At 41.7% G+C, this 109,218-nt stretch overlaps 9 protein-coding genes across 10 annotated transcripts; 7 read left to right on the top strand and 2 right to left on the bottom strand.

Moving 5' to 3' along the window:
• Positions 1-808: 808 nt before the first annotated feature.
• LOC128746377 (gastrula zinc finger protein XlCGF26.1-like) lies at positions 809-6,589 on the top strand. Its single transcript, XM_053843431.1, has 4 exons — positions 809-819; positions 887-2,556; positions 2,962-3,192; positions 6,516-6,589. The coding sequence occupies exons 1-4, from the start codon at positions 809-811 to the stop codon at positions 6,587-6,589; spliced, it is 1,986 nt and encodes a 661-aa protein (XP_053699406.1).
• Positions 6,590-7,910: 1,321 nt separating this feature from the next.
• On the bottom strand, positions 7,911-13,883 carry LOC128746376 (uncharacterized). Its single transcript, XM_053843429.1, has one exon. The coding sequence runs from the start codon at positions 13,881-13,883 to the stop codon at positions 7,911-7,913; it is 5,973 nt and encodes a 1,990-aa protein (XP_053699404.1).
• Positions 13,884-16,775: 2,892 nt separating this feature from the next.
• Positions 16,776-19,468, top strand: LOC128743288 (oocyte zinc finger protein XlCOF6.1-like). Of its 2 annotated transcripts, none has more exons than XM_053839840.1 (3): positions 16,776-16,857; positions 16,917-17,149; positions 17,839-19,468. In XM_053839840.1, exons 2-3 carry the CDS (start codon positions 16,944-16,946, stop codon positions 18,902-18,904), a joined length of 1,272 nt encoding a protein of 423 aa, XP_053695815.1. In that variant the 5' UTR covers positions 16,776-16,857; positions 16,917-16,943; the 3' UTR covers positions 18,905-19,468. The 2 variants fall into 2 exon arrangements, with proteins under 2 accessions (XP_053695815.1, XP_053695824.1); XM_053839849.1 differs by having other exon boundaries at positions 16,782-16,857; positions 16,920-17,149.
• A 7,968-nt stretch (positions 19,469-27,436) lies between these two features.
• On the top strand, positions 27,437-46,944 carry LOC128736215 (zinc finger protein 234-like; the record flags this gene model as incomplete). Its single annotated transcript, XM_053830697.1, has 4 exons — positions 27,437-27,518; positions 27,599-27,900; positions 39,576-39,917; positions 46,935-46,944. Coding segments are annotated over exons 2-4 (606 nt in total), but the record flags the coding sequence as incomplete, so codon positions are not given.
• A 15,639-nt stretch (positions 46,945-62,583) lies between these two features.
• LOC128746375 (zinc finger protein 93-like) lies at positions 62,584-64,025 on the top strand. The gene has a single exon (XM_053843428.1). The coding sequence runs from the start codon at positions 62,847-62,849 to the stop codon at positions 64,023-64,025; it is 1,179 nt and encodes a 392-aa protein (XP_053699403.1). The 5' UTR covers positions 62,584-62,846.
• Positions 64,026-69,407: 5,382 nt separating this feature from the next.
• LOC128746374 (uncharacterized protein K02A2.6-like) lies at positions 69,408-70,265 on the bottom strand. The gene has a single exon (XM_053843427.1). It carries the CDS (start codon positions 70,263-70,265, stop codon positions 69,408-69,410), a length of 858 nt encoding a protein of 285 aa, XP_053699402.1.
• Positions 70,266-74,301: 4,036 nt separating this feature from the next.
• LOC128746372 (gastrula zinc finger protein XlCGF9.1-like) lies at positions 74,302-74,745 on the top strand. The gene has a single exon (XM_053843426.1). The coding sequence runs from the start codon at positions 74,302-74,304 to the stop codon at positions 74,743-74,745; it is 444 nt and encodes a 147-aa protein (XP_053699401.1).
• Positions 74,746-75,292: 547 nt separating this feature from the next.
• On the top strand, positions 75,293-90,025 carry LOC128736204 (zinc finger protein 664-like). The gene is made up of 2 exons (XM_053830686.1): positions 75,293-75,756; positions 88,506-90,025. Exons 1-2 carry the CDS (start codon positions 75,482-75,484, stop codon positions 89,713-89,715), a joined length of 1,485 nt encoding a protein of 494 aa, XP_053686661.1. The 5' UTR covers positions 75,293-75,481; the 3' UTR covers positions 89,716-90,025.
• Positions 90,026-90,470: 445 nt separating this feature from the next.
• LOC128746371 (zinc finger protein 83-like) lies at positions 90,471-108,989 on the top strand. The gene is made up of 3 exons (XM_053843425.1): positions 90,471-90,872; positions 106,174-107,712; positions 108,317-108,989. The coding sequence occupies exons 1-3, from the start codon at positions 90,601-90,603 to the stop codon at positions 108,987-108,989; spliced, it is 2,484 nt and encodes an 827-aa protein (XP_053699400.1). The 5' UTR covers positions 90,471-90,600.
• The last annotated feature ends 229 nt before the right edge of the window (positions 108,990-109,218 follow it).

Genomic DNA, 109,218 nt, shown 5'->3' with positions numbered 1-109,218 from the left:
GGGTCCCTTCTTCACCTCTCCAGCACGCGCCACGAGGTCGTTGTGCGTTTTGGTCGCTGCGCACAGGGTTTTCCGAAGCATGTGCAAGCTCTGCTTCAGGTCCTTGGACAAATTGCCGCGACCTGACGTGAACTTGATGATTATATCGAGCTGCTGTGACGCTGCTATCACTTTAGGTAGTGCGTCCCAATTTTTTCCCATCGCCCTGATGAGCGCAGGGCCGTTCATCGCTGTGTCCGGCGTGGTAGGCATTATCTAATCCGTCCACGCTCATTGAAGTTAAATTTGTTATGTTTTTATCCATATAGAGTCCCACGAGTTAAGGGGAAAGAGTCCGCCGCATCAGAGACCCTCATAATGCACTAAGGGCAGATTACTGTGGGGGCGCCCTGGTACACCACAGGCTCCGTTTGCGGCTGAGAATTTATAGACCCCCCCCACCATCCATCCCTCGGCACGGGTCGCATGATACCTTGGATTAGGGATTTATCCATTCACGTTTTTACATTTAGCCATGGATAACAACTGTTAAAACCATCCTCCTTTCCAAGGGCTTTGGACCCTCTGCTCTGGTTCTCAGTATTTTCAGGTTCATGAACATGCTTCTACTGAGAACCGTCATTTGCAGGCGGAGTTAGGTTAAGTGTGTCAGTAGGACCAAAAAGCCTGTTGATGAAGAATCAACAAGAACAAGAATTTCTATAAATAACAGCTTAACGTCGTCGTATGTTGGAAAAGCGGTAGTTTCTCTGAGGCAACCTTCCAATTATTCTCTAAAACATAATCAAAATTCAATGATCGACTTGCAATGCTCAGCTAGTTAGCTTCACTTAAAAGTGAACATATTTATCCCACCAATCTATCTATCGCTTCTCTTCTGTTGCAGCAACTCGCACGCTTTGGAAGCGAGGGTGAACCCTCCCGATGGCAGTGGCAGTCAACCGAAACACTTCCATACATCCGGATCCGTTGAGCTAAAACCTTACAAATGTGACCAGTGCAGTGCTCGATTCGTTCAAAAGGGTAGTCTCAATTTTCACAAAAAGACACGCTGTCCGTTAAGTTCCTATTCTGATGGAATGCCGAAAACGCAGGAGGAAACTTTGGATAGGAACGAATCCGACAAACCGCCGTTCAAATGTGACTTATGCAGTAGAACTTTCAAGTTAAATCGAACACTGATGGATCACCATATTATAAAACATACGACGGAAAAGAATTTTAGATGCGCCATTTGCGGTAAAGCGTATCACATGATGAAGCAGTTGCAGAAGCACTTGAAATGGCACAGTGCAGAACGTTCGTATACATGCGATATCTGCGGCAATAGATATAAGTGGAAACCAAGTTTTGTGGCGCATATGAAAATTCACACCGCAACGCAACTTTTCAAATGTGACACCTGTGGTAAAATTTATAAAACACGCAAAACACTGCAGCAGCATCAAATTACAAAACACACGTCAGATAAAAAATTCGCGTGTAACGTGTGCGATAAAACTTTCCATATGAAACATTTGCTTAAGAATCACCTGAAAAAGGACAGCTCGGAATGCCGGCACCGGTGTCCGATTTGTGGAAAAGATTTTCGATATCGATGTAACCTGGCGCGGCATATGTCTATTCACACCGGTGAGCAATCGTTTAACCGGAACGACCCGAAACACGCTTGTGATATCTGCGACCGAAAATTTGCCACCAACTTTACTCTCGCGTGTCACCTGAAGACTCACACCGGAGAGCGACCGTTCGAGTGTGACATATGTCACAAAACTTTCATCCAACGCGGAAACCTTAAAGCTCATAAAATCACAAAACACACGCAGGAAAAGAATTTTAAATGTCCGGAATGTGGTGAAAATTTTCCCTTGAAAGCACAATTGACAAGGCATCTGAAAACACATGACGCTGGCCGCTCATACGAGTGTCTAACATGCGGAAAAGTCGTTACGAGTAAATCTGCGCTCAATAAGCATATGTATCGACACACAGGTGGTCGAGCATATGCTTGCGACATCTGCGGCGCATCATACAACTCACGTGCTGGTTTAAACTATCACAAGAAGATTCACATATCTGTTGAACCAAAACCGTACAAATGTGACCAATGTACTTCTCGATTCGCTTATAAGAATAGCCTCAATTCTCATAAAAAGAAACACTTACGGCCAAGTTCCAAGTCCGATAAACCGCTGTACAAGTGTGAGATATGCAGTAGAACTTTCACGGCCAATCAAACCCTAAAGGACCACCGTATTATAGAACATACGACGGAAAAGAACTTCAAATGCGACATTTGCGGTAAGCATTACCACCTGGTGAAGCAGTTGGAAAGGCACCTGAAAGTGCACAGCTCAGAGCTGGCGCACAAGTGCGGTATCTGCGGAAGGGGCTTTCCAATCCGATCCCGACTCACCTATCATTTGCGGCATACCCACAGCTCGGAGCGTTCGCATAAATGCGATATCTGCGGCAAGGGGTTTAAGAAGAGGGATCATCTTGTGAGGCATATGCGAGTTCACACCGCGACGCAACCATTCGAGTGTGATCTATGTGGTAAAACTTTAAAGACACCCGAAACGCTGCAGATGCATAAAGTTATAAAACACTTCAGAAAAAAAAGTCGCCTGTAACGTTTGCGGTAAAGGTTTCCATATGACAGATGATAACGAACAGACGATCGAAGTGACCCATGGGAAGCGTATGCTCATTCAACTATTGTCAGCAGAGCCGCATTGGTTGTGTAGGTAGGGTAGATGCTCCATTAGTCGCGCAGTATAAAAATCGACGTGCTCAAGTGGTAAAAAACTTGTTTTTTGTGAAATTATCAGAAATCAGGCTATTGCCAGCAAGACACAGGATGACCAAAGAGAACATTCATATTTTCATGCAGTGCCGGAGCAACATGGTTCGCTAGAAATGACAGATGTTCGTATCTCCAGAACTTCGTGCCGATTACAGAATTTATTGATAAAGACATTGCGGCCTTTATGCTGGAAGTGCCAACTACAAACGGGAAGACAATACTCTACGTGACATCGGCCTACTTTCCGGGGGACGTGGATGATGTCCCACCACCAAATGTAACAGCTTTTATCTCCTATTGCAAAAGACATAATAAGGCCTTTATTATTGGGTGCGATGCGAATGCCCATCTTACAATTTGGAGCAGCTCAAATATCAACAAGAGAGGTGAGTCACTTTTCGAATATATTTCTCAGCATGATATTGATATATGTAACAGGAGCAATTGTCCAACTTTTACTAACTCTAGCAGGGAAGAAGTTCTTGACTTAACATTATGCAGCTCAAAAATTTCTGATAAAATACAGAACTGGCATGTATCAAATGAAATATCGTTATCTGATCATAGTCAAATTTTATTTGAATATGCTGCAAATGACTTGTTACAGGAATACTATAGAGATCCTCGAAAAACAAATTGGGAACGTTACAGCTCGTAGCTTGAGGGTGAGAGCGGGATAATTTCAGTAGAAATAAGCTGTTATCAGGAGCTGGAAAAGGGTTCACAAATTCTAATAGACAAAATTAAACAAGCCTACCGTTTGAGTTGTCCGGAAAAAAGGCGTTCTACAAATATGGATGTGTCGTGGTGGAACGATAGGCTAGAGAAATTAAGGAAAAGGGCAAGGAAATTATTTAATCATGCCAAAACCACATCAAATCGGTCCAAATACGAAGAGGCCCTGACTGAATACAATAAAGAGATCAGAAGATCTAAACGTAGGGATTGGAGGTTCAATTTTGAAAACATTGAAAGTGTCCCGGTTGTTAGTAGGCTTCAGAAGGTTCTCCCAAATTTCATTCTAATGGCTTGGGATTTCTCAAAAATAGTGATGGTTCTTTCACTTCAAATACAAAGGAAACGCTAACGGTACTGATGAAAACTCATTTTTTAGATTCTCTAGCAGTTCCCAATCAAATGTTAGACATTTCAGACTCAAACTCTGAAATAATGGACAAGTGTGCTGAGACTAGACCAAACGACTCGCCGGATAGATCAGAAAGATCTAATAGGGAGAATGAAAGTCGTGCCAATAAAATTTTCACACACCCAAGAGTAGAATGGGCAATTGATTCATTTGCCCCACTCAAATCTCCAGGAGTTGATGAAATTTTGCCAATATTTCTTCAAAAAAGCAAGACTGTATTAGTTCCTGCTTTAACTAAGCTATACAAAGCAAGTCTTTTGCTGAAATATATTCCTACAGTATGGCGACAGGCCAAAGTAGTGTTTATACCAAAAGGAAACAAAAAAGACAAATCTTCACCAAAATCATTTAGACCAATTAGCTTGTCATCCATATTCCTGAAAGTAATGGAAAAAATAATTGATGAATATGTTAAAGGTGTGATTCTCTGCAAAAATCCTCTAAGTAAAAATCAATTCGCGTATCGAAGTGGCATGTCAACAGTTACTGCTCTCCATTCTATCGTAAATAAAATAGAAAAAACTTTTAAAGCCAAAGAAGTCTTACTAGCAGCATTTCTGGATATAGAAGGAGCATTTGATAATGCTAACTATATCTCAATGGAAAATGCAATGAAAAGACATGGTTTTGCAAACTGCTTGGTTGAGTGGATTGTTGAAATGCTTCAAAACGAGAGATACTTTCCAATCTTGGAGAATCTTCATTAAAAGTTATAGCTGTTAAAGGTTGTCCACAAGGGGGAGTTTTATCTCCACTGCTTTGGTCGTTGGTGGTAGATGACCTTTTGAAAAACCTGGAATTGCTAGGCTTTGAAGTGATTGGTTTTGCGGACGACGTCGTCATTATAGTCCGTGGCAAATTTGATACAACAGTCTCAGAACGAATGCAAACAGCATTAAGTTTCACCCTTTCTTGGTGCAAAAAAAGAAGGACTGAATATAAATCCTAGTAAGACCACAATTGTACCATTTACAAAAAGAAATAAAACTAATTTCATAACTTTGCACTTAGACCAAACTCCTCTACCGTTTTCTACAGAAACTAAGTGTCTTGGAATTACTCTAGATAAAAAACTTAACTGGAATACACATATCGAACAAGTGATCAACAAAGCTACTAGTGCTTGCTAGTGTAAAAGAATGTTCGGTAAAAAATGGGGTCTAAGGCCAAAAATGATACATTGGATTTACTCGGCTATAGTGAAACCTAGAATCACATATGCAGCATTAGTTTGGTGGCCGAAACGAAACAAAAACGATTTAAATTAATCTTGGAAAGCTGCAAAGGCTCGCTACTATCGCTATAACAGAAGCAATGGGTACTATTCCGTCTAAAGCCCTAGATGCTCTATTAAATCTGCTGCCATTATCTCAGGTCATTCAACTAGATGCCGTTAAAAACGCGATAAGACTCAGACGAACCAAAAATCTTTTCAGTGGTGATCTAAAAGTCCACCTAAGTATCTTAAAGGAATTTGAAATTAATCCTCTTACTTTTCAAGCTGAAGATCTAATGGAAAAAAATTCGATTTTGACCATTTATTTAGCATCCATGAACCAGGTCGTAGTGAATGGGAACGAGGGGGCCCCTATGTCAGTGATGGTTCAATAACTTTTTACACTGATGGTTCGAAATTGGCAGACCGAGTGGGGGCTGGCATTACTGGTCCTGGACTGAGTAGGTCAGTGGCAATGGGCAAATGGCCGACAGTCTTTCAAGCCGAAATATATGCTATTCTAGAATTGTTGAACCACCAAATTGAAAGGCACCGCACTGGTTAATTGAACAGCTTTATTGTGTGTAAGACAGCTTCAAATCTATTTAATTAGACATATTTTAATTAACATTTAACATAATTAGCTATATTATGTAGGAGATATAGTAGGCATAGCTTAGAGTAGAAATTTATATAAGGATGACAATCATTGTAAAATATATTATTAGCATTCGAGTAGCTCACGAATAAACATCGTTTTAATTAATTAGCTACAATTATCAGAAGTGGGATTGTACTCCGTGAGTGCCTTCAATCAACGATGCAGAAATTTTTTTGAGAACCGAAAGCTTATCGGCAAATGGAAATTCCTCAAGGCAATCGAAGGAAGATGTCCATTTGGAGCAAAATTACCAGTATAAGCAATAGTTTCTATGAAAAAATTAGAGCCGTTGGATCGACTCTTGGAGATATTAAAAGCGAGACTAGCGTAGCGCTGTTGGAGCAACAACTAGTAAAATCGCCGCAACTGTTGGAGCAGTTGAATTCGTCGTCAAAGTGATTGAAACTACGGGGACTATTTTTTGTGAAGAAACCAGAGCCGTTGGTGCGACTGCTAGTATGACTGTTGGAGCAGTCAGAAGCGCTGTTGGAGCAGCGTCTAGTGGAATCAACATAACTGTTGGAGCAGTTGGATGTAATTTCACAAATACGATTGTGAGTTCTAGAGGTTCTAGTATATGGCAGGACGAATTAGCTTCCGAAGAAGAATTGATGGATTTTCACTTATTTTTTTGCATCCCAATGCCCGAAAACCGTTCTGCAAATATTAAATTATGAAAACACAGGAATGCTGTACATCGAGGACGATGTAGTTTGTCAGGATGGCCGAACTGTAGGAGATATAGTAGGCATAGCTTAGAGTAGAAATTTATATAAGGATGACAATCATTGTAAAATATATTATTAGCATTCGAGTAGCTCACGAATAAACATCGTTTTAATTAATTAGCTACAATTAAGAACTATAGGAGATATAGTAGGCATAGTGTAGAGTAGCAGTATATATAAGAGTGACATTTACTGTAAAATTATTAGTAACCTTCGAGAAGCGGACGAATAAACATTTTATAAAGAATTTCCCGAAGTATCTTCTACAATTTCAGAAGTGGGATTATTCTCCGTGAGTGCCTTCAATCAACGATGCAGAAATTTTTTTGAGAACCGAAAGCTTATCGGCAAATGGAAATTCCTCAAGGCAATCGAAGAAAGATGTCTATTCGGAGCAAAATCACCAGTATCGACTATTTTTTATGAAAATCCAGATGCAACCTGTTCGTTTGACTGCTAGTATCGAGAACGACAACGGAGACGAAGCCTTTGGCAGAAAATTTATCACCCAAACAGATTTGTGATATATATTTCGAAATTCACAACTCAATTTATCGTCGGTTTGGCATTGGGTTCGATTACTTCGGAAGAACAACAACGGAAGAGCAGACACGGATTGTGTAGCAATTGTACAATGGGACTACTTTTTTATGATGAAACCAGGGCCGTTGGTGCGACTACTGGTGTGACTGTTGTAGCAGTCAATATCGAGACAAATGCTGTTGGTGCAGCTACTAGAGCCGTTGGTGCGACTTCTGGTGTGACTGTTGGAGCAGTCAAAATCAAGACAAATGCTGTTGGAGCAGCAACTAATAAAATAATGTACATCGAGGACGATGTATTTTGTCAAGATGGCCGAACTATAGGAGATATAGTAGGCATAGTGTAGAGTAGCAGTATATATAAGAGTGACATTTACTGTAAAATTATTAGTAACCTTCGAGAAGCGGACGAATAAACATTTTATAAAGAATTTCCCGAAGTATCTTCTACAATTAATACGTACAAATCAGTGGACCTTTTACACTTTTCCAATTTCGCGGTCAACAGTATAGGTTAAGTTCTTCTCCTACATAATTAAGTATAATTTAGTGTCTAGGTTCAATATTTATGTTTAAGTATCTAGTTTCATAAGTTTTAATAATTATTTATCGTAGTTAGCCGTACTATTTATAGTTTTAAGTTATATTGTAGCACGAAAGGTATTTAACTTTAACACTTTTAGTATAAGACGATTAAACCCGCATGTGCTTTCACCGATTTACATTTGTTCTTTGTTCATACTGACAGACCGTATCTAGCGTAGAGCCCGTAATGTGTAGACTGGATTCATGTCACTCGTTGCGTTACGGTTACAACCGTGTTGCCGGTTCACTCGATGTTCCTGTAGCAACATCCTCCCCTGGGTGTGGTCCTCGGGCTCCGATGACCTCACTGTTACCGTTAACATCGAGTACTGCGAGTTTAGATACCGGTCGATGAAAGACTCCTCCAGCGGTCTGGACGATAGCCTGTCGCACATGGCCATCCGACGCTTTTATCACCTCGATCACCGTTCCTTCGTCCACTATCAATACCAGGTCTCCGTCTTTTACTGGTCGAGACTCACCAAACCATTTAGATTGTTTTCGGATTACCGGAAGGAACTCCTTCAGCCAGCGTTGCCAGAACCGGTTGAGTTGGCGATGGATATGATGCCAAGATTCCAGAGATGCTCCTTGCTGAGGCTCAGTGTCCACGGTTGGTTGCTTGACTCCATTGGAGCTCCCCATCAAAAAATGGTTAGGAGTAAGTGATGCAGATTCCGCAGAATCAAGTGGTAGGTACGTAAGTGGTCTAGTATTTACCATGCCCTCTGCCTCTACGATCAAAGTTTGCAAATCCTCGTCATTGAGCTTTCCCTCGGCATATGCATCCCCAATCGCAGTCTTTACTGAGCGGACCAGCCGCTCCCAGGCACCGCCCATGTTTGGAGCACTAGGTGGAATGAAGGTCCACTTTGTATTAGCGTTAGTGAATGTTGCTGATATCCCCTCGTTGATCTGTTTCCGGAGCAGCCGTTCGGCTCCGTGGAAGTTTGTAGCATTGTCGCTGAAAAACTCTCTGGGAGCTCCACGGCGGCAGACGAAACGCCGAATGCAGGAGATACACGACGATGTGGACAAGCTGCATGCGACTTCAAGGTGGACGGCGCGTACTGTTAGACAGGTGAATAGCGCTATCCACCTTTTTACGTTCGAGCGGCCCTGTTTGACTAGCAGCGGCCCGAAGTAGTCCACTCCGACGTAACTGAATGCACGATCATGTACAGCTAATCGTGCGAATGGCAACGGTGCCATCGGGGGAACTGTCGGAAGTGCTTTCCGAACTTTACAAAGTTGACAATTTCGTTCAACAGCTTTCACTACGGATCGAAGTCTTGGTACAACGAACAGTTGACGAATTTCGTTCACCACAGTTTCGAAGTTGGCATGACGATAAAGGCGATGATAACGCGCAGCAAGTAGCTCGGTATATCGATGCTTTCTGGGCAAGATGACTGGAAAACGGACGCTGTGGGGTAGATGTTTCGCTGCTGCAAGTCGACTGTTCTGCCGCACCAATCCCTGTTCATCCATCATCGGCATCAGTTGATAAATGGTGCTTGTTCTCTCGACTGATTCCTGCTGGTCTTCCGGTAATGTTTTATTATTCCTTAGTGTCGCCACCTCATCCACGAAGGCTTCCATCTGTACTTGCTTGAGGACCACGATGTCGGCGGCATACAGCTCTTGTTGTGACAGTTGCCCAGAGCTTTTTTCTCCTTTCTTTCTCGTGTTAGAAATAAATCGCAGCACAAATGCCATACTACGTTGCAGCCTTTCCCATTTAGAGAACCGGTAGTAATCGATCACTGGAATCCAATTGGCATGGAAGAGAACTGACGGCCGGCCTTCTTCAACTGTGTCTACGACAATATCAGCAGGACTCGGCCACTCACGTTCCGGAAGACTCAAGAACTTTGGACCATTAAACCATTTGCTGTCGTTGCTGAAGTAGGGTCCGCTGCCCCACTTTGTTGCTTCATCTGCTGGGTTTAACTCCGATGGCACCCACCTCCATTCGTCGACTACCGTGTTTTCGAGGATTTCACCGACTCGGTTCGCCACGAACGGTCGATAGTTTCTCGGATCCGCACGAATCCACGAAAGCACAACCGAACTGTCTGTCCATATAACTCGCCTCCTGACGGTAATAGAGTGATTTGCTTGTACGAACTTCATCATTCGTACTCCCAGTACGCATCCTTGTAATTCCAACTTAGGAATGGTCATTGGCTTCAGCGGCGCCACCTTGGCCTTCGCGGCAATCAGCACACATTGGGGCGAGCTACTTTCGTCGATTGTTCGCAGGTACAGTGCACAGGAATAGGCAAGCAAGCTAGCATCTACGAAGACGTGGAGTTCAGTATCCTCATAAGTACGCGTTGATGCTTCCGAGAAATAGCAGCGAGGAATACGGACATTTGCGATATATGATAGCATTTTGGTCCATCTTCTCCAATCTGCATACTGACTGTCGCTGACTTCTGCATCCCATTCGAGTCCAGCACGCCACAGGTCTTGTATTAAGATCTTCCCGTGAATTAGAAACGTTGCTAATAAGCCCAACGGGTCAAACAGGGTCATGACGCAGCGTAGCACTTGCCTCTTCGTTGGAACCTTGTCGTTTTCCAGGAGATAATGAACTTCATCGCTCATTCGAGTACTGAACGATAGTTCGTCCGTCAACGGATCCCATAACATCCCAAGCACGCGCTCAGCATCATTGCTCGTTGTCGTTAAGCTTTTACTGACAGCAGCTTGTGTCTCACCAAGGTGCTGCAGTACGCTTTCACTATTTGAAATCCAGTTCCTCAATTGAAACCCACCGTTACGGAAAATCTGACGAACTTCCTCAGAAATACGACAAGCTTCTTCCTCCGACCCAAAGCTGTCAAGATAATCGTCTACATACGTACTCTGGAGTATACCATCTGCTGCTCTGGGAAACCGGTCGCTATGCTCTCGCGCATTTTGGTTCTTAACAAATTGAGCCGATGCTGGCGAACACGTTGACCCAAACGTAGCAACATCGACCAGGAAGATTTCCGGATCATGCACTGTATCCGTACGCCAAAGAATTCGCTGCGCATGCTTGTCGGCAGCACGCATACGTATCTGCAAAAACATTTCCTTCACATCGGAGCACACTGCGACCTTGAACTGCCGAAAGCGGAATAGTACTCCCAACAGCGGCACCAGCTGATCCGGCCCCTTCATTAACACACTGTTCAGCGAAACTCCACTCACCTTGGCTGCAGCATCCCAAACTATGCGTATTTTCCCTGGCTTCTTCGGATTAGTAACGACACCTATGGGGAGATACCAAATTCGTCGAGGATCAGCTTTCTTTAGTTCGTCGGTTGTAGCTTTATGGATATAACCCTTCTTCACAAAGTCTTGCATCTGTTGGAGAACGTTCGCTTTCAAACTTGGATCACGTAACATTTTTCTCTCCAGGCATTCCAGCCTGCGAAGCGCCATTGTATAGCTATCCGGCAACTCCACGTCGGGATCCTTCCATAACAAGCCGGTTTCAAATTTTTCACCGACACGAACCGTCGTCTGCGCCAACAAATCCAGTGCGCGTTGCTCTTCCTTTGATCGCAGAGTGACATTCCCCGATCCTATTTCTTCGATTTCGTAAAACTGCTTGACTGCATTATGTAGTTCTTTATTTGTAGTACATTCGCAAATGTGGAAACTACGCTCATCGTTTACTCCGGGTTGTTGCTTTCCATACGCGCACCACCCGAGTCTTGTTTTCACTGCTATTGGTCCGTTTCCAGTACCTTCTCTCGACTTCAATGGAACGGCTAGATGTAAATTATCAAGTCCTATCAGCAACTTCGGCACGGCGTTTCGGTAGCTCTGTATCGGTAGCTGCTTCAAGTGGTCGAATTGCTTGGCAGCTTCCTCCATTTGGAAGCTCTGGCTGGGCAGGTTTAGATTCGACACGGTGCGAACGTTCGACATCTTAAACCGCTTCTGCGAACCCGCTCCACTGACAGTTAAGGAGACAATCTTCGACTTTTCCTCGATTCTCGACGTATTACCCGTCCACCGTAAACAAAGTGGCTGGGTGGCTCCATTGACTCCGAGTTGTTCTGCAATTCCGTTCTCTATCAGAGTCAGCGATGACCCTTCATCCAGAAAGGCATAGGTATTTACTTCACCAGTCTGCCCATGCAACGTAACGGGCACGATCCTAAACAGGACGCTCGATCCGATATACTGATGAGTGTGACTTTCTGCCTGTTGAGCTGGGGTAGTTGCTTCCACAGTTCGCCTCACTGAATGTAATAATGGATGATGGCGATACTGACAGCCATCAATGTTGCAACGGTTGTTGCTTCTACACGATCGCCTACCGTGACTGAAGAGACAGATCTGACATAGTGACAATGCCCGAACCTTCCGCCACCGGTCGTCAACATTTAAATCCTTGAATCCCGGACATTCTCGTAACCGATGACCTATCTTCCGGCAGAAGATGCATTCGATTTGCTTGCCTGTTGGTAACACTCGAGCATCAACGTTGTTTCCAGAGTGGGAATTAACGTATCCTCTTGGTTTCGGTTTATCTTTGCTCCCACTAGGCTCAGGCGCAATCAGGACTACACTAGATGCATCAGTTACAATAGATTCCATATAATTGCTGAATGTTTTCAAGTTCGCCACGCCGAACTTTCGTTTATAGCCGGCCCACATCAGCTTCTGATCGGCCGGCAACTTTTCGACGAGCTCCTGAAGAAGCATTGGATTCGAAAGGTGTGCCTGTTCGTTGGCTGCTTCAATATGGTTGCAAAGGGCTTGCACCGCCATACCATATTCTATCAATTGTTCCAGCCTTTCAGACTTCACAGCCGGAAGCTTGCGTACCTTTTCCAGCAACGCGTTAATCAGCAGTTCCGGGCGCCCATACCGCATACGGAGTGCTTCAATTACTTGCGGTACCGCAGCAGGCAACACCAATCGGCTACGCACTGTTTCGAGTGCAGGTCCTTTGAGGCACCGTTGTAGCCGGAGCATGTTCTCCCCATTCGTGTACCCGCATGATGTCGTCGTATACTCGTAGTTCGAGATGAAAATAGGCCAGTCGGCAGGGTCACCTGAAAACTGGGGAAGGTCACGTGCCAACGACTGACGTGCCGCGAGCTGCTGCGGGGACGGGCCGTTCTGGTCTGCATTCCATCGTCGTCGTTGCTGTGGCTGGTACCACTCTTCACACGGTGCTGACTGTACATTGGGATTTGCACAGCGTGCTGAAGGATCACGCTGCTGATCATAGTAGGTTGAGGGGATGCATTGCTGGCGATGAGTATCGAGAGGAATTTGCTCAAAATCGCGAGAGACTGACTGTTGTCTGATATTATGAATGGGAATCGTATCGTGAGAAATCATAGAGGGCTTATGAGGGACATTACCACCGTACATTTTATTGGACAAACCACTTTCATGCACATTACTCTTACCTGCGCCGCTAGTATCATTTGCATACGTTTTCTTGTAAGCACCCAGATTTGAGTGCTGTTGGTCACCTGTACACTGTACATCATTAGGTGGGTTCGGAAGGGTGTAACGACGCTGAACCGGCAACGGACTGATGCTCCAATCGGACTGATCCCGTCCGCGCTGGTCTGTGCACTGCTGCAACTGACGTGTTGGATATTCCATGCGTTGACTAGCAGAAACCGATTGCAACTGGCAGCTTTGAAGTTGCTTTCCCTGGTTGTGTACCGTTTCCACTGGATCGGCGTTATTTACTTCCGCGGGCTGAGCGGCTGCTGGCGGACTCGAGTGACCACCCACCGCGCCGTCTTCTTGCTCCGGATTACCGTTAACCCAATCGGCTACTAGCCTTCCACTTTCACGGTTGCATTCTCGGCTCCTAGTCGGGTCCAACAACGCCAATTGCTCGTTCAGGAACTTAACTTGCAGCTCATGTTCCATCCGTTGTCGTTCGAGATCCTGGCGTTTTTTCAGTTGAGCGAGACTGCGCTGCATACTCGCATCAGAACTGCTCGTAGAACTGCATCTCGGTTCGGGTGGATTCTGTGGTGCTGTTTCCATACAGTTCGAGCACAGCCACGCTCGGTCTCTGACGGAGTCAGACACATTAACGCACGAGAAGTGCCACCAAGAATTACACGCGTCGCACTGAACATAGTTGTTATCGGTATCCGGATTATTGCAGGCAGCGCAATTGTCCTGTTTATCCGAATTTCTGGCGGCGGTTGACATCTGCACGATGATTTATTTGAAGAAATGTTGAACCACCAAATTGAAAGGCACCGCACTGGTTAATTGAACAGCTTTATTGTGTGTAAGACAGCTTCAAATCTATTTAATTAGACATATTTTAATTAACATTTAACATAATTAGCTATATTAATACGTACAAATCAGTGGACCTTTTACACTTTTCCAATTTCGCGGTCAACAGTATAGGTTAAGTTCTTCTCCTACATAATTAAGTATAATTTAGTGTCTAGGTTCAATATTTATGTTTAAGTATCTAGTTTCATAAGTTTTAATAATTATTTACCGTAGTTAGCCGTACTATTTATAGTTTTAAGTTATATTGTAGCACGAAAGGTATTTAACTTTAACACTTTTAGTATAAGACGATTAAACCCGCATGTGCTTTCACCGATTTACATTTGTTCTTTGTTCATACTGACAGACCGTATCTAGCGTAGAGCCCGTAATGTGTAGACTGGATTCATGTCACTCGTTGCGTTACGGTTACAACCGTGTTGCCGGTTCACTCGATGTTCCTGTAGCAACAAGAATGTTCTTCGATCTGCTTGAAGAGAAAATATAGGTATGCAAATATTTGTATTTTCTCAGACAGTCAAGCAGCTCTGAGAGCTCTAAAATCTGTTGCTTGCACTTCCAAATTAGTCTGGGACTGTGTAAAACTGCTTCAACAGCTATCTACACACAACAGGGTAAACCTCTTTTGGGTTCCCGGGCACTGTGGTACAGAAGGTAATGAAAGAGCAGACGAGTTAGCCAGATTTGGATCTGCAATGGAATTTATAGGTCCCGAACCTTTCTGTGGGGTATCCAATAGTACGTGCAAGATGGAACTTAAGATACCTATGAACCACAGAGGCGCTGGACAAAAGGAGTCTGCACAAACCTCCTTATTAACCCTTTATAAGGCAGTGGCAACTATATTGACACCAACGAAAAATATTGTTTTTGCTTTTCTAACAATATCGTTTTAGCATATTATGTACTCAATATGTTCTGATAGCCTTTGGCAACATTCTCAATGTTTTTAAATCGCTGAATTGGGGGGCACCGTAGCCGCAAGGTTACCGAGTCTGCTTTGACAAGCGAGTGGTCGTGGGTTCGAATCTTAGTAGAATCAAGCCATTCGATGTCAAGTGACTTTAGCATGGGTTTATTCTCAGGCCCCTCCATTTACCCTTCCTTCGTGCTGAATTCTATATTTACCCTCTGAAGCCTCTTGACAGTGCAAATGTCCCTCCTATAGCTAAGTGTACTGGTCAGAGGTACGAATGAGTCCTCGCCAGGAACGGCTATAATATGGGATAGTGCTGGCAGCGAGGAATAAGTGGGTAAAGTAGATTAAGCTTTGAAGGAAGGGTAAACCCCAATACACGCAAGCACGCATAAAATTCAATAAGCATATCGCTCACTCAATAGCGATTATAGCAAAAAGAAATGCAGTGCAGGTCATACAGCAAACACCCGGGCGATATTACAATAGATCAACTATACTGGTCGCAGTAATGAGTCCACACATAGAAAAAAAAATCGCTGAATTTGTAAAACTGGTAATTTACGAACCACTTTTATGAAAACAAATCTTGGTTTTTGAGTGTCAACAGTAAATTTGGTTTAAATTCGTAGAAAAACCATTAAATTGGAAACTTTTTGGATGGTAATATTCAGTTTACGGCGTTTTGTGATAGATTATGCGGATTTATCCAAAAACTTAGAACTAATATTCGAGAACATGGTTTCTAGGCTTAACGGGCTGCGGCAAACATATTGCCACCAACGTTTTGCGCTAAACGGGCAGTGGCAACTATATTGCCACCAATTTTTTCAAGTTTTCCAGCTGTTTTTCCAGCAAAAAAAGCTAAATGTTAACGAATACTTCGTATAGTTGTAGATTTAAATGGTAGAACTTGATCAGTTTCTTAAAAGTGATCCTGCGAGAGGGTGGCAAAAATATTGCCACCAACGCTTTACGCCAGACAGGCAGCGGCAACTATGTTGGCACCAATGTTTTGCTCTAAACGGGCAGTGGCAACTATATTGCCACCAACGTTTTGCACTAGACGGGCAGTGGCAAACATATTGCCACCAACATTTTGCGCTAGAGGGGCAGTGGCAACTATATTGCCACCAATTTTTTCAAGTTTTTCAGCAATTTTTTCAACAAAAAGAATATAAATGGGTTCTACCGAATGTTAACATTATGTTTCGCTGAAGTTTGTGTTAATTTTACGCGTAGTACGACACGGGTTGGTACACGGGTACCAACGAGCCACATGCCCTGGCGGGTATTGTGGGTTCAAATCCGGTTATAATCTCAGATTATAGCTTGGTTCGACCCATGCACCTTCCAGCATTGGACAAAAGGTAGGAGTCACAAAGACAACCTGTTAAGCGTAGGTACCTATCACCCCCCCCCCCCTCCTTTCCACTCTTTCCCCTCCATTCCCAAAATTCTTCTTCATTACTTTCCCTTACCGTCCCTTCATCAATTGTAGAACCATCGTTTAAAAAGATATCATTTTTCTGCGATGAAAGCAAAATGTAAATGAAGCTCAATAAAATCACCAGTTTCTGATGTTTAAGGGCTGAAAAAGGTTTTTTTATTTTTAAAACTAAGCTATAGTTCAGCCACAGGTTGAATAAAAGCAGCTATAGCGGCATTTGATCGGTTTGATCAGCCCACGAATCAGCTTCAAATTGTTACTTGATGCATGGGCATGGGTCAATAGAATTCACAGTTGACTTTACGACTTTACCTAAGATGAGGTTATTTATTCCCATTGTTGGCTGAATCGCGTTTAGCGTACGTCTTGGTTTTGTCTTTGCTGACCTGACCTGACAGCTGATATATTTACCTTTTGTTCATTGCTGAGACGCGCTTTTAACTCTGATCTGGGTTTTAAAGTTTTTATTCATTGCATATAAATGTAAAAGCAACTTTTTCAATGTTATCAAGGTTAGAAGTTGTGTTTTCTCATTTTTACCTATTTTCACCATTAAATATTGTGTTTTTAGCAGTGCATTGCCATAGTGGTTGCGAGAATGAGAAACGAAATGGAGAATTCAACTTCAATGAAGTCGAAGGAATCCACTGCGATAAAGGTTGAAGAATTTATCATAACCGATGCCTTCGGTGAACCGGTCGAAGTTAGCGTATACTTCTGCGAAGCTATACCGACAACAACCTCCGAAGATGGTACATCGGTTGTAAAACAAGCATCTGCTGGTGATAAAACTGCTAGTTTTCGGTAAGTTTACACTATTTCCGATATAACATTTTGTGCATATTACGGCACAAATCACAATATGTATCGCGATACAGTTAGCATAGCAAGTAATCACCCAAGAGCTCTGACTGACGCTTTTATCCAAATACATAAATAATCGGACTTTTTTGTCACTGGTAAAAACTATCAGATAGTTACCGTTACCCCTGCTGCCATATTCCACGAAAATTAGTTCCTGAGGAAGCAGGTATATATTGCTAAATTGCCAAGAATGATTGGTGTCGTTTATTGGTAGTACTATTAAATGATTGTTAAGGCTCTCTCTTCCTATGAAAATAACGGATGTACTCTTTAAAAACAAGAGCCTTTCCACATTTGATGCGATCGACATTACACAATACACACAAGGTTAGGTGAATATATACAACTTTGGCCATTTTGGCATTAAGTCATTTGGTATAATAGTTATTTGGCACCAAATAACAAAATTTGGCTAAATTATCAATTATATATAGGCGTTCCACACGATTAATAATACTATTCCATAGCCGCTCTAGAAGGGTAATGTTCTGTTATTTTTTAACTTTTTGTGACGACGCCACATCGGATCGATCGAATGATCTACTTGCAATACTCAGCCAGCCAGTTTCACTTAAAAGTGGACGTATTTATCCTATACCAATCTATCAATCGCTTCTCTTTTGTTGCAGCAACTCGCACGCTTTGAAAGCGAACCCTCCTAACGGCAGGGGCAGTCAACCGGAACACATTTGCGACATCTGCGGTGCATCATACAAGTCACCTGATGGTTTATACCAGCACAAGCTAACCCACACATACACATCCGTTGAGCCAAATCCTTACAAATGTGACCAGTGTAGTTCTCGATTCGTTCATGAGCGTAGTCTCATTTATCACAAAAAGAAACTCTGTCGGTCAAGTAGTATCAATTCTGGAATGCTGAAAATGCAGAAGAAAAGCTTGGATAGGAATAAATCCGATAAAGCGCTGCTCCAATGTGACCTATGCAGTAAAACTCTCGTGTCACGTCGAGCACTGACGGTTCATCGTCTCATAAAACATACATCGGAAAAGAATTTCAAATGCGACATTTGCGGTAAAGACTACCACATGATGACACATTTGAGGCGACACCTGAAATCGCACAGCACGGAGCGTTTGTATAAATGCGACATCTGCGGCAATGGATATATAAGGAAAGAGAATCTTAGTACGCATATGAAAATGCACACCACATCTTTTGAATGTGGCGTATGTGGCCAACTTTGTAAGACACCCAGAACACTACGAGAGCACAATATTAGAAAACATACGTCGGAAAAAAACTACGCGTGTCACGTATGCGGTCAAGATTTCCATCTGAAAGACCAGTTAACGAGGCACCTGAGGAAGCACAACCCGGATCAACCGCACCGCTGTCCGGTTTGTAAAAAAGGTTATCCATTTCGTAGTGATCTTGCGCAGCACGTGCTTACTCACATCGAGGAACGACCGTTCGCATGCGATCACTGCGACGTATGCTTTAAGACATCCGGTCTCTTGCAGACACACCAAAGGTTAGCGCACCAGATGTGCAACGGTCAAAAACCCGCTTGCGATATCTGTGATCGGAAATTCGTCACCAACAATACTCTCAAGCGTCACTTGAGAACTCACACCACAGAGCGACCGTTCGAGTGTGACATATGTGTCACATCATTTAAGACACGTGGTGGTTTGAAGAGTCACAAAAAATGGGTACATTCGATTGACTAAAACCTCTCAAATGTGCCCAGTGTATAGTACTCGTGGGTGTGTGTATAACCTATCTATCTCTCACTGTTCGGCATTCCGGAATCATTTTCTAGTCAGCAAGCCCCCCCAGAAGGTAATATTAGAATTATATGGATTTTACTATTACATTCGGACTTTCAACTCCTTTGGTATGTTATTACCAAAAGAGTTGACCCGTATATAGTGACATGTGAAAAAATTCGACTTGAAACGATCTTACCAAGTTGCTGTTTAGGTCAATATAACATTTTCTTTCTTATCGCGTCAGTTGGGTTTCCATCGGTGCATCTAATATCCAATAGTTAATTTACGTGCATTATTCAGACTTATTAAAATTTTTGTTTTGAGATCAGGCAGCTGGGAACCACGCAGCATCGCACCTCCTAGCTTAGCTACTCAATAGAGTTTTACCGGGTATGGTCACGTGGAGGCGCTAGGTAGAAGCTTGGGCTGGCGAAAGCTATATTGGACGCGCCCTCGTTTGCCTACCCCATTTTATACCCACTAAAAGAGCAAGTCTCAATTTTCACAAAAAGAAACACCTATATCGTCAAGCTTCAATTTTGAAAAGCAGGGAAAAAAAGTTAGGATAGTGACAAATATTATTTAAGCAATAAAATATTCCCGTCAAACCGAACACTGGAGATTCACCATATTGTACCTAAAACATACGACGAAAACCAATTTCAAACGTGACATTTGCTGTAAATAATATACCTACCGCATAATGAAATGGTCAAAGTGGCCCCTAAAAATTCGCACCACAACACAAACGTTCGAGTGTGACACACATGATAGTAAAATTTGTAAGGCACCCAGTAATACTCTTCAAATTTGGTGGTGGCACTGAAACACTCATCTGTATGATCGTTTTTTGTCCACTTTCTGTAGTTGGATTATGTCAAAGTTGATATAAAATCATGCAGAACACTCAGCAAAATCGAAATCTATACCTATAAAAAAGGATTTCTGTCTGTCTGTCTGGGACTGTATGTTCCTTATAGAATCGAAATCTACTGAAACGATCGGCATGAAAATTTGCATGTAGGGGTATTTGGGGCTAAGGAAGGTTCTCTCGATGGTTAGAGACCCCTCCCCCCACTAAGAGGGTGGGCTCCCATACAAATGAAACACAAATTTCTGCATAACTCGAGAGCTATTCAAGCAAATGGAACAAAATTTTACATGTGGGTGTTTTTGGAGACAAGAATGTTTTCTATGGTGAATTGAAACCTCTCCCCGCTTCAGGAGGGGGGCTCCTATACAAATGAAATACAAATTTCCTCATAACTCGAAAACAAATTAATCAAATGGAACCATATTTGGCATGCGGGTGTTGCTGCAGGCATGAATTTTTTCTATGTTGAATTAGGACCCCTTACCTTTTTAGGAGGGGGGCTCCCATAGAAATGAAATACAAATTTCCTTATAACTTGAGAACTAATCAAGCAAATGGAACCAAATTTGGCATGTGGGAGATTTTGAATTTATTTTATGATAGAGGCCTCTCACCCCTGTGGTAGGGGGATATGGACTTTCATATAAGTAAAACAGAATTTTTGCGAAACTCAAAAACTAATTGAACTCGAGAAATTCGAGGCTCTTCCATAAAACATTAGTCAATCACAAGACCACAAAAACTATCTATAGTAACTCTAGATCATTCAGGACGAGACGGCCGCGAGTGTTGCCGGTGACCAGCCGTCGGGTAATTAGCTTCGTGTCGGTAATTAGCTGTAAATTAGCATTGTCAGCACTATAAGAAGGTTATTAGTAAAGTAGCTGTATATTTTGCCAAAATAGCATTTAAGTAGCATTTAAGGCGACTTAAATGCTTATTGGCCTACGTTTGAATAGCATTGGTGATGCTTATTGGTTACCTGGGATGCTTTCATAGTTACGTAACTGCCAAAATGAATCATCTAAGGTTGAACTCCTCAGAAACTTGCAAAACTCGAGATTGTGACAAAGATCATCCGAGATTCATGATTTATGGTTAATTTGTGGCAATACGAAGTTTGTCGGGTCAGCTAGTGACTAATAAAAACTACCAGCTAATGTTCTAAAGCGAGATTTCAAAACGTTGCGGCTAACGCCAAAGTCAAAACAGGATACAAAACGGTTAAAATTGCGTTGTAAGCCAGTTATAGCCCTAAAGGTGCTGTAGTGCTGTAGGTGCTGTGTGGTATACGTAGAAATGAATTGTTCCGTGTTAAGCGAGGCGGAGCTGAAATGTCGATTCTCGCAAGTATCTGATATAAAAACGGCTTGGATTACGTCCCGACGTCTTTGCAGAGAGTCCAGGTTGATTAGTCAGCAACGCTGTTCGTAGCTTGGTAGTCTGATCGGGTCGTTCCATGGTAGCCGTCGGAGCGGGGGACGCCATTTTGATAATACGGGCTCCATACGGGTGCGCAGTATTCAAGATTAGAACGAACTAACACACAGTAGAGTGATTTCAAGCAGTATTGTGCGCGCATTCCCTTACTGGACACGACGGTTGAAACAGTCGTGTTTCTGAACGGTCGTAAAAAGGGTCCTTTTTAGCTTTTGACAGATAAAATGTCAAATTGTGTCATCATCGCTGTTTCATTATTGGAACCAATCGAGCAAAGTAAATGGACCTAGGAATTACCGTTCTATCAAAAGAAACGGAATGAAATTCAGCATGAAATGAATTTGTATTTTCAACGCCGGTTTGCCGAAATTTCATAGTGAATAAAGCGTAATTTATCCTTCATTATCCAAACAAGCAATAACAAAGCAATAACGTTCGTATTCGGAAACAATTTGTTTAATGCTTTTGTATGATTAACACGAAGTCACGATTAAGGTTGCGACAGAAACGCAATGAGCCTGTGTTGCCAGTTATGGCGATAAAACATTACGAACTGTGTTGCCAATTTAGTCATTTTTTTACCTTTGGAACGTTTGAAACAGTATACCTGAACTCCCCTCGGAATCCATCGATCAAGTAAATGCACAATATATATCATTGAAGCTTTTGGCGATACGCATGATGAATCCCAAATTCCTGCAGGCCTTGTCGACAACGAAGGAAACGTGTTGTTTGAAGGTTAGTTTGGAGTCGAGTAGTACACCGAGATCTTTGACGCAATCTACACGTCGTAAAGATATGCTTGACAGTCGGTATTCGAAGATTATCGGATTCAGCTTTCTGGAGAACGTAATCACTTCACATTTATCGGGGTTTAATGTTAGACGATTGTTTTTACACCATTCGGCAAATATCGACAGCTGGTCCTGGAGTGCGAGAGTATCCGACGAGTCATTTACTTTTGCGAACAATTTTAAGTCGTCGGCAAACGCAAGCCGAGGACCTTTGAGCGTTATATTGACGTCGTTAAAATAGATACGGAAAACCAAAGGACCAAGATGGCTACCTTGCGGAATTCCAGAGAAGGCGGTGAAAGCCTGCGAAATGGAGCCGTCGATAGATACATTAAGGAGACGATTCGACAGATACGATTTAAACCACTGGAACAGCGGCCCTCCAAAGCCTAGTTTATCCAGTTTAGCGATAGCGATTTGATGATTCAGCTTATCAAAGGCAGCAGAGAGGCCCGTGTAGATGACGTCTGTCTGAGAACGGTCGTCGAAGCAGTCCATTATGTGGGAAGTGAGTGTTAGTAGATTGGTGCTCGTTGAGCGCTTGGGCATGAATCCGTGTTGTTCATGGGCCAAATACTGCTGGACGAACAAGGAAATTGGTGCGATCACGACTAGCTCGAAGTGTTTTGATAATGCACACAAGGCGGAGATTCCTCTGTAATTGTCCACGTTTCTTTTATTACCCTTCTTATGAACTTGAACCATATAAGCGGATTTCCAGGCAGAAGGAAATACTCCTGAGCTAATCGATAAGCTAAACAGACGACGGATTGGGGCTACCAAGGCTTCAATATAGTTCTTCAGAAAGATTGAAGGTATGTCGTCCGGTCCACCGGAGGAAGAGCTTTTTAGCTTCAGAGTGGCCAGCCTGATCATAGCATCGTCAATAGTCAGCTTATTGAGAGAGTCGCCGAGACTGGGAACGCTTTCTAGTGCAGTCGATACTTCCTGTGTCAGACAGCCTTTCGTTAACAAAGACACTGGAGAATTTCCGTGAGAATGGTTGACAAACCATGTCCATATCAGTAGCAGTGTCGTTTCCAAAGAACATTGCTGACGGAAGATCGTTGTCTTTTCGTTGAGCATTCACGTATTTACGGAAGCAGTGACGACTGAATTTTTTTGTAACGTCTGTTGAGCGCTAGATAGTAGTTTCGCAGCGATTGGGTCTTGTACCTTAAGTACCTCCTTAATGCAGCTTTTTTTTTGGATTTGAGGCGACGTAGCGTAGCGTTTATCCAAGGTAGATACGATTCTGTGCGTATCGTTTTTTCAGGCACGTGGTGGTCGATAATGTAATTCAGAATATGCGAAAAAGTCAAAGCAGCAGCGTTAACGTCATTAGCATCCAGGGCTGTATCCCAGTCGATACACGTTAAAGTTCTTTGGATAAGGTCGAAATCGGCGCGATTAAAATCGTAGTAGGGTAACCAACCTATTTTGGACCCCATCAGCAGCTGTACATAAATTGGACACTTGCATTTGATTTTGCTGTAAGTGTCCAAATTATGTATAGCTGCTGAGGGGGTCCAAAATACGTTGGTTACCCTACACGGGCAGAGTGGCATATTAGACATCCTGGACGGTGTATGTTGACGAATCGAAATTAGTAATGGTGGATGATGACTGGTGGTGGTGGATGACTTTGGGCAAAGCACCCAATATTTTAAGAATAACTTCGTTTGCCGAACAACGGTTCCCGAATACACCACAGTTTATGGGACCAAAATCATGTTTTGCATTTTATATTGAAAATTAAAATTCGTGTACAAACAAAACTAATGGTGAACCAAGCATAGAACTACAGAATACAAAAGAAATCAAAATTCGGAAATAATAACTTATTGTCGTATTCCCACTAATGAGTTTCAGCAGCACTAAAAGCGCGTTATATTTTCCAGTCAACAGTTGCTCGTCGCTTTCAGCCAATCAGAAATTGGGTCAATTTTGGGTCAACGCCGCGGTTGACACTTGGCACGTCCTGTCCTAGTACCTGTATAGAAAGTAGCTTCCCAAGTAACAATTGCAGGCTGATCAAACGCTTTTATAGCTGATTTTATTCAACCTGTGGCTGATCTATGGTTTAGGTTTAGAAATAAAAACCTTTTTTCAGCTCTTAAACATCTAAATCTGGTGATTTTATCAAGCTTCAGGCTAATTAATAGCTGCTTTCGAAGCTGCAATGAAGCTTAATAGAAACTTTTTTGCGCTTTTAAATAGCCAATTTGCGCAATGCTGTCAATTCTATTTTTAGAACGAGAAATAGTTTTGCAATCGGCTTTTCCAGTCGCTTAATCAACGCTTCATTAACCTTTATGCAGCCAAAAAAAATCTATCTTTAAATTTAAAAAAATGAAACGCGGCCTTTTTTATTTTGCTGTAAACATGTTTCGAATTAATTTCGAATAACTTTAATTCGTATAAGTAAGCTAGCTAATTAAAAATGCATGTCTTTTTTTCCGGGAATTGAACCCGCCATCTTTTGATCCATAAGCACTCACCGTATGATCCACCCCATTTGCATCTGCAGAACAGACAGTGAGAATATCTTTACACCTGAAGCCTAGCCCGCCTAGCGTGAAGCAGTCGATAATGTCGATAACGGATAAGCTTTTGCTGTCAGCCGAATTGCGAAATTCTATGATCTGACAGTAAATGTGCTGTGAGCCGAAAAAAAACTTGGTAGAAGTTTGTAAAGCCACTTTAACACCTCTAAGCAGCCCTAAAGTAGTTTGAAAGCTGTGAGCCTAATGAAAGCTTTCACTCTACATTTTAACACCTTTAAGCAGCCGTAAAACGGTTTGATGTTTATGGCTGTTGAGAAGCAGATTGTTTAGCAGAAAAATCCGCTATTAAGCTTGTTTATGAGCTTTTGGGAGAGAACTGGTTTGAAAAACTTAAAGTAGCTTAAACATCGCTTATTTAAACACCATTTAAGCACAGAGAACAGACATTTATGTTCACACAAAATTTCATTCAAATGGTGTGTAAAATTTTGAATATAGCAGTAGCGACATCTATCTCAGGGTGCACCAGTTGCGCCGCTACAATGTTGCCATATTCAATATATTGTCTTGCTACATTTTACATATTTGAATAACCGGCAACTCCAATGTCAGTCACTGTAGCAACGACTGGTGTTTGTTTATTGAATATCAATAAGGATGAATTTTTGAACGATTTGGATGTGATTAAAAGCATTTGTTGTAAAGTAGGTGAAAAGAGATATTTTGTATACTCAATAAAAAGCATTTGGTTTTGTTATTACAGATCGAAACATTTACAGTTATTTTTACCACGCGTGTTCTAATAAGCTGGCTGCTGGATGTGCCAAAACCGAACTTTCCGATTCCGTGAAAAACAGCATCAGACGGTGAAGTTAGAAACACCTGTCGTTGAGTTCAACGCAGATTCGGCGTTAAGTTACAATTGACGGTCGTGGACAGTCTTAGTGCCAGTATTAAATACATTAACGGGCGGTACGAATTCTGTATTAGACGGAAGTGATCTTAATCGAAGATAACTGAACACCATATTGCAGATGAAAGGACACAAATTTCAAAACCACATGCGTGTCCACATGCAAGATCTGCAAGAACCATGAGACCACTATGAGAACCCGTTTGTTTAGAATTAGTTTTGCCAAATAAACAGTTCAAAAGAATGCTGATAGTGTTTGATTATTTTGTTAAATTTAGATTGTAGTTACTGTAGCAACGCAGTTAGTCTTAATGTTTTGGTGAGCAATCAAAGCAATCAAAACCCGTTCCATCAGCGACACGAGCGACACATAGCGGGAGCATTACCACATACATTCAATATGGCGGCTTTGGGTTTTACACAGCCCGCGAGATTAAGATGAATGCCTGTTCTCTGTGATTTAAGTGCTTACTTTATGCAGCTTTGATCACCTTAAACCAACCCGTAAACAGCCATTGCTCTTGCAATTCAGCTACCGTTGTTACTTGGGTTGTACGTGTTTGGATCACAGAGAACAGACATCCAAACGAAAGGTCCCCACTTGGATAAAACTTATGTCAAATTAGTTGGGAAACTATAGTCAGAGACAAACAGACATAACACTCGTTTTCCATTCATCGTACCGATAAAACCGTCATTTGAAATTTGGGCTTAGTTGGGAATGTCTCCGTTTTGGTCAAAGTGGCGCTTTTTGACAAAAGAAGGGGAATTCCCCATAAAAAAATACTTGCTACTTCGAGGGACACCCATATTGCTATTTGATATTTGGGAATGTCGATCATAGATGGTGCTAGTGTTCAGGCTACATGTGAGGTACGATAATTTTTGTTGATTTTTCTTCCAAGAGTTATGTCTGTTTGTCTGTGCCATAGTGATTGTGTCGCTAAAGGCGCATGAAATTCAAGACTAAAATCACAACAGCTAGCTTCTGGCGCTACTGTGTTACCTGACTCACTGCGAATATGCGTTGTGTTCGCGGGATCGTGTTGGTTCGAAAGGTTTCGAAAAATATCGCCTTTGTATCGAAAATATCGTTAATTTTGATCACTAAAAATAACGTACTTAAACGTTATATATCAAGTGCCAGTAGTACGCAATAATTGGATTGTGAAACTGAATTTTTATTCATGCAACTTTTTACAAATTAAATGCAATAACAAAAGCACAACTTATAAAAAATCGTTTGTTATCGATATTAATTGCACATGCGTTATAAACGAATAAAACGTATGGTTAAGTTTTATTTCAATAATACGCATATTCGCAGTGAGTCAGGTAAAACAGTAGCATAACGCATATAGTCCATATATACTAGCGCCAGAGGAGCCAAAGGTTGTCAGTGTGCAAATCAAAAGAATCATTTAGTTGGGAAACTATAGTCACAGATAAACAGACATAACACTCGTTTTCCATTCATCGTACCGATAAAACCGTCATTTCAAATTTGGGCTTAGTTGGGAATGTCTCCGTTTTGGTCAAAGTGGCGCTTTTTGACGAAAGAAGGGGAATTCCCCATAAAAAATACTTGCTACTTCGAGGGACACCCATATTGCTATTTGATATTTGGGAATGTCGATCATAGATGGTGCTAGTGTTCAGGCTAAATGTGAGGTACGATCATTTTTATTGATTTTTCTTCCAAGAGTTATGTCTGTTTGTCTGTGCCATAGTGGTGGTGTCGCTAGCATATTAAGTGATTTTAATTTGAAATTTTATCCAAGAATTCCGGAAAAATTTGTTCCTGAATGGATGTCTGTTCTCTGTGTTTGGATTTCTTTACTTCCACTTCTGCTCTGTGCCTTATTTTACTATTTTACCGATTTTACCCTCCAGATGAGTTTATCCTTATGTTGGTTGAATCTCGTTAGGCGTGTACACGTCATGTTTTTGTTTTTGTGTCCACTGGGTCCACTGAGACGCGGCTCTAAGTCCGGTTTTATTATATATATTTAATAGAACCAGATTTATTAGATTACGTACAAATGTAAAAGCGAATTTTACGATGCTAGCGAGTTCGAAGTTTAATGTTTTTCTTTTTCGTTTTTACCATTAACCATTGTGCAGGTAGTTGAAAGTTCATCGTCATAGTGGTTTGCAAGATTGCGATACAAAATGGAAACTTCAATAAAGTTGGAAGAATCCACTACAATAAAAGTTGAAGAACTTATTATAACCGATGTCTCACATGTAAAGAGTGAATTAATCGACACTAATGGATACTCCTGTGAAACTACACTGCCGACGACCTCCGGAGATAGGACACCGGTTGTGAAACAAGCATCCGCTGCAAAAGACATCATCGATGAAGTAACAGAGACGGCTCCTGCTGCAGCAGCTGATAAAGACGATACAACTGACGGTCTCTGGTAAGTTTACACTATTTCGGAATATGATATTTCGTGCATATACCTGCACTAATCTTAATATGTAGTTCATCGCTATGCAGTACGTTTTGTACTCCGCCCAAAATAGTCTGCAAACACCTTTCGTTCAAATACGGCACTCGTACGTACTTATGTATTCCGTAAGCAAAGTTGCTGTCTCAAGTCCATAAGAGAGAACTACCGGTCTGATTAGTGTTTTGTACATCATCCGTTTTGTGCGGCGGCGAATGCTCCTTCATCGAAGCGTCTTGCGGTGGGAAATACGTTGGATGAATTCTGTAATTGGAGAAAATGTTATTTTCTTATTTAACAGACGGGCAGTGCTAGGCTTGTGCTCCTGTCCACGGGACGAGAGTAGATGTCGTTTGCTGCAGACATTTGACCGTGTTGTGGTCAGAGCAAGCCCTTGATACTGGCAGCTCCTGAACTTGTGTCTAATGTTTCCTCGTCTCCTGGTTAGCTGTGTGATCCAGAAGATCACGGCGTGGACAGTCTGGAGCTGATCCGTAGTGAGCAGGGAAACGGAATAATCGGTCGTAGTTATGACCATGCTGAAACCATGCACTATTTCCCTATATGTGCACCCCGGGGATGGTTGCTCGCAACCTCGGTTGCGAGCACTCTTTATATTCGGCGAGGGATAGTCTATGTGGCTCCTCCATTGAGTAGCTACTGCTACGATACTAATTCTGCCGTCGCCCTTACGAGTTGGAGAGTCGCTTGACTGCATCGCCGAAGGTCTCAGGTTGACGTGTGTTCAGGATCAGGGACGGGTCGTGTTACACCGAGGATTGAGGTCCTCTTCTGCACTTCGCTCAGAGTGTAGTATGCTCGTAGACTGCTTGCGACATTGAGAGCAAACAATTTTTGCAAGATTTACCGCGGAAGATCCACCACAAATTTGCCATGGAGTCATACAACCTCCTCAACTGTTTTTTCACAAATTCAATGATCGACTTTCACTGAAAAGTGGACGTGTTTATCCCACCAATCTATCAATCGCTTCTCTTCTGTTGCAGCAACTCGCTCGCTTTGGAAGCCGACTCTGCTACTAGCAGTGGCAATCAACCGAAACACATTTGCGACATCTGCGGCGCATCGTACAAGTCAGGTAGTGGTTTATACTATCACAAGAAAATCCACTCATCCACATCCGTTGATCCAAAACCTGACAACTGTGACCAGTGTAGTTCTCGATTCACTTATAAGAGTGGTCTTAATTTTCACAAAAAGAAACACCTACCGTCAAGTTCCAATTCCAGTTCCAATTCTGAAAAGCAGAAGGAAAGCTTGGATAGTAGCGAATCCAAAAAACCGCTGTTTAAATGCGACATATGCAGTAGAACTTTCATGTCGAATCCAGCACTGAAGATTCACCGTCTTATAAAACATATAAAGGAAAAGAAGTTCAAATGCGATTTATGCGGTAAAGAGTACCACTTAATGAAACATTTGGAGAGGCACCTGAAATTTCACAGCTCGGAAGATTCGTATAAATGCGATGTCTGCGGCAAACGCTATAAGAGGAAAGACAGTCTTGTGGTGCATATGAAAACTCACACCACAACGCAATCTTTCGAATGTGACATATGTGGTAAAATGTGTACAGCCAGAACACTGCGGCAGCATAAAATTGTAAACCACACGTCGGAAAAACAATTCGCATGTACCGTATGCGGTAAAGATTTCTATATGAAACATTTGCTTGCAAGGCACGTGAAGCGGCACAGCTCGGAACGGTTGCACCCGTGTCCGGTTTGTGGAAAAGATTTTCTATTTCGAGCTGAGCTTGCGCAGCATATCCGCATTCACAGCGATGAACGGCCGTTCGTATGCGATTTCTGCGACGCAGCCTTTAAGACACGCGCTGTTTGGCAGAAACATCGGAGATGCCACATATCCGACGATCAAAAACACGCTTGTGATATCTGTGAGCGAAAATTTCGCACTAATTATGATCTCACTTGTCACATGAGAACGCACACCGGAGAGCATTCGCACGAGTGTGACATATGCCACAAAACGTTCGTCAAAGGCAGAACACTTGCTGATCATAAAATCACAAAACACACGCAGGAGAAGAATTTTAAATGTTCAGAATGTGGTAAAGATTTTCACTTGAAAGCACAGTTAACGGAGCATCTGAAAATACATAATCCGGATCGCTCATACAAATGTCTGAAATGCGAACAAGTATTTACGAGAAAATCCATGCTCGTTCGGCATATGAATCGACGCATCCACAACCGTTGATCCCAAACCTATGCAGTAAAACTTTTATGTTAAATCGAGCAGTGAAAGTTCACCGCATCATAGAACATACGACGGGAAAAAAAACTTTAAAGGAGATATTTGCGGGAATGAGTACCACTTAATGAAACAGTTGGAGAGGTCATAAACTGCGATATTTGCGGAAAGAATTTCACCAGCCGTTCTTCGCGTGTGAAACATATGCGTATATTTACTGACTAGGTTTATATTATTCATAAAAACACGAAACAAAGGGGGCTTTCATATAGGGGGTAAAAATCCACCAATCGTCACGAATAAATTGTTTGTAATGCTATATTCATGGAGTTTTAATTCGTATTACACAAATCGATATAGCTGTTTCAGACTAGTCTCTGAAACTGCGTAGCGGCTGTGGCTTAATTTAAACAGGGTGGCAACTCAACCAGGAAATGACCAGGAATTTTTTTCCACCAGGAAAAACCGGGAAAAAACCAGGATTTTTTACCCAAAACCAGGAAAAAAAAGTTAGATGCTTGCTGATTGCTTAATTACTTGTGTGACCATGTCCGTTGGTTCGACAAAACCAAAAAGTCTGCTTTCTCAACTGTCGACGGTCATATGCCCTGACTTTCACCTGTCGCCAGGAGAGGTTTGCATCAATAGTCTGAATCAATTGACTGACATTGACGGCGTAGCCCACCATTAGTCTCTAGGTTTGCCTCTTCCACTCTCCCTGTGGATTACAGTTGAGTCCAGGTTTCCTGCAGATTTCGTTCGATTCTCTTCTCAAAATATGTCAGATCCACCTCTACCTACGTTTTCAAATCTCTGTTTCTATCTGGCGCTGGTGATATTGACGATCGAGTGTAAGGCCACCAAGCCGGAATAATGTATTCAGGCAACGATTAATGATGACCTGCAGTTGTCTTCGCTGATAGATACGCACCACGTCTCGCAGGCAATAGACCGGATTTCACGTTAAAATTGAAAATCCGTGTTTGAGTCGGTAAAGTGATCTGATTTGAGCACCAAACATTCGAAAGTAAGATCCAAAAAATCGCCGCTGGTCATCCTGATTTGTGTGTTTATATCGGTCTTGGTACCACCGTCTGGGGTTGTCTGGCTACCAAAATATTCCACCTCCTCTACCTCTACTGTGAAATTGGAGGAATTGTTATTGTTCACTCCTACTGACTTGGTCTTTGCGACGTTGAGTATGGTCGCACCTGGAGTTGTAGCAGAGACCATCTAAATTTCTCTGCATATCATATTGCCATTGGGAGAGCAAGAGGTTGTCGTCGGCCAGCGCGAGGTCATTTAATTACTCCATTGTAATCCTCGGTTAGGTTTGGTATCAATGCCAATTAAAATTTTATTCATAAGGACGAGGAACAGTAGCGATGAAGGTATGTAACCTTGCCTCACTCCTGTAGCAACCCTTATAGGGCCCACAGAAGGATCCAATCCACCGGAAAAATTGCAGTTTTCCAGATATTGCTGAAGAACTGATGCAACATTTGCGATGACGATACTGGGCAAGCTTTCAGCATCTCGGCTGAAATGCAGACTATTCCTGGTGATTTACAGGACTTCATATATCCAATTTCAACTAACGACGGCACCTGTGGGTTGACATGGTCGATGCGACGTACTGTGGGCATCACGCGCTGCTGATTTCTCTAGTCTGCGGATTTTGAGACTCGGAAGAGTTGTTTAAATGTTTAGTTCAACGGTTAAGCTTGTCTCGGTCGGTCGATCAGTAATTAGCCAGCTCTGCCCGTGACGACATCCTCGCATTGGTGTTAGCACCACTAAGGTAGCAAAAAAAAAATGACCCTGGCTCTTTTGTCCCGTTTACAGAACTTCTTAACAGCCCTTTCCAGCTTGGAGTATCATTGATGGGTTGCTGTCTTAGTCGCCCTGGTTCGTGCATACTCAATCTTGGTTTTCGCCGTGTTTGGAATCAGGCTACGATCGTTTTTATTGTTTACTAGCTGACCCGACAAACTTCGTATTGCCACAAATTAACCTGTGTTGTACATAAATCATGAATCTCGGATGATCTTTGTCACTATCTCGAGTTTTGCAAGCCCCCCAGTGGGCGGCGCTTCCGACGGCGGGTCACCGGCAACACTCGCGATCGTCTCGTCCTGAATGATCTAGTGTTACTATAGATAGTTTTTGTGGTCTTGTTATTGATTAATGTTTTATGGAAGAGTCTCGAATTTCTCGAGTTCGATTAGTTTTTGAGTTTCGCAAAAATTTCTGTTTTATTTGTATGAGAGTCCATATCCCCCTACGACAGGGGTGAGAGGTCTCTAATTATCATAAAATAAATTCAAGACTCCAAAATCTCCTACATGCCAAATTTGGTTCCATTTGCTTGATTAGTTCTCAAGTTATAAGGAAATTTGAATTTAATTTGTATGGGAGCTCCCCTTTTAAAAGGGGAAGGGGTCGTAATTCACCATAGAAAAAATGGTTGCCTCCAAAAACACCCACATGCCAAATATGGTTCCATTTGCTTGATTAGTTCTCGAATTATGAGGAAATTTGTATTTCATTTGTGTAGAAGCACCCCCTCTTAAAGTTGGGAGGGGTCCTAATTCACCATAGAAAATATTCTTGCCCTCGAAAACTTTCACATGCCAAATTTGGTTTCATTTGCTTGATTAGCTCTCGAGTTATGAGGAAATTTGTATTTCATTTGTATAGGAGCCCCCCCTCCTAAAGTGAGGAGGGGTCGCAATTCATCATAGAAAAAAATTTTGTCTCCAAAAACACCCACGTGTCAAATTTGGTTCCATTTGCTTGATTAGTTCTCGAGTTATTAAGAAATTTGTATTTCGTTTGTATAGGAGCCCCCCCTCTTAAAGTGGGGAGGGGTTCTAATTCACCATAGAAAATATTCTTGCCCTAGAAAACTTTCATATGCCAAATTTGGTTCCATTTGCTTGATTAATTCTTGAGTTATGAGGAAATTTGCATTTCATTTGTATAGGAGCCCCCCTTCCTAAAGTGGGAAGGGGTCCCAATTCATCATAGAAAAAAATTTTGTCTCCAAAAACACCCACGTGCCAAATTTTGTTCCATTTGCTTGATTAGTTCTTGAGTTATTAAGAAATTTGTATTTCGTTTGTATAGGAGCCCCCCCTCTTAAAGTGGGGAGGGGTTCTAATTCACCATAGAAAATATTCTTGCCCTAGAAAACTTTCATATGCCAAATTTGGTTCCATTTGCTTGATTAATTCTTGAGTTATGAGGAAATTTGCATTTCATTTGTATAGGAGCCCCCCTTCCTAAAGTGGGAAGGGGTCCCAATTCATCATAGAAAAAAATTTTGTCTCCAAAACACCCACGTGCCAAATTTTGTTCCATTTGCTTGATTAGTTCTTGAGTTATGAGGAAATTTGTATTTCGTTTGTATAGGAGCCCCCCCTCTTAAAGTGGGGAGAGGTCCTTATTTACCATAGAAAATATTCTTGCCCTCGAAAACTTTCACATGCCAAATTTGGTTCCATTTGCTTGATTAGTTCTTCAGTTAGGAAATTTGTATTTCATGTGTATAGGATCTCCCCCTCCTAAAACGGGGAGGGGTCCCAATTCATCATAGAAAAAAATTTTGTCTCCAAAAACACCCACATGCCAAATTTGGTTCCATTTGCTTAATTACTTCTCGAGTTATGAGAAAAATTGTGTTTCTTTGGTACAGGACCCCCCCCCCCCCTTCTAAAGTGGGGAGGGGTCCTAATTTATTATAGAAAATATTCTTGCCCTCGAAAACCTTCACATGCCAAATTTGGTTCCATTTGCTTGATTAGTTCTCGAGTTATGAGGAAATTTGTATGGAAGCCCCCCCTTTTAAAGAGGAGAGGAGTTATAATTCCCCTTATAAAGAGAGGGGGTCTCAATTTACCATAGAATAAATTCTTGTCACCGAAAACACCCACATGCCAAATTTTGTTCTATTTGCTTGATTAGTAGTCGAGTTATGCAGAAATTTGTGTTTCATTTGTATGGGAGCCCCCCCTCTTAGTGAGGGGAGGAGTTTCTAACTATCACTAAAACCTTTCCTGGCCCCAAAAAACCTCTACATGCATATTTTCATGCCGATTGGTTCAGTAGTTTTCGATTCTATAAGGAACATACGGACAGACAGACAGAAATCCTTCTTTATAGGTATAGATTCGCTCCGAGCCTCGTAGGCCCCTTGGACCTCGATCAGTTCCAGTAATTGGAGCTACAAGCTGCTAGCTTTTCTTACCCGTTGAGCCAACTGGCAAGACAAGTTGTTGGGCAAGGGTCTGTGAAGTAAACTGTGGCCACATTCCGTAACTCTAAATTTTACAAAATTAAATAGCACAGCTTTCAATTCGAGTTACAGAATGACTTAAATTTTAAATAAGTACGAAATTTCTCTTTAAAGTAGTTAATCGTACTAGCTTAAGTTAACTTATGGAAACGGGTGGTTTCAATCCTCAGAAGGTGTTTTTGGCTCGGGTGGCACGTTCTTCATATTTATTTTGGACATTTCCCAAGTAACATTTTTGTTGTATTATAGCTTATTAAATTATTGCACAACTAATTCCCGTTGAACAACTGCTTAATAAGCTATTATACAACAAACATGGTCCTTGGGTTGTGCCTCGTTGCTTTGGCTTCTCATCATCACACACCTGATGGGAAGGGAAAAGGATCAGGAAGGGAGGGGGAGGGTTTGGATGGGGGAAAGAAAACGTCACAAAAACATTTAAATAAAAGAAAATCTGTCTTCCCGTATAGAGATGCCAATACTGGGGGTATTTCGAAAACCGGTTTTTCGGTATTGATAAAAACCGGTAAAAGTTAACCCTCTCTGTCCCATGGTAGCACAGGTGCTCCATGACTTCCGATACTAAAATTGGCCGATAAAATTTAATATGGATATTTTGATTTCATAACGTAGTAAAAACATTGTTTTACAAGCTGTATAATTGCGTTTGGCCAATTGCTAATTAATAGCTTATTTACATGATCAAAAACTGTAAACCACCGAAACACCCCTGGGACAGAGAGGATTAATAATCGAAAACTACATTTAAAAATTTTATGATTTGAAGAAGATCTTTCCATAAGCAATGGTACTCAATTTCTTTAGGCATAACTAATTGACTAGTTCATTAAAAAAAATAAGTTTTAGAACGCGAAGAGAATTTATCATGCCATCTCTTAAACGAGAAAAAAATTGCGAAGGCAGAGAATCTTCATTCAGTATCCTCGGAAAAAGGAAGTACCTTACAGAATTTTGCTAGCAAAACACCCTTGATGTCTTGAAGTATATTACAAAGTCATTTGTTTTTAAATCACGAATAGGGCGGTTAATTATAAAACGAATAAATTTAAATTTATGAACTTTCTCTGAAATTCTACCAATACAGTTAATCGAACAGCAGTTTTGCGATACCTGAGAGGTGTTCCGAGAGCAGCACTAGAATCGTAGAGTTTGCAATTTTTCCGGTACAGCAATTCGACAGCAGCCTGGACTGGTTCTGACACTGCAACGATTTCTTCATTCTTCATGATTTACTCATCGCATAACTAGTACAGCGCATGTTTACCTTTTAGATCCGGCAGAGACGTTCGAAGAGATGATTGGAGCTCGTAGAATTGGCTCAGCCCTGTCAACAGGCTATTCTAACTAATCAGAAAGTTATTTCTATTCCAATTTGTATTAGCAACCGAACGAATCCTTCTTCCGTGGTGTGTTCTGACATTACTCCGTCAATTTTCACTAAAGATTTTCTAAACAGCTTCACTGTATATCGCACATTTTTGTTGTTGAGAAATATTCTTCATAAATCGGTGCATTCAAGTAGGAAATCGGACCTGCTTTGCCCTTCGCAAAACGCTACGATCAAGAAGCATACCCTGGTGTACGAAGCTGACAATGTACAAAACCCTTCATTAACCGGTAGTTCTTCACAGACTTGAAGCTGTGACGTCGCTCACAGTGGATATACGCGCCCTTGTCGTATTTGGAAGATGCTGCGGATGATATTTGACGGAGCACAAACTGAAAGCGGAGAGTGGGAACGTTTTATGAATCACGAGCTGCATACACTTCTTGAAAAGATTGCAATCGTATATCTGGCTAAAGTCAGTAGGCTGCGGTGGGTTGAGCATGTCGTAAGGATGCCAAATGACAGTGCGACAAAAGCGGTTCTCTTCGACAACCCCACCAGCACTCGGTGGGATCCACGTGCTAGATTGCTCAACCAGATCAAAAGCGACTTGTAACCAGTGGAAAGTTAGCGATAAGTGACCCATGGAGTGGACTGAGTTGAATGGAGACAACTGCTTAAAAAACACGAGGCACTCCGGCTCTATGCTGACAACAGTGAGGTGTTTCAGTGGTTTCTCTTTGAAAAAATTACATGATTGAATTACTATTTGTAGAACTAAAAAAAGCAAAGCAAAGCCTAGGTGCTACATTCCGTTATCGAAACTTGACCTTCTGTTTTTATGCGACAGAATTCGCAACCAGCTTTCAGACTGCAGGACAATTGCAGGGCCAGTTGTTACGATCCTATTGACTCTAACAGCCTCTCTCAGTCGGGATTCGAACATACGACGACTGGCTTATTAGGCCAGCACCATACCTCGAGGCCAACTGGGAGAACTATCAACCATGACATTAAGTTTGCCCTATACTTTCAAAGTTTTACCAGCGATTTAAGCTTCTTGAGTTGTTATTTAATCATGCAAGAAAATACTGGTTTTTGATCGTGGAAAAACCGGTAATTCGGTATTGGAAAAGTGCCTGGCAATACCGGTAAAACCGGTAAAGCATCTCTACTCCCGAAGGGATACTGATTGTCTTCGAAAAGAGCATAAAACTTTTAACTAAGTTAGGAAACTTAGCACCCCCGAGGGGATGACCTAGCAAAGCGTTCAATCCGTCATGCGGAATTGCATGAGTTAAGCCATACCACCCAAAATCTTAATCCATGCCCCTTATAAGTAGGCATGAATGAGTTTGGGGGAATGGCATACAGAGCCCTGTGCAGACCTCTGAGAAGCGCATCTCTCAAAGATGCCGTAAAATGACGGCTTACCATCCTAACTTGGAACCGCAGGTCTGTAAAAGACAGACCCAGACGAGAAAAAGTATCTTGTTCGATTTTGTCTCGATTTTGCTTCTTTCGCGGATTTTTCTCATAATGTTTGCCTTTAGCTGAAGTAGCCGACGCATTTTCATGAGAAAATTCTGCTAGAGAAAACTCACCGCTGGTTTCAATCCTAGTCAGTGTAGCAAATATAAATTATTATCCTTACTCTTTCACATTTAGTGAAAGGGAATGGATAACCCGGCAAACTTTCCAGCATAATATTCAACACAAAAAACTTGTATTTTTCCTTTCTTGATGCTAATTTTGAGTTATATTCGAAAACCAGGAGTTTTTCAAAAATCGACTAGGAAAACCGGGAAAACCCCAGGAATTTGAAATCACAGATTGAGTTGCCACCCTGTAAGCTGTTCTCGTTCATGATTTTCCATAGCTCTTTCCGGTCGATGGTATCATATGCGGCTTTGAAGTCAACGAATTAATGATGCGTGGGAACTCTGCATTCACGGCTCTTTTGGAGGATTTGCGGCAGTGTAAATATTTGATCCGTTGTAGACCGGCCTTAGACGAAGCCAGTTTGATGAGCTCCCACAAATCTTCGCAATTAGTGATAGTCGGCGAAAACCGATTTGGGACAGCACTTTATAGGCGGCATTGAGAACGGTGATCGCTCGATAGTTCTCACAGTCCAACTTGTCGCCCTTTTTATAGGTCGGGCAGATAACCCCATCTTTCCACTCCTCCGGTAGCTGTTCCGTATCCCAAATTCTAACAATTAGTCGGTGTAGACAAACGGCCAGCTTTTCTGGTCCCATTTTAATAAGCTCCGCTCCGATGCCGTCTTTTCCAGCTGACTTGTTCTTTAGCTGCATGATGGCCTCCTTAATTTCGCTTATCGTTGGGGCTGGCACCTCTTCCCCGTTTGTTGCACCGTCGAAATCGCTTTCCCCGCCGCAACGGTTCTCCGCCTGGGCGCCATTCAGGTGTTCGTCGAAGTGCTGCTTCCACCTATCGGTCACCTCACGATCGTCCGTCAGAATACTGCCAGTCTTATCCCGACACATTTCGGCTCGCGGCACAAATCCTTTGCGGGATCCGTTCAGTTGCTGGTAGAACTTTCGCGTGTGTCTTTCCACGTTTTGACGTGTGGCACTGCGCATCTTGGCCGCCCGCGCAGCATTTTCCTCATCCTACATTCATCGTCAAACCAATCGTTCCGCTGTTTCCGGGCCACATGCCCGATGGAGCTCTCCGCTACACTGCTGACGGCTGTTTTGATAGCGTTCCAACAGTCCTCGAGAGGGGTTTCGTCCAGCTCGTCCTCTTCCGGCAGCGCAACTTCGAGTGAATGCGCGTAGTTTGCGGCGACGTTCGGCTGCTTCAGCCGCGCGAGATCTAACCGAGGCTGGCGTCGGTACCGAATGTTGTTCACTACGGAGGGTCTTAGGCGCATCTTAACCATCACTAGGTAGTGGTCCGAGTCAACGTTAGCGCTTCGATAGGATCTGACGTCGATAATGTCTGACAAGTGCCCGACTGTCGATCAAAACGTGGTCGATCTGTGATTCTGTCTGATTTGGTGACCTCCAGGTGTAGTTGTGATGGAGGCGACAAAGTCGATAAGTCTTAGGCCCATTTCATTGGTCCGTTGGTGTGCACTGAACCTTCCAATTACCGGTTTGTATTCCTCCTCCTGGCCGACCTGAGCATTGAAATCCCCGATGACGATCTTGATATCACGTTTTGGGCAGCGGTCGTATTCACTCTCCAACTGCGCGTAGAATTCATCCTTGTCGTCATCGGTACTTCTGAGGTGAAGGCTATGCACGTTGATGATGCTTGCGGGGGTTGCTGGTTTCCCTATTAATTTTTTTAAAGATATTTTTCGTTGCGCTACTTGAAATCTGCTGGGTAGAGAAATCAACTGTCCTTTACTTAGTAGCTTGGAACAGAAGGAGTAAATTACTACACAGAGTGCTCTGGTACCATGCAGGCTCCGTTCAGCCTGGCGAAACTTAATTAGACCCCCAATCATTCATCCCTAGGCACGAGTCGTGTTACACCGAGGATTGGGGTCCTCTTCCGCATTTCGCTCAGAATGCTCTTAAACTGCTTGCGACATTGAGAGCAAAAGATTTTTACAAGATTTACCGCGCAAGAGACTCGATGTGCAGCTCTGGATGCATCCACCACTAATTTTCCAGGGAGTCATACAACCTCTTCAACATTTTTCTTCTTCTAAAATTCAATGATCGACTTTCACTTAATAGTGGACGTATTTATCCCACCAATCTATCAATCGCTTCTCTTCTGTTGCAGCAACTCGCACGCTTTGGAAGCGGATCCTCCTTCTGGTAGTGGCAGTCAACCGAAGCACACTTGCGACATCTGCGGCGCATCATACAAGTCACTTAGTGGTTTACACTATCACAAAAAAATCCACACATCCACATCCGTTGATCCAAAACCCTACAAATGTGACCAGTGTAGTTCTCGATTCACTCAAAAGTGTGGTCTTAATTTTCACAAAAAGCAACACTTATCGCTGTTCAATTGCGTTTTATGCAGTAAAACTTTCACGTTAAATCGAACACTGAAGGTTCACTTCGTTACAGAACATATGTCGAAAAGGAATTTCAAATGCGACATTTGCGGTAATGAGTACCACTTAATGAAACATTTCGAGAGGCACCTGAAATTGCACAGCTCGGAATGTCCATATAAATGCGTTATCTGCGGCAATGGATATGAGACGAAAGACAGTCTTGTGAAGCATATGAAAACTCATCACACCACGCCGCAATCTTTCGAATGTGACATATGTGGTAAAATGTGTACATCCACACTCAGCCAAATTCAGATATGATTTTCATAACATGGATCGTATGAATCGGGTAAATGGAACACAATTTCGCTTTCATACGAAACGTATGATTGTCATACGCAAAATAAAGAACTTCATAAGCCGCAAAAAGAAAAGCATAGTAATTCGTTTTGAATTTCATACGAACGTCGTATGAAATACTCGAGAGTGCTAATGCGAAAAATATAGAAAAAAGTGTCAAAGTTCAAGTCAAAATGGCGGCCGCACAGGTGTTACATTTCGTCGATGAATCCGATATAATTGAATTTGTATGTATTTTGATATATTGCACATTCTGTTTTCTTACTAAGACATAGTTTAACATAATCTGTTTTGTTTAGGATGAAGCAATTTCCGAATCTCCGAATCCGGATGAAGCATCTATCTCTCATTCTCCGGCCGGGATACAAACTTCCGTAAACGACGAAGGACACGCTTATCTAGACGATAATCCAGGCGCAACTGTACATTTTACTACGGAGAGTTTACGGCAGGAACTTCGGCAAACGGTATTGGGGAAATCTGTGCTCAGCCACGCAACGGAAAAACCATTATCCGCATCTGGCCAGAAGCTTGTGGTGAACATAGTTTCACAATACCACGTAAACAAAAGACGAAAAACAAGTTCTGATGTCGTGTCTGATTATGCGGATACGATTATCAGCGTATTTCCAAAGGAAAAAAAGGTATTTCGTCACTAATTTACTTAAAAGGTTGATATTTATACTCTTATATTGTAGGACACGTATTATGTACAGAGAGATAGAGGAAATCCGGGAGGCAAACTATACAGTCGGATAAATTACATAAAGCAATCAGATCGCAAAAAGCTGAAAATAGAACAAGAACATATCAAGGAAACCTCAGGGGGAAAGACAGACGATCCCACTTTCTCCGACGAAATCCAAAGTGCAAAAAATTGGCTCGACCTGAACCACAGCCCATGGGCCTCAGTTTTGGATAAGTGGGAAACGTCTTTCCCCCTGAGGAAGAGTTCGTTGGGCAAAGGACCGGGGCGTCGTGGCAGCGTTGTGACAATATGCCCTCACTTGTGCGAGGAGTACGGCTATCAATTGGTAAATATTCTAAATTCAACCAAATCTCAGTTAAATATTTTCTATTCGTACTACTTTTCTTTCTATAGCTCGATATCGACTACAATTTGATGGGCTTGGGAAATGCGGCCGTCGCACAGAAAAGGTGGGACGTGTTAGTAACACCTATAGCAAAATATATAGCCCGGAAAGCGAAAGATCCATCAGCCAAAGCACTATTAGATACAATTAAAAACGAAGCGCTTTCAACAGGTACCTATGAAGTATTCCACCACTTAATATTAGTTTCAGCTGCGTAGGGTAATGGATGTATTTTGGACCATGCGTTACTCGTCTCTATTATGACCCACCCCGGCAAAATCAAATGGATTGAGCTAAAATATAGAGACCGTGAAACGCATGGTCCAAAATACCTCCATTACCCTATTACCTGTCATCGCGATTCCGTTCCGTTTTCACTTTTGTCAAAACTGGGTTACCTCCGCGAGTATTCTTTGAGTGTGCTGATCTTGATTGGCTGTGTAACAAAGTCACAGGAAAGCTTCAGTGTGAAAGGTGTGAAATAAGTGTTTAAAACGATGAAAAACGCTGTTAAATTATTGTTTGAACAGTCTGTTACTTTTCGGCAACTCACCGACAACAGTAACAATTGTGGCCCATCGGCAGCAGCATCTTATGTAACAGCACCTTCTGCAACCGTCGATTAGCAGGCCTATCAGACAGCGAGAGACTCTGGAATCTACGCGAAAAATGGTATACAAACTTGCGGCAAACAGCGGCATACAAACTTGCAAGAGTGATAAAATCGACTATCTATCAAGCTAGTCAATTTTCAGCAGGCAACTAATGCTAATCTGGATGGTTTAAGGTTTAACCGACGAGGACTAGTTAGTGAAGTATTTCAACATTATCTCGAAGAGGGGTGAATAATAACATGCAAACTAAGTAACTTTATAAAAATCAGTTTTTCAACTTTGAGTGCGATTTTCTCATTTTCGTGTTTTGTAACATGGGACAGATAAGCTTTCGGCTGCAGTACAGCAGCAAAATAAAAGGCCAAAACTGATGATGTTAATCAAGGACAAGTTAGATCCTTAGATCACAAAAAGTTTCCTCTGTGAATGCACCGCACCCACTTAACAGACTTCAGTTACCTTCGGTAGACATTCGTTGAACGATATTCGTGATTTGATGTTGTGAATTATAGGTACCTAAATAAACTGTAAGTAAATTTTATGCGAAAAGTAAAATTATGTTGTTTTTCAGCAATTGAAGGTTCCATTGCCAGAAATGACATCGGACACCACATCTGTACGGACAGGACAAACGCAAGCAGATTTCTGCGTTGAAAAAATGTGACTGCAGTGGAAATTTCACATGGAACAAGCGTTTACTCTCATGCACACCCAACATCTAGTTTGGATATGTATCGATTTTCAGTGGTGGTCGCCGCAATCGTCGCAATAACAGACATAATTTCTCAACATTGCCGAATACGTGGCAAAGTGGTGTTCAACTGGATAATTCGGAAGAAACTTAATTAATTACAATTTATACTTGATATGCCCTGCAGGATTTCGCAAATTAGTGCAAGTGCAATTGCAAAAACTGAATAGAAGATTATTGCGTGTGAGGTGTGAGTATAAATTATTAAATTGTGAAGATATAAATATCATTAACCTTGATATATTTATAGCATGCAAATTACATCAGCCTTTAATGGGTTTAAGCTGAAAATACTGTTCATCATCCAGTAGCAGCAACAATACTAGTAAATCAATTTTAACTTCGACGAATATTCTGTTCAAGTAGAAAAATTAATAATTTCGTCAGTTGCCGATCAAACAGTGGCTACTATCGAGAGCTACGCGATAAAAGCGACAGTGGTAGCCTACGATCACAGTTACGGCCGTATTCTATACACAAACATGCAAAGTCAGCAAATTTTACTACTACTACTGGCAAGAGCGACAGCTGGTTATATAGTGATCGCAACTAAGTACGACACTTCTGGAATTAATGCCGCCAAGGTGATCAATATAGCTAGCAACTCAGGCCAAGTGAATGACTCCAAGCAAAAGGATCAGGTTGTAAACGGCTATTGTAGCTGTCACATAATGCAGAAGACGATTGCGGGTATACGTTCCACAAACTGCATATCTCGACTAAAGTACGCAGCACCCAAGTCGGATGCAACGGCCTATCCCGTTCTTCATAATATTGACAATTATTCGGGATACAATCGGCTTTGTATAGATCTACCACGAATGCAGCAGCGTAGTCGTCGTCTTTAGCAGCATAGAGCCGGTGTGCCTTGTGCTATTTCAAGCAGTTGTCTCCACTCAACTCAATCAAAGGGCAATTGTCGAATGCAGCAGCAACAAACCAAAAAATCTTAAAATGCGTTGGTTTGGAAAAACTAGGGTATGCTCCCCAGTAATAAACCATTTTTATATTATAGTGCCTCCCATTCAGTTTTAACAATTCGGCACCAACTTTTCAAGAGGGCCAATCTGCAACATGTAAACAAACCGAGTGAGGCTTTCTTTCTCTATGCTAGTCCAGCAAAAGACAACCCTCACCCGGTTTGTTTACATTTTGCCGATTAACCCTTTTGAAAAGTTGGTGCCAAATTATAAGCTTATATTACTTATTTTTATAGATTTATGATCTGAAACAGAAGGAGCTAAAAATAACACATTTTATTTCATGCAGTGCTAAAACATTAATTCTCACTTGTCTGCTAGTGGGTTAACCCTCTGTTCCATTCCGATAGTAGCATAGGTGATCCATGACTTTCGATACCAAATCATTCGATAAAATGTTTATGGTATTTTAGCGTGGTAAAAATATCCATAGGATTCAGGACGTAATAGTAACATTGTTGTGTAAGCTATATAATTCTACTTCACGAATTGCTTGTTAATAACTTGATAATAGATTAACCAGATGAACAAAATTGTGAACCACTCAAAATACTTAAATCAAACTTTACCGATAATGTGATTGCCCAAATGTACGTACACCCAATTAGATACTTCGTATTACCAGTTAAGAATAATTCGTAATCTGTAGCAATGTAAGTGTCTAAAAAGCAAAGCCTTGGGCTTGAACGTCTTTCTAAGACTTGACCCTTCTTTATCGACAGGTTTCACGGCCGGCTGTTAGAGTATACACGACAGTTCGAGGCATTAAAATAAGCAGTAAATCAGTCGTTTATTAGCATCTCTGGCGTTTTATACTGCAGGTTGTTTATCAGCTTTTTGACTGCATAACTGTTGTAAATTGGCATCCACAATTCTATTTAAATTCTTCTTGTTGGTAACTAGCTGCAAATAAGCATTGTCAGCAGTATAAGAGGGCTAGCAGTAAAGTAGCCGCATATTTTGCCAAAATAGTATTTAAGTAGCATTTAAGGCAACTTAAATGCTTATTTGCTTGCTTTTAAATTGCATTGGAAATGCTTATTGGTTACCTGGGTAGTGCAACAATTCTACTGCCGGGTTTTGAACATATGACGACTGGCTTGTTAGACCAGCATCGCACCTCGAAGCTAACCGGGTGGTTAATATACCTTTGGTTGGGTAATAACCCTCATTTTTTTCTGTGGGAATGCACCCAACCCAACATATTCCAGGGGTGGGTCGAGTACCGGTTCCTGCAGTGAGTATCTATGTTATACATGGTACATGATGTTGTGCAATGAAGTCAGAAAGTCAAAGTATTTGCATAAAACGCGCAGAATGTCATCCCTACTGACTCTCATAACGAATATGCGTTATATACCGGGGAGGATCTCCTACCGCAAAAACTATAATTTCTCGTTTAGTTGATCATAAATTCGAATAGAGCATACAACCTTCAACACTAAAAGTAACTCACAAAGTTGCTGTTATGTAACACATAAATAAAATTGTAATGTTACAAAGTTATTAAAATTTAACATTACATTCAAGAAGAGAAATGATAACATTGTTTATTTGTTATTTATCATAAGATAGCATGAGAATTTTTAGAATTTTAATAAGAATAGGTTCGTTATGAGTTAAAAAACACTAAAACTAATCATTAAACCAAAAACTAAAGGTAACCCGGGGCAAGTGGGAATGGCCCATAACTCGCTTCAACATCAATTTTTCCAATTGAGCCTTTTTTAGAAATGAAAGATACAACTTCAATGCATACATGTAAATCATAGCTTATTTATAATTAGACCAACCTCGAGTTTTTAGTCTTGACCTTGAAATGCGGTGAAACATATTTATTAATATTTTTTGAAGCGGTGGTTCTACAATTGATGAAGGGACGGTAGGGGAAAGTATTGAAAAAAAATTTCCTTGCTTTCCCTTACCGTCCCTTCATCAATTGTTTCAAAAAATATTAATCTATACCTATAAAGAAGGATTTCTGTCTGTCTGTCTGTCTGTCTGTCTGTCTGTCTGTCTGTCCGTATGTTCCTTATAGAATCGAAAACTACTGAACCAATCGGCATGAAAATATGCATGTAGAGGTTTTTTGGGGCCAGGAAAGGTTTTAGTGATGGTTAGAAACCTCTCCCCCCACTAAGAGGGGGGGCTCCCATACAAATGAAACACAAATTTCTGCATAACTCGACTACTAATCAAGCAAATAGAACAAAATTTGGCATGTGGGTGTTTTCGGTGACAAGAATTTATTCTATGGTAAATTGAGACCCCTCCCCTCTTTATAAGGGGAATTACAACTCCTCTCCTCTTTAAAAGGGGGGGCTTCCATACAAATTTCCTCATAACTCGAGAACTAATCAAGCAAATGTAACCAAATTTGGCATGTGAAGGTTTTCGAGGGCAAGAATATTTTCTATAGTAAATTAGGACCCCTCCCCACTTTAAGAGGGGGGCTCCTGTACCAAAGAAACACAATTTTCCTCATAACTCGAGAACTAATCAAGCAAATGGAACAAAATTTGGCATGTGGGTGTTTTTCGAGACAAAATTTTTTTCTATGATGAATTGGGACCCCTCCCCACTTTAGGAAGGGGGTTCCTATACAAATGAAATGCAAATTTTCTCATAACTCGAGAATTAATCAAGCAAATGGAACCAAATTTGACACGTGGGTGTTTTTGGAGACAAATATTTTTTCTATGATGAACTGGGACCCCTCCTCACTTTAGGAGAGGGGGCTCCTATACAAATAAAATACAAATTTCCTCATAACTCGAGAGCTAATCAAGCAAATGAAACAAAATTTGGCATGTGAAAGTTTTCGAGGGCAAGAATATTTTCTATGGTATATTTTCTATGGATTTCCCCACTTTAAGAGGGGGGGGGGGCTCCTATACAAATGAAAAACAAATTTCCTCATAACTCGAAAACTAATCAAGCAAATGGAACCAAATTTGACATGTAAGTGGTTTTGGACGCAAGATTTTTTTCTGTGGTGAATTGAGACCCCTCTATTCTTTAGAAAGTGAGTTATGGCCCATCTCCCCTTTAAGAGGGTGGGCTTCCATACAAATGATATGCAAATTTCCTCTTATCTCGAGAACTAATCAATCGAATGGAACCAAATTTGGCATGTGGGAGATTTTGGAGTCTTGAATTTATTTTGCGATAGTTAGAGACCTCTCACCCCTGTGGTAGGGGGATATGAACTCTCATACAAATAAAACAGAAATTTTTGCGAAACTCAAAAACTAATCGAACTCGAGAAATTCGAGACTCTTCCATAAAACATTAGTCAATACAAGACCACAAAAACTATCTATAGTAACACTAGATCATTCAGGACGAGACGGTCGCGAGTGTTGCCGGTGACCCGCCGTCGGAGACGCCGCCCACTGGGGGGCTTGCAAAACTCGAGATTGTGACAAAGATCATCTGAGATTCATGATTTATGTACAACACAGGTTAATTTGTGGCAATACGAAGTTTGTCGGGTCAGCTAGTTATTTATAATTGGCAACTCTGCTCGACTGAGTCACTGTCGAGTGTCGAGTGCAAGAAGAACGGGCAGCATAGCGGTTTAAAGCACGACCAAAACAAAGCTAGCTCAGGCGTCTGGCTTTTTAGCGGCGGACACAGTCGAGTTACTCGACAAAATCGGGTCGCGTGTGACTTACATAATACCAAAAGTCGACTAGTCGAGCAAAGTGACACTCTACGTGACTTACAGAAAGGGCCCATAATACAGTAGACTCTCGGAAACGTGAATCGATTGGGGATTGGGTCAATTAACTTTTCTGAATAGTCCTAAGAATTATTAAAAATGATGAAGACAAATACGAAAATAGATTCACGGAAATGGGATACACATTTTAATGTATGTACCTACTATTCCTTGTATGTTTAATGTACCATTCAATAAAAATAAAATAAATAATGTATGTGTGAGTTACAATGAAAGGGAATATGATGTCCAAGAAAAAAACTACAAGGCCTAAGGGTTGTACGAAAGGGTGACGTAGGACCATATCAGATCATTAGATCAAGGACTAATGTAAACTGCATTTCTGGCATATGTATGTTTATAAAAATCAGTTAGTGTCATTGTTGAATTAAATTTTTAAAAGAGCAGAGCGAAATATTCAAACTAAATGCTTTATTGAATGCAATGGTGGCTTTGAAAATACGTGGACGGGGATTCATAAGTACAACGCCTGCAATCAATAAGACATGGAGATTTCTTTTAAAAATCACTTGTGGACATCATAAAGGTTGAAATAGTAATGAATGACCAGCCCACAGATTATTGTATTAAATAAGATTCTGCGTTGTAGCTTGACATGTTTCAATAATCTTACTTTAACTCGCTTGTGGCCTTTAAAAGGGCCATTGGTTGCAAATAACGTTAAAGCCAAAGCACGTTAATCGCAAATATGACGTGCCATTCGAATGCCCTGCACTTTTGACTTGAATGCATCAGGTACATAAGTTAGCGGCGTCGATTCTCTTTCACAGCTTTCACAGCTTACCGCTTCTTACATAGCAGAAAATATGGCTCATACGCAAAAATTTCTGTTTTATTTGTATGAGAGTCCTTATCCTCCTACCATAGGGGTGAGGGGTCTCAAACCATCATAAAATAAATTCATGCCTAAAATACCCCCCTCCTCCCCCATACCAAATTTGGTTCCATTTGCTTGACTAGTTCTCGAGTTATAAGGAAATTTGAGTTTCATTTGTATGGGAGACCCTCCCCCCTCCCCCCTATTAAAAGAAGAAGGGGTCTCAGTACACCATAGAAAAAAATCTTAGCTCCAAAAATCTCCACATGCCAAATTTGGTTCCATTTGCTTGATTAGTTCTCGAGTTATGAGGAAATTTGTGTTTCATTTATATAGGAGCCCCCCCTCTTACGCCCTCCTCAAAATTGCTGGTCATTTTATCTATCCAACGACATATAAATTGTTCAATTTCGTTCAGTAGTTTAGTAGTTATTAGCATTTGAAATCTTTCATTCAAACGTTACACTTCTATTTTCGTTTTCACAAAGTGCTACCCAGTCCCAGTATAGTAAACAAAGACGTAGTCCTACGTCAAAAGATGTCCAAAATGGAGTGAACCCCAGATCTGGAGATTCTAGTTGGACTGTCCGGCGCCAGGATGTTGTAGTGGCTGGCCTCAAAATCTCCCGCCAATATGGTCCCATTTTGATTTGTCCATCGGTTGCCCCACATTTCATGGCGAGCATTGAGGTCAACAGCAATGATGTACTTCTCCTGCCGCCGAGTTAGCTTGCCCTAATTCAACAGCAGTACCGTCCCGGGCTCTGATCTGTTTGGGACAGTAGGCCGCAATTATGTTGATTGGGCCCATCGACGTACTAACCTCGACTCCTATGGCCTTAATGACTTTCCGTGATGACGGCGATGTAGGTAAAAAATTCAATCCCATTACAAGTACTCGATGTAGGTTAACTTTTTACCTATTATGTGATACTCTGCACAGGTACATAACTAATCCCGCATACTGGTGTTTAGTGCAGGTAGCCACATCAGGCGCTGGTAAACCATTTAAAGACCAGCAAACAATTTCGTATTGTACGCTATTCTTGATGTATCATATAAAAATGCATGGTGAAAGGTATTTTCAGACATATCGCTTTGATTTCAGAAGTAAAAATAAGTATAAGTGATTTGAAGCATTATTCGAGTTAAATAAAAAAAATATGCAGTTTATAACAACAGTTTATAACATATGAAAGATTTAAATAATTTCCATTACCTTTTACAGATTCTCGACTACCAGCTCTTCTTCTTGGATTGAACACTGTCCTAACTCCAGTTAAAGCAGCAAACGGTTTTAAACCAACTATAGTGACAGCCCAAGCCGATACACTGCTTTTTAGCGAGACCGTCGATGAAGCACGCGTTAAAATTTCAAAGCTGAGTGCTACTTCCGGCGAACAACATTTACCCATTACTCCAAGGTTAGTTGTTATCGGAACCGATTATAGCTCGATCTCCGGCCAATGCGTGGTAATCTACAAAAACATAGAATATCGACTATCCACCATTGCCAGAGGGATAGATGTTTTCACCAAATTAAATGTAGTTCTTGGATTGCCTACATCCAAGATTTCGAAACTGGTGTGGCTTTTCGTACAGCATCAAGTGTACCAATTAGAGAAAACACCAACCTACGTAAGCATTAAAAATCTCATCGAATACATCGAAAACAGCCGAGGGCAAGACGGCTGTTCTGAATAACGTTCTTACCAAACTAAATGTAGTTCTTGAATTGCCTATATCCAAGATCTCGAAACTGGTGTGGCTTTTCGTACAGCATCAAGTGTACCAATTAGAGAAAACACCAACCTACGTAAGCATTAAGAATCTCTTCGAATACATCGAAAACAGCCGAGGGCAAGACGGCTTTTCTGAATAATGTTCTCATCAAACAAAATGTAGTTCTTAGTTGGATAGTTGCCCATATCCAAGATCTCAAAACTGGTGTGGCGTTTTTCGTATTAAGTGTACCAACTAGAGAAAACGCCAACCTATACGTAAGCATTAAGTAGCTCATCGAATATTTGAAAATCGCCATTGAAAGCAAGACAGCTTTTCGAGCTAAATCAAAAACTTTATGTAGTTTATAACAATTTAACAACAACAGTTGAACATATGAAAGATTTAAATCATTTTCATTATCTTTTACACCTTTTGAAAGCAAGACAGCTTTTCTGAATAAAAATAAACCTGAAAAAAAAACAGCTCAAGCAAAATTCCTGCTATTTACTGAAGAAATTTTGTTAACTGCAAGGCAAGCAACTACCTGCAATTTTTTTCTTGTGGTAACAATTGTGTCGGATACTATTCCGTACGAAAAAGTGACGATTTAATTTGAATCTCTTTGAAAATCTTTTCTTTTCTTGGCATATCTTTTTGCCCATTTCTTTTCAGGTCGATACTAGGTTCAAAACTAACCGCGTTTTTGGTTTTGCGTAGGTCCAATCTAGGTTCGCCTTAGTTCCAACCGAACGGCTGTTCAAACGTTTGTTTTTCCACTCAGGTTGAATTTGGTTTCGCGCTGGGTTAACTTTTTAGACAACGGGTTCTCTCTGGGTTTTTTCAACTTCCCCCTCTAATATAGCCAATCATGCTTGTCAACTGCTGCATAGAAGATTGCTTGAAAATGTTTCCGTCAGCTGTGCTGTTGCTTGAGCATATTAAGAAACACAAAGCTCCCGTTATATATAATTACCAATGTAATTTTCCGAGATGTCAGCAAATTTTCAGTAACTTTTATTCTTTCAAACGCCATATAAGCAATCATAAGTTCAATATTAACGATTCGATAATTAGAGAAGAAAATTTCGTGTGTACATCTGAAGAAACTGTTATGATAGAAGAGGGTAAATTGCCGGTTCAAAACAGTATATCAGATAAAAGTTCTAGCCAATTCAGTAATGCAGTAACAGAGTTCACTCTGACCATGCATAACAAACCAAATCTAAGCAGACAGGATGTAAGGGTTATTCAAAATGCCACCCAAAAATTATGCACTAACTTCGCTAATACTCTTGAAAATATAAACTCCGCGTCAAAAGATACTGACGTTTCGTTTCATATACAAATAATAATAAACCGCATGAAAAATGCCTTCGATTTTATAGATAGTGATTACAAATTTTTTAAACATCTCAAAAATATAGGCATTTTTGAGTTTCCCGAGATAATTTATTTTGAAAATGATAAGCTTTACAAAACCATCTGTGCTGATACAAATGAACGGAAAATATGTTTAGTACTAAATCCAGTTGAATTTCAAATTAAGGCCTTCTTAGAAACAGGTGATGTTTTGCATTCTATTCTCGAGCATACAAAACGCTTAGAAGAATCTTTGAGTATTTCTCATTTTGTAAACGCAAATGTCTGGAAACGCATTAAAAATAAATATAATGACGGCAGTTTCCTAATACCGATTTGGCTATATGCTGATGAATTTGAGATAAACGATCCTCAAAGTTCACACAGCAAGGTGGATTCAGTTTGCGGAATATACTATTCATTTCCTACGCTACCTGATGAACATATCTCTAAATTATCGAACATATTTGTAGCAGGAATAATCAGAAAGGCAGTAATGGCCACCGTTGGAGTGAATAAGCTTGTTGAACAAATTGTAATTCCATTGCAAAAAATTGAAGAACAGGGTATAATGATAAAACAGAACGAAAACAATATACATGATTAGATTTATATTTTCACTTTTCCAAGGAGACAATCTTGGTGTTCATTCGCTATTATTATTATCTAGTGGTTTCAATGCTTCATATTATTGTCGATTTTGTCGCCAGCACAAAGAAGAATTACAGCAAAGCTGTGAAGAAAACAGTGATTTGCTACGAACAGTAGCAAACTATAATGAAGACATTTTGCGAGGAAAGCATTCTGAAACTGGAATATCAGGAGAATCAGCTTTTAACAAATTACCATCGTTTCATGTAATTGCAAATCCAAGTGTTGATGCTATGCATGACCTTTTCAGCAACGGTGTTTGCAAATATGGTTTAATAGCCGCCATTAATTATTTTGTCTATAAAAAAAAGTATTTTACTGTTCGTGCCTTAAATATGCGAAAAAGTGAAATAGGTAAGGTTTGCGTAGATTCAGGTTTAAGGCGTATGCCTGATTTTGAAGAAGGATATGATAAAAATAGTAAAAGCAAAACGGTTAAATTTAGGTCGACAGCGGATGAAATGAGAGTCTTTTGTCACAATTTGACATTTATAATAGGACCATTTGTTCCACAAGATGATCCAGCATGGGGTTACTGTAAAGCACTTATTGAAATGATTGATCTGATTTTGTCCAACTCGTTCACAAACAATGACCTAAACCTACTCAAACACATGATCAGCACGCATCATCACATGTTTCAAAACATTTTTGAAGCAACTCTTAAGCCAAAGCACCATTTTCTAACACATTATCCAAGGATCATAAGAGAGTGTGGACCCGTTAATAGAATGATGTGTTTCAGAGCAGAGGCAAAGCATCAGTCATTCAAAGAGTATGCTCATGTTATTAATTCACGGTTAAATATTTCTTATACTTTATGCGTTAAGGCATGTTTGAAATTTAGTTATGATGTTTTTCAAAACACTTTTTTCGGTTCTACAATCGAAGGTAACTTTAAAATGCAAACAATAAACTCAAGACCATACAAAGATCACTTTGTTGCTACTAACTGCCCATTTGATTTTGATGAAACGGTTCATTTTGCATCGTCTTGCTCTTATAAAGGAACTAGCTTTGCTATAGGGCAATTTCTTACAGTAAATAACAGTTCGACGCTTGAATTATATGAGATTGAGGAATTTATTAAACACCGGGAAGATTTATATATTGTTGGAAGAACATGGGTAGTAGGAAGTTACACTAGTCATTACCTAGCACAAGAAGCAATCGAAAGACTCGAAATGTTATTAGTTTTTAAAATAGATAAGACGAACGGAATACCATTTAATCTAGTTGACATAAGCCAAAAATATTTGTTTAGATTTAAAACTAGAATTTAAAACAAAAAATAAATATATAAATTAAAAATAAACTCAGTCTTTATATTTGTTTCGTGTTATTGTAAAAAAGAAATCGATATACTAGCCACCATTAGGCGCGCGAAACGGTGGATAGGATACACCATGAATTTTGACCTGGAACTGGAATTAAATAAAAGAAAGCTGTTTCAAAATTAAATTCTACTATTTATATATTTAGTCGCGACAGATACGTATTTCGAATACGATTTGCAGGCTTCATCAGTGTCTGTTTACTACAACAGACACTGATGATGCCTGCAAGTCGTAGGCGAAATACGTATCTGTCGCGAATAAATAAAAATAGTAGCATTTAATTTGGGAACAGTTTTCTTTTATTTAATTTCAGGTTAAAATTCATGGTGGGTCCTATAAAAAACCGTATAAAAAGTAATGGAATTCATAAGAAAATCCTTCCGTTATTTATAGCCCTTTCGTATGAAAATTATTTGTCGTTTTATGAAAATCATACGAGGCCGCTATAATTTCCATACGATATTTATTAACATTTCATATCGTAATCGTATGACATGCATTTGAGAAAATGTTAATTTTCATAAGAAATCGGTATGTTTTTCAATACAAGATGTATGAAAATCATAAGAGTGGTTCGATTGATTTTCATTATAAAATCGTATGAAATGCATATGAAAAAATATTAAATTTCATAAGAAATCGGTATGTTTTTCAATACAGGATGAATGAAAATCATAAGTGTGGTTCGATTGATTTTCATTATAAAATCGTATGATTAACATAGTATTTTGCTTTGGCAAAAAAACATAAGAATTTCCTATGAAAATCTTATGTAAATTTCTCTGAGTGCAGAACACTGCGGCACCATAAAATTGTAAACCACACGTCGGAAAAAAAATTCTCGTGTAACGTATGCGGTAAAGATTTCCATATGAAACATATGCTTGGAAGGCACATGAAGTGGCACCGCTCGGAACGCTTGCACCGGTGTCCGGTTTGTGGAAAAGGTTTTCTATTTCGAACTGCACTCGCGCGGCATGTTGCCATTCACAGCGATGAGCGACCGTTCGAATGCGATCTCTGCGACGCATCCTTTAAGACGCGCGAGGGCTTGAAACAACACCGGAAACAGCACCTATCCGACGATCAAAAACACGCTTGTGATATCTGTGACAGAAAATTCCCCACCAAACATATTCTCAGTTGTCACTTGAGAACGCACACCGGAGAGCGATCGCATCACGAGTGTGACATATGTCACAAAACTTTCGCCACAAGCAGAACACTTACTGATCATAAAATCGCAATACACACACAGGAAAAGAACTTTGAATGTGTACAATGTGGTAAAAAATTTTACTTGAAAGCACGATTAAGGGAGCATCTGAAAATACATAACCGCAAGCATAACCAGGATCAGCCATTCAAGTGTCTGACATGCGAACAAGTCTTTACGAACAAATACTCGCTCGTTCGGCATATGCAGCGACACACAGCCATCACAACCGCTGAGCGAAAACCTTTCGAATGTGACCAGTGTAGTGCTCGATTCACTCAAAAGAGTAGTCTCAAATTTCACATAAAGAAAAGCTGTCCGTCAGGTTCCAACTCTGGTAAGCATCAGAAGAAAAGATTGGACAGGAACAAATCCGACAAGTGTGACTGAAAGATCACCGTATCATATAGAACATACGACGGAAAAGAACTTCAAATGCCATATTTGCGTAAATGAGTACCACTTAGTGAAACAGTTGGAGAGGCACCGGAAATTGCATAAGTATAGCTCGGAGCGTTCTCATAAACGGCGATGTTTGCGGAACGGATTTTACCACCCGTTCAGTAGCGCCTACTAGAGATGGTCGGGTAGCGGAAAATTTACCCGAAACCCGCACCCGTACCCGTACCCGTACCCGCCGGGTACGGGTCGGGTTCGGGTATTGAAAAAAAATAATTTGCGGGTTCGGGTCGGGTACGGGTTTGGTTTTGAAACCGGGTACGGGTCGGGTCGGGTCTATTGACCTCGTTTAACACTAAAGATTGTCGGGTATCCGGACCCGTACCCGTGCCCGACGGGTTGCGGTCGGGTTCGGGTATCAAAAAAAATAAACTTGCGTGTTCGGGTCGGGCACGGGTTTTTATTTTTTTTCCTAATCGGGTACGGGTCGGGTTCGGGTATTCAAATTTTCATACCCGACCATCTCTAGCGCCTACGAACGACATCGTGTTGATTTAATACGTCGTTATGTTTATGTTTGATTGTTTACTGGCTAGGTTTAAAGTAATTAAAACATTTGGTTCTATCAATTAAAACACGAAGCAAACGGGGCTTAATTATAGGGAGTAAAAATCTACCAATCGTCACGAATAAACTGTTACGCTATATTCATGGAGTTTTAATTCATATTACAGATCGATATCGCTGTTTCGAGACTAGTCTCTGAAACTGCGTAGCGGTTGTGGCTTAATTTAAAGCTTGACGGTAATATTTGCTTGTTAGTGTTGATGCAAACTGTCGCAACTCTGCAATCTTTGGTACTGTCCATGATGTTATATATTTTGAGGTGTGTAGTCCAAGTGGCCAGAGTTTACTATAGAGTTTTGGCATTCTCAGCAAAAATGCTGGAAACTTTCACCTACCCTCAGGCTTCTTTATGCCAAGAGGCGTTAGGCTCTGTGGTTCTCATTCACAATTTTTGTTGTTGTTACGTCTGCTCCAGTTGTGTTTAATTGTGGTGATTCAGGAACCTCCTCGTTATATTATAGGTTCCAAGGACCACCACTTTTTGGGTATGATCCAAATTTCTTTGCAGTTTCAGCTCTTCCAGGGAACGTTGTAGATTACAGGGCACTACTCCGGTGGCTGAGATGACCACCGGAACTATACGTACGCCCTCAAGGTGCCACATCTGCTTAAACTCCTCGACCAAGTCGTGGTACTTCGTTATTTTGGTCGAGAATGGTCTTCCATATCTTCGTGCAATATGTACCTGCGGTAGTTCTTCGTCGCAATAACCCGATCGTGAATGATGCCATCTGTCTCCGAATAGAGATCGCACCAACCACGCATTCAATGCCACTTTATCTATACGCGCTTGCTTTAACTGACGGGGGTGCGTCCCATGTAGTTCCTTTGTTTTCCAAGTTTCGACCTTTTCTGGAACGGTTTTTTAGGACGCAGTTCAGCTGGTAATGCTCCTGCACCAGATGTAGGGCGTTGAATTCGTGGTCTGCTTCCCAAACAGTGCCGTAAATAACATGGCGAGTTTGACTATCTATGAAATATCTGCGCAACTGCTGGATATGGGATATGCATAGTGCTTGGATGTCAGTGACACATCTGCCTCCTTACATGCGTAGTTCGTAGACTCTTTCGACTGCGATGCGATACTCGCAAGGCACGTTCAATCGCTTCCAAATCCGTTTTGGTCCATTTAACCACCCCACAACAAAGGCACGGCAAACGTATTTATTGCCGTCGGAGAGGAGTGATTTCAACATACGGTTGACACGATACAGGAACCGTTCCTACAGTTCTTTCCTGATAGTCGTGTGATGAATACCTTTCAGTTGCAGGAATCCCAGGTATTCTCCATAGTTTCCGCAAACAGCTTCAGATCGTCCATATAGAAGGTGTGGGTAAATGTTGTATTCGTTGTCGGTTCATTCGGTTCATCGCATGACAAAATCATAGCGGACTGAATGGAAAATCCCCCTTTTTGTGCTGAGAGTTCTGGATCGTAACACTTCTGTTCCGTCGGTAATGTGGATTGAAGTGTTCCACATTCCCGTTGGGTGCTTCATTAACCTGATGATGCCACCGTCTATTTTATACAATTCTAGTACCTGAATGAGGTACGAGTGGGGTACTGAATCGTATGCCTTCTTATAGTCGATGTACGCCATACTGAGGGTTCGCTTATTTCGGCTTGCCTAACCAACAACTTTTTGTTCTTCAGTCATTACTCCATTTGTATCGCAATGGTACTGCACCTTTTGGGTGATTACCAACGAGAGCCCCTTGTACAGGCTTGAAAGACATGTTATTGGCCTGTATTTGGCGGGATTAGTCGTGCTCCGATCTTTGGGTAGAAGGCAGAGCACCCCTTTAGTGAGGAATTCTAGAAGCTTCTGGGGGTTTCTTAGTACCATGTTGAAGCATTCCGCCATCCGCCCATGGATTGCGGCGAACTTTTTATACCAAAAATTGTGCACGAAATTTGCTTCTGGTGCGGCCCAATTCCTGGTGTACCGCGTAGCCTCACGGATATCCTAGGCGATCACTACTAGAGCGGCCATGCGTTGGATTTCACTTCTTCCACCAACCACATCGCATTATTGTTGTGCTGAGCGGGGTTCTCTTATAAATTGGCCCAAAAGTGTACAATTTCGTCAACCTCTGGAACTCCCACGCTGTTATCGGTTTTGTTATTGCTGATGTGGGTACAGAACTCCCATTCATTATTGTTGAACATCCGGTTTTGTTGTTTCCGCTTCGAACGTTCAACATAACATCGCATCCGTTTAGCAAGAGCACTCAACCTTTGTATACAAAGGTGTCGAGGATCACCGTGATGTTGAGTTCACTGATATCTAGGAGCTCTGCGAGGAAATTGTCCTTTTACCTGACGAACCAGTCTTCCTGATCGGTTTCCCCTCTTGTACTGTGTTAACCGACCTATCTTCACCCTCAACGATGCTATCCTGGATTCTAGCCGTAGCATCCATGCTGGTTTCCATGTTTGGGGACGTATATGAACCTCACCAGGTAACTAGGAGGAAGGTTCGCAATTCCAGAGTTCTCACAACGACTATAGCTGCGGAATACACTATATACACTGCAGTTCCTCAAGGTTCTCGGCGGTCTCAGGATCTCAGTGGCAAAATATCCTCGTTAAGAATTCTTACTGCATTCGTTAGCCGAAAGGAATACTGCAGCTTTGGCATCCGGTGTTGGGATAAGGCGTCTGTTCCACCAAATTGTTTAACTGCTGCCCTCATTTCGAAAGCTAGTTCGTAGGTAATTGTCGATGTTGGTCCATTGTTAATTCTGGAGCACACAATGAGGGCACCTCCGCTGACATGTTTATGGATGCAGTCAATTCCCGTCGTGCTGCATTATTATTATTATTATTATGATTATTATCGTATTATCTAATACGTACAGAGTAAGGATTCACCTTTAGAATTTCTGCATTCGGGTTATTGCTTAGTTATTTATATAATTCTAAGTTTCTGATTTAATTCTAACTATACTCCGATATCTGTAACTGTCTAACTCCATCTGTTATGCTATGGCATACATTCTTTCCGAAATTTAGAAAAAGAAGTTACTTACTCATTCAGCCGAAAGCCGGGGAGGCTCTTGCCGTATCAAGAATTCCTCTCCATTGTACTCGGTCGTGGGCTACTCGTGGCCAATTCGTTGCGCGTCTCGACACACGCAAGTCGGCTTCAACCTGGTCGAGCCATCTAGCACGTTGAGCCCCTCTATTCCTGGTGCCGGTGGGGTTCTTGAAGAGAACGGATTTCACTACACAGTCGTCCGGCATCCTTGCGACGTGGCCGGCCCACCGTAGTCTCCCAACTTTCGCCAGGTGTACGATGGGAATCTTTCCAAGCAGTGCCTGTGGCTCGTGGTTCATACGCCTCCGCCACTCTTCGCTTTCCGTCTGTACTCCGTCAAAAATAGTCCGCAATACCTTTCGTTCAAAAACGGCGAGTGCACGTATGTCTTCCGTAAGTAAAGTTACTGTCTCAAGTCCGTAGAGGACTACCGGTCTGATTAGCGTTTTGTACATCGTCAGCTTTGTACGGCGGCGTATGCTCCTAGATCGAAACGTCTTGCGGAGGGAAAAGTAGGCTCGATTTCCAGCTTAAATGCGTCGTTGGATCTCCTTACTCGTATTATTGTCGGCGGTGACCAGAGATTCCAAATATACGAACTCATCAACCACCTCCAGTTCATCGCCGTCAATAGTCACTGTCCGTGGGAGGCAAAAGTTACTTTCTCCTCGGGAGCCTCTTCCTACCATATATTTGGTTTCCGACGCATTAATTTGTAACCCTATCCTCCTAGCCTCCGTTTTTAGTCTGGCGTAGATTGCTTCCGCCGTCTCACGATTTCTAGTAATGATGTCAAGGTCGTCTGCGAAGGCTAGGAGTTGGCTACTCTTGCTGAAGATCGTTCCTCTCGTTTCGATGCCCGCTCGCCGGATCACACCTTCAATAACGATATTGGATAACATACAGGACAGTCCATCCACTTGCCGTAATCCTCTGCGCGATTCGAAAGGACTTGAGAGTGTCCCCGAAACGCGCACGTAGCACATCACTCGTTCCAGAGTAGCTTTGATCAGCCGTGTCAGTTTGTCCGGAAAACCGTACTCGTACCACCGTTCAACGGTATCGTATGCTGCTCTGAAATCCACGAAAATATGATGCGTGGGCACGTAGTACTCTCGACATTTCTGAAGGATTTGTCGGAGAGTAAAAATTTGATCCGTAGTACGCTGCCCTACGAAATATCTTGCTATTGGGGATAGACGACGCAACAAAATCTGGGAGAGCACCTTGTAGGCGGCGTTGACCAGCGTAATGCCGCGGTAGTTACAGCACTCTAGCCGGTCGCCCTTTTTGTAGATGGGACAGACTACGCCTTCCATCCACTCCTCCGGTAGTTTCTTTTCTTCCCAAATCCTTAAAATCAGCCAGTGAAGTGCCGTTGCTAGCGGTTCTTGGCCATTTTGAAGAGTTCTGCCGGGAGTCGATCCTTCCCGGCGGCTCTATTATTCTTCAGCAGACCGATTTCTCGTCGGATCTCTTCGAGATCGGGAGCCGGTACGCTGTTGTCGTTTGTAGGTACTCCGAGGTTAACTTCCATTGCGTCTCCTGCTGCTATATCGCCGTTGAGGTGCTCATCGAAGAACTGCATCCACCTGTCGACCACCTCGCGCTCGTTTGTGAGCAGATCCTCTCCCTCTTCCCTACACATGTCAGGTTTTGGTGTGGGCCTTGCGAGTTTGGTTCACCTTCTCGTAAAACTTGCGGGTATCATTAGCCCAGCCCGGAATAGTTGTTCAAGCTCCTCACGGTCTCTGTCCTCCTTCTGGCGCTTTTTCCTCCTCAAGATCGTGGTCAACTCATTCCTCGCTCGTCGATATTTGGCCAAATTCTCTATCGTGGATATGCTCAGATAGTTTGTCCAAGCTCTTTTTTCCTCTCTATCGCTTCTTGGCATTCCCCGTCAAACCAATCATTTCGTGCACTCGAGGTTTCTACACCTAGCACCGCGGTTGCGGCCTCGTTGACGGCCGAGTGTATCCTACTCCATCCGTTTTCGAGGTTCGAAGCATCTAGCTCCACAGAGGAAGGTAGAGCTTCATCCAGTACGCGCGCGTAGTTTTCAGCAGTTCACGGGTTGTCTAGTTGCCGAATGTTTAGCCGAGGAGGGCGACTTTGTCGCGAGTGCGAGGTATAAACCGTCGATAGTTTTGAGCGCACATGTACTGCTACTAGGTAATGGTCCGAGTCAATATCCGCACTCCGTAGGGAGCGTACGTTAGTGATGTTCGAGAAAAGCCGGCCCTCGATGAGAATATGGTCGATTTGGTTCGAGGTTCATTGGTCTGGTGATCTCCAGATGGCCTTGTGGATAACTTTGTGAGGAAAGAAGGTGCTTTTGATCACCAAGCCTCGGGAAGCCGCAAAATTGATGCATCGCTGGCCGTTATCGTTCGTGTCGGTGTGCAGGCTACGGGGCCCGATCACCGGTCTATACATTGCTTCCTGGCCGACCTGGGCGTTCATATCCCCGATGACGATCTTGATGTCCCGTCGTGAACAGCTGTCGTACGTTGCCTCCAGCTGCGCATAGAAACCTTCCTTCTCGTCGTCGGGTCTACCTTCGTGTGGACAATGCACGTTTATGATGGTGTAGTTGACGAAACGGCCTTTTATCCTCAACACGCACATCCTCTCGTTGATCGCTTTCCAGTCCATTACGCGATCCTGCATTTTACCGAACACTACGAAGCCCGTTCCCAGCTCGTTGGTCGCTCCACCACTCTGGAGAAATTGGGCTTTGCCGCCACGGATCCTCAACACCTTCTCGCCTTTGCGACAGATCTCCTGCACTGCCACGATGCCAAACTTTCGGGGTTCTAGCTGATCGAGCAGCACCCTGTCGTCACCAACGAAATTTAGCGATCTGCAGTTCCAGGTACCAAGTCTCCATTCCATGTCCTTATTTCGTCGCCTTGGTCCATGCCGAATGTTTCGAGAAGATATTTCTTGATTCTTGTTGTAAGTTTTTTTGGGTTTAGATAGGTAGCCGTACTAGGGCTTACGCTACCGAGTCTCGGGATGGGGCTGCCATCTTTCAGTATCGAGACACACTGTGCCTCCTCCCCTGTTAGTATACGACCTTAGTTTCCACCGGGGTTGGTTACCTGATCTCCGCTAAGGTTGCTCGTATCCCGGCTGGTACCACGTGGGGGTAGGGTTAGGAGTTGCTAGATAAGAGGCTAGGAGCCACAATGGGGTCTGTTTTACGCATTATCGAACCATTTACCAACAACAAAAAGAAGTAATTTCTATAATATTATTAGAAAGAAGATTCCAGTTTGGTATTACCATAATGCGATGTATTAAATTGTGGTAGAATAAAATTTCGGGCCCGATTACTTCGAAATGGTTGAGGTTTTTCGAACAAGTAATTCGTCTTTGTTGTGCTGATTATTTTAAATAGTGCTAAGCAAACCCGTAATTTGAGAAACTCAGAGAGAGGGCAGCCAAGTAATTTATGCTGGAGATGTGTTACTCTGGAGTATGTACAGCACAGTTTAATTTGTGGCAATATGAGGTTTGTCGGGTCTGCTAGTAATATTATAATTAACAAAATATTCGGCGGCGTCGTCAATGCACGTAGCAGAATTTATTGTCTGCCAGTCAGCGCGAGTGATAGCAGATCTGATCCCTCAAAAATACTAGCACTGGGAGATTCAACAGAACGTTCAAAGCAGGATGATCTGCGTCGAGAGTAATCAAAGGCTCAATGGCTTCCGAAACGATGCAGGCAGGTGCGACGTACAGCAAGTTGTAGATATATCAAATTATAGCATATTCGCTTCGACCCAATAATGTTCCAGTGTGATATCTTTATACGAAATTCACAAAAAGGTCTGTAATATGAACATTAAGGTGAGGCACTGTACCTATAGGTGGATACATCCGTAGTCCTACGCCAAGCCTGTGTTTGTGTCCTGCAACACAGATAGTTCTACTTTGTTCTGTTGGATAACTAAAAATTCCGTGATCGAATTGCAATACTCAGCTAACTAGTTTCACTTAAAAGTGGACGTATTTATCCCACCAGTCTATCAATAGCTTTCTTTCTGTTGCAGCAACTCTCACGCTTTGGAAGTGGATCCTCCTACTGGCAGTGTCAGTCAACCGAAACACATTTGCGACATCTGTGGTGCATCATACAAATCACCTGCTGGTTTACACCTGCACAAGGAAATCCACACATTGGTTGAGCCAAAACCATACAAATGTGGTCACTGTAGTTCTCGATTCGCTCATAAGCGTACCCTCCATTTTCACGAACAAAAAAAACACCTACCGTCAAGTTCGAAATTGCACCAATCCGACAAACCGCTGTTCAAATGCGAGATGTGCAATAAAACTTTCACGTTAAATAAAACACTGAAGGTTCACCGTATTATAAAGCACACGTCGGAAAAGAATTTCAAATGCGACATTTGCGGCAAAGAGTACCACATGATGAAGCAGTTGATGACGCACCGGAAATTGCACAGCTCGGAGCGTTCGTATAAATGCGATATCTGCGGCAATGGATACAAGAGAAAAGACATTCTTGTGATGCATATGAAAATTCACACCGCGCCGCAATCTTTCGAATGTGACATATGTGGTAAAATTTGCACTCCCCATACACTGCGGATGCATAAAATTACACAACACACGTCGGAAAAACCATTCGCGTGTAACGTATGCGGTAAAGATTTCCATATGCAACATTTGCTTACGAGGCACTTGAAGCTGCATAGCTCGGAACAGCCAAACCGGTGTCCGGTTTGTGAAAAACATTTTCTATTTGAAAGTGAGCTTGCGCGGCATATGCTCATTCACAGCGATGAGCGACCGTTCGAATGCGACGTCTGCGACGCATCCTTCAAGACACCCGATGGCCTGCAGAAACACCAGAGACTCCATACGTCCGACGGTCGAAAACTCCACGACCGAAAACACGCTTGCGATATCTGTGACAGAAAATTCTCCAGAAAATATATTCTCAAGTGTCATTTGAGAACTCACATCGCAGAACGCTCGCTCGAGTGTGATATATGTCACAAAACTTTCGGCTCAGGCAAAACGCTTTATGACCATAAAATTATAAAACACACACAGGAAAAGAATTTTGAATGTCCAGAATGTGGCAAAGCTTTCCACATGAAAGCACAACTAACGAAGCATCTGAAAATACATAACCCAAAGCATAACTCGGATCGCGCACACAAGTGTCTGACATGCGGAAAGGTCTACAAGAACAAATCTACGCTCGTTGAGCACATGTCTCGACACGCCGGTGAGGGCATACATATTTGCGACATCTGTGGTGCATCATACAAGACGAAGGCTTGTTTTCTCCGGCACAAGCAAATCCATCACACATCCTCGTCCGTTGAGCTAAAACCTTACAAATGTGACCAGTGTAGTTCTCGATTCGGCCATAAGACTAGTCTGAATTTTCACATAAAGAAAAAACACTTACCGTCATGTTCCATCAATAATGATGCATCAGAAAATGCAGAAAGGAACCTCGTGTAGGAATGCACACCAAACCGCAAAGCAAAGCCTAGGTGCTACATTCCGTTATCGAAACTTGGCCTTCTGTTTTTTTTATACGACAGACTTCGCAGCCAGCTGTTAGAGTGCAGGACAATTGCAGGGCCAATTACTACGATCCTATTGACTCCAACAGCCTCTCTCAGTCGAGATTCGAACATACGACGACTGGCCGCAGTTCGTTCAAAAATTACTTCTTAGTGAAAATCATTAAAATATCTTACGAAAATTTGCCACATGCAAAAATAAACTGTTCATAAGGTTTTCTTATGGAACGAAAACCTAACTGCTTGATTATGGCTGTCAAGGCGGTACTCCGAAATTCTATCTAAAACCACTAGAAGTTTGAATTAAAACAGATTAAACATATACAACTGTGACTGTACGGATAGCTCTAAGCTCTACATTTTCCTTAAAAAACTTGTGTTCGAAAATTTGAATCAAAATACGTTAAGCAGTAACACCATCTGCACAACGGATCGCTATTTATCTTGGAAAAGTATAGAGAACAGGTTTGGCAGAATGTCATTCACTAACTATGTGTAATCGACGCGAAAAAATAAAAACACTAGTAGGAGCACAAGTGAATTACTTTATCCTTTGTTTTTGCAATACACAAAGAATTGCCAGATTATTTCCGATATTCATACAGATTTCCGGTGAAAGAAACTGGATTTTGCATAGATCTGCTCCCGTACCTTTGTACATCGATCTGCTGTTTGACATCAGCGATCGCTCGCTTGTAAGCATCAAGTGGTCGTTTGCTTGCAAGACCTTGTGAGTCATCAGTTCGTCAGTGCTGACAAGACACATAGAAGAAAATCCTTTAAAAACCATCATCCTCCATCGGCAGATATTCCCGGATCCATCGCTTCCAGAAGATGTCGAGCTGGTGCTGAATTTGGTACCAGCAGCTTTTGAGCGCCAACGCAGAGTCAGTGAATGTTGTCGTGGGTTGGCGCACACCATTGGAACTCCCTAACAGGAAGTGGTTCGGAGTAAGAGCTTCTCTTTGAGCAGCATCTAGAGGCAAGTAGGTAAGTGGCCGCCTGTTGACGATTGTTTCAGCCGCGACGAGCAGTGTCGCCAATCCTTCATCTTCCAGCTTGCTATTATTGTTGTACGCAGTTTCCATGGCAGTTTTTATCGATCGTACCATTCTCTGCCACGCTCCGCCCAGAGAAGGCGGAGAGAGAGAGAGTCAGTATGCAACCAAAACGTGGATGGCGCAAGTAGTCAAACAGGTAAACAGGCAGATCCAACGCTTCGCGGGGCTTCTCCCCACTTTTACCATTAGCGGTTCAAATAAATCACTGCCAGTTTAAGTGAACGACGCTAATCGAGCTTGTGAAAGTGGGGTCATTCTTGGAAAATTTGGTTTCGCTTGTATCAATTGGCACCACCGACACGCGGTTGCAACCTGCTGCACCATTGTCCGCAACCGAGGAATGGGGCAATGTTGGAGAATTGCATTTACCACTGTTTCTAAATTAGCGTAACGAAGCACACGGTGGTAGTTGTCCACGAACAGCTCGGTAACCAGATGTTTCCTCGGGAGGATCACTGGATAACTTGTGTTGAATTGAGCATGCGGGGCAGCTCCAATTCTGCCATCAATCCGTAGCACTCCGAACTCATCCACGGTAGGTGACTTCTTGAACAGACTGCTAGACTTCGCTGGTTCTATTCGTCCCGTTGACAATGTGATCATTCCTTCGGACCCACTGTATCATCCGCATCAAACTGTTCTTCGCTTTCTTCAGCTCATCCTGTGTTAGGTGTAGGTTCGGCTCCTCTCCCCGAAGTCAACATTTTAGGTTGTCAATAAAACGGTGTACGTGCCGACGTACGCTACAGCTATTGAAAGACGTTGCCACTTAGAGAAGCGATTGAATTCTATAACCTTGTCCGGAATAAGATGTTCTTGGACTACATAGCACGAGCTCTTCTTCTGGCCGTATTAAAGCTTTGGCCAGTACTCTTCGGGTTGCAAAATTTTGTAACTGTGGACGAGGTGATAAATATTGAGTAAAACTCATGTACTTGAATATTTTTTGAAACGATGGTTCTACAATTGATGAAGGGACGGTAGGGGAAAGAAATGAAAATTTTTGGTGAAGGAGGGGAAGAGCGGAAAGGAAGGGGGGGGGTATTGGTAGCTACGCTTGACAAGTAGTCATTTTGACTCCTACCTTTTGTCCAATGCTGGAAGGTGCATGAGTCGAACCAAGCTGTAATCTGAGATTATAACCGGATTCGAACCCACAACACCCGCCAGGGCATGTGGTTCGCTGGTACTTGTACCTTTGAACCATAGAGGCGCTGGACAAAAGGAGACCGCAAAATCCACTTCGCAAGAACAGCGACGCGTTTGGTTGGGTTATCGATATTGTGCCGCTTTGATCAATTGCAGATTACCACCGAACGAGAAGTTTTAATCTAACTACTTTTTACTTTCAGGACGACTTTCCCCTCCTTCACCAAAAATTTTCATTTCTTTCCCCTACCGTCCCTTAATCAATTGTAGGACCATCGTTTCAAAAAATCTATACCTATAAAGAAGGATTTCTGTCTGTCTGTCTGTCTGTCTGTCTGTCTGTCTGTCTGTCTGTCTGTTTTGTGTTCCTTATAGAATCAAAAACTACTGAACCAATCGGCGTGAAAATTTGCATGTAGAGGTTTTTAGGGCCAGGAAAGGTTTTAGTGATGGTTAGAGACCCCTCCCCCCACTAAGAGGGGGGGCTCCCATACAAATGAAACACAAATTTCTGCATAATTCGAGAACTAATTAAGCAAATAGAACCAAATTTGGCATGTGGGTGTTTTCGGTGACAAGAATTTATTCTAGGGTAATTTGAGACCCCTCTCCTCTTTATAAGGGGAATTATAACTCCTCTCCCCTTTAAGAGGGGGGGTTTCCATACCAATTTCCTCATAACTCGAGAACTAATCAAGCAAATGGAACCAAATTTGGCATGTGAAGGTTTTCGAGGGCAAGAAAATTTTCTATGTTGAATTAGGACCCCTCCTCACTTTAAGAGGGGGGGCTCCTGTACAAATGAAATACCAATTTCCTCATAACTCGAGAACTAATCAAGCAAATGGAACCAAATTTGGCATGTGTGTGTTTTTGAAGACAAAATTTTTTTCTATGATGAATTGGGACCCCTCCCCACTTTAAGAGGGGGGGGGGCTCCTATACAAACGAAATACAAATTTCCTTATAACTCGAGAGCTAATCCAGCAAATGGAACCAAATTTGGCATGCAGGTGTTTTTGGAGGCAAGAATGTTTTCTATGATGAATAAGAACCTCTCCCCACTTTAGGAGGGGGAGCTCCTATACAAATGAAATACAAATTTCCTCATAACTCGAGAACTAATCAAGCAAATAGAACCAAATTTGGCATGTGGGTGTTTTCGGTGACAAGAATTTATTCTATGGTAAATTGAGACCCCTCCCTCTTTATAAGAGGAATTGTAACTCCTCTCTCCTTTAAGAGGGGGGGCTGCCATACAAATTTCCTCATAACTCGAGAACTAATCAAGCAAATGGAACCAACTTTGGCATGTGAAGGTTTTCGAGGGCAAGAAAATTTTCTACGGTGAATTAGGACCCCTCCCCACTCTAAGAGGGGGGGCTCCTGTACAAATGAAATACAAATTTCCTCCTAACTCGAGAACTAATCAAGCAAATAGAACAACATTTGGCATGTGGGTGTTTTTTTTGGTGACAAGAATTTATTCTATGGTGAATTGAGACCCCTCCCCTCTTTATAAGAGGAATTATAACTCCTCTCCCCTTTAAGAGGGGGGACTTCCATACAAATTTCCTCATAACTCGAGAACTAATCAAGCAAATGCAACCAAATTTGGCATGTGAAGGTTTTCGAGAGCAAGAAAATTTTCTATGGTGAATTAGGACCCCTCTCCACTTTAAGAGGAGGGGCTCCTGTACAAATGAAATACAAATTTCCTCATAACTCGAGAACTAATCAAGCGAATTGAACCAAATTTGGCATGTGTGTGTTTTTGGAGACAATTTTTTTTTCAATGATGAATTGGGACCCCTCCCCACTTTAGGAGGGGGGGTCCTGTACAAACGAGATACAAATTTCCTCATAACTCGAGAACTAATCCAGCAAATGGAACCAAATTTGGCATGTAGGTGTTTTTGGAGGCAAGAATTTTTTCTGTGATGAATTAGGACCTCTTCCCACATTAGGAGGGGGGGCTCCAATACAAATGAAATACAAATTTCCCCATAACTCGAGAACTAATCAAGCAAATGGAACCAACTTTGGCATGTGAAGGTTTTCGAGGGCAAGAAAATTTTCTACGGTGAATTAGGACCCCTCCCCACTCTAAGAGGGGGGGCTCCTGTACAAATGAAATACAAATTTCCTCCTAACTCGAGAACTAATCAAGCAAATAGAACAACATTTGGCATGTGGGTGTTTTTGGAGGCAACCATTTTTCCCATGATGAATTAGGACTTCTTACCTTTTTAGGAGGGGGGGGGGGGCTCCCATTCAAACGAAATACAAATTTGCTCATAACTTTAGAACTAATCAAGTAAATGGAACCAAATTTGGCATGTGAGAGTTTTAGATGGCAGAATTTTTTTTCTGTGGTGTATTACGACCCCTTTCCCTTTTAAGAGGGTGGGCTTCCATACAAATGAAATACAAATTTCCTTATAATTTGAGTACTAATCAAGCAAATGGAACCAAATTTAGCATGTAGGAGATTTTTGAGTCTTGAATTTATTTTATGATAGTTAGAGATCTCTCACCCCTGTGGTAGGGGGATATGGACTCTCATACAAATAAAACAGAAATTTTTGCGAAACTCAAAAACTAATCCTACTCGAGAAATTCGAGACTCTTCCATAAAACATTAATCAATAACAAGACCACAAAAACTATCTATAGTAACACTAGATCATTCAGGACGAGACGGTCGCGAGTGTTGCCGGTGACCCGCCGTCGGAAGCGCCGCCCACTGGGGGACTTGCAAAACTCGAGAAGTGATAAAGATCATCCGAGATTCATGATTTATGTACAACACAGGTTAATTTGTGGCAATACGAAGTTTGTCGGGTCAGCTAGTATTCATATATATGTATGACCGCATTTCAAGGTCAAGACTAAAAACTTGAGATTAGTCTACTCATGTACTTGACGGTTACAAATAAAATATAATTACTTTAGATAAAAACATGTGCTCACATTAACTGTGTCGAATGGAATAATAACGTCTACCGCTGTCACAGTGACATCAACCGAGTGACAGGCGGAACTGTCGCTGGACAGCCCTGGTGGCAAATCTGTTTAGGGTTGCCAGTTGACCCAACATCTCCCTCCTAGTACCGAAGGTACGGCTGGAACCGTTGCGGTGGTCTTCTGGTTCGAGAAGAGCGCCGAGGTAGTTGTACTGCCGGTGAACTATCAGCCGCAGACTCGAAGGCCGTCGAAGGTGAAGACGCTGATGTTGAAAGGCCACTCGCAGGTGTAGCGGGTGATGCTGGAACTATCGTGGACCGTGATTGCTCCAGGACTTCCGTTTCTGACAATCGGGTTATCAGGGGTGTTGCTAATGCGGGCATAGATAGTTTCCACTCGTTGAGCAAGATGCTGAGTGGAATACGTTGTTTCGCCTGCGCCTTCGCTGTTGTTCTAGGAGCATCTCGCTGTCTGAGCTGATTGAGATGAGATCTGACCAGCTTCCCATTGTCCATCCAGATGTTGTACATCACTGTGCCGATCCTCTCTACTACCGTTCTAGGGAGCCACGACCACTTATTGTTGGCAGAAATTTTAGCATACACGGAATCCTTTGGATTGAGCGACCGTGCTTTGGAAGAACCCTGGCGGTTCAGTTGCTGTTCAGGAATTGACGGTGGTCGTAGAAGATCTAACGATGTTCTTAGCGGTCGATTGTACATCGCCTCTGCTGGTGACTTCCTACCTGGAACGTTGGGATCTGGTGTGGAACGGTAAGTCAGAAGGAAAATGTCCAGTGCAAGCTTGACCGAACCTTCTCCCTCCTGAATTTTCTTAACTGCCCTTTTAAAGGTGTCCACAAATCGTTCGGCTTGACCGTTCGGTTGTGGATGAAAAGGAACCGTTGTCATATGACGAATACCGTTTTCGCAGCAGAACTCGCTGAATTCCGCACTTTTGAATTGCGTACCGTTGTCTGTCACGAGAAGCTCCGGCATCCCCTTATTGGCGAACAGCGTGCGCACGAGGTTGATTGTAGCCTTTGAAGTTATCTGACGAGTGGGGAAAATTTCCGGCCACTTGGTGTGCGCATCGATGATGAGAAGGTCGTTGTGGGACACTATTTCTCAAGTTCTGCCTTCGGTGGAGACCGTGCTGCAGCCGCACAGTATCGACAACCCTTGATGAAACTCACGATCTCGTCGTCCATTCCTGGCCAGTGCACGAAGCTACGTGCGATGGCCTTCATTCGCTGTATGCCCTTGTGTAGCTGGTTGAGACTCCGCCTGCGAAAAGTGACCGGTATTACCAGTCTGTCGCCGAACATCACACTGCCTTGAACTACCGACAGGGCCTCCTGACGGTTGAAGAATCGAAGCATCTTCGGATCGCTGATTTCAGATTTAGATTTGGGCCAGCCATTAATAATGAAACGGTGAACCTTCCGAAGCAACGGGTCAGATGCCGTCGCTTTCTCAATCATGCTGAAACTGAGGGGCAGTTGATTAGTACTATCTACAGCTACTAACCTTAACTCTTCCTCTAAGGTGCTACAGGCAACGATGACATCTTCATCTGGTTTGGTGTGCTGATCGATGAGCCGCGACAGCACGTCAGCATTGCCGAATTTATCGGTCGAAACGTGCTCAATCAAGAAGTCGTAGGAGAGGAGCGATAAAGCCCACCGCTGGAGGCGATTTGCAGTTCAGATCGGAATCTCCTTTTTGGACCCGAAAATCCTCAGCAGTGACGCATGGTCGGTTTGAAGTCGGAATCGTCTCCCGAAAATGAATTTATGGAATTTCGTCACTGCGTAGATTATTGCCAGTCTTTCTCGATCGATTTGAGAATAGCGCTGCTCCACCGGTGTGAGTGCCCGAGAAGCATGCTGAATCACCTTCACGTGGCCATCAGGGTACTTGTGGCTGATTGTTGCCCCGATGCCGATGGATGACGCATCTGCCGCAACAATGATTTCTTGCGTGGGATCATAATGTGCTAGAAGCAGCTCGGATGACAGAATCTGTTTGAATTTGTCAAACGCCTGTTGACTTTCGCGTGTCCACACGAACGTAGATGTGTTTTTGAGGAGCTGGTCTAGCGGGAACCTGAGGGATCGCATATTCGGAATGAATTTTCGGTAGTAATTGATGGCTCCTAGGAATGAGCGAACTCCCGTGATGTCTTTCGGTGGTGGCAAGTTCTCGATTGCTTTAATCTTTGCTGAATCTGGCCTGAGGCCATGACGATCTAACAGATTACCCAAATACCGGATTTGCTGTTGACCGAAAGAGCATTTTTCCGGACGTATTGTGAATCCAAACTCTTCGATTCGCTGTAGCACTGCTAGAAGATTGCGCTTATGTTCGCCAGCGTTTTTGCCACTCACGATGACGTCGTCGATGTAGCCTGCAGTACATGGAAGACCTGCCAACACTGTATCCATCAACTGCTGGAAAGCGCCTGGCGCAGTTTTAACTCCAGGGGGTTGCAGTGCGGTCTTGGTAGAGAAACGACGTGGTTGTTTTGATGGCTTACTGGATCGCTTTGCACTTGAACAATATCCTTCCTTGTGACTAAACTGATTGCAGTTGGCACACCTGTGACTCTTGAAGCTGCAGTACTTTGAAAAGTGCATCACACCACAGTTCCAGCAAGGAGTAGCTAGAGTTTTCCTTTCTCCCTCTGATGTTGATGGCTTCTGTGGTTCTCTGGGCCGTTTCCTAAACGGCTTACGGCGCTGCGGATTTCCTTTGATAACTTGAACCTGACCGATGAGCTCTTCGATCATCGCTGTCTCGCTTTTTAAGTTGATCATTCTCTGGCATTCCTCCATCAGAGCTTCAAGGGTGACGTCGTTGTTGTTGTTCTGAGAGCTTGGATAGCTCAAACTCCAGGCATATTTTATTGACACGACAGGCAAAAGAAACATAATCCTCTGTCGCTGCCTTGCTGACGGTGAGGGTGCTGTAACGTTTCTTGACGGTGGACTCCTTCGTGCCGAAAAGTCCCTTCAACTTCGACACCGTTTCTTAGAAGGTAAAATCCTTCGGAGCACTGGGTAAAATATAGCTGGCATACCTGTAGTACTCGTTTGTGCCCAACCGCCGAAGAAGTAACCTCACTTTTGCTTCGTCGTCGATCCTTTCAGCATCTTTCGCAAGAAGATCTTCGTATCTGGCATACCACGCACTTCAACTTGCTGGGAACCCATCGCCACTGTGCCAATCCGTGGTGGATAGCACTTAGCAGTTCCCCAATACGACAAGCCACGTAGGGCTTGTACTGTCGATGATCGGTACGTAGCCATGATAGAACCGTTGCGGAATCACTCCACAGAACGCATTGCTTCACTTCGACGGTGTGACATCAAGCGGGTTCCCAAGACCTCTGCTTGCAGTTCCAAGCGAGGGATCGACAGCGGTTTTAAAGGCGCCACTTTCGTTTTAGCAGCTACTAACGTACATCACCAGACAAACAGCCGAGTCATCGCGTTAATTCCATCATCCAATCAAAAACCATTCATTTTTCAAAAAAGCATGTTTCGTAACATGTCCACACGTATGGCGGCGCGCGAGTGTTGCTTTGAGTTTACAGTATAAAACCCTGCAAATGCAAGCTACTTCGCAACATGCATAACAGAAGGTGCTAGTGTGCAGGCAAAATGTGTAGGACGATGGTTTTCATAGAATTTTCTTCTAAGTGTCATGTCAGTTCGTCAGTGCTTAAACTAAACATGCAATCAACAGTTACAGTTGGTCGGTGTTAAGTCAGACCGAACCAAGTGACAAAACTTTGATGTGGATGGTGGTGGATGGTTTTAATTTATCGATCGTTCGGAATCATCTCATAACTCTGGCTGTTTGCAATATTTATGTAGTCAGATTAGAGTAAAATGTAAAATGTAGCCTAGAAAATTCTTGATCGTTTGCTGTCATTAACTCATTTTTTTTAAAGTTTTGCGACTTGGTCCGGTCCGATTTAACACCGGCCAGTTATAACCTACATCTGACGGCTAAATTCATGCGGTTTACACAATAGCGACACTGAAAACTGAATCTTGCTTGTACTGAAATACATACGTTGCTAAGGTCAGTGCAATGGTTTTCTTTGTATCGTAACCGCCGGAACAGCGAGCATAAAAACTATTTATTTCTGTTTCAGAGTGCTTATAGCTTTTCTACGTTAGATAATCAAAATTCAATAATCGACTTGCGATACTCGGCTAGCTAGCTTCACTTCAAAGCGGACGTTTTTATCCCACCAGTCTATCAATCGCTTCTCTTCTGTTGCAGCAACTCGCACGCTTTGGAAGCGAAGCCTCGTACTGGCAGTGGCAGTCAACGGAAACACACTTGCGACATCTGCGGTGCATCATACAAATCACATGGTGGTTTACACTTTCACAAAAAAATCCACACATCCGTTGAGCGAAAAACATACAAATGTGACCAGTGTAATATTCGATTCACTCAAAAAGGTAATCTTAATTATCACAAAAAGACAAAGCACTTGGAAAGCTTGGATAAGAACCAATCCGACAAACCACTGTTCAAATGTGACTTGTGCAGTAAAACTTTCAAGTCAAAACGAACACTGAAGGATCACCATATTGTACAACACACGACGGAAAAGAATTTCAAATGCGACATTTGTGGTAAAGAGTACCACTTAATGAAACAGCTGAAGTGGCACCTGAGATTGCACACTTCGGTTCATTCGTTTAAATGCGATATCTGCGGCAGTGCCTACAAGACGAAAAACAATCTTGCGACGCATATGCAAATTCACATTGCGACGCAATCTTTTGAATGTGATACATGTGGTAAAGTTTGTAAGACACCCAGAACACTACAGCAGCATAAAATTATAAAACACACGTCAGAAAACAAATTCGCGTGTAACGTTTGCGGAAAAGATTTCCCCATGAAAAAATTGCTTACAAGTCACCAGAAAAGGCACACCACGGAACGCCTCCACCGGTGTCCGATTTGTGGAAAAGATTTTGTATTTCACGATGAGTTAGCGTGTCATATGGTTATACACAGCGATGAGCGACCGTTCGAATGCGACCTCTGTGGCGCATCCTTTAAGAGACCCAGTGGCCTGAAGAGTCACGGAAAACGCCACATCATGCCCGACGATCGAGAACCCCACGAGCGGCGGAAACATGCTTGTGATATCTGTGATCGAAATTTTGCCAGCAAATATAATCTTACCGATCACTTGAGAACTCACACCGGAGAGCGACCGTTCGAGTGTGACATATGTCACAAAACTTTCATCAGACACGGTGATCTTAAGGACCATAAAATCACAAAGCACACGCAGGAAAAGAAGTTGAAATGTCCAGAATGTGGTAAAAGTTTTTTCTTGAAGGCACATTTGAGACAGCATCTGAAAGTACATAACCCTAAGAATATTCTCAAGCATAACCCGGATCGTTCACAAGTGTCTGATATGCGGAAAAGTCTATAAGGATAAATATTTATACGCTCGCTGAGCACATCCACATACATCGACATGTTAGGTGGGCTAGCACATTTTTTGCGACATCTGTGGTGCATCATACAAGTTAAATGATAGTCTATACTGGCGCAAAACATTCAAGTATTCAAATGTGACTTATGCAGTAAAACTTTCACGTCATAGCGAACTCTGCCGTTTTTTCGGATGTCCAATTTAGTGCTGGCTACACAACACTACGGAAAACAATTTCAAATGCGACATTTACGGTAAAGATTTCCAAATAATCAAAGTACTAAAATTTCCGTTCCGTCCGTTCCGTTTGAAAATGTAGCGGTTTTTGTGTATCCTGTCGCTTCTGTGCCCTTGTATGGTCTGTGATGTAGTCCGAAGTGACACCATTTGTGCATACCCCCTTTTGCGGCTTTTCAATCTATTCACAGTTGATTAGGTTATTTCCATGGCTGGTAAATCTCGTTTGGCGTGTACCTACGCTATGTTTTTGTTTCTTCTGTGTCTGTGCCTTCTGTGTTCTGTGTTCTGTCTGGCTGCTGGTTTCTGCTGACAATTTGTTTACCGGAACGCGATTTAATTTGGTTTTATCGGTTTTATTACATTTATTAGATTAGGTACATCCGAAAGTAAAAGCAAGTTTTTCGATGTTAGCGAAATCCGAAGTTTATTGTCTTCCATTTCCACCATTAACGGTGCTTTTAGACGTGCATTGTTAGGTATAGTGATTGCGAGAATGCAAAACGAAAAGGAAAATTCCACTTCCATAAAATTGGAAGAATCCACTACGATAAAAGTCGAAGAACTTATTATAACCGATGTCCTAGATGTAAAAGGTGAACCAATAGAAATTAACGGATACTCCTGTGAAACTACACTGCCTGCGACCCCCAAGGATGATACATCAGTTGTGATAAAAGCATCTACTGCAATAGACATCATTGATGGAGTAAGAACAGAAACGGCTCCTGCTGTAGCAGCTGATGAAAATGGCAAAGCTGATAGTTTCAGGTAAGTTTATACTATTTTGACTCATTAAATACATTACATTACATTCTGTTAGTATAAAATCACACAAGAGCTCTACGGACGCTTTTATCCCAGAATAGACTATGGACATTTCATTTACTTAGTTGCACCAGTGAACTGTTGTTAATTCTTGTTAACACAGCAACATTCGGCTAATAGGTTGCGATAAAACTGTAACAACTCTGCTAGGTTCCGTGTTTGTTATAGAAATCACAATTTAGATTTTTTAGTACCAATTCCAACTTTTATCCTGTTCGGAAGCTTTAATAAGCGTTCAAAGCTCATTTCATTGAAGAATTCGATTCTAACAGTTTTGACTTTCGGCGTGGCAACTATGATGCAATCAACTCAGCTTTGAGAGAATTCGATTGGGCGGCTATCCATGCTGTTCCATGAAGCTGTTTCAGAATTTAACGCCAAAATTCAAGAGTTAATTCTTCAACATGTCCCCAGAGTTCGTCCGCGTCCTAAGCCTATCTGGGGAAATAGACTACTTACTCGACTCAACCGTTCTCGGAAATCAGCACTTCGTGCCTACCAAAAAAATAGGAATCCTGCTACTCGATGTCGGTTTATCACAGCAAGCAGAGCGTACAAAACACTAAGCAGAAGACTCCATAGAGATTATGTACGTAAGACTGAACGCAACCTGCGCTCAAATCCAAAATGCTTTTGGAAGTTCGTAAACTCGAAGCGCAAAGAAGACGGGCTTCCATCTAGTATGTATCTGCGGCATAATGAAGCTACTACCGATAGCGCCAAATGTGAGTTATTTGCTGAGCATTTAGCAAGCGTCTTCAATCCTGTATGTGCTTCGACAGACGAGATCGCTACAGCCCTCGTACATGTCCCTAGCAACATGTTCACTGCAGGCATCTTTACAATTTCGGACGAGGAAGTTGCTAATGCTATCGTCAATTTAAAACAGTCGTATTGTCCCGGACCCGATGGCATTCCCGCTGCACTTCTGAAAAATTGTTATGAAACTCTAAAATCACCGCTTGCCTCCATTTTCAACCTTTCTTTGCATTATCAACAGTTCCCTTGCAGCTGCCCAGTAAACCATTTGGTTTGTATATCTCGATTGCAACTGAGAAACACGACATCATATCTGAACGAAAAAGTTATATTTCACGTCAGATAAGAGCATATATGTACCAAAGTGGAGGCAATATACGTGCGAAAATTTTGACGATTATTTTTAATTATATCTTGCATTTTATACAGCGGTTTTTATAACACGCAACTTAATACTCCGGAATATATGATTGAGATATAACTAAATATTGCAATAATCTATACTGCTTTATAATTCACAGTCATGAATTGTATATGAAGACGCACGACTGCAAAACAACTTATTGTTCACTTTGTTTTGACATACTCTAATCATTATGCAATTCCAATGTTAAATTGACATGAAAACGATTTAATGTGAACTTTCTATTACGATCTTGTGTTATCTGGGTGGAAAGAGTCTTTCATGTTTCCGGTGTTTAAAAAGGGCGACAAACGTAATGTTGAACAATATCGTGGGATTTCCTGTTTGCGCGCTTGCTAGAAAGTGTTCGAAGCTATTATTTACAACCATTTGATGTTCACCGTAAAAAACTATATTTCCACTGCACAACACGGATTCTTCCCTGGCAGGTCTGTAACTACAAATTTAATGGAATTTACCTCATTTTGCCTGCGTGGGATGGAACAGAGTTTCCAAATAGATGCTATCTATACAGACCTAAAAGCTGCTTTTGATCGTGTCGATCATGGATTACTTTGTGCAAAATGTGATAAACTCGGAGCTTCTGCGGCAATGGTAGCATGGTTTAAATCCTACTTACGCAATCGAAAAATTGCTGTAAAGTTGGGTGCATCTCAATCTGGCTGGTTCAGCAACAATTCTGGGGTCCCTCAAGGCAGCATACTGGGACCCTTACTGTTTTCATTGTTTATTAACGATGCTACTAAACTATTACCTCGTGGCACACGATTGTTGTACGCAGATGATACTAAGATCTTTCAGCGTATCGAAACTCGCAATTATTGCAATAGTCTTCAAGCGCTGATTGATTCATTCGCAGCAGACTGGTGCTCCAGAAATTACATGTCGCTAAGTTTCATCGTAAAAAGCAGCCTATGGTGCATGACTATCGCATTGATGGAATACTTCTGCAACGCTGCGATGTAGTCACCGATCTTGGAGTAGTCTTGGATGCTCAACTGACATTTAGGCAACATTATTCCATGATTATCAGCAAGGCTAATCGACAACTCGGACTGATCATGAGAATTGGCAAGGAGTTCGAAGACCCTGGTACCTTGCGGACCTTGTATTGCTCGCTGGTGCGGTCAATTTTGGCGTCAGCCTGCGCTATTTGGGATCCCTTCTACGATAATTGGATAAAACAAATCGAACGCGTACAGAAACACTTTGTTTTAAGGGTTTGCCGTACACTATCATGGAGAAATTCTGACAACCTACCGCCCTATACGGACCTGTGCCTCCTAATAGGAATTACACCCCTGGAAAGGCGACGTAACCCCGCCAGTGACGGACCTTCGCTGATGAACCGCCACGGGTGGCTCCCTAAAAAGAGTGAACAAGTAATGGGGAAATTGGATCGGGACCCGAGCTGTCTGTCACAAGCCAGGATAAAGGAGGAGTGTTGAGATTTGTCGCTCGGCGTGCAGCTCCGGATGGCTCCATGGTAAGTTTATGGTGGATCCATCCGGAACTGCACATCGAGTCTCTTCCGCGGCAAATCTTGTAAAAATCTTTTGCTCTCAATGTAGCAAGTAGTCAAGGAGCATGCTACATTCTGAGCAAAGTGCGGAGGAGGACCCCAATCCTCGGTGTAACGCGACCCGTGCCTAGGGATGAATGCTTGGGGGGGTCTAATAAAGTTTCCCAAGGTCGAACGGAGCCTGCATGGTACCAGAGCACCCTGTACAGTATATTGCTCCCTCTGTTCCAAGCTGGTAAAGAACCGTTGATTTTCTCCCCAGCAGAGTACAACCATCGCCATGGACAACCTTGAAACAATAATTGATGGGGCAACCAACGACCCCCAAGAGTTGGTGATAAACACCGGAGTAGGTGTAGAGGTGGCGCACGACGGTAGACCGGAAGTGCGCAGTCCGATCGGCACGGACAATACTGGCGAAGTAATGGATACAGGGATGGAAGAGGACTTTAACCTCGACAGCATGTCGCTGGAAGGAGGACTCTCGGCTTCATCTCTAATCCTGAATTCACCAACAGGGAATACGGAGAGCGACGCGGATAACCTTCCCGATCCGGTCACGCTACCTGAAGTCAAGGGGCAACATGGGACTTCCGGAGTTGTAGCCAAGCGTCTCTCCAATGCGCAACGGCGACGGCAGAAGTGGTATCGGAGCAAGGGCTACTCAAAGGACGAAGCGGAGGAACTTGCCCTTCTGCCGGCCGGCCAGCCTAGCCAGTGGGACCTTGTCGTTACCAAAAGGCAACGATCCGCTGATACGGCGTCGACGAACATCAGCAGCAAAGGTTCCACTAAAAAGAGACCACGCAGTCGAGCCTGCGCGGGTCCTTCGGCACCAAAACCATCCTCGGGGTGCACCTACAGGGAAATGGTGGATGCTTTCAGTGTAGCCATAACTACAGCTGATTATCCCGTTTCCCTGATCACTACGGATCAGCTCCAGACTGTCCGCGCCGTTCTTCTGGATCAAATAGCTGACCAGGAGACTCCAGCCATTAGACCCAAGTTAAGGAGCTGCCAGTTCAAGAACGGCTACTTGATACTGGCTTGCTCTGACCAGAACACGGTCAAATGGCTGGAGCAAACGGCATCTACTCTCGTACCATGGGAAGGAGCACAACTACGGGCCTACGACACGAAGGACCTGCCGAAGGCTCACACCTTCATAGGGTACTTCCAGGACAGTGTCGGTACCACGGACGAGAAAATTTTGAGATTCCTCCAGAATCAGAACGACGGCTTTTCAACGCAAGCGTGGCAGATACGCCGTCGCATTGTGCGTGGAAATACCGTGGAACTGTTAATGGAGGTTGACCAAAAGTCAGCAAGTCAGATCACTGAGCAGCGCTTTACGCTAAATTTTATGTTTGGCAAAGCACGCATGCGACAGGTTGGCAGGGGTCTGATCAACACAGGCGCAACAGTCTGCTGCAAAGTCGAGGAAGGTACGAGCGGAACTCCCTTCTGGGAGCGCCCCGCCACCACCAAGACAATGCAATCCTGCAACGTTGAGGGTGGAAAGTGCGGAACTTCCCACTGGAAGTGCCCCGCCGCCACCTAAACAATGCAATCCTGCGAAGACTAGGCGAGCGCCGCGAAAACCTCGCAAGACGCGTACGCAGCAATCACCAGTCGATAGCAGACCTCAGAGGCTCAATCCGCCGTTAAGTGCGGGTCGGACATCTGTGGCCTGTCGCCTGCGGCAACCGAAGCCTGCCGGTGTGAGCGACCCAGCCGCTCAACTCAGCGAAAACGCTGCTGGTACCCGTTCGCCAAGGCTCGATGCAGTACTGGATTAAGCTGAAAACGGCAATCCTGCCTCCAAATGAGCAGCTTTCGCTGCATTCACACAGCTGCTCTGATCCAGGAGCCATGGATCAACGATACCACGATCCTCGGTCTATCCGGCGCTAATGGTAAGTTGATCTATTGTAATACACAGTCCAAGCCAAGGACTGCCATTCTGTTAAATAAGAGAATAACATTTTCTCCAATTACAGAATTCATCCAACGCGACGTCGTTGCCATTACGGTGGTAGTCCCGGCGACTAGACGGAAGCAGGAGATAGTCGTTGCGTCCGCCTACTTTCCAGGGGACAAGGACGAAATACCACCGCCCGAGGTTGCTGAACTTGTGCGGTACTGCAGAGCAGTCAACAAGCCGTACGTGATAAGCTGCTTACTTCTAAGAGCATCCGTAACGGTGCGCTAGTATTTTAGTTGCTCTGGTGACTGAACAGCGCTGCTATATTTTTAGTCACTCGTTTTCGTACCGGTCGTTACTATCGCGGCTGTTATTTTAGTTGTCATATTCCGTACCGGTAAAAACCATACAGCTGTTTTGGAACCAATTTGTAAACCAATGAAAATCAATCATAAATTTAAATAATTGACCATTTAGACATAATGAGGCGGACACAAGTAACAGGTATGGAAGCGGCGGAAATGGTACGTACGCGAGGGAACGAACTGAAAGACGACCGAATCGATCGGTCGGAAGGACGATTACTTCTCGAACAATCCTACATACAGTGCCGAGTAATTCCGCGACCTCTTTCGGACTCATGCATTATTCATGCGCATTGTGAAGGACGTAGAGAAGCTGTCAACCAAGCTGCCAACGCTTATTTCGTTTAGCGGCTGAACTCAAACAGAAGGTTACTGAAAAAAGGATGAATGCCCGAGCTCCCAGAGATGTCGGGATCGTTGAATTGCGGCTACTGGGAATGAAAAAATTGTCACCTTACTTATGTGTTTGTGTCCGCCGGTCCGGTAGAATAAAAGGATGAAATCAAAGATCTCCACTCTCGACCGACCCTCTACACTGTCCTTGCGCAATCCAGTAAGGTGCTTCTCTGCAGATTTCGTTCACTCCTTTCTTCATGGTGTGTCCGATCCGTTTCCCCATACTTCCCCGAATTTTTGTGGCTATCGGCCGTTAAATGATTTATTGTAGGTAACGACTAATAAACAACTACAGGTTTTGTGTTGTCTCCGCTGAGACGCATCACGTTTCGCAGGCATACAGCCAGTAGTACGAATTTATTGTTTGGGTTAAAAATTCGGGTTTTCAAATGTAGAGCGATTTGTACAACAAACGGATATCACCATTGGCGGTAGCGGTTTCTCGTTGTTCGGCTAGAGAGTTAGTCCAGGCTCTGCTCACCTACAATCTCGGTTAACATCTCTTTCTAGTTCGGTGTATCGTTGATGGATAGCTATCTTAGCTGATCAGGTTCACGCTCGCTCTTCCTCTACGTTTCGTCCGAAATCCACTACCTTCGAACGCTGCGCACTTTACCAAGGATTTCGTCACTGGTGCCTGGTGGTGATGAGGGCGTTCTTGTGGCCGTGATGTGTTTCATTTCTATGATAGCCCTCTCTTCCAGATGGGGGAGGGGACTCGAGCCACCATAGAAACATTTCTTGCCTTCAAACACCTCCATATGCCAAATTTGGTTTTATTTGCTTGATTAGTTCTCAAGTTATGCAGAAATTTATGTTTCATTTGTACGAGAGCCCTCCCCCCTTTCAGAAGAGAGAGGGGTCACGAACCATAATAGAAAAAAATCTGGCTCCAAAAATTTCCACATGCTAAATCTAGTTCCATTTGCTTGATCAGTTCCCAAGTTATGCAGAAATGTCTGTTTCATTTGCATGAGAAGCCCCCCCTCTCCCGCTTCCACTGGGTGGGTTCTCAAGCCATCATAAGAACTTTTCCCGATCACAAATGCATGCAAATTTTCACGTCGATCCGTTCAGTAGTTTCTGAGTCTGTAAGGTTCATACAGATTGCTATCCGAAAGCAATACTTGCATTAACAACAACAACAATATACCCCGAACCGCAGTTTTTAATAATCATTTGATCCACAATTTTCAATAATAATCCGCATTTGATAATTCTTTGGGTGGGATAGCAGCCTTCTCCAGCGCTGTTATCGGGTTGCTAAATTTGTGCACGCGCTGCTTCCCGAAAGCCCGGTTACTATTTTAGCAGCGCGTTTAGCAGCGACCGGTACGGTACAGAGTGATGACAGAGAGCTGCTAAATTGGGTTTAGCAGCGCACCGTTACGGATGCTCTAACGATGTCAATGTAATCAATGTAGGGAATCAAAAAGTAGCAACAAAAACTGCTTTATTATTCTTCTTTTTCACACGTTAAACGCATTTTAGTTAAGTAGTGTTTTTTCTCGCCTTGGTACACTGAAAGAATATGCTACAACTGGTAACCCGAAATGAAGATAGAATTAACAAAAGGGCGAATGTCGCAAGCGTAAACAATCCGAGTGAGGGTTGATTTTCCTATGCTGGTCCAGCAAAAAGTAACTCACTCGTTTTGTTTACATTTGCGACATTCGCCCTTTTGTTAATTCTATCTAGAAATATGTTGAAACCTGTGTAAACTGGCCGCCCTGCTCTTTGTTATTGTTTGGTGGTTTGTTTTAGTTGGCAGTTGCAAGGGCGGATATTACATTTTCCGATCGGATTTCTATCTTAATCGTTAGGAAAACTAAATGCGAAACCGATTAAACACGCTAGGTCAGTATAAACAAATCGTTTTTATATGCATTGTATGTATAAACAAGTGATGTCATGTTGAGAATGACATTTAAACCATTTTTAATTTGCACGTGGTGCAAACAGGCGGGGTTCAAATTAAAAAGTGATCAGATTAAAAATGGTCAAACGAACGGGGATCCACGGTATCTTGGTCCAGCAAGAAGCAAACCACCATTGCAACATCGTCTAGCGAAGCGGGGTTAGCACTGAGCACTTAGCTCGGCTGTTTCTGAGGCAATTTGGTTATCTGGCATACGCGAAGATCTACAATTAAAAGATGCAAAGGATCCAGTGATAATCTTCGAAGACAATCAGGGAAGCATCAGCATATCGACATCAGAAATCACAATGTAGATTTTTTCATTCCAATTCCAACTTTCATCCTGTTCGGAAGCTTTAATAAACGTTCAATATTTAAAGCCAGAGTTTCAATTCCGATACCTAGCTCCAATATGTTATTTGTGCAACTTTTTACAAGTTAAATACAATAACAAATGCACAACTTACAAAAAATTGTTTGCTATCGATATTAGTTGCATATCCGTTATAAACGAATAAAACGATAGATTACCTTTTTGTTGCTATTACACGTATTTTCGCAGTAGTTCAGGTAAGACAGTAGTTTCATCTGAAAGTGGACGAAATAATCCCACCAATCTATCAATCTCTTCTCAATTCTCTTCTGTTGCAGCAACTTGCACGCTTTGGAAGCGGATCCTCCTTCTGGTAGTGACAGTAAACCGAAGCACATTTGCGACATCTGTGGAGCATCATACATGTTACGTTCTAGCTTAAAGCGTCACAAAAACATTCACACGTATGCTGAGCCTAAACCTTACAAATGTGACCAGTGTAGTTCTCGATTCGTTCTTAAGCGTAGTCGCGATTTACACAAAAAGAAAAAGCACTTACCGCCAAGCTCCAACATATCCGACAAACCGCTGTTCAAATGTGAAATATGCAGTAAAACTTACATGTCAAATCGAACACTGAAGGATCACCATATTATAAAACATACGACGGAAAAGAATTTCATATGCGACATATGCGGTAAAGAACACCACACAAAGGAGCAGTTGAAGAGGCACCTGAAATGGCACAGCTCGCACAGCTCGGTGCGTTCGTTTAAATGCAATATCTGCGGCAATGAATATACACGGAGAGCATCTCTTGTGTCACATATGAAAGTTCACACCACAACGCAGTCTTTCGAATGTGACCTCTGCCATGCGTCCTTAACGACACTTAGCGGTTTGCAGTTACACCGGAAACACCACGTGTCCGACGATCTGAAATACGCTTGTGTTATCTGTGGTCGAAAATTTACCAACAAAAGATGGCTCCCGCTTCACTTGAAAACTCACACCGGAGAGCGTCCGTACGAGTGTGATATATGTCACAAAACTTTCATCCAACGCAGATCACTTAACGATCATAAAATCACACAACACACGCAGGAAAAGAATTTTAAATGTCCAGAGTGTGGTAATAGTTTTCACATGAAACGACAATTAACAAAGCATCTGAAAATACATAACCCCAACCATAACTCAGACCGCTCACACAAGTGTCTGCTATGCGGAAAAGTCTATAAGAGTAAATATACGCTCCTTGAGCATATTCGTCGGCACACAGGTGAGCGGCGAACGTATATTTGCGACATCTGTGGTGCATCATACAAGTCACGTGATGGCATACGACGGCACAAAGAAACTCACGCATCCACATCCGTTGACCCAAAACCGTACAAATGTGACAAGTGTAAAAGCCGATTCACTTATAAGTGTAATCTCAACCTTCACAAAAAGAAACACTGTCCGTCAAGATCCATCGCTGGAATGCAGAAGGAAAGCTTGGATGTGAACAAATCCGACAAACCGCCGCTGTTCAGGTGTGAGATATGCGGTACAACTTTCAAGACAGTTCGAGCACGGAAGATTCATTCATTCCAGAAGCATATACGACGGAGCAGTTGAAACTCTTTCGACATTTGCAGTAAAGAGTACCAGCAGATGGCGCAGTCGAAGAAGCACTCGAAAGTGCACAGCGTATGCGATATCTGCGGAAAGAGGGTTTCATTCCGATATGCGCCACTCATCGTCCGAAGCGGTGCGACATCTGCGGTGTAGCGTATAAATCACGGAACGGTTTGACTAAACACCAGATGATTCACTAGTAAGTTTTGAAATCGTATACCAATGGGACGAATATGTATATTCTCGGGCTGTGAACAATTTGGCGAAATTTTTAACTTTCTAGCTATGTCTACTTTCCCGTGATGTCAGTGAACCTCTCTGGTTTTATAGGACAGGACGTGCCAACTGGCTTCTTATTCTTCTTCTTATTATTACCGCCATCTCGATTGAATATTCTTTGTTACACTCTGCACCACTGTTGCCTGCACATATTATTTTAAGAATATTTTCGTTTGCCGAACAACAGCTCCCGAATACGCCACAGTTTATGAGACCAAAATCATGTTTTGCATTTCATTTTGAAAATTAAAATTCGTGTACAAACAAAACTAATGGTGAACCAAGCATAGAACTACAGAATACAAAAGAAATCAAAATTTGGAAATAATAACTTATTGTCGTATTCCCACTAATGAGTGTCAGCAACACTGAAAGCGATACCGCGTTACATTTTCCAATCAACGGTTGCTCGTCGCTTCCAGCCAATCAGAAATTGAGTCAATTTTGGGTCAACGTCGCGGTTGACACTTGGCACGTCCTGTCCTAGGGTACAACTATCGGAAAAAACAACATGCTTTTGGCAACTCTGCTCACGTCAAGCTGACATTTTCCCCTTGCAAAACTGTCAAGCGTACGTTAGCGAAGTTGCCAAAAGCATTTAAATATTTTCCAAAAGTTGCGCCCACTATCCGCCATTAAGCACACGAAAAGGTGGATAGCGCGGGTACCATGATATTTCTAAAACGCGGTTTTCCGCGTATAACAAATACACGTAGCATATATGGACAAGGGTTTCCAGTAAGGCGTATAAGTGCGTAGTAATCAGAGATTACTTTTGTAATCATTTACGAATTATTTAGGTAATCACTGGTAATCAGTAGAGTAATCAATGATAATCTTAAGTAATCGTTGGTAATCATGATTAATTTATAGTAATCACAAGAGATTGATTACTGGTAGTCAGAGGTAATCAGTAAAGTAATCAAAAGTGTTGCCAATATTAAACACACGAATAATACAAACGTACCAAACCCCGTAGCCCTGGTTACCGCTTGATTTGAAAAATAACAAATCAAAGCAATCGGGGGTGAAAATTTTCACTAATTTTTCAAGCACTTTCGTTGAGATAGGTTTGTTGTAAATTCGCTCTGCTTAAGATTGTTTTAAAATAAATTACTAGTTGATACGTAAGATTGTTAATTGCTAAAAAATACAAAATCGTGGTTTTGTGAAAAAGAAACCTTGAAGTCGTTGTCCTGAAGAACTGTCCCGTGCCTACATTTTTAGCCCTTCTCTCCCAGGTAAGGGAATACTTCGTCCTGCTGCTAACTGTGCCACATTTTTGGTCCTTCGAATGCCAACTAACCGTTTATATGGAACCACAGTTACGCCGTTCAAATAGAGAAAACAAAGGAGCGGTTCCGAAGCGATTTGAAAATTTCACGTTAAACCGTGCAGAAAAACTACCCAACATGTATCGTACTCCAGTTAACGACAAGGATTCGCAAAGTAAAGATTTACCGCCTAACATTGAAAAAGCCGTCCCTGCACAAAATGTGGATGTAACTGAGAGCCAATCAGTGGTTGGTTCCCATCGAACAAATGGTGCTGCCTATGCTGCAAGGCGTTCAATTGCAAGTCGCTCTTCTATTGATGGCGAAGCTGGCAACCAACTCAGAGTTCTGGTGTTGGAAGCATAAATCGAGAAAGAGGATCCGAGTGCTTCAATTGAAAGGTATAAGATTTTGGTGGAAAACCAATTAGCTGAACTGCGGATCAAGCGAGAACTGGCACTGAAGACGGAGCAGAAAAAGATGAAGTATATGGAAAGGAAACGTGAACGTGAACTGAAAGTGAGCGATATAAAGTATGGTTCAAGTCAAGAGGTGGAAGCATCCCGAGAAAATCGAGCGCATGCACGAGCGCATCAAAGCGTGTTACGAAATGGTTAAGTGAATCTGAGCCAGCCTGTCAACCAGAGCAATTGCCGCGTTACGAGCCTGAAGAAGGAAAAATTGCTTCCAATTCCGACTCTAGCGTAAATCAACTATTGTCTCAAGCTTTCAGTGCTCTCCAGACTCGAAATATCGAAAGATTTGCACTCGTTTTATGGCGACATTATGGAATGGATAATTTTTGAAAATGAGTTCCGAATGTCCACAGAGGAGTTTAACCTGTCAGATAGAGACAATTTGAGGAGATTAAATAAATCTTTGCAAGGACGAGCTCGTAAGACAGTGGAATCTTTGCTTTTGTCACATGAAAATGTTGAACAAATCATGAGGATGCTGAAGTCGAATTTTGGTCGCACAAAATGGGGCTTCTGTACTTCTTCGAGCGTCTTCCTTCCCTAGAGTAACCGAGTTGTTCAGCGTTAAGTCTTCCGTTAGAAGTCTCTTCCTAAGGTCGGATGATCTACAAAACTTGGTTGCTTTCGTCAACGCGATAAGATCCATTCCAGCGTTACGGGACACTATCCCTACTACGCAGATCGGTTTCTGTTTCATGAAATCCCTGGCAAGGCGTAGTGGTTAGCATTCACACCTCAGCCTCACGCCGAGGGCCCGGGTTCAAATCCCAACCCCGCAGAAGTCACGAATGACCCAAAAGCTGGTTAAAGTGACTATAATCTAAACAAAACAAAATCCCTGGCACTCTAGTGGAAGAAAAAGTACTTTTTGAACAACTATTTTATAAGGTATTTGCCAAAAAATTGCTGAAACAGGAAGCGATTCACACGTTAATAATGGATGCTAATTGTGTCCCGTAACGCTGGAATTGGAATGTGTCATAAGCAGTTCGATGCCCTTGATCATCAATGTTTCTTGATCGGATGTTCCGGAAGCTCTGGAAGACCAAGAGGGGATTTTTTCTGTCTCACCAACAATCTGTAAGGTGGAAAAATATATACTTGACATCTTTCCCAAAGGAACCATGGTCGCGAATTTTTCGTTTTTAAATTGAAACATTTAACTTCGGTTTTTTTTTTGTGAAATTTATACAATCGAAGAAAACGTAAAAGTACAGCGGATTTTTCCTTTGAAATCTGAAAAATTTCCTACTTTTGTTGGCTGTCGGTGTGTGATTCAATTTCAATTTTGCATGGCTGGCCTTGAACAAATTTTTACAAGACAGCCCAACGTAATCCCACGTTAACCTTCTCGGAATTAATCTAATTTAAAAAAAAAAGATAATCAAAATTCAATGATTAACTTCTTTTCCGTTGCAGCAACTCGCGCGCTTTGGAAGTGCACCCTCCGATCGGCAGTGGTAGTCAACCGAAATACATTTGCGACATCTGTGGAGCATCCTACAAGTCGCGTGGTGGTTTACACAATCACAAAAAAATCCACACATCCACATCCGTTGAGCCAAAACCTTACAAATGTGACCAGTGTAGTTCTCGATACGCTTACAAGCGTAATCTCAATTTTCACAAAAAGAAGCACCTACCGTCAAGTTCCAATTCTGAAAAGCTCAAATGCGACTTATGCGGTAAAACTTTCTCGACAAATCGAACACTGAAGATTCACCGTATTTTAAAACATACGTCGGAAAAGGATTTCAAATGTGACATTTGTGGTAAAGAGTACCATTTAATGAAGCATTTGAAGAGCCACCTGAAATTCCACAGCTCGGAGCGTTCGTATAAATGTGATATCTGCGGCAATGGATATCAGTGGAAAGGAAGTCTGGAGAAACATATGAAAATGCACACCACAACGCAATCTTTCGAATGTGACATATGTGGTAAACTTTGTACTGCCAGAACACTGCGGCAGCATAAAATCGTTAAACACACGTCAGAAAAAAAGTTTGCGTGTAACGTATGCGGTAAAGATTTCCATATGCAACATTTGCTTACAAGGCACCTGAGGTGGCACAACTCGGAATTCCTGCACCAGTGTCCGGTTTGTGGAAAAGATTTTCTATTTCGAAGTGATCTTGCGCGGCACATGTCTATTCACAACGATGAGCGACCATTTAAATGCGAGCTCTGCGACGCATCCTTTAAGGCACGCGTTGTCTTGCAGGGACACCAAAGGCTCCACATATCCGACGGTCAAACACACGTTTGTGATATCTGTGAACGAAAGTTTGCCACCAAAGAGACTCTCAAATATCACCTGAGAACTCACACCGGAGAGCGACCGTTCGAGTGTGACATATGTCACATAACTTTCATCACAGGCAGATTACTTAATGATCATAAAATGTCAAAACATACCAAGGAAAAGAATTTTAAATGCCCAGAATGTGGTAAAAGTTTTCACTTGAAAGCACAATTAACACAGCATCTGCAAATACATAATCGCAAGAGGAAATCACATACTTGCGACCACTGCGGTGCGTCATACAAGTCACGTGTTGGTTTATACATTCACAGAAAAAAATTCCACGCATCCGTCGAGCCAAAACCTTATCAATGGGATCAGTAGTTCGTCGATTCACTAAAAGAGCAAGTCTCAATTCTCACAAAAAGAAACACGTACCGTCAAGTTCCAGTTCGGAAAAGTTTAAAATTTAAACAGTTAATGTGGCTAATGCAATAAACCGACAAACTGATGACATGACATCCCATACATTTTCCTGAAAAAACTTATGTTCGAAAAATTTGAATCAAAATAGGGTAAGGAACGAGTTAAGCAGTGTCACCTATTTTAATCAGTTGAACCTAAATGAGCCGAAAATGCACTTTTTTATTCACATTTTCAAAATCTTTTGATAGGATCATCTTCACAAATCACTTAACCCAAGGATCGTGTACTGGGCACACTGCAAAAATCTATATGTGGGACACATAGAAACTATACGAAAAGTTTTCTCAGTGTAGAATTCACAGTAACTGTTGATTCAACCAGTTTACTTAAGATGAAGTTATTTGAAGATAGAATTAACAAAAGGGCGAATGTCGCAAGCGTAAACAAACCGAGTGAGGGTTGATTTTCCTATGCTGGTCCAGCAAAAAATATCTCTCACCCGTTTTGTTTACATTTGCGACATTCGCCCTTTTATTAATTCTATCTAGATTTATTTCCATTGTTGGTTGAATCTCGTTTGGCGTGTACGTCATGTTTTTGTTTGTATTTATAGCATTTTTAGCGTATTTAGCTCTGATTCGGTCTGATTCTGCTTGTGTTTCCGGCGCTTACTGGGCCGCGGTTTAACTCTGGTATTATATTTATTAGATTACGGTTACGTACAAATATAAAAGCTAAAAAAAGATTTCCGATGTTGTAGCGAGATCAATTTTTAAGTGTTTTTCATTTTTACCAGTAAACTTTGCTTGTTTGGCAGCGCATTAGTTAATAGTGGTTGCAAAAATGCGAAACGAAATGGAGAATTCAACTTCAATAAAGTTGGAACAATCCACTGCGATAAAGGTCGAGGAGCTTATTATAACCGATGTCTTAGATTTAAAGCGTGAACCAATCGAAATTAATGCATACTCCTGTGAAACTATACCGACGATGACTGCCGGAGATGGTACACCGGTTGTGAAACAAGCATCTGCTGCAGTGGACATCATTGATGAAGCAACGGAAACGTCTTCTGCTGCAGCACCTGATAAAAACGATAAAGCTGATAGTTTCAGGTAAGTTTACACCTGGTAGTCTGGAATATAACATTTCGTACATATTATTGTACACTAAGTAATCTCATATGTATAGTTCATCGCGATACAGTTTGTAAGAAATTCGTTAGAGCTCTACTGATTACGTCTCAGAGTGTCGATTACCTGGAAATCCAGGGAAAACCTGGAAGTGGCAGAGAAAATGGTTTCTACCTGGAAATGTCAGGGAATTTCATTTGAAGTTAGGAATTTTTTGCATTGGAAAAAAATTTACCGGTCAGTAAGGATCAATGATATAGGGGAACAAGGGGCAAGACGACCACCCGGGGCAAAAGTGCCACTCTTCGATTTTCCATGATAACGACGAAGAATTTGAATATGGTTATTTTTTATGGTTTCTAAAGTGTCTTACAATTTACCATAAGAAAATTCATCGATAAAAAATATGAACTCAGAGAGTAAAATGATTTTGAAATTTTACTTTTTGAAAATTGCACAAAATGATAATGACTATGCCGAAAACAAGCATACTGAAATCTTATTTATCTTTATGTGTATTCTTTTTAGTCTAACACATTAACTAGACCTAATTCCTATAGATAGAAGTTCAAATTCAATATTTTTCTGCTTGTGGTCATTTTCTCCACTATAGTGGCACTTTTACCCCGTACCTATTAATATTGAGCGAAAAAACATCTGAAACGAAAACGTTATTTTTTTCTATATTTTTATTATTTTGATATTGAACTCACTGGAACCGTTTAGATTATACCCTCATCTAAGTTTGAGGCCTTTCTAGGTTGAATTCAATTGGTTCTTTTTGCCCGTAATTAAGAGAAAACGGTTAAGGTGTCTTTTATGCCCCGGGTCCCCCTACTAATGCTTTATTGTCATTGAGTAAAGATAACATTTATTTCAACTGGCTGGCACCTTTTTGTTCAATGCCTTTTCGCGTGCCCAAATAAAATAGAACATGACTTTGCTCTCGAACAGCGTCTCGGCTTAGTAAGAAAGTCCCCGATGTTTGCAAAAACTACGAAGCCACAATCCTTAAAACTTCTTATCCGTTCAATTATGGTCCTCTTCAGCTGATTATCTGCAAAACTAAACAACGTTTCATATTTTCACTCGAACAGAAAACAATCACGGTGTTTCCATATAGTAACTTGTAACTCCGTCAGGATGAAAGCTGGCAAAGCTGGATGGGTTTTCTCGAAAATCTGGCAAATACGAATAAATGTCTGGCAATTCGATTTGACCGATGGTGAGGGCTTTTTCGGCAAACGTCTTGCCAGTTATGTTCAACGCAGATACAAAATGTTGTCTGAAATTAGGAGTGATGACCCTTTTGTGTAGGACGGAGAAACAGAAATCTGGGACTTTACCGAATATCTGGAAGATTTTGAACTTGGGCATGCAATAAAAAGTCTGGTAAAATTCAGATCTATCAGACTTAAGGGCAACTTTGATGCTTGCAGTTATCAACGTGTGCGTAATGATAAAAGCAAAGCTATTTGTTTTGCTAACGCGACTAACATGACTACCGTGTACTGTCTTGATACTCGTTTGTAAACAACGTTGTCAAAAACAGCAACATTCTATCTTATAATGGTTATGAGATATCATCACATCATAAGATTTTAATTTGACCACGTGCCCCACCTAGTGAGACAGTTTCGAACTTTGTTATGCAATATCAAATGTGTCTTGTTCGAATAAATAACTTTGTAGAACACCGTAACATTCTATCTCGTCACGACTCTGATATTCAAAAAAAAAAATCAGTGTGCTCGGTCTAGGCGCCATCTATCGTTTCAATGTTGTATTTAACAGATGTATCTCGTCCAGATAAACAACTTTGTCAAAGACAGTAACCTTCTATCTCTTCACAGTTCCGAGATATTAGAGATTCTGTTATTGAAACCGCTCTAGGCTAGGGTTAAAGGATTTCTTTCCTATGTGTCATGTCAGTTCGTCAGCGTTTAATGACGTAAACTGCACTGTGAATAAGTGTACAAGATTAAAAATACACTCAATTGTTGCTCAACCTTTAATACCAGAGACCAGCCAGAGACTCATTAAAATGTCTTAACTGAGCAGAATATGGTTCCTTCCGGTACTAAAGTATGAATAAATAACTTACTTATGTGACCATGTCCGCCGGTCCGGCACAACAAACGGAGGAAATCAGATCGCTACAGTGGAGATCGGTTACCCGGCATAGCTTTTACCAGTCGCCAGGACAGGTTCTTATCTAAAACCTGGATGTCGTTGACGAAACTGCATCGCAATGAACCTCAAGGTCTGCCTCTTCTACGTTGTCCCTGCGGATTCCATTCAAGCGCTTCGACTGAATAAATAATAACAAAAAAAATAATCAATTATTTGCAATACTTAGCTCTTGGCTCAACTAACTAGTTTCACTTAAAAGCGGACGTACTTATTCCACCAGTCTATCAATCGCTTCTCTTCTGTTGCAGCAGTCTGGAAGCGGACCCTCCTGCTGGCAGTGGCAGTCAATCGAAACACATTTGCGACATCTGCGGCGCATCGTACAAAACGCCTTCTGGTTTACACACTCACAAAAAACTCCACACATACGTTGAACCTAAGCCTTACCAATGTGACCAGTGTAGTTCTAGATTCACTCAAAAGGCTAATCTTAATTTTCACAAAAAGAAACACTTGCCATCAGTGCAGAAGGAAAGCTTGGATAAGAAAAAATCCGACAAACCGCTGTTTAAATGTGACTTATGCAGTAAATCTTTCTCGACTATTCAAACACTGAAGATTCACCACATTGTAAAACACACAACGGAAAAGAGTTTCAAATGCGACATTTGCGGTAAAGAGTACCACATAATGAGACACTTGAAGTGGCACCTGAAATCGCACACCACAACGCAATCTCTCGAATGTGACATATGTGGTGAAATTTGTAAGTCACCCAGAACACTGCAGTACCATAAACTTACAAAACACACGTCGGACAAAAAACTGCACCGTTGTCCGGTTTGTGGCAAAGATTTTCTATTTCGAACGAAGCTCGTGCGGCATATGCCTATTCATAGCGACGAGCGACCGGTCGAATGTGACCTCTGCGCTGCATCCTTTAAGACACGCGATGGGTACCAGCACCACAGGAAACAGCACACATCCGACGGTTTAAAGCCCCACGACCGGAAACACGCTTGTGGCATCTGTGACCGAAAATTCACCAGCAACTTTGCTCTGACGCGTCACGTGAAAACTCATACCGGAAAGTGACCGTTTCTAGTGTGACATAGGTCATCAGACGCGGACAACTTAATGATCATAAAAGCAAAAACCACACGTAGAAAAAGAATTTTTAATGTCCACAATGTGGTAAACATTATCACAGAATCTGTAGATATATAACCACAAGCATAACCCGTGTCGTGCCGTATCGCTCATACAAGAGTCGGACATGTGGAAAAATCTGTAAAAATAAATGCATAATTATTATGTCAAATGTCATACTTTGAGTATTTCTACATTATATTGTCAATTGTATTGCCCCTTAAAATTTTGGTCTATCTAACCTAGCTAACTTATGATATGACTTATGATTATAAAGAGACCTAATCTTCGCAATAGAGGATTGCAACGATTTTTTGTCGAAAATTTGAAATAATTTTGTTTGACATAGCTTCTAGGGTTTCAATCAACACCAGTTTGTAAGTCTATGGAGGACGCTTCAAAATCATTTTCAAAATTTTATTTTGAATCCTCTGAAGACTCTTCTTCCTCGTAATACAACAACTTGACCAAATCGGAACGGCATATAACATTGCCGGTCTTAACATTTGTTTGTAAATCAATAGTTTATTTTTCAGACAAAGTCCAGAATTTCTGTTAATGAGAGGATATAAACATCTCATATATTTATTACATTTTGCTTGTATACTTTCAATGTGGTCTTTAAAAGTAAGGTTTTTAGTTTAACCCTTTAAGCCCGAGCACTCACAATTGTGTAGGTGAGACATGACTGCTTTTAAAAAATTTTCCTTTCCTTTCTAAACGTCGTACTTTTACATATATATTTCTTGTGTAAACACCGTAACTCATAAAAAAAATAGAAAATAGCTGAAAAGAAGTTTTCTTTTGTGTTTGGATTAATTATTGTCTTGTCTTCAAAATCTTGTGAAAACAGCAAAAAGTTTTATCTGTCGTATTTTCTTATTGGATCCGTATTTCGAAATTGCTTAGATAAAAAATTATTGGTAATAAGTATTTCGAATTGATGTAATTAAAAATTTACGCGAAATAACTTTTACAACTTACTTATGCACATTGATTTTCATACCTACACAATTGTGTGGGTTCGGCCTTTTATTGCATAGTTTAACCTTTACGTTCCTGCCGGGACTTCAAAAATTAGTGTACTTGCCGTTACACTTTTGGCTCTATCCTTACTATTTTTTGATCGATTTTTATACAACTTGTCTTCAAAGAACCACCTTAGATTGACCTTCAATAAAAAAATATATTAGCAAATTTTGGATCCATTTTCCCAGAGATATTCCAGATCGCAGTGGTATTATTTTTTCACGTCATAAGTAACAGATGAAATAAAACGAAATCTGCTGCTGCCATCTCATTTTGAGTTGGTAAGAATGAATGAATGAATGAGGGAGCATTCGTTCATGCTCCACACTACGAAACTTCCGTTTAGAGTACTACCGGAACCTAAAACTGGTAATTTATAAATTGAAAAATAATAAAGAAGTGTGCCAAATAATGTATTCAACTACGGGATTTTCTAAGACAAATTCTTGGATCAACATTTGAATGTTTTTAAGCCAATCTGGACGTTCCGGTATATCTATTGTATTAAGGTTAGTAAAAACTTAACTTGCAACAAGTTGCGCGTATTTCCATAGCTACGTAGCGACCGTTCCGCTGCTTCAGAAGCTGAAGTCTATGAGCCTCGAAGCGATGATCTCGCTCTAAACTAAACGGGGTCAACCCTATTCAATTCTGTGGACTTCTTTACACAAAATAATTAGGTTTTCATGTTTAGTTTTTTCAAAGCCTGGCTTGGTATAGTCCAAAAATGGTAAAAAATGTTAACAATAGGGGAAAATGAGCAAAATGGGGCACTTCCCGATGACAAACAGGAAAGCGGTGGGCACCATGCGATTCTCCGGAAAATTTTACATAAGATCATCTACATTTTATCAGCCTGCAGGCCATATCTTAATTGCGTCCGTTTTTTCGGCTCGTTTTTGCTCATAGTGCAATGGTATAAGATAAGGCCGAACCCACACAATTGTGTAGGTAGCTAAATTTAGCAAACATTTATTGCAATGTGTAGAATACACTGGTTTTGGTATCTCGAGCGATAAAAAAAAATATATTGATCCAAAAACCAAAAATATCGTAACTAAACCCCTCCGTGCGTAAAGGGATAAACATGCTTGAGAATGGGAAATATGATCGGTATGATTTCCAGTGCTTGTCACTTTCGATTTCTTTATTAAAACATGATATATGACAAGACTTCTGTCTTTTAAAACGTCACTAACGAATACAAATCGCACAAAATTACTAGAAACCTTTTCTTTTTATTTTTCATATAAAATTCCTTAGCTCTAGTATCTATGGATTGGAAAAGAATCTATTGATGTGCAAAACTGGTTTGAAATTTGTATAAATTCTTTGGGAAAACCAACTCATTAGCATTTTTAATCTTATAACATCACTATACCGTATAGTCGCCATCTACCGCTCATTTAAAAACGATACTAAGTTAGTTTGTCCATAACAAATCTAAATTGAGGTCAATCGAAACGCAATTTGCGTCATAAGCTAGAGAATACAATTGTGTTTACAAGAAAAATTCACTTGATTTCTAAATATTTAATGATAGTGACTTCGTTTTAAAAAAGTAATGCACTCTCACGACCCCTTTTACCGCTCACCTCAAATACGATGACCCATTCACCGCTCATATGGGAGCCATTTACCGCTCATATTTTTTTTTATTCTAATCGATCGAATAAAACCCAAATTATGGTTGAATTCGCTGCAGATCATTATTTTATTTATATTTCTTGACAAAATTAAATTTTGCTAAAGAAGTTTCTTTTTCAAATTTAAACTATTATTTAATTTGGATTCGCGTTCAAGTTTTTGCTTTTTTGTTTTTTCTTTTTTCTGCATCTCCTTTTGCTGCTTGTTGTTTTCCCTTAAATCGCGTTTTCTTACTTTCTCGTTTTCAATTGCCTGTTTTTCTTTTTCTTTAGCATCCAAATATGCCATAAAAGTTTGACTCGTAGCTACAACTGGATAACGGGTAACTCGTTTAGTGGGTGGTGGTTTTATAATGTTTGGATGCGTAAATATTTCCTCAAGTAAATGCTTTTTTTCCATGACCTCTGTGTCCGTATTTGCATTATTATCTAATGGCAAAGAATGGCAGCGTTCTTTTAATGTTGAAGTTTCCTCGAATATATCCTTCACTGTCGCCAGGTGTATTGAACACTTCTGATCACCCTCGGAAGACAGAAAATGATGGAAACCTGTTCATGGAATTATTTCAATATTATAAAAAAAAAATCGTCAATAATTTGGTGCTTACCATCAGTTATTTTAGATTCCGATTCTGGGAAACCCAGGAATACACTTTCATCATCCTTTACCATACTATCAATCTCGTTTTTCCATTTTTTCCAAAATAAAAACAAGTTTGTGTCTTCTATCGAACCAGACCAACCTGGAGAATCCTTCTGCTTGGAAAACTCCGCTAACTGATACGGTGTTAGGCGTTCCTCGAAATCAACGAAACCGGGTTTCTCCACATTGTTCAGCTCGCTGACACAGTTGTTGGTTGTAGGTAAGCTTTCACTAGTCGGCATTGAACCGTAGTTGACGGCATCCGGATTCCAGGGATATAGTCCGCTTCTACGAAATCCACTTTTTATTATTTCCTTCATATTTTCAAAATTGTCGAGGGTGAGTTTGATCAGCGGACAAACTTCCGATTTTGCAATAGCTCGCATTCCATGTTTTGAACGGAATTCAAGAAGAGTATCTTCCCAGTGCTTTTTCATCGGTCCAAAAAAGCTAACATCCAGCGGCTGTGTCAAATGGGTTGAATTTGGGTACAAGCAAATAAGTATTATTTGATTTTTTTTACAGAAAAGAGTACTCAGCAACGTCACGTGGCTTCTATGACCGTCGACAAACAACAATACCGGCAGAGCGATCTTTTCTCTCTCCAGCCATGGTTGAAAAATGTTTTTGAGGAACTCGTAAAAAGCGTTTCCAGTCATCCACCCATTATCTGTTTTTCCGATTCCCCAGTCTGCTGGTGCCGTCCGGATCACTTCTCCAGGAAGCCGGCATTTATAGGGGAACAATACTAATGGGGGAAGCATCTTTCCATTTGCACTAGCTGTGAAGAGAGCCGTATAGCTTTCTTTATCACCATTTCCGAACACTGAATAGAAGTGTTTGGTGTTCTTCAGAGCCACACACTTTCGTTTCCTGACAACCAGTTCGCAGGCTGTCTCGTCCAGGTTAAAAATTCTTTGTGGCTCTTCTAAAAGCTGTTCGAGGCCTTCCTGCTTTAAATATTCACACACTTTCGAGAACCACTCTACAATCTGATCCTTTTTAATTGTTGCTCTGATTCGTGCCAGAACGCTCGGTTTTCTTAGCGATACTTCCGGGTGTCGTTTTAAAAACAGCTGTACCCATTTTTTTCCTGGAATACCGTTTTTGAAAGGACTGCGCTTTTGGGAAAGCCTAATAAAATTTCCAACATTGATCCGAAGCTGCTTCAAAGTGACAGGAAAGCCAGTTCGAGCTAATGTAGTTAGCCACTTAACGATTTTTGACTCTTCTTCGTTTGTCAAGATAGATACCTGTCCGGGTTTGGACCCCTTGGGATATTTTCCACGTAATTTATCACGCAACGTTCCAGCTGGAATTTTATGCATTAATGCCGCCTGCCGTATAGATAAGCCATTTTCGCAGCAGTCATAGCTGCTTGTAGGGCATTTTCGGAATATAATATTCTTTTGCGGGTCGGAATCATTACACGCACTGGCTACGAGGGTCTTCGAACATCAAAATATCAATGTGTCCCAGCGGACCACTAAACACAGCTTCTGGTGAATCAGTTTCTGAAAACGTAAACAACACTTTAATGAGCGCTAAATGGATTCGCACAATAAACAGTAGCACCAATTGCCGCTCGTAATGTTTTTGCATTTTTACACTAGTTTATGTAGTGTTTTTTAGAAACATAATGCAAATATGATCGCTACTTACCTGCTTCACGTTTTCGCGAACAAAAATTAATCAATAGTTGATGAAAACCATACTGTTTATTAAAAAAATGTTTAGGCCATACTCAGTCGACCTGAATAGCAAAACAAACAAAATGGCGTTTTTTGCACCACACTGTAAAAAATAATTATTTTTGACATTAGATTTCATTCACACAGTGAAAATATATATCTAATTTATATCGTTAAGCATACGAAATTACTGTTTGATAATATTTTTTCCAATAGTATGCTGCGTTTTTATTTAATAATGCATTTTGGTTTGAAATGAGCGGTGAATGGAGCTGAGCGGTGAATGGCGACCTTATGGTACCTAAATGTTTAAATTAACTGCTTTGCTTCGCTTTTTGCTTTTCTTGTCCAATTGCGTGTGATAGTGAGTGAAGATAGTAACAAAATCTGAAATTTATGAAAAAAAAATCAGAGGGGTTATGTACAAGACACGACCGCATATATAGGTGACGCAGGACTACGTAAGTCTCTTTGTGTAGTGATAGTAGCATGTATTCATGCTTGTAATCGTTCGATTCTTCATGTATACATGCTATATGTAACATATATACGTGCTACATGCGTTGTATGGCAACGTATTTATCAAAGTAGTAACACAGGGTGTCGATTATCTAGCGAAAATAAAATTCCCTGACTTTTCCAGGTTTTTCCAGGAATATTTCGAAAAAATCCAGAAGCAAAATATCTCGTTAATTTCTATTTTCAAAGTGTTTATTCATTTAAATTGGTTGTGTACTCTTCAATTTTGATTTCTTGATGAATACATTTTTCGTTTTCAGTTCAAATTCATCTTTTATGCGAAATTTCTATGTGCAAAGTGAAAATTAAGCAAAGCTACTTCGTTCTACTATTTAAAACCTGACGTTCTGCTTTTATTCGATCCACTTGCTACTTCGGGTTTTTATCTCCGAGTCGAGTCGAGTTTCAAACAATACGACAATACGTTACAATGCGATTTCGGTCTGGAAATCCGGAATTATCTGAATGCAAAATTGGGCAGTTTCAAGTAATGGTCATTTGCTAAATGAAACATAGAAATTTTGCTAAATTGGCCGCTAAGAAAACAGAGAAAATATTGTTCAAACAATAGTCCTGTATAGACTAAAAAATATGTGCTTGGCGTGTCAACACTCACCAACCTAATACAGCCTTTTCATAGAATTTTCCATACAAAATAATTAAATTTTGATGCACAACTTTTGAACTAAATATCCAATCAACTACGAAGAACTTTCAGACAGTAAATAATGAACAATTGGGCTGTGAGCTCTTCTAGTTGAAACCTAAATCGGTCCAGCCATTGTTGAGAAACGTCGTTTGGTTAGGGGGGTCAGAGGTATATTCATGAAGTTCTAAATTTCGCAACTCTTTGAAATATACACACAGCAAATAGGATGCACATGAGTAAAAATAACGTGTTACCTATATTTTATTTCATTTGGACACACGCGGAGGCATTGAACAAAAAGGTGCCAGAGACTTGAAATAAATATTATCTTTGCAGACTGTTGCTAAGCGCCGGTATATTTTCTTCCAGTGCCAAAAATCCCTGACTACAAATGAAATTCCCTGACATTCCCTGACTTTTCCAGGTTAAAACGAAATTCCCTGACATTTCCAGGTTTTCCCTGATTTTCCAGGTAATCGACACCCTGTAACATCACAGAGAACAGACGTCCAAGCGAAAGGTCCCCACTTGGATAAAACTTATGTCAAATTAGTTGGGAAACTATAGTGATGATGTCGCTAAAGGCGCATAAAATTCTACACTGAACTCACAACATCTAGCTTCTGGCGCTAGCATAACGCTTGTAGTACATATATACTAGCGCCAGAGCAGCCAAAGGTTGTCAGTGTGCAAATCAAAAGAATCATTTAGTTAGGAAACTATAGTGGTGGTGACGCTAGCATATTAGATGATTTTAATTTGAAATTTTATCCAAGAATTCCCGAAAAATTTGTTCCTGAATGGATGTCTGTTCTCAATTCTCAAAAGATTGTACATTTGAAAACAATTTAACAAAATCAAGAACACAAACTATTGCTTTCCTGCTACCTTACTGAAATTAAAGATTGTTTTAATTATCCATGGTTTCCCACGTTGAAGGGATTTTACAAATTCAATCCTATTTTATCAACAGCATATCTTTTCACCACCCTTCTAATGAAACGGCAAGCATGCGTATTCATACAGAGTCATATTGTAACCGAACACTACAGCTGTAGCACATTTTTCCAACACAGATTTCAAAATCGCCTAGGTTTAATTGTCTCGCAGTAAAGAATTTGCGATTTATTGGGACAACGAACTTGTGTCATTTTTTCTGGCACACTTCCCTAACACAGACATCAAATTGGACTAGGTTTAATCGCGTTCGTAAGAAATCTGTTGGCACGAGGGGGCTTGTCACTCTCTCTGGCGTACTTCTCAAGCAAGGACATCAAAATGGTCTAGGTTGAACCGCGGTGTTAAGAAATCTTGTTGAAATGAGGAAGCTTCGTCACTTGTTTTGGCTTACTTCCCAAGCACAGATATCAAATTGGTATAGGTTTAGATCATCGTATAAAATCTTCCAACCAATCACGAAGCGAGAATTCTGGTAAAACATAGGTTCGTTATTTTCAATTTTTCAATAGTTTAACATCCAGAATCCATACTTTTCTTCATTTGAGTCAATTCTTAGAAGATTTTCCGATCGATTGGTGTAAGAATATTGAAAATCGATCGGAAAACCGCTGAACTATTAGCGCTCAAAACCATTCATTTTTCGTGACGCTCGCATTTTTCGATTTTTTGGAATGACACCCTATCTCCAAACTTGCCGTAAGACGTAGTCCTACGTCAAAAGAACTTTCCGATTAAATTGCACTTTTAATATTTTCGCCTGCGACTTGCAGGCTTCATTAGTGTCTGATCTCGAGGCGTGCAAGTCGTAGGCGAGATACGTATCTGTTGCAAATAAATATTAATGGTGGAATTTGTTCGAAAAAAGATTTTTCTTCTCTTTAATTTCAGGTTTCGTATTTCACTAAGACGCTCCAAAAACTTCAGACAATTGAAATGTTTCTCGCTTTTTTTGAATTTCAGCGCAAATTTCCAAATTGCAAATTGTAAACCCATGCACTTACATACACACGTGCTGCTCGAGCCAAAGATGCTGATACATACACACGTACACACATACAAACATACATACATACATACACACATACATTGAATACAATTGACATTTGATTGATATATTTTGATTTTCCACGTTTTAACGGTTTAAGGCGATACCGAAAGTGGCTAACGTTATTGTGTTAGTGCGACAAACACCGTACTGTACATCTCATGTGTTCGTTAAAAACCTAAACGTTTATTTGAATATTGCATTAGTATTGGTAACATATGTCAAATAGCGGAGCTTGCAAACATAAACACAGCTGATCCGCAGCCAACCCCATCGACTACAAACATCCCGAAAAAGGGTTTGTTTTCTTTATCAAGGCATTCCGATTCAATCAAAATTAACAGCAGCAACTGAATAATGCGCAGGATCACTAGGATGTTTAATTAATCCGCTTGCATCGGATTGCGTTTTTGATTCCTGCGTTTGCGTTTTGTTTGTTTATTTCACTCTAAGCTCATCGATGCGGCGAAAGTTGAAAGCTCTTAAAAGCTCATTGATGTGACGAAAGTTTGATACTGTGTTGCTGCTTTTTCGGAAACCGCTAGTACAATGAAATATGTGCGCAACAAAATATCTTGTTTGTGACTACAACGATCCACCCAAGCCTACAACCCTGGACAGCATCACGGACCATTATATCACAACTCGGCGATCACACTCTCGACTGACTGGCTCGGCTGATAACGTCGTGTGAGAAACACTGGGACGTTTCCTCTCGGCTGCGACACACTCGTCGATCTCTATTTGTGGCGGACGATCGTGGGGATCCGTCATCATCATGAACTCATCATCAGTGACACCCAATCAGCAACTGATAGCAACGATAAGAGCATGAGTTGCGCTCTCACGCATCTCGGGAGTGGTCCATCTTCGATCTTCGATCTTCGAAATTGAGCGACTTTGGCGCGAACTGGATGCCGGGTCGCAGTGCATGCCGATGCATTTTCATAGTTAGTTGGAACCTGAGTCACCGTCGGGATCAGACGCGATTCCCATATCAATTTATTACTTAATTGTTTTAGACTCCTTAAATTGAATATACGTTGTTCGTTAGTTAATAATAGTTAATATACGTGTCATCATTAAACGCTTGGTTTTTATAACTACCACGGAGCGTATTATTTCGGCTATCAACAATCCGAATTGGCACACCATTGGACCCATCTGGAATTTGTGAGCTGGCTACTAATCCATTGGATTCTACTTTTCCTCCGCTTATGCATTGGTCGATGTAGGACCTGACTGCACCGCTGCACCACGTTATCGAAGGAGTTTGGACCACCCGCAGCTAGGAACCCTACATATCTATTAACTAATTCCAAATTATACATTGGTAACTTTTATGAACACGTAATGATCGATATGATCAGTTAAATTTATTTTCCATTAGCATTTATGTTTTGCTGAACGTTTGTTGATATATAGCAGATCGATAAATGGAATGACAAGTTTTAGGAAATTATAACAGCACTGGAAGCACTGAATCCGTGGCGAAAGCGTGCTCTGCCAATACAGATGCATTTTTAAGGTTCAAAACAATACATGCTTCGAACGGTAGCCATTTATCCAGCCATCTTTGAGCCACTTTCGGTTTCCCCTTAATATATGATGCTTTAGTGTTATAATTTGAATAACTTTTAAATGAATCGTCCGATTTTCAAGAACTCGGTTTCTTTGATTGATCTCAACAGTAGTTTGCCAATAATAATAAATTGTAGAATGTTTTTCATTGAATTACTGCTTATATGTTACAAAAATATGTTTTAAATATTATTTTTTTACATTTCTTTATGTAACTAACAAACCAAAAGCCCAACTGTCACGACATTTGAAAGTTAAGAGTTTGAGAGGCTCCTCTTTCATATGCAATCAATTTTATTCAAATCGATTAAGAGACCGCTGAGAAAATGGAGCCTCATATATTTCGTATTTTTATACATAACTTTTTAACTAAAAGTCTGATCAGTATGAAATTTAATAGCGAACAATGGGACACCAAGACCTTTCATTTGACACTAAGATCATTAAAATCGGTGCAGCCATCTCTAAGAAAAGTTGGCCCAATCAAAAGCGTCACACACATACACACACAGAGAAAATGCTCAGTTTTCGAAACTTAGTCGAATGGTATTTGACATTCGGCCCGCAGGACCTTCTATCCATTTTCGGTATGGATTTCTGTCTGTCTATCGGTCGGGGTGTTCCTTATAGAATCAAAAACTACTGAACCAATCGGCGTGAAAATTGGCATGTAGAGGTTTTTGGGACCAGGAAAGGTTTTAGTGATGGTTAGAGACCCCTCCCCCCACTAAAAGGGGGGGGGGGGGCTCCCATACAATTGAAACAAATTTCTGCATAACTCGAGAACTAATCAAGCAAACAGAACAAAATTTGGCATGTGGGTGTTTTTGGTAACAAGAATTTATTCTATGGTGAATTGAGACCCCTCCCCTCTTTAGAAGGGGAATTATGACCCCTCCCCACTTTAGGAGGGGGGATTCTATACAAATGAAATAAAAATTTCCTCATAACTCAAGAACCAATCAATCAAATGGAACCAAATTTGACATGTGAGTGATTTTGGAGGCAAGATTTTTTTCTATGGTGAATTGAGACCCCTCTCCTCTTTAGAAAGCGAGTTATGACCCATCTCCCCTTTAAGAGGGTGGGCTTCCATACAAATGAAATGCAAATTTCCTCTTATCTCGAGAACTAATCAAGCAAATGGAACCAAATTTGGCATGTAGGAGATTTTTGAGTCTTGAATTTATTTTATGATAGTTAGAGACCTCTCCCCCTTGTGGTAAGGGAATACGACTCTCATACAAATAAAACAGAAATTTTTGCGAAACTCAAAAACTAACCGAACTCGAGAAATTCGAGACTCTTCCATAAAACATTAGTCATTAACAAGACCACAAAAACTATCTATAAAACTCTAGATCATTTAGGACGAGACGGCCGCAAGTGCTGCCGGCGACCCGCCGTCGGAACCGCCGCCCACTGTGGGGAGGCAACTCCCCGCAGAAATCACTACTGTCTAGGTTTATTTGTTTTCCTAGGTCTACCTGGGTTTCCTGGAACGAGCGATAGCGAGTAAGGAGAGGATCGCGAAATGGTACTTTCCACAAAAAAGTTTTCCGTGAAATGGTACATTCCGCTTAAGGTTTTTCGCAACATGATATTCGGCGTAATGTTGTACAATCATGGCGAATATTACTATCCGCTTTCTGGCTATGCAATGAGGGGACAGGGTAGTTGTTTTCTACTTTACTGTGAGGAATAATTGTAAATTTGTATATTAAACTACCCATTCATCGTAACTAATAAGCATTAACATAAGCAGCAAATCAGCGTATCTGGCATTTTATAGTGCCCGTAAATGCTTATTGGCCTACATTTGAATAGCATTGATGATGCTTATTGGTTACCTGGGATGCTTTCATAGTTACGTAACTGCCAAAATGAATCATCTAAGGTTGAACTCCTCAGAAACTTGCAAAATTCTAGATTGACAAAGATCATCCGAGATTCATGATTTATGTACAATACAGGTTAATTTGTGGCAATACGAAGTTTGTCGGGTCAGCTAGTACTATATATTTATAACATTTATACAGTAGAAAGGCAAAACATTTGCACTGCGATGCTTGGTTCCTGCAACAACAGTTAATTTTGTGCTAATACCACCTTTTCAACATTTTTTTTATCTATAGGATAAACAAAATTCAATGATCGACTTGCAATACTCAGCTAGCTTTACTTAAAAGTGAACATGTTGATCCCACCAGTCTATCAATCGCTTCTCTTCTATTGTAGCAACTTGCACGCTTCGGAAGCGGACCCTCCTGCTGGCAGTGGCAGTCAACCGAAACACATTTGCGACATCTGTGGTGCATCGTTCAAGACACGTGCTGGTTTACGACTGCACAAGAAAATCCACGCATCCGTTAAGCCAAAACCTTACAAATGTGACCAGTGTAGTTCCCAGTTCGTTCGAAAGCGTAGTCTCAATTTCCACAAAAAGAAAAAGCACTTACCGTCAAGCTCCAATTCTGATGGAATACCGGAAATGCAGAAGTCAACTTTGGACAAAAACATATCCGACAAACCCCTGTTCAAATGTGAAATATGCAGTAAAACTTACACGTCAAATCGAACACTGAAGATTCACCATATTATAAAACATACGACGGAAAAGAATTTCAAATGCGACATATGCGGTAAAGAACACCACACAAAGGAACAGTTGAGGAGGCACCTGAAATTGCACAGCTCGGTGCGTTCGTATAAATGCGAAATCTGCGGCAATGGATATAAGTGGAAAGCAAATCTTATGTTGCATATGAAAACTCACACCACGACGCAAACGTTCGACTGTGACCGCTGCGATGCATCCTTAACGACACTTAGCGGCTTGCAGAAACACCAGAAACTCCACGTACCCGACGATCGGAAATACACTTGTGATATCTGTGATCGAAAATTTACCCACAAAAGTTGGCTCCCGTTTCACTTTAGAACTCACACCGGAGAGCGTCCGTACGAGTGTGACATATGTCACAAAACTTTCATCCAACCCAGATTACTTAATGATCATAAAATTATAAACCACACGCAGGAAAAGAATTTTAAATGTCCGGAATGCAGTAAAAATTTTCACACGAATGTACAATTAACACAGCATCTGAAAATACATAACCCGGATCGATCACACAAGTGTCTGACATGCGGAAAGGTCTATACGCGAAAATCTACGCTCGTTGCGCATATGCATCGGCACACATCAGGCGAGCGAACGCCCATTTGCGACATCTGCGGTGCATCATACAAGTCACTTAGTGGTTTACGAGTGCACAAGAAAAGGCACACATCCACATCCGCTGAGCCAAAATCTTACGAATGTGACCAATGTCATAGACGATTCGCTCAAAAGAGTCATATCAATGTTCACAAAAAGAACCACTGTCCGTCACGTTCCTTTTCTGATGGAATGCCGAAAGCGCAGAAGGAAAGTTTGGATAGCAACAAATCCGACAAACCGCTGTTCAAATGCGAGATGTGCAATAAAACTTTCACGTTAAATAGAACACTGAAGGCTCACCGTATTATAAAACATACAACGGAAAAGTATTTCAAATGCGACATTTGCAGTAAAGAGTTCCAGCTGATGGCGCAGTTGAAGAAGCATTTTAAACTGCACAGCGGGCGATATAAATGTGATATTTGCGGAAAGGGGCTTCCATCCCGATACGCAATCGACGATCATATGCGCAGTCATCGTCCGGAGCCGTGCGACATCTGCGGTGTAGCGTATAAATCACGGTGCGGTTTGGCTAGGCACAAGATGACTCACTCGTAAGTTCTGAAACTGTACAAACCTGTGCAGTTTAACTTTTTAGTTATGTCTATTTTCCCGCGTGATATCGGTGAACATTTCTCGTTTTACCGTGATTCTGAATATATTTTTACTGAGATTACTAAAACGGAACGTGCATACCGAGATACCGCAAAACCACAGACAAACAGACGGGACACTCGCGTTTAGTCCATCGTATACTCAAAAAAACATTCATTTTTCAAAAAAGCATGTTTCGCGATATGGCCACACCGCGGCACTAGTCGAGTGTTGCTTCGACTATTTAGTATAAAACAAAAAACAAATGATATTAAACCCTACGAGTATAAAGGGCCAAACAGAATGCTGACAGTAAACCCATGGGAAAACTGTCGGAGTAACGCTGACGGACGCGTTGACGCAGCATTCTGTTTGGCTCTTAAGCTACTCCGCAACATGTATAACAGAGGGTGGTGCTAGTGTGCAAGCAAAATGTGTGTAGGACGATGGTTTTTGAAGGATTCTCTTCTATGTGTCTTGTCAGTTCGTCAATGTAGCTAGTTTCACTTGAAAGTGGACGAATTTATCCCACCAATCTATCAGTAGCTTCTCTTCTTTCCATAGCAACTCGCACGCTTTGGAAGCGGATCCTCCTACCGGCAGTGGCAGTCCACTGAAACACATTTGCAACACCTGCGGCGCATCATACAAGTCACGTACTGGTTTACACTATCACAGGAAAATCCATCACATATCCGATGAGTCACACCCTTACAAATGTGACCAGTGTAGTGCTCGCTTCGCTAATCAGTATAAACTTAATTTTCACAAAAAGAAACACCTACTGCCACGTTCCAATTCTGAAAACCTCAAGTGTGACTTATGCAGTAAAACTTTCTCGACCAATAAAATACTGAAGATTCACCATATTATAAAACATACAACGGAAAAGAAATTCAAATGCGACATATGCGATAAAGAGTACCACTTAAAGGGACATTGGAGTTGGCACATGAAATCGCACTGCTTGCAACGTTCATATAAATGCGACATCTGCGGCAGTGCATATAAGTATAAATCAAATCTTGTGATACATATGAAAATTCACACCACAACCACAACGCAATCTTTCGAATGTGAGACTTGCGGTAGAATTTGTAAGACACTCAGAACACTAAAATTACATAAAATTACAAAACACACGTCGGAAAAAAAATTCACGTGTAACGTATGCGGTAAAGCTTTTCATCTGAAAGACACGCTAACGAGGCACGTGACACGGGTGCACAGCCGGTGAGGAACACCGGTACCGATGTCCGGTTTGAGGAAAAGGCTTTTGACGCATCCTTTAAGATACTCGGTGGCTTGCAGAAGAAACCCGAAAAATACCACATATTCGACGATCAAAAACACGCTTTGTGCTATTATACCTGTGACCGAAAATTCGCCGACAACTGTAGTGTCACGTTGTACCTGAGAACTCACACCGGAGAGCGACCGTTCAAGTGTGACATACCGCAAAAAGG

Source organism: Sabethes cyaneus, chromosome 1, assembly GCF_943734655.1.
Source record: "Sabethes cyaneus chromosome 1, idSabCyanKW18_F2, whole genome shotgun sequence".
Lineage (NCBI taxonomy): Eukaryota > Metazoa > Arthropoda > Insecta > Diptera > Culicidae > Sabethes > Sabethes cyaneus.
Note: the sequence above shows the minus strand (reverse complement) of the source record. Positions and strands in the feature narration are given on the sequence as shown.

Coding starts and splice junctions, on each gene's coding strand:
- LOC128746377 (XM_053843431.1), top strand. Junction 2,557..2,961: donor ATTCGAGTGTGATCTATGTG/GTAAAACTTTAA, acceptor TGCCGATTACAG/AATTTATTGATAAAGACATT. Junction 3,193..6,515: donor CTCAAATATCAACAAGAGAG/GTGAGTCACTTT, acceptor ATGAAAACACAG/GAATGCTGTACATCGAGGAC.
- LOC128746376 (XM_053843429.1), bottom strand. CDS start 13,883: ATGTCAACCGCCGCCAGAAATTCGGATAAACAGGACAATTGCGCTGCC.
- LOC128743288 (XM_053839840.1), top strand. CDS start 16,944: ATGAGAAACGAAATGGAGAATTCAACTTCAATGAAGTCGAAGGAATCC. Junction 17,150..17,838: donor GATAAAACTGCTAGTTTTCG/GTAAGTTTACAC, acceptor CTTTTGTTGCAG/CAACTCGCACGCTTTGAAAG.
- LOC128746375 (XM_053843428.1), top strand. CDS start 62,847: ATGTGCAATAAAACTTTCACGTTAAATAAAACACTGAAGGTTCACCGT.
- LOC128746374 (XM_053843427.1), bottom strand. CDS start 70,265: ATGCCGGAGCTTCTCGTGACAGACAACGGTACGCAATTCAAAAGTGCG.
- LOC128746372 (XM_053843426.1), top strand. CDS start 74,302: ATGGTTATACACAGCGATGAGCGACCGTTCGAATGCGACCTCTGTGGC.
- LOC128736204 (XM_053830686.1), top strand. CDS start 75,482: ATGCAAAACGAAAAGGAAAATTCCACTTCCATAAAATTGGAAGAATCC. Junction 75,757..88,505: donor GGCAAAGCTGATAGTTTCAG/GTAAGTTTATAC, acceptor TTTCCGTTGCAG/CAACTCGCGCGCTTTGGAAG.
- LOC128746371 (XM_053843425.1), top strand. CDS start 90,601: ATGCGAAACGAAATGGAGAATTCAACTTCAATAAAGTTGGAACAATCC. Junction 90,873..106,173: donor GATAAAGCTGATAGTTTCAG/GTAAGTTTACAC, acceptor CTTCTATTGTAG/CAACTTGCACGCTTCGGAAG. Junction 107,713..108,316: donor AGGCACAAGATGACTCACTC/GTAAGTTCTGAA, acceptor TTCTTTCCATAG/CAACTCGCACGCTTTGGAAG.